This window comes from Manacus candei, unplaced genomic scaffold (genome assembly GCF_025592945.1).
Source record: "Manacus candei isolate 608988 ecotype Guabito, Panama unplaced genomic scaffold, ASM2559294v1 h1tg000011l, whole genome shotgun sequence".
Lineage (NCBI taxonomy): Eukaryota > Metazoa > Chordata > Aves > Passeriformes > Pipridae > Manacus > Manacus candei.
Genome location: NW_026138059.1, coordinates 29,705,901 through 29,831,224, shown reverse-complemented (window position 1 = coordinate 29,831,224; position 125,324 = coordinate 29,705,901). Strand labels below are relative to the sequence as shown.

The window sequence follows — 125,324 nt, the reverse complement described above, 5'->3', positions numbered from 1 at the left end:
TGGAAGGACAGTTCAGGTTGTGTTCCCCAGCATTTTTCTGATGCTGATAATTTTCGAGCCAAGATATCCTCAATAATGTTTTGGATAACAGAATAAAGAATAAACTTACTGAAATTTTAGATAATACCAAGCTGTATGATTTGAAAGCACTTTGGAAGAATCAGAAAGATCAGAACACAAAGGTTCTTTATAAACTGAAAAAATAATTTAAAATCAAGAAGACAAAATTCATTAAACATAAGTGTATAATTCAACATTCAGGAAGGCAAAATCAAAGGTGTAGGTACAAAATGAGTAATAACTGAGTTGTCAGAATACTGCAGTGAAGGCTGTGAGAGTCATAGCAGATCACAAATGAAACATGAATCGCTGCTGAGATGTTATAATGAAAAAAGGTATCTCTCATTCTATAATATATTAGCAAGAATAGTTATAAAGGAACAAATTACTTCCTCTGTTAGGGGTTGGTGAGAAACTGGAACTTGGGCAACACATTTAAAGAAGAATCTATTAAAAATGGAGAAAGATCACTTAAATAAAAGAAAAAGCCTTTGGGAAACAGTTATGTTTATTTAATCTAGAAAACAGAACGGATGGGAAAATGACAGCAGGCTGTGGCTACTAAGATGTTGGTATAAGGATATTCTCCACAGTTATCAGAGGTAAGAGAAAAGTTACCTAGGAGCAAGGAAGATTCAAGGAAAATTCTCAGAGGAAAAACAGTTTTATTCCTCCTTTGGATTATGGGAAGCTCCTTCCTGGTAGTTTCTGGCATTCCATTGGCCAGAGATATTTTAGTTAGAATCAGTTTGCCTCCAGATACCACATTCAGTTCTTAAGTTCTCTCCCTGACAAAAATGCTTTTGATTCTATAACATAATCTCTGAAAACAGTCAGTTTTTAAGAACAATGTGTGTTTTATTCATTTACTGTGAAAGTGTTTAATTGTTTTAAAAGAGATGAATATAAATTGTCCTAACTTGAGAGACAATGCAAGTACAAACAGAAATACATGGAAGCTTATTTATTCCATTCATAATTTACTGTGGAATCTTGCCAAGGTGAATTACTTCCTTCCAAAATATTTAGTTAAAGGATGAAACAGATGGGGAGGGATTTTTTTCTTGCTATGTGTCTATTAAATTATAATTTATGCCCACCAGACTCATGTGCTTTGTCCAACAGGGAACTCATACAAGTGCAGATGCAGTTCTACTAATAGATTATATGCTTAATGAATAAGTAGGTGAGCATGAATTGAAAATCAACACAAAATAGCTTAGAAAACAAAGACTAAAGCCAAAGAATATGCTGACATAATTTTAGAAAAAAAAAATCACTGAAATTAACTTTATATAATTTTGGAAGCAAAACAGATTTTTCTCCAGCAGACTCTTTTTTGAATCTCATGGATCGTGTGCTGTTGCTGAATAATCTAGTGTGTGATAACTGTACACAGTCCTAGCAGCTACTAGTTCCTCAGTAAATAAACCAGGCATTCACCAAAAGAGGCTGCTTGGCCACAATATCTTGATAAAGAATTCTGTTTGTAGATATTACCAGTGGGTTCAGAAGCAAACTCCTCCAGGAAACTGAACTTGGCAAAATACAAGAGAGGGACCAAATAGAGTATTTTCCTGGATGAATTCAATAGAAATTAAAAAGTAAGCAAGGTGAATTATGATAATCAGTCTTGCTTGCAGTTGCATGAGGGTTTAATGCTGTCTGGAGGTATAATCCTGTTGCAGTGAATAAGGTCCATTCAGGAAAAAAGGTAAGTGAACATATCCCTACAGTCAGCATCACCTCAAGTTTTATGACTAGTGTGGGAGTTGAGTGTTGCCACCCCAAGAATGAAATAGAAGGACCTTATCAGCATACTGAGGTTTCTGCCAGAAACAGGAAGAAAGATGGCATCTGAGGCAAAGACAAAAAGTACATTAGATTTCAAAACATATGCCTTTCATTCTCACTAAGCAAGATATCAGATGGTATCACCTTGCTGCTGTGAGGTTGATTCAGAAAAGCTTGGGATACTGGACATAAATTCAGCTCATCATAACCTGATTTTTTTATAAGAGCTGGTGTTCATCTAGCTAGCTCTAATCAAATCTCATATTTATATGGAGCCTGTGTTATTATGAAAATTTCTTTTACTGAGTTTTGACAATGCTTAACCCATTACAACTTTAGAGAAGAATGTTGTGCCAGTCAAGAGTTTTGGGTGGAAAATCTTATTTTTTTGTACTGTAGTGAAAATTAGAACATGAGGAAATAGTAGTGGGGTCATAAATACACTAGCACTGCATTTTCTTGTCTGGTGACTTTTAGATCTACTACGTTTCACATTCCTCACTCAAAACCTCAAAAAAACCCAAACCAAAACAATGTATGGCAAATTATTATAATTCTATTTTTTGATTTTTATCTCAAAGGTATGACATTTTTGAAACATGTTTACTTAGCTAATGAATTAATTTCCTAGCTTCCTTTAAAAAAGTGAAATGCAATATGTGTAAAATAGGTGAATTTGAAAGGACTCTGAACTTCCGTTCAGTTAGGTTTGCATGCAAGCATTCATTTGACTCATTAATGTCCTTTCATGTATGGCCTCTGACCTGTCATGGTGTCTTTCTCACAGAATCACAGAACACGCTTAGCTGGAAGGGACCCACAAGGATCATCGAGTCCAACTCTTAGCCCTGCACGGGACCATCCCCAAGAGTCACACCATTTATCTGAGAGTATCATCCAAAAGCTTCTTGAGCTCTGTCAGGCTTGGTGCTGTGACCACTTCCCTGGGAAGCCCATTCCAGTACCCAACCACCCTCTGGCTGAAGAACCTTTTTCTAATATCTAACCTAGAACTTCTCCTATGTTTCTATAAACATATTCGGTCCTCATTAAATTATTCATTAAAAAATGTGTCCCCAGATTCAACGAATATCAGCAGATGCTTGTCAGAAGAGCACAATTTCTTCTGCTTGCTTTGTTATTTCTCTTGACTACCACCAGTTCTTGTTCTACACAGCTTGCATTTTGAAATATGAACAGAATCTTGCCTTCTATTTCAATTATATGGAAGCTATTCTTTTTGCCTGAATAGATATAATGACTGAACTATTTAATCAAGAACTATCAATTCTACAAATAACTGAAGAAGATTGAGTTCACTCTTACACAGTTGAACTCTGCAGGAGGACTTTCATAGTAATCAATAGAAGGAAGGTCATCAAATAGCACAAAATTTAGACATAAATTAGGTCCACATTTTATGTAATAGCAGCTGTAAAATTTTGTTTTCATTAAGGAGAAATTACCACTAAAAAAGAGGTAAATTCACATTAAATACACGAGGGTGAATTGTCAGAACACTACCAAACTGATCATGCATTGAACTGTAACAGAAAAAGATTTTTCCTAAATGAGTTTATGGGTCTCTCAGCATAACATGATTACTATCCAGAGAGAATATGACAATACCTTTTGCAGGTTATGATGGGATGGGATACTGTTTTAGTTCATGAGAAAGACCTGGTTCAAGAATTTAAATAAGTACATAGTATCAAATGCTTAAATCTGTACTTACCTTTAAATGCATTTTACTGGCGAAATATGTCCATGACCATTCTCTGGGACTAGCCAATGTCCACACTAGTCAAATCTATCCTGCAGAACAGAATAGTCACATATTAAGTGCCTCTCAGCATGAGAGGACTCCTGAAATGGGCTAGGGAGGTACTGGGGCTGCAGCAGCTGGCCTGAAGCATAAGTGGAAGCAGCGTTCACTCTAATAATATAGTTACCTTGATCATACTAACAATGTAATATAGTACATCTGATTAGAAAGCCTGGGACATAATAGAAAAAGTGACTTTGTTTATCTGAGTCTTACTGCCTGAATCCACCTTTGAAGATTTGGCCCATGGTTTCAGCAAAGGTGTATTTAAGAGAGATTTGAGCATTCCTCAGTCACTTTAGGGGTAGGCGAGGAAAGAATGTCTGTGAGGGCAAAAGCTGTGGGAGTCCACAGACCCAAGCAAGGACGAGTCTTCTGACACTTATGAGAAGACTGAGGGGTCTGTATCTTTCACTCATCTGTGGCTCCAAGAGGCTAGTGCTAGCTTTGGAATTAGTTGACAGAAACATATCTATATTTTACAGAGAAATATGGTACCAAAAATGTACTAGGGATTCTACTCACAATGCCATGATGCTGACAGTAGTAGTGAGGTAGCTCTCTCCACACATTGCTGCTTCTAAGGTGGGCAGTTGACTTGCATGTCCCTACAGCGTGTTGTTTAGCACTTCTGTGAGTCAGTGCAGGTATGATCAGGTAGGATTTCAATTAACTCACTCAAGAGACTTTGCCATAAACAATGCCTTTAGACAGTCTGCCACCTGCTGCAATATCTGAGGCTGACTGAAAGAGATGTCACTGGGATTGCCTGAAGAGTGCACAAAGACTGTTGTACGCTGTCTAAGAAAGGGATTTTAGAAGTTGCCTGGTGAATGTGGTCCTGCCATTGGTCTTCAGGAATGAAAATCTCTGGCGCCTGTGGGTCACTTTTGAGATGCTGTTATGGAAAGCTCAACATGGCACTTTTGTCTGAGGACATAAAAAAGATGAAACTGGGTTAAACTAGGAGTCTATTTAGCATTGTGGTCTGTCTACAAGAACTGAGACAAGTAGATGTCTAAACATGCAGTATCGTAGGCTGCTGAAGAATTTTTTTTAATGACTGTTTGGCTGAATGCTTATTTGTGAGCAGCTTCTGTTTGAGTGAACAACTGGGGAATGGTTGTTCTTTAGCAAAAACTCTTAGCCATTATTCTCATGTTTAAAACATTTTATCTGGACATTTGTGGAATACAGGTTTGTAGGTGAGACAAGAAGAGAAATATCGTGTGAGAAGAGTTTCATGCAATTCTTATAAAATCTAGACAATCTGAGGAAGGAGGAAGAGGTTTGAAATTGGGTTAAAAGTGAAGCGGCAGTTGTTTCAGCACAGAGCCTGGCTTTGTCTTTCATATTTTTCCTTGGAAGGTGAAAAGTTGAATTTGTGTTTCTCTAAGTGTGTGCAAGTGGCACATACTGCTGTATGCTGTAAGGAGATATGAATCAGAATTAGATATTTTAGATATTTCCTAAGGATATGAGGCTTAAGTGATTATTTCCTCTCCTTCTCTACTTGTCTCTACCTGAGTTTCCCTTTTTGTGCTCTCTTTCTTGCTTCCTATCTTATCATCATATGAGCTGATTTCACAGTGTTAGTAGCTGCAAAGATAATATGTTCTTATTATGTTCATAAAAATGAGGAACTAGATAGTTCAAGCAGACCTCTGAAGTCCACCTTGTGAAAGAAAATCTGGTTTATGAATACAATCCCCTAGAGACATGAGGGAATCCATAGCAGACAACTATTATGAGTGTCCTAATTGTGAGAAAAGCTTTAATCAGACATCATGCCTAATTACATGCTAGAGAATCCAACTACAAGACCTGAATTCATAAACTAGATTTCATTGCTTCCTTTGCTAGAAGGTCTTAAAAGAAATATATGCTTGTTAAGATCATGGGGCAGTTGATAAATTTTGTTGAAAGACCACTGTGGAGAGGCATTGTTATATTTGGCAAACAGAGTGAGAAAGAGCAACATGTTGGCGAGGTTAAAAAAGTGATGGTGGAGCAGGATGTTTTGAGAAATTTTAAAACCAGAACGTATTGTGAATCAAAACCCACAGAAGTAATTAGCTTCAAAGTAGATAACAAAGCTTATTAAGCATGTGTTCTTCTGTCCAGGGGGTGTATTATCATACAATCAAGATATTACTGCTAGTATTAGAACAATGTAATCAACAATGCCTTGAAATTAATGTTTCTGGACTGCACAAGCAGTTTCAATTATATTATGCTAATATGTTAAATTGGGAAAACAAAAGCTATGTAAGGCTTTTAGATAACATTAGGGTGTTGAGCTGGTAAATGAATGAAGGAAATTCTACTTTAGTGGGAATAGGTGACTGAGAAACTGCTAAAGGAGGGTAACTGGAGAATGCCTTCAAACTAAGCAATCAGCGCTTGGGAGAACAATAAGAAGCCACTATAAGACCAGAGACGTCACCAATAAATGTCTCTTTGGAGTGGAAGACAGAAAAGGTATCAATAATTTTTGAGATTTTGAAACTGATATTACCAAGCTTCTCAAGTACTGTGTAGGTGTCTAGTCACTCAGATTCAGGAAAGACACTTTCTTCTTGACAGATAAGAATACCAGGACATGGCAAATCCATGATGTGAAAAGCAAATGAAATAACAAACGAAAAATTGAGACAAGATGTAACACTGTGGAAGCACATCATGAACATAAACTTCAGGGAGAGAGAAAAGACTATTTTCCCTCTTAAGATGAAGACCTCTCACAAGATAAAATGAACTTTTATGAGAAGGATTGCTTTAACTTAAGAAACACTCAGAGTCCAGAGCAGGAAAACAGCTTCATAAGTAATTTTAAGCTTAAGTATGAATAGAACACTCAGATTTGCTGATAATTGGTAGTTCTGGATGTCCTGACCTACAACATGTCCTTTCCAGTCTAGTCTTAAATCTTCTATATGATGTTGGCAGCAACCGTAGAAAAAAGACACAAGACTACTAGAAAAATAATTGGTGGGTAGAAGACAGCTATCTCTTCAGCAAGGGTTTTCCAAAACCTCTAAATGTTTCACTCAAGAAAAGTTATAGTTGTCTTAAAATGATTGTGCTGAGAGTTTAGGAGAAGAATCTCTGAAACATCTTTATTAATGTTGTGGTTAACTGTGGAAGTATACATTAATATCCACCACAGGGAGCTGCTCCCAGGTAATTTAGTCACACCTTTCATTACGGATTAAGAAATTTAGAAAATGGCCTAAGGCCTATTTTCTGACTAACTTTCGTGGAGGATTCTATAGATTTCCTGAGTGGAAAGGTTTAGCAGATCCCTTGCAGAGCTGCAATGGCTCAAAGTGAGCTTACTCAGCTGCTGGACCAGTGCAGACAGAGGGTTGTATTGTTACAGATCTACTCTGTACAGCAGCTGAGCTAGTTCATTCTGCTCATGACTGTACTGAGCTGGGCAGCCAACCAGCTAGCTAAAGTGTAGTATGTCATTCATCAACTCTGCCTCAGCTCTTTAATGCAAAGATGAAAACATGACACTTGTATTTAGACAATACATTTAATGGAAAAATAAAATATATTTTTTAAATAAAATATTTATGCAAGGCACCAGTTTGTTTGGAAAATAAAGGCTGTAATTCTGTAAACACTTGTGCAGATGCTTTATATAAGTGTGGAAGGAGTCTCAAAACCATTTGAGCCTACAATTTGCAATATCAAGGAAAAACATTTTTATAGATGCTGAAGGGTCAGATCTATTTCACTGACTCTTTGATCTTCTTGCTTGAATGGGACTTGGGGCACTGAGAATTATTATCATTATGGTGCACATTCCTGCATATTTTTGCTTATAAAATAGAGCTCATAAACTATATTTTCATTTACAAATGCATATTTGATCTTTGCAAAAAAAGGTAAAAGAGCTCTGCCTTGCTATACAAGATTTTTATCTGTAAAATGAATTCATCTTGAACACAAACTAAAATGTAATGCATCAGACATGTAAAATCATTACAAAGACTAAAGTTTTGGTTTTGTAATATTTTAAGAGGTTTTGAGTGATCATATTAAGTGCCATTGCTTACAGAGCTTTTCAATATTAAAACAAATAGAAAATAAAAGAATTTTTCAGACATTCAACATGAAAGACTGAAAAATGATGAAAACAAAGAAAGCTGCACTTTTGAACACACTCTGTTGATGACCTGGCTCTCATATGGCTACTGGGTGGCCTGCAGGCTTAATCCAACTCACCGGGCAGTGTTATCCTGCTCTTGGGAACGCTTGGAGGTGTGTCTGCACTTAAGTATTTCTGGGAAGCTTGTCCATTCTAACCAGAAATAGATTTTTTTTAATGTCAAAATGCTGACAAAGAATGTAAACATATAGACACTGTAGAAGGACAGGACATGACATGGCTGAGGAAACCAATAGACATAAGGTGGACACAACGTCAACAAATGCCCAAACCTGTAGTAACAGGACTGAGCAGCATAAAAAGCTCATAACTTGAGGTTGTGTGTCAGAAAGATGGCAATCAGCCATTAAATGATTGCTCCTATTGCAGGAATAACAAGATTGTGGTATGGCAACAAGTCTGTAACTATATGGAAATTATTTTGAAACCTTTTGCAACTCTTCCATTTTGATTAACTATATCCCTCTGAGTATGTGTTCTTCACACATGAGAGAATTCAGATGACAGAAACCAAGAGAAGAATGGAGTTGATGACATTTTCCTCATTCAGGAATCCCGTCATAGAAAAATAGACTCCTTTAGAAAAAAGAAACATTTCAGAAAAAAAAGTTAAAATTAGCATGGAATTTATCAAATTAATATTATATAGCGATTACTAAAATATTAAGTTTTTAAGGCAAAAATTTTGAGTGATTTTGATCTTTCATAAAGAATCAATTAGAACATCACAAACAACTAATTTTGACTGAAAAAATGAAACCTGATATTTTTTCACATTTCAATACAAGCTATTTTTTTTCTTTCAGTGCACCTCTAATACAACTACATGTAGAAACTTGTTCTGAGATATGTAAGGCTACCGCTAGGTCTTTCACCCGAACTCTTGTTATCTTATCTGAAGACTTTATTAGAATTAAAACATATGTTGAGATGACATATTTCTCGAGAGCAGGCTTCTGTTTTAATCAGTGTGAGAATTGACATGGAGTATTTTGTTTTTTTGAGAGGTGCTAACCTACTCTCAGACTCACACCGGCAGCACATTTGGTTCACTGAAGTGTTTTATGCTGAAGGATCAGCCTGTGTAAAGCTTATTTCTTTAAGGGCTTATTGCTTGTTTCACGACATGAGGAAGTTGGGCCAAAAGCAGCCTTATCACCCACAGATGTAGTTTCAGCAACTGTAATAGCACCCTATTGCTGTCAGTGTTAGAAACCTGCACACCTTCTATGCCTGACCCTTTTTTTCTCCAGGTTTCACTTCAGTTCTTGCTCTCAGAAACATACCATTAAGCTGCCTGCTTCTGACATTCAAGGGCAGAGACCTGGCTTTCCAAACACACAAGGCTTTGTGTCCAGTAGGTTGGCATATCCAGGGGAAGTTTGTGAAGAAGAAGAAATGGTTAATTTAAGAAAAAAAGTTCTGTTTGAAAGACAGAAAATTGTATGTTCTGTCCTAGATTAAATTTTTTATGTGGAATTCGAATGTAAGAATGAGAAAAGGAGGGGGGGAGTGTGTGTCAACAAAATGTGGAAGGAACTTCAGCAGCACATACTATGGAAAAACTGGTCTGTCTCTGTAGTTGTTGAAGATGAGTTCAAGGTGATAAGTTTGCTTTGAGTAAATGGCAAAAATTAAATAATGTTTTAAAGAATGTATCCAAATTAGCAGAGGTTTATTAGATCAGGAGGAATGTAAATTTGCCTGCCTGATAGAAAAAAATTTTTTAAGACCCATAGCCTATTTTTCAAGCTGCACAGTAGCCAGACATAATTATCTGTCTTGGATAAACTGCAATTGTTGGGACCAAATGATCTTTTCTACTTGGAATACTGAATTATTTATTACATTTGTTTCCGTTGCAGCTGGAAATTTCAATTTTTTGCATATGTATTTAAAATAAGACTGACACCATTGTGTTAATCATTTGCTATTTTAGATACAGTTAATCTCTGCAAATGTAGATTATTTGTACAGTAGATAAAGCAGTGACATGATCAGATAAATGATCATGTTCAGAAAACTTTTTAAGATAATTTCTTTTTGGTAAAATTACATAAACGTAATACGCCCCCCTTTCCAGGAAATAATATCTTATTAATTCAAAAAGTCAAATGATTGCTCAAGGAGTGCTACATAATTATGTTGCTAAAACCAAGACAAAGTAACATCAATTGTAGGACCATGCTGCTTCAGATGTGCTACCCCCTGTACATAGCAAATTCATACGACAGTCCACATGAATTCTGTCTGACCTGAACACTTAGAGAAATTTCATGTGTAACAGCTTAAAAAGAATAAAAATTCTGTTCATAAGATCTCTGCCAGAAGGCATGGTTATGACTAGCAACAATCTTCAGACGAGACTCTTGATGAGACCTACTGCAAGAATAAAAAGGATGACATCAGACCGATAAAATAATGATCAAAGGCTATAGTACACTTGGAATGTTCTCTTTTTATTTTAAATATACTTATTACAGTAATTTGTTAGGCTTATATAGAGCACTATTATTTACATGATTCAGTGTTTATCCTTTGGGGAGAATTCCAGTGCTCAATAAGTAAGAGTCAATGAGCTGCTTGTTAACCATCTTGGAATCAGTGTTCTGAAATATTAATTTCACATAAATGGTGAAAGTCCTTGAAATAGTTACAGTTACCTGTAGTTCCATTCAGTAGGTATCTTCGAACTGCAGTTAAATTATGTTGAAAACTCTGAATATAGCTATAGATAATCAGAAGAAAGTTCGACAACAACATCAAATTAAAAAAATACCAAAAAACATCAGTGGCTGACATCTACATTTTTCGGATGCATCTCAGGGTGATGGTAGTGTTCAAAGGGAACAAATAACCATTTTTTGGTAGATTGCCTGTTATAAAATGTCTAGATCATGGGCAAAATATACAGTCACTAATAAATAAAAAATACATTTTTTTTCAAGATCTCCTTCTAACATGGCATCTTAAAATGTGCCTACAGTTAAGAATGGTTTTCATTATTTTTATTAAAATTAAATTTTCCATGGTTGCTATTTCTTACACATGAATTTATGCATTATATGTACTATATAAAACATAAAAGATGAAGGTGTCAGTATACGGAATATCATTAGCTGAGAACATGAAGAAAAGGTTCATATCAGATCCCACTGAATGTTATGTAAGTTCAAATGTACAAGAAAGGGACTTTGGTCCTGATCTTGCACTAAGAGAATAATTGTAGTCCCCATGTTTCTATGAACAAAACTTACTATCTCTACTGAGATCATACGAGTCTCACGTTGACAACCATCCCATTTTCATGTGATTCACCACAGAAAGTGAGTTTCAATCAGGACAAGCAGCTTGGTTATTTCTCTTAATTCTCATCAATGTGTTTCAGAAGTCAAATCCATGGCACACTATGTGAGTGGCTGAATATCTGTGATGTTCAGCTATGGCACACAGTTTTGTTTTCCCAACATACACAAAGACAGCAGGGAAATGCAGCTCATAACTACCAGGAATTTATCCTAAGAAATGTAACATTTTCATCATTATCATGGAGTAGAAACTATCGTTATTGACAGTGTGCCTGTTTTTCCACAAAACATCATTGATTTTAGTAGCACTACAGTTTGGCAAAGAATAGTTTCTGAATTATCTGTTACAGTTTTGAATATCTGGCACATTTAAGACACCCACCCACCTATTCAAATAATATTTTAAAGCAAAATCAATGTTTGATATAAAATAACAGTTGTGTTGCAAATGTGGAAAAATAGTCTACAAAAAATAAGTATAAAAGTGATCTCAGATTTATGAATATGCTTCATATAAACAAGTTCAGGTGACTAATCTGTGTAAGAAATGGCCCTTGGTAGGCTGTGTCACAACGGAACATCAAATTTTTCACAGTTTACAATAACACAGTGAGATTCACAATGTGATGACACCTTATATCAGAAAAATAGTATTTTACAAACTATCCATTTGGCATCTATTTTTAGACTTTTTTTTCTGTTTCTTTTTCAGTTTCTTTTTTCTTTTTCCTTTTTTTTCCTTTTCTTACAAAATAGTGCAAAATTACAGTGCGTTAATAGAGATTTTGCAAATCCTAATACAAAGTCAGTATATTTAATTGTTTTTTTCATTCACTGGAAAGAGTTTGGCACATTAGGATTTTGTACAGATTGAAAAGCTTCTTACTTACTTCTCTTCAGTATATCCACTGAATCTTTAAAACATTAAATTGCACCAAGGGAGTTAACTTTCCAAACTTTTTAATCTCAGCTCTTGTAATATGTGCATTACAAAGTGTCAAAGAAAATGTAGATTTTGCAGTTAATTTATTTGTGAAACCACATATATCAGACTGGCTTTTCTTATCATATTATAAAGAGAAGGATTGATGGGAACATTTTTCACCTTGTGACTGCTAAAATGTTTATTTACTGTTTCAAGGTTCTAAAGGAAATTTATCCCAAATTTTTTTATATATATATATATATATATAAGAGTTGGTTTACCATATATCTTTCAAATTTTGCTATCAAGCATGTCTCTGTATCTGGATCCAAACAGACTAAAGAATAATAATAAAGAATAATAATAAAGAATAATAATAATAAAGAATAACAAACAATTGCTTTTGCTACCAATTTGCAATGATTAAATTATTTTCCTACTAATAATTTGCTTAGGATTGTTAATGAAGAGTTCCCTCATGTATCGATACTTCATTTGTACTGACTGGTACACAGAAGGTGTCGGGTGAGTCTCAGGTCAGTTCTTTGCCTCCTTGGCTGAAAGCAGGAATGAAAAACCTGAGACCACTGAATTATCTACTAGAGGTTGCCAAAGAGTGGTTTGTACCATAATTCGGGCTGTTAACCTGAAGGTGAAAGGCTCACGACTGGATGTCTAAACTCCCACATAAGTGAATCTCTGAACTATTCACTGCACAAAGACCATTGGTTTTGGTTAATTGTGTAGAGACTGTGGTGACATAGAAGATTACCAATTAATTAAGTTTGCAATAGAGTAATGAACTGACTTATTCCAGTATGAAAACTGCAGGGTGATGTCTGTAGGCCTAGTTATTTCTCATAACTCTATGGTTTTATCATCTGTATAATTCTGTGGCAATTGTGCCATGAATTAAAATTAATACTGCATGGTTTGTTTAATCAATTTATTGGAATTTCTGTTCCTCTTATGAACATATCTAAGCAGTCTGCATTTTACACCAGTTGTCTGAAGGTAGAATTGGCTAGTTATTCAAATATTAGAAGGGAAATATCCATGAATAAGACAGGTTTTTTTACCCAAGCCCTTCCACCATTGGCTCAGTCCTTCGTTACTAGCACAGGAATCTCCCAAATCATCTGCTAACTCTGGTGGAAGATTTGTCCAAGCAAGGAGTAAAAGATAAAGCTGAAATAACTATAAATCATATTGTATAAATCATATTGATTGATTTCTAACATTTAAAAATCACTTCTGTTAAAAACAAACAAAAAGCAAAAACAGAACTGTCAGCAAAATTAATGAAAAAGTCCACCAGCTGGCAGACATACAACTTCCCCTAGACTCTCTTCTCAACAAAGTACTAATTTTGACCAAGGAATTGGTCAAAATCTGATTAACTTTCAGTTTTCATTAGTTTTAAATAGGTCAAAGGCACCCCTTTTTCCCCCTTTGCACACACAATGATTATTCAGTCTCACCTAGACTGAACCAAATACTTTCCTCCAAAAGGAAAATCAGATATCATTATGACTGATACACTCAGTCCAGATTAAAAGGGTCCACACATGACCAGGTTTTATGCTTTCTTCCTGGGACAGTCCTCAAAATACTATCTCAGCAAGCCTCAGCTACTCTCACCTTATGTCCCATGGAAGTTCAGTCACCTTGCATAGCACGGGCAGGCTGTAGGTCGGAGTGCTGTGCTGAGGGGGTGGCATGAGGCGGTGGTGGCACATATAGTATTGCTGAAGCAGAAGAGTAGGGCCAAGGTTTATTGTATAGACACTAAGCCAGAATCAAGCCAAACAGTATTCAGCGTGGAATAGTCAGTCTACTCACTGGATGGATGCACATGATGCAGAAGAAGTCACACAAATTGCTCTCTGTTGACTATAGATTGCACTCTTTTGAACAATTCCTAAAGGCAATAAAAGCCCCAATGCATTAAAGCATTTAAGATGTTCTTAAAATTTTTAAGTCTCATGGTCATCTGCATGTGCTTAAGGTCTTTCTTGATTAAAGTCCAGAGAGTATTGCTGCATGAGGACTTCAAAATCAAAAAAGGAAAGAAGAATAGAGACTCCTGAATCTAGATAAGAAGTATGATTAATTTACTGACAGACTTCACTCCGCACCCGGAAGTTATTTTCTGTCTAATGAAAAAGATAATCCAAGGGCAACAGGAGTCCCATTCTCCAATAATCAGGAAGAGTCATTGGTTGTTTAACTGAATCTTCCTTGATTAGAGATGGGAGAAAATTAGTGTTTTTTAAAACCTATTTTGAGAAAAAAATACGGGCAGCTAGAAAGAGTAAATAGTTGTTTACTGTGCTCGGTAGTGTCAATTTCCCGCATCTTGCTCAGCCTGTATGAACTCTACATTCCTACTTTCTCAGTCCAGCTTTTACTTCATCTGTTCCTTAAAAGACAAATATGTTGCTGGATGTCTCACACATTCCGTAAGCCTCAGTCATCGCGAGGAAAGCCGTCTCATATGGAAAGAGGCATTCAAAGGAACTGTCAACAGGATTCACTAAGGAATGGGGACCTCATACTGAGCAAGAGCTGCTGTGGTCACTGAGTGTCTGAAATGACATGAAAAGTCTGCTTTAAAAGGATCTGCTGCCAGTTTTGTCTGATATCTATTCACATTTAGTGGGGTAGCAATGCGTCTGCAGTTAGTCTTTAAGTCTTATTTTTCACACTGAGAAAGGCAGTAGTATTGATAGCTCAGTGCACAACAGAGACCCTAAAACCATCCAAAAGAAGCCATTGCAAAAGAAAAATAGTGATTACTTTCTGTCTTCAGTGGCTGCCTAGTTAACTTGAGACAAGTGCATATGCAAGATTATTGTGGGCTGGCAGGTAAAATAAACTGAATGTCTGAAACAAAATTGTTGAGAAAATAGTACTGGTGTGATTTCTTATCTTCTAGTTCTCTTTTCTGGTACAAGTATCTTCTTTTGCCAACAGTATCAAAGTATAATGTCTTGTTCTCTACTATGTGTCTAATTCCATATAATTTAGCCTGCCATAATTAGTTGATTTCACTCATTCTCCTTCCCAGGGATTTGCTATTTGAGTCTATTTATGCTAGCTGTTCCTGTAGAGTAGCTCACTGCAGAATAACAGACCTCACAATGCTGAATGTCATATATGGACTGGAAACAATCTTGAGTGAACTAAGCATGTAGGTCTATGTAGACAGCCTTTATGCATGCATGCACGGAGTACAGATGTTTTACATCCATTGCTTCACATCATTTACCACATGGGCTGGACATGCCTGATAATGTTTTGTCTTCTGTCAGCAAAGCTCTTTATATCCAGAACTGATTAAGGTTTGATACCTGCAGATCACCTTAAAATCTTCATAAAACAGCTGTCTCACTTATGTTTTAGCCCACACTCTTCAAGATGTCAGTGAGGCATTAGGATCATAAATATTTTTTAGAACTTGGTCATGATTCTTCTCCATAATTCTGGATTAGATTTCTCTCCTGTTTCATTAATCCTTGAAACAATTTTAGCAGTGTGTCCTGAATGCAATGTATACAAGCTTTGTGTGGAATTTCTGCGAAGAGAACAACTCTCTTTCCAGTTCCATCAAAAGACTTTCGTACTCCTTGAAATTCAGCCGAAGATTAACCATACTGACTGGATCCTGTGCTTAGAGAGGTAAAGACATTACTTACAGTGTTAAAACTCAGTGTATATTTCAAAACTTTCCTGTGTATACACTAATCCATATTTGTAGCAACGAGTCATGTATCTTATTTTGCTTGCTTGTTATTATTATAAGAACTTATCAGCTGAACTTGCTGCCAAGAAACCAATCTGATTTGACCTAAGGACTTACACAGCATAACTCCCATGATCTGAAATGAAAAATGAAATTAAGGATTGTGCACATTCACCTTCCAGTGAGATCAGTGCAAAGAACTTCCAAATCCCAGCACTGAGGGAATCAGGTTATTGAGCCAAACCAGTGGTATGTTCAGTGACAGAATTTTTCAGTCCTCCCCAAAACAAAATGCTATGATGTCGTCTAGGATAGACTGTGAGCTGTAGCCACTTGCCTTTGAAATGATAAAATATTACTCACATTACATCCATGTCAACACTTCATTTTTAGAAGATTCAGTTTCGTTGTATTGCATTAATTTGCAGTGTAAGCTCATCTTTTTTCATTCTGGAATACTGGTGATTCACATCCTACTGAAAACTAGCTTTTAAAGAAAGCAATAAATAGTGTAAGTAAATATCTGGATTAGAATACAGCTTTTGAAGCCATAGGGAGAGAAGTGATTCTATCACTTTTCCATGGGGTTTTGAGTTTTAGAAATTTAATTACATTACTCTTACAGCCTTCTGTGTTTTTATTCCAGCCTGGAGTGAAAAAATAAATCTGACAAGTCACCTTACCTTTTGCTAAATATTTATAATTTTTTATCCCTTATTTTCTTACTTCAGCAGTGTTGCTGTCTGCAAGTTTAATCTTAGGTATTTGATTAACTACTGTGCTTGATCAGGTTCTTATACATCTCATAAGCTGAAGCTTTTCCAGTTGAACTTTTTTCTTTTTTTCCAGTAGAAGGTGTGATCTGTAGCACTTTGACCTGAAAATCCAAGCTAACTGGCTTTCATTTGATACCAAAACATATCCATACATTTATGTCATTAAACCAACCTTGTACGTATAAATATATATGGCAATCATATATTCATGTCTTAGCTGAAATAAAGAAGGATTAAAATCAAATGACACATTAAAAGCAGACATTTTAAACAATCATGACAATAATCACAATTTCGTATTTGCTATTAGAGCAAATTTAGTACTTAAGAACCTACTCATATTATCAAATATTGATAGCAAACTGCTGCTCTGAATAGTGCATTTTTTCATATAAAATACTCTCAGACCCCAAAATTCATTAGCATAGTAAGCTGAAAGGTTGAATATGTCAGCCTGATAGCTTATTTTCTGAATTTGAACATATTTCTTTCAGAAAATTAACTGTTTAGTCATTTTATCCCCCTTTCACGAGTCATAACATCACATTTTCTGCTACAATTAAAGTTCAACATTTCTTTACAGAATTGGGGAAAAATTCACTATTATTCAAGAAACTATACAAGAGAAATTCCTAAAATTTCTCAGCAAGCTATTTCAAAAATCCATTATTACCAGCTGAATTCAGTTCATGAGGCTGATGTAATCAAATACCTTTATTAAAATCCGTTTACCTCTGTATTGGTGTAACACCACTTAGAGCCCTGGTTCACGTTAATAATACTTGAGACACAATGGAGCTTAAGGGCATGCTGCATTTGAAAACAAAAATTGGATGAATCTGGGCTTTGGTCTCTAAGATTGGTCATTTTCTCTGTGTCTGACTTATTGTTTCTTTAGGGGGTAAGAACAGATATATTCTTCAAGCAACATAATGGGACTATTTGTTAGGAAACATCTTATTTTTAGAAACCAAAACTGTCTACTATTCTAATACCTTTAAAAAACTATAGTTCATTAGCCTTAAAAAGGGGGGCAATTAATGACACTTCAGTAATGCTAGGTATTGTACTTTACTCTGCTCTTAAAATGTAAAATGAACATATGAAACTTTACTGTCTTTTGATATATTACACACATTTTAGACTGGAACAGCAAATTATGTTCCTAAAGTTTTCTCTGGCATTTAAAAATTGTTTCCTCATTTTCCAAATAGTTAAACAACAAATGTAATGTTAAAAATAAAAAACAATTGTTAAAAATTACTACTTGGGGTGTAAGACTGGGACATATTTCACAGAAAATGTGGGAAATTTTGTTTTAAATTCACAATAAACAATCAAATATTCTTCAGTGCACATAATTAGTATGTCTATTATGATTTGAAACTAAGTATTGATGACTACTGTTGCTGATCTTTTAAAATCTCTTACAAAATATAAATAGGATAGCCAAGAGGGAACAGCTGATAAACCATGACAAAATATTCTCTTTTCCTTCCTTTTTTTTCTCTTTTCCTTTCCTCTCCACTTGGACTGAAGTTCCTTCTGGCTTCTTCAAAAAAGTGCACACACACACACACACACACACACACACACACACACACACAAATTAATTCCAAAACCATTTTTCTAAATTTCCAATGGACTTGTACTCCTGGTGTCTTTTCACATGATCACAAGCAAGACATGCATGTGATTCCCAGAACCTAGGAAGATGCACTGAAAAATCCTTCTTCCAGTTGAAATAACTAAGGTACATCTTGTTGTTTTTGTCAAGCATCAAAAGATATTCTGCCAGCTCTCTGGGGGAGAGAAAATCTTCCACGTGTATGAAAGAGTCTGCTGGAATGTAATTCTCATAATTTTCTCTGGAAGGGCCCAGTACAACTGGTACTGATCCAGCCAGAAGAGCATTGTAAAGTTTCTCAGTAATGTAATCTTTGTGGATTGAATTTTCAAAGGAAAGGTAGAATTTGCAAGTGGAGATAGTTGGAATCAAGTTTTTGTCATTGACGTAGTCTCCAAAGGCTTGTCCGTAGGTATGGATTTCAATGTATTTGCTAAGCTCATTATAATACTTGACTCGAGCGTGCTCGGGGTTCCAGTTACTTACAACCCAACAGACCAAGTTTTCCTTACTTGGTACTTCAAATGTGAAGGAACTTGTACCAACCATCATGAAGCCATAAGGCACCTGAATATCTGAATCACGCCGATAAGTCAGGGTCAGGTTAAAGAGGTGTTCAATGCCACTCTTCTGTGGAGTATGAGTTGGAGACTCCAAGTTCATCCAAATCCACTTCTGGAATGGTGGCCTGGCTTGCTGAGGTAAATTAGTCAGATCCCAGCTAATGTCTCTGTGATGAATGAGAACAGCATGGGATCTGTTATATAGCGAGCGGTCAATAGTCAGATGGCACCCAGGGATATTGAACATTGTCTGGCAGGATGTTAAATCGAATGTCTGGCCAAATGGCCAAACCCAGATCAAAACAGTAGTTTCATTAAGATTATCAGTTTTGGAAGAAAAGAAGTTCTTCATTTTCAAAACTGAACTGGCTGATTCTATAGGACCAGAAATCCAGCTATTTGTTGGTTTGATATAAATTAATATAAATGCCATGAAACAACCAAGGACAATGAAGATAATAAAAAATGGCCGGAAAATTCCTTTAGATGTCGATGTCATAATTTGTTCTGAGAAAAAAGAGAGGAAGAGAAAGAGATAAAAAAACATCAGGTCTTAAATTACATATATATATGTCCTGTTAAAGCAATCAGATATCAAAATGAATAGAACTTCTATAGCAATGATCTGTAACCTCAGAAATCTCCTTTGAATGGAGAGGGCATGAGTTCTTTCTTGCCATTCACGACAAAGTGATAATATTTCTCCTCTTCACATTAAAAGTTCATTGACATTAATTGAAACCAGGATTTTAATACATCTCATACTTGATGTGAATCAGTATATATATTGAGAAGTTTTTTTTTGCTCAGAACCTAGGCCAAGCATTTGAGACACACAATACAGACACAATTACCCTTTGATTCTATCTTTGTCTCCATGTAAGGAATAACATGCTGCACATCGGCATTCCATTCATATTTTTGTGTATAGGGAGGATATAGGATTAGAGGACTGAAAACGAAAGGAACTAGAACTTTAATTCTGTAATCAGTAAGCCTGTTATTAGAAAACTAGTTCATGCCTTATGGCTACATAGGCATGAGCATTGATGCCTTCTCCAAAGGACTCCTAAAATAACTAGAGAAGGAAAGCAGCAATAGAGGCTTCCCCTGTGCAGCCTCACATAGTTCCCACATAGAGAACAATAAACAAAAAAGAATAAGAAGATGTCCTTAAATATTTAAGTTTTTATGCCACAGTCCTGTGTTAAAAATTAGGAAATGTAGAGATAGCTGCATCTTTGTGAGGTATTGTTTTTTTCCACAGGGAAAAAGAGATGAGGACTTTATTATATAGCCTCCTTTGTCCTCTCTCTGGTTGTCTCTTCCTGAGAGAAGTGATCAATCTCTTTTCAGAAATTGTCTTCCATATGTTTTTTGTGAAACCTAACAAAGTCAGGGGTTGTTTATTGCTAACCTTTGCTCCTGAATGTAGTCACAGAAAGCAGAAAGTGAATTTCAGGCCTTTTAAACCAGTTTCATAACTCATGTCCTCCTACCTGTGAAATAAGTAGTTAAATTCAGAATGAAGGCATAGTAGAATGTGATTCAGAGATCCATTAATGCCACATAACTGTTCTGCTTTTGTGAGTGTAAAAACCAATACGTGAGTGTAGCACTACAGTTACAAAGGAAATGTTTTCACATTCATTGTTGAGGAAAAGGAAAGAGGAGGGAATGTCATGCTTAGCTTTACTGTACCTTGAGGAAAAGGGATTTTTCCACAATATCTCCCCTTGTTTTGGGAAGGCAGATGGTCTTAATCCTGGTTTTAGTTACTGTGGTGGGTCAACCTTTTCTGGTTGTCAGACAACCATCCAACCATTCTCTCACTCCCTCTCCTCAACAAAATAGTGGAGAAAATAAGATGAAATTCTTATAGGTTGAAGTTAGAATGGGGAGATCACTTACCACTTACTGTGATAGGCTAAACAGAATCATCTTGGGGCAAAATAATGTAATTTATTGCCATTTAAAATAGATCAAAGACAAAAATTAAAATAATATCTGCCCCTCAACTTCACAGGCTCAAATTCCTCCTTCATTCCCATCTCCTCCACTTCCTCCCTGCCCCTGAGCAGGGCACAGGGATGGGGAATAGGAGTTTGTGATCAGTCTCCAATGATTCCTCTCAGCTGTTTCTTCCTCCTCACACATTTCCTCTGTGCCCTTCTTATGGGATGCAGTTCCTTCAGGAAAAAAACCTGGGCTCCCTATGGGATGCTGTTCCTTCACTATACATCCTCCTGCTCTAGCATGGGGTCCTCCCCAGGCCACCATGGGCTCTAGGGGAATCTCTGCTCTAGTGCCTGGAGCACCTCCTCCTATCCCTCTTCTCTGACCTTGGTGCTCACAAGGTTCTTTCTCACATTTTTTCCCCTCATTCCCCACTGGCTGTCCCTTTCTTAAATACACTTTCCCAAAGGTGCAACCACCTTGGCTGCAGGGCATAGCCGTGCCCTGCAGTGGGTGTGTGGGAGCATGCTGGAATTGGCCATGTATGGCACAGGGGCAGCCCTGGTTGCTCTCCACAGAGGTCATCTGGCAGTCCCCACTGTCAGCACCTGGGCACAAACACCTAATACAGGTATATAAAATGTAAGTGGTATGTTGAGTCTGGTGCTTTTGTCTAGGCCCTTTTTCTTAGGACATAGTTTAGCTGGTCCTCTCTACATTCAGCAAAATGATCTTGAGGAGAGTAAAGAAGAGGAACTTTTGTGTCTGTGGCTTTTCCACTTATCATCATCAGTTTAAATCCCTATGAATGAAATATATGGCTTTACGGCAAGATCACATTGGCTTTTTTTGGCCTATGTTGATTGTTGCTGGCAAATATGTCTAGAAGGGAGGTTATAACCTATGAGACCCAAAGACTGCTTCCTTGCTTCCTTGCCTTACTACAGCGAAAGCAAGAATGGGATCTCTGAGGAAGAATGGATTTAGGTTGAACAACTCTAGGAGATAAAACTCAAAGAAAAAACATGAGGTTGAGCTGATATTCATGTAATGCTGTTCTTTGTTTCTGTGTTATTGAAACCAACACACAGAATAGGTACAGCTTTTCACTAAACAGATAGCATGAGCTGAGTTTTGACAATAGATTGGGAGAGGTGTCTATTCACAGGGACTGATCATTTTCTAGGAATTGAAAAGTGTGATGAAAAATCAGAAAAGGACTTTAACATTGTGCCTTGTAACATAGTCGCCCTCCAGTTAAAAGCCTCTTGACTCAAGTCCCTCTGATAGGGATTATTTTACACTAAGCTCCTCTTCTAACCAATAAACCCCCCTGCATCATCACATGGCAGTTCTTGCTACATAGAAATGACCAGACGTTGTGTATACTTTTCTCTGCTCGAAATTCTAGTGTGTCCAGAGTGTTGCATTCGTGTAGGAAGCTTTTGAACTGTAGTGCCAATGTGAAGATAAACGCTTGTTGTTTCTGCTACCCCGAGTGCCAGTATTAACATCTCACAATGTTAAACAGGTGGGTTTACCTATTTTTGTCCCTTATGGATTGATTTCCTCTCATAGCTTTGCTGTTCTTTGAACTCATGTGCCTATGTTTCTTCACAGGGCAGACTAAGGAACTTGTGGAATAGAACAGCAAACTCTGCTTTCATGGCTTTTGGGACTGAGTCCTGTACACAGACAGGAAGCAATTAAGTACAGTGAAGGTATGTGGTAAACACTTATTAAGAAACACTATTTTCACAGCATAAAAAAATAGTTTGGGTTAGAAGGGATTTTCTTGAGAAGCAACTTGTCTGTACTGCTAGGACATATAGGTTATGGTCCACTAAAATCTGTAGAATATTTTTTCATAATATTCTCCAAAATCTGAAGACTTTTCCATATTTCTTTATTTCCTTCTTCTCTTTTTTTGCCCAAGATAATGATCAATCTCCCACTGTAATTCTCACTATAAAGGTGATACTGAGGAGACATTTGTTAAAAGACATCCAGCCAAGTAACCTTAGCTCACCCTTCCTCTTTCATGGCTTTCCTTCTACCACAGAATCACAAATTTCCTTTTTGCAGATCCCCTCCCCCATGCATGCTAGACTCTGAAAAGAAAACCTTGTCAAAGAGACGTGTTTACCGAGACTTTTGCCAGCTGGAAGAATTCTGTGCTTTTGATAGTTTTGTTATAAAGTATGTTTCAGAGTGTTATGGCATAGCAAGTATTTTCTAGGTGCTTTTTCCCAAGTTAAAAGTATAGTATTTCATCAGTACAAGAGTGTTTTTCTCCATACAAAACTTAGCAAGGCTCCTTTTAACTGCAAAACTTGGCATTCCATCAGCAAGCAACTCCATTTAGCAGCAACAAAAAATGGGAGATAGTTATGGGGTACCAGCAATGTTAACACCAAGTATACCAGACAAGTCTTGCAAAAATATGTCTATTTTGTGAATGCATTGTGTTCATTAAGAAACAAAACAGAATTTTATGGAAAGTGTTTTATCATGTCTTCATTGCAACTGAGACTTCTCAGTCATTCCAGATATGGTTTTTTTTCTGGTTATGTAACACTGCAGGCAGGAGAAAATGCAACATTGCTGGTCAATAATATCAACGCCCCTGGTATATTTTTACAGCAAATTTCCCTGGTTTCTCAAGGTTTTGTCAGTAGCCCAAAATACATCATATAACATTCATTACTAGTCTAATACTGAGATTTTCCAAAGGAAAAGGACAGTATTTTAAAAGAAAGCTGAAGCCAAGATTCTTGAAAGCATGGACACTGAATAATGAATAAAAAAATCACTACTTTACTCATCTTAGAATTCTTAAGCATTCAGGGCTAACTTTTGTCTTGATCATTACTTGGTCTCAGGATCACTCAAGTAGAAACACTTAACAACCTCACGATAGTGTCTGAGGATCACTCCCGGGATCAGAGTGGATGTTTCTGTTACGGTGGATTTGACTGAAGAGCAGAAGGACACTGAGGCTAACAGAGGTGTCAGAGGCCCATTTAGAAGCAGACAGCTAGCTAGGTAGATACTCCAGGAGTATAAAAGGACAGTTGAATGCGGAGGGAACTGACAGGAATGACAGGCAAACAATTGTTACTGTTAGAAGAATGCTCATTTGAAACTGTTCTCCCTGTCCTCTGGCATGTTTTACCAGCCTTGGACATAGCATATCTGCATTTATGTGAAGAGCTGTATTTTCTTCGACCACGTTCCCAATCAGCTGGAGCTTTTTCACCTGCATTTTAAAAGGAAATTTGATTATCTCAGGATAGCCATCCTGTGACTTCTTATCTCCAAGTCACTGCTGTATGGACATGCTCCAAACTGCTTTTGCTTTAGGTCTCCAAGACTGAAGAGTGCTTCTCTTTATTGGAATTAACTCTCACTACTCTCAGTTAAGCCTCCTCTGTCACAACCAGAATGGTGGATTTTTTCCTCCCCACTATCCAGACACAGGCTTGCTTCCACACATTTCCATGCCTGTCCATGGATTTCTGAAAACAGCCCAGTATGAAAAGGCTAAACAGAGCTGCATACAGTTAAAAGGCTAAAAGCTGAATGAGCTGCTGATCTCAGACTGCATATTTTTATTCTATTGGTTACAACATTCTTTTTCTTCCCCTTTCCACCTCCTTTGTTTTCGGGTTATTTGTTCAATTCCTCAGATTCCAGTTTTGCACTTTGAGAACAGTTTAGAAGCTTTTTATTCAGCGGTGGTAATTTTTACTTTGAACAGTTTTAGAAAAATAATCTAAGAGCGCTCTGAGGACAGGTAGCCATTAAGATAGATTTCTTAGGGGTGGTGCCAAAGCTGTCACTGGAGACTGGTAAGAATAGGTTAGACAAGCACCACTAAGCAATGAGAGATCAGATTGTGCCTCCAGGTCCTAGGGCTGGACTAGATGACCTCACTCGATTTCTTCCAGCCTTGTGTTCAGTGATAGTATTAATAAAATAAACAGTTTTATAAATAACAATGCAATAACAATATTATTATGAATAAATAATTTATAAATAATAATTATTTAATAAATAATATTAATAAAATCACAGATTTTTATAACATGTACCTAATAAGAATACAACTGGCAGTCTAAAACTGCAAAGAAGCTCTGAATAAATGAGTAAAAATATCCCCTATCTTGAAAGTTGTCTTGCAAATTACAAAATAGCCACACTGTACACAGTGAAAATGTGAAGGAAAGCAAAAAATTGTGTGGACAACAGCAACAACAAAGTCCCTATTTTCAAAGGCTAAGCCTAAAGCTTCCTATCAATTGCTAGGTGGGGTACTGCTGCTTTTTTGTGACTGAGTCTTGACCCCTCAGGCCTTGCTGAAGAAAACCCTATTCTCAGCTTCCTTCTCCAAATTGCTATGCAACACACCATTCTGCAATGGCTCAGCAGCCCCCAGCCTTCCCCCGTGGCTGTCATCTATCTTCTCCTTCTCCCCATGGCAGTCACACACTGTCACTCTCTAGCTGCTTATGCAACAGCTCAGTAGATTCTTTCTGTGACATTAGCCAGAGACTAATGTCTCAGTCTGAGTCTCTCAGAATAGCAGACAGAAATGGCTACAGAACTGTGGTACATACTGGAGTGACCCAATATCCACCCCCACTGCCACATATGGAAAAAAAAAATAAAGTCTTATCAGCAAGAAACTTTTCCAGACAACCTGGTGCTAGTGTCAGGATACTCCATGTGGCAGCTGTGTTGCTTTCTAATTATGAGCTTTTAAGTTTGTCTCAGAGAGTACATAAGCATTCTTCATTCCTTCCCTGGCACAACTGGAAAATAAACGCACGCAAAGCCATCAGAACCTCAGCAGCATTGCCAGCCTTGGTAACATACAGAGACAGAACCTTTTTTACCTTAACTTCCACGTTTGCTTGTCCACATCACAGCTAGTTTATGATCGATGGCAATCTGTGAAAGGGGTGGTGGCCTTCAGTTCTGTGCTAGCTATGAAAATAGAGTTCTTCACCACTGTAGCTTAGTAGCAAACTTTATCTGCCTTGCCAGGAAAGTGCTTTTCATCTTCTTGAATATAAAGCTCATCCTAGTTATGCAGCACAAGCCAGTCCATGCTTTTTTCAAAGCTCTGAAACGGCTCTGCACAAAATCAAGCTGATTGAAGAAAAGCTGCTCCAAAAGCAAGTGGTCTCTTCCTCCCTTCTTTCCATGTGGTTTAGGAACAGCAAACTGCTGTTCTCTCTATTTCTGCCAGAATTGCAGAAAGAGCTCTTCAGTAGCTTTGTGACTGGCTTGCAAAACTGCAGCTAGCCAGCTAAATATGGATAACATACCTGCACACAAGCTATGTATTTGTGATGGCCACCAGACCATCAGAAAGTCCTAATCAACTCACAGTAGCTGTGAAAATAGTGAGAACTAAGCCAAACAAGATGGAGCATGAAGCTGCAGAAGAACCATAGGCATTCCTGTGCACATACGCTAAACTCCCCATCCAAGAATCACAGTTGCTTCTGACTGATTTCCTAATACATAGTTCCCTAGTACAGTGGAAAAACACCTTCTCATGCGAAACAGACAAATCAGAATCGGGAAAGAGCAGAGGATACCTGCTTATAATATTGAACACTTACTGGTGAGTATATTAGTTCTGTGGTAAAGCAAGTCTTTTGGAGTTCTAAGCACCAGCTGTTTGTGCAGATATGATTAGAGGCTATGTGCAGTTACATTGCTGTATCTTGCTGCATAAGCAAGCCCAAAATTTTGATTGGGATTTAATGCTGCCTTTTTTTTTTTTTTTTTTTTTTTTTTTTAGATGCAACTGCATCGATTTGGAGGATTTTGCCAGTGGCAACATAACTCCTGAGATGGCTCTGTAGGTCAGAAAGAAAGCCTGAGAGGCTTCTGTGAAATACCATAAAATCCCCATAATCTGATCTCTATTTAACATTTCACTTCTCTGCCTGCCTAGCATCTTTTCCTTAAGAAACTCATTATACCTCTGGGTTTGGGATCTGTACTGACGTAACTGTTTTTTTAGGATGCTGGTCAATGTTCTTGCTTTAATTTGCAAAGTCTTATGTGCCATGGATACTAGATGCTAGAGGGAGAACTACCCTAGAGAGAAAAGAAAGCAACTGAAGTGCTCAAATTAGTTTCAGTTTGCCCTGTGGCTGAAAGTGAGAATGCCATGTACTAATATAGTCAAAGTGGAGAAGAGAGGTGATGATTTATAGGCCATTTAAAAAATTTATATCCATATTTGCAAATAAGATTTTTTTCTTTTTTTTTTATTTTTAAATTTCCTCACAGGGTGGAAGGATGGGCATTTGCTTTACAAACATAACAAACAGAACTGTGTTTCTTGACTATTCTGAACAAAGAGGTAACTAAGTGTTGATCAACAGGACTCAGGATGGCCAAGAGCCCTTATCCAGGTTCTGCTCACTGTTGTCTAAATGTCTTGAGCAGAGCTCCTCACTTCTGGCTTTCTTGAAAGCCCATCAGTGACTCAAGACTTCATGTTAAAGTCTGTGTATAGAGAATACAAATCCATATAATAAGGTACTGGGTGCCTAAACCAATGGCTGCTTATTTTCCATCTGGGAAAAGTGCAATCTAAGTTAGTGATGCATTGTAAAGCACTTGTGAGTGTAAGGACACCAACACTAAATTAAAACAATGGAAAAACAGCACCAATCATTTTCCCACTGTGTATCAATAGTTAAGATTTCAAACTGACTTGTGTTGGTAGTGCTAAACATTTCAAAGAAATAAGCTGTAGGTGTAAAATAGAAGGTGATTATAAACAAAGACTCTTAAATGAAATGCTGTGTCTTGCTGAAGCAAACAAATTAGTAACTCACCATAAAGATTAGTCAAGTTTGGACACTGAAAACAAGAACTGAAGAGTTTTAAGAATCTGATCTAAGTGCCCACAAAGTAAATTCAGAAACATTCCTAATAAGAATTTTAAAGGTATGCATGCACACAAACAGAAGCAAAAATATAATCTCACCAAACCTAAAACTTGACATAACAAGAATGAAAGCATATTTAAAAATAATACATATTTTAGATAGCATATATTATAAAACCAACAAAAATAATCCCTAAGCCTCTCAAATTGCACACTCTTCTGAGAAAACAAAATTGCAGCTGAGAGAAACCAGTTGTTAATTTCTTGGAGTGTCTCTCTGTGTGCATAACAAAAGGAACGTCAGAGAGGTGGAACTACTAGTATAACAAGCTAAGAAATGTAAAGCTTAAAAAAGTCACTGAAAAGACTTTTTCCATAGAAAAGAAAGAAAAAAAAGAAATCCTTCAGTTGAGAAAGAGGAATGGGTTGAAGGAACAAATATCTGAAAAAATCCTCCAGTAGTTACAACCATGTTCTACGTGTTCTAAGGTGATGTTTTCTTTTTACTACTTCCTATCTGGGTTAACATATACACCGATGTCTCTGAAAGCAACTCTCAAGGTTAAAATATGAGAGTGAAGAATATTCTGCACAGGCTATTGACAATACATTGTACAAAGCAGAACAGCAGTTAGTGCAGAGATTATACTTCATTTGAAAAGACTCAAGCTATTTGCTATTTCTTAGTTTGATGTCTTCCTTTTATGCTTGTTATAAAGTGGAGTTAAATATTTGCAGTGTTAGGTTAAAGCAGTTGATTCTAATGTTCAATTACAAGGTTTTAGTGTCATATATTATTCTACTCTGAAAGGAGAAAAAATCAATAATGAATTAGCAAAATTTTTGCCACTACAGTAACAATTCAATGTAAATTTTTTTACTATATCTTTTGCCAAGCAGTCTTTTTTCCATCTTATGGTTTGCAGCCCATGGTCTTTCTCTGGTACAACTTTACTGTACATATTAAAACTAGGTATTTAAAAACTGGAAAGAAAGTTTTCCTTTTTTCTTAATATATGAGGAAGAATTTATATAGCAATCTTACCCAGAATGTAACTTTCTAAAGAAAGTCTGCAGAGATAGCTAAGAGGAAATAGAGGGAAAAAGCAGGGGAGCAAAGGAAATAAATTGAAAAAGTGTAAAAAAACCAGGTCAGCATTACTTAATTCTGTATTCCTTTAAAGACACCGGTGTAAAGAAAGTTGATGGCAGGCCTTTTCAAATAGCCTGTGACTCCATGCAGTTAACACAGTTTAGCAAATGTGGGTAGGACTAATTTGACTAAAAGAATATGAAGGACCTAAACTCCTGGTTGATTGGGTTATCCTTACTTCTAAGAAGCCCCAAATCAGAAACAGGCACTACTAATAGAGATCAAGGGAAATTCGGGTATCTGGTTCTGAAAATCCAACCCTGAAAACTTCTCTTCTTAGGGCTGGTAATGCTTAAACTCTCTCTGGCCCTCTGCCTTACAGACTCCTGTGCTCTTAGCTGCCTGGTGCCAGCATATCCCCAGAAGGGGCTCATTCTTCACAGGGAAGGGCCATTCAAAATCGATAAACTAGCTATTACCCCAGCTCTCAGGCCTGAGGATATAGATGTGCCTGCAAGAGCAGACTCCATCCTAAATGCAGTGGTAGCAGCTCCTTTTTGTTTGTCTGAATTTAAAAGAAACAGGCATAGGATGAAGTCCTTTTTGCAGCAATTGAAGCTATTACCTATTAGATATGAATCTTTCTTCAGCATGAGTAATTCAGGCTTGATATTTCAATTTCCTTAAGGATTTTCTAGCTCCTAGACAGCAAGGGATGTTGATTTTACAATGTGTATTGAGCTTTAGGGTTAGAGGTGAGGAATCCTTTCCTCCTCATTGGTGGCCTAGTTGCTAATCAAGGCACTACTATTTTCCCTTGACCTCTTTCTGCCTCCTGCCTATTGACTCCCTAATGATTTATGCCCAGGGCACATCTGCAACAGTAGAGCGTAGACTCAGCTTTCTTCCCTATGCCGTTTATAATCCTGTAAAGAGATGGTGGAAGAGGCAGCTTAAATCTCCTTTATTGGAAAGATCACAAAAAACAGTCTGTATTTTGTGAGTGCTTTCCTGATTGTGTTTCAAAAGCTGTTATTCCCCAATTTCTTCATAAAAGGAAGGGACTAGCTCTCTGCTCTAAAGTGAGGATTCCCAGCCATGAATTCCAAGGAGGATTCACTCCTTCAGAGCACTGTATGTGTCTTGCTGAAGGATGGAAGAATACACATCCCAGTCCTGTTCTGGACAGCCTCCCACTGCTTTGTGGCGTGTGCCTCCATTCTTAGGTGCCTATCTGATTTCCTACATTAGATAGGTGGTCTAGTCACCCTAATGAAGCTTTTGGGCTAAGGACTAGACCTGCTAAGGCTCAGCACAAAAACCTAGTTTTTGAGTGCAGCCTTTGGTTTGTGTGATCAGTTGAGGTCAAATGTCACACAAAACAAATGTTAAAGTACCACAAAGACTTACTCTCAGACAAAGTAAAAAGAATTCCTGCTAGAATATATATTTATCATAAATTCTCATAAAGGGAGTTTAGTTGAAAAAAATAATAACAATGTTAGGCATTCTTTATCTTACTGACAAGCACATTGGTCTGCTGAAGGACGGAAGAGTTTTACCAGGGCAATTAGAGCCTTCTGGTACCCTGATGAGTCTCATATATAGGACAGACAACAAAGTGGTAGGAGGACTTCCCAGCTTTTCTATCACTTTAACCTGAGTTTAGTTGAGTGGAATTTAATTTGAGTTAGGCATTAATCACTTTATATTTCATAGATACCTATGGCATGAGAGTAATGAAGTTTCCCATTCTTTAATAAAATACTTTAAAATCTATACCAATTGAAAGAACCATACAAGCAAAACAAAATGCTGCTCTAGTGATAACAATACTTTGACTTTTGAAATGTCTTTTCCTAAAGAATCTTTTGGAGTTTTACAAGCACAATTATTAGTGAAACTGCCTTATGTGGAGTAAAGAAGGGGTGGAAATCAAGTCCTAGAAAGATAAAGTAATTTTTGCAGTATCATGAAAATTTGAACAGGTATTTGACAACTACGACTTAAATTTGCATCAAAACAGTTGAGTTTGTGGGACAGAATATTTTCCTTCAAACAAACTTCACTAGAAAATAGTCATATTACATTTATTTATATCAGATATCTTTGTTATGTATCTTTGTTTCATCATCATCATGGCTGGGCTTCGCAAACGAAGATTTGGGAAGGGCTCTACCCACATTTGTTGCAAGCACGTTGGTGGCTAAAAAGACCAATATGAGATAGGCATGTCCGGTTGCAAAAGGCACAGTTTCAAGTCTCTGAAAACACATCCTAACTTTCTTGATGGGGTAAATTACTATAGGGAAATGGGAGATTTAATCAGATTAAAGTTAATGACCTCTTGATCTTTAAAATAAGAAAAACCACATCTGTTTTGCAGAACTACAGATTGAAATTCTATCAACAAAGCTAGATTTGCTGAAAGATAAGGAGTATCAGAGATGAAATCTTGCTCACAGAAACACTGGAAAAAGTTCTACTAATTTCAGTATGGTTAAGGTTTTGTTCTTTCAGTTGATTGCAGCAACATGGAAGAAGAGAAAAAAAAGGGCTCAAAAGCTATTCCTTTGTGATTAAAGTTAACTTAGAAGTAAAAAACCTAAGGCCACCCAGGAGACAACAAAAGAGATGTAAGTCAGAGCTCAGGGAATCTAAATGCTGGAACAAGGTACAAATAACAAACGCTCTCCCCTATACAGATAAATACACTGGCACACACAGTCTGTAACTTCAGGAAAGATTTAATCACCTGTTAGAAGTGATTTTCAGTTTTCACACCTGAAACATTTTATAAATATTAATACATACTTATATATATATGTATATACATATACACACACATACCCTATTTATGTGGCATTTGTAGCACATAGGTTCCCTGAAATGTGTTTATCAATTATGCTTTATATTTCTTTGTGGGGGCCCCCCTGGTGCTCTAGTGGTTAGGATGCAGCGCTCTCACCGCCATGGCCCGGGTTCGATTCCCAGTCAGGGAACCCCTCCGAGCAGATGGAGCTCGGCAGCCCTGTAAGGCCATCCATCTAAGAGAAGGTCACTCTAAACAAACCTACGTCCTGAGGACCTCGCTGCCACCGTCCAAGCTTCACTTGGCCCCGGCAGTTGAACCTCAGGATTAAAGGGTGGGCTCAGTTCAGCGCACACTGTGTCTCACCTAAAAATCCACTGCGCAGGCTCCAAGGGTAATGACCTTTCCCAAATCTTCGTTCATGAAGACTGACCATACTTATACATACTTATATTTCTTTGTGTCCACGCCCTTAAATACACCTGTGCATATGTGGTATATACACAGGTAGACATATCCTTATGAACGTATCGGGCACCACTGCCCAAGCTGCTGGCTGTGGAGAGAGACAGTGGTCCTAATGAGATGTGTTCCTGTTGTGTTGCCCTGATGAGATGTGCTGCAATGTGACAGCAGCAATATAGTGACTGCTCTGCAGTGTGCAGGGGGCAATGGAGTGACTATTACTGCCATCCTGGCAATTAGAATAGAGGAAAACAGAGCATTGAATTCACTAAGGTACTGAGCTGAGGAGGAGTGGATGGGAAAAGGAGGTAGAAAGTGGAGACAGGGATTATTATATTAGAAATAAGATCTTTTTCTTTCTTATATATCTTGACTCTTATCAGAGAGGGTGAGAAAGAAGGCATTGCTCTCAAATAGTTCTTTTAACAAGAAGCACAGCAGCAAGCCGAACTTGCAATCCTGAAGATTACATCTCATGAGATGCACGAGACCTCTGTATAAATAACTGGAGATGGGAAATCTGCCTTTAGACTTTCAGAAAAACTCTAGCAGGGAAAAGAAGGCAGTCACTCAGACTAGAATGCTGATGAAATATGTCATGGGGGAATGGAGTGGATTTACTACCCATTAAGCAAACAAGCATGTTTATTGACGTAACTTATATGAATAGAAAGTTTTAAAGATATAAGATTATAAAATTCTATTTTAGTTTTCATTCCTATTCCGTCCCTTTTTGCATTTTCAGCATCAGCAATTATCATCAGCTTCTTTTTTATTACCAGTCGGTTTCTTTCAAGTTTTCTTCGCTTTTAGGTTTTGAGTCATGAAGAAGTCAGATGTAATTGTTTTCAACCAACTATTTCTAGTAGATTAATTTTAGCAACCAATAAAAAGGTCTAAGATTTATGAGTGTGTTAAAAAAAATTCTAAGGACATGCTAGAATAAAGTCTTTCAAAGATTTTTTTCTACATATTTTCTGATTATTTTCTGAGTTATTCAGGTTCCTATGTCATGCTTGACACCTTAGCATCTGGTTGTTATTTATTGTTCTGAAATTATGCTTGGCAATGCCAAAAGGGAAGATTAAAGTGTAAGTAGAATATGTGGGAATATGCACTGATAGAGGCAGTTGTTTTGCTCTGTTCTGCATGTGAGAGTGAGGCAAGGACCTGAACACATCCAATTTGCTTCCTTAGCAGCGCTGAGACTGGATGCCTGGCTGAAAAATGTATCTGCAGCAGAACACAGCTTCTGTGTACGATCGCTCTCACTAACCAGATCATGTTGCAGGACCTTCAGCAATAGAGGTGGTTTTTTTTCCAGAGATATATTCATCCTGCAGACTGATTTACCACTAGAGAAAGTTTGGCCAAGACAGAACAAAAAAGGCATTGTACCAATATATATGAAGGTGGGAGGAGATTTTGTAACTTGGTTTGGTGTTCATTTTGGTTTAATCAGCAGATGGCAGCTAACATGTGCTTACATAATAGATATATACACCACGAGTAATATACATATTAAAGGAATGTATTTTGCTTCCTTTAAACATGTAGCACAAAAAAATTCCTTATTTCAAACTGTTAGAAACAAGAAATATTAACTAGAAACTTGAGATTGAAAACCTAGGTGTCATTTCTACCTTATGTCAATCTGTTTGAGCATGTATTTGAAGTGAATTCAAGATTTTATTTCTTGCATGGTGAAGAAATGGCAAACACCCTGAAGATGCAGTTGCTGGTGGCAGTTTGTAGTGAAGAAGAAAACATATATATAGCATGTTATAAAATGGATGGCCTTTATGAAGTATGAGAACCTTTTCAGGCTGCTGTAGGAACTCTGGCTGTTTTAGAAGTTCTGTGGTTGAATGCAGGCAGGGTTCATGCTACAGGACTCCAGAGTGGCCTAGCCCTCTTCTTGGTTTGGAGCTGAATATCCTCATGAACTTTTGCAGAAGTTTTGAAACCATGCCTCTCACTACTTCTTCTTGGAAAGGAAAATAGTTTTTGCACACCTAAATTATGTAAAGAACTGAACCACCAGACCGACAAGGGAAGTAGCCAGGGAGTCTATTTCAGAATTGCAATGATTCCAAAGCAGATCACTAATGCAGACAACAACCATAGCAACAAAGTCACAAGAATAACTAAACATGCCAAGACCTGGTATTTTTGCAAAAGAAACAGAAATAACCTGACAAGACATCTTAGCTGTAAGCCTAATTAGCATAGTCAGTGTGTCTGCAAATTATTTCTGTGCTTGTTTGTAGTTCCTAGTGAGCTCTCAATGACACCTGTTATTAGTAATTGTTACAACAGAGGAGGAGAAAGACTATGTTTGACTATCAGAGGGGTAGTTTTAAATATTGAGTTACTTTGGATGTGTAGAGGTGTAGCTACATGTGTAGAAGATTTACAGATTCCAAATAATTTAATAATAACTGGAAAATATAGTTTTCAGTTAATCATTAAATAGTTAGAAAATTCCTTACATTTTAAAAGCAGTCTTTCTGCTTTAAGCTTTGTTTGTTCGCATGCCAAGCAAGCATTTATTCAATGTTCATGGTATAAGCAGTTAAATAGAAAGTAAAAGATTATTTAACAGAACTTGCATGAGATTGACAGATATTGGAATTTGACTGCACTCTGTGTTACTTAAAATGATAACAAATGAAATGTGTGCATCCAGAAAAGCTGGTTTTGGATGGATGACCTTTACTTGCTGATGAAAGTAAAATGAAATAAATTACATTTCAGCTTCTCTGAAACTGGCATATAATGCCAAACTGAACTGCAAGTATTTCACTAGGAGACTTCTAATAGGTTGTCTAAGATTTTTTTTTTCCTAAGTAGAGAATAAAATACGATAATCTCCCAGGAGACTTCTGGAAAGATACTTTAAATTGTCATTTTGTGCAAGGAAGCAAGACAGAGTTTTGCAGAGCTGATGTGTTGATAATATGATTACTCTAGCTAGATCTATTTTTCCATTGGGATTTTACATCACTGTTTTATTTAGCTGCTATATCTAAGTGAAATTACATGAAAGGGATAGTGTGTAGGCAAATATGGCACAGAATTTAGCTTTGGAATAGCTCGATTTAAAAAATTTAAGAAAAATAAAAACCTTCCCACAGCTATAATTGTTTGAAATGCAGAGCAATTTTTTAAAATTTCTTTTACAAAATCCTGCAGAGTATAACCTGTTTTTCTCTGCTAGCTGAGAACAAACTCAGAAGAAACTGGACAGTAGCTATAAACTTTGGTGGAAATTACTTTCTTGTTTTCATTGGACAAGATAACTCATCTTGTGTCCTTCATTAAGTGTCCTTCATTTTCTCTCTTCATAAACTGGTTCTCAAACAATTTTGCATTCTGATGCATTGTACATAAAACTATATTTTGATCTATGAAAGTTCAAAGAGACTTGATCACAAAATGTTTAATTTTTTTTGTCCGTTATCAGTTTGTCAAACCAAAAATCTACCCCAAGAAATTTGGGTTTGTTAACATTTTCTCAAGGATGTATTTTTGTCAGATTTTAAACAAATTTTCAGGAAAGCCTATAGCTGCTTTAATGTCAGAAGACCTCATTAGGGAGTGAATGGTTTGAAAGACTTCAATTTTGCCCTGAACAGAAAGAGAAAATTTGCAGCATTAAAAATTTTGCAGAGGATAAGAAGTCATTCCAGCTATCAATTTTTGGTTCTTTAAATGGTTGGAAGATTTCAGACTTGGAGGAGAGGTATACATGCCACAAGCTGTCAGGACAGTGGCACCACAACTTTCTCATAAGCTGTACAACTGAACTACCTTCTAAAGGAGAGCAAGGGTGGGAGAAATGCATCTCACCTTGATACAGACATAGCCTGAGTAATTAGTAGTTCTATCAGGAGACAATCCAGCAACTGTTACTCTAGCAGCAAGCACCCAGAGGAGTACCATGCTTCCCAGGTAAGGGTACCTCTAAGGACCTGCCTAATGTGCATGCACATGTACAATGCTTCTGAGTCTCCTCATGGTCACAGCCTCAGGCATCACGGTTCCTACCAACAGCCTTGACCCTCTCTCTTGATTGCCCCTCTCTTCTTTTTTTCCCTTCTACTTCTACTGTTCCTTTTTCTTCATTCTTCTGACCCTGTTTTCATCTTCACTTCTTTTCTTTTTAGGACAATGTTACCCCCTTTCCATTTCTCATAATTAGCAACAACTAGGAAAATCTGTCAGCTCCAGCAACATTCCAACAACTTACTGAACTATCCGAATAACACTATTGATTTTGCTTTTCCTATCCTTTGTCATCATTTAGAGTTTGCTATTTTCTGTGCATTTATCTATTTTAAGGCATATCAACAGAATTTTGAGTGTTCTTGATAGGGCAAAGCACGTTAATCCAGCAACAATTATTACATACATGGAAACTGATGGAATAAGGACCTGGGAGAAGACAGGGAGAAAAGGACTTTGAAGCAGTGCATCTTTTTTCTCCTAGTACTGTTCCTCCGAGAGAGGGAAAAGATTATCAGCAGTCAGATAAGTAATGCTAAATAACTGGAAGCCTTAAGACTTCAAGAGTGTGCAGGAGAGACAGGATCTCCAGACTTGCCCGGAATAAATGTGTCAGAATAGAGGCAGTTTCTTGATAGTTACTTTTCTGTTAAAGACATACTATATAGATATCCTACTGTGCTATTTATTCTGTATTATCAAATCAGAAATGGAGAAGTCATGGCTTTACTATATTTTTTACTATGCAGAATTAATCTCCATGCCTACGAGTGTATTCACTAACGGTGCTAGTTACTTTCATGTAGACATGGTGCAGGATGCATTACATCCCTGCCATTTCCTGTAGACTTCTTCCTTAATCTTACATGCATTTCATACCAGCCTTGCTTTGCTCATTATTCATGATTAGAGTTAGTCCTCGTTCCTTCAGCAGCAGACACTCCAAATTAAAAATGACTGCAGGATCTAGATCACTGACACTTTCAGGTGTAATTGTTATCCAGTTAATGAGCATGAACTAAAATCCCATGAATTTGGTTATAACACTGGTATTTTGCATACACTGTCTGGTCCTATGATTGCAGGCTTTGTGTAGAGTACTGTGCAAATACCTACTTTGAAATAAAAGGCATTATATTCTTCTGACTGTGTCCAACTCTGTCTGCTCCCAACCCCAGTTCCCTCTCTGTCCTGCTTCTTACATCATCTGGAAGACACTGGCAGGTGACAGCAGTGTCACCAAACAATGCTGTTCTGAACCACCAAGCTGCTTTTTTCCATGTTCCTCAGTATGCCTGATCCAGAGCCCTGCTCTGGCCTGACATCTAGCTGGCTCAGGTCCTGTTCTTACATTTAGTGGGGCTCCACACTGGAGTCCACTTTCAGTATGTTCATATTATATATCTATTTAAAATATATATATATATGTTTGTAAACTTTCGATAGGTTTATATAATTGGGAAACACTGTTCTCAAACTTTCCCTAATGGCTGGCCACAGTGTAAATATGACCACTAAGATATCAAGATATCTATACTCCAAACTGGTCAAGCTATGATGCCGTAAAAAGCAGAATAATAAACAAAGCCACAGAATAATATAAAGAATAACTATTATCAAAATGAGTGAAACACTCTAAAGTAATTCCTTCTGTCACTGCCAAGGAGAAAAACCACTTAGATAAATCAAAGCAAGAGAAGGTTAACAAATAAATGATACTGTGAAGGGAATTCTTAGCTCTCTCTCTCTTAACTTTTCCATCAAAATCTCCTGAGCAGAATAATTCCAAAAAGAGGTTTGGGAAAGGGTAACAGAAGGACTTTTTTCTAAGGGTAAAAAGATACGGGTAGAAGTCCACAAATGTGGGCTTTCCTGGGCCCCAGTCATCACAACTTTGCCTTTTGCTTGGCAGCTCTGAAAGTTGTTGTTACTGCCTGAATAATAAGCCCCACTTTCTCTCTTATAACGGTGGCAGATGTTTGCTATCACAAAACATGTCGGAAGGTGTACTGCCATTGTAAATACAGAGTATGAAACCCAGTATTTGAGTGTCATTCCCACAGCTCAACCAACATTCTGCCACTGTTATTTTAGCATCCTAATTACACCAACATTGTCCTTTGTGACTCTCACTGCAGATTTCCAATCAAAACGTCTTTGATGAGGGAAGTAGCATTATTGCAATCAAGAAGCAGAACAACATTTCTAAATAATCCTAGCTTGTTCAACTTCCCAAGCACACTGAAGAACATAGATCTGAATAGCTAAACGTGGCAGGAGAGTACACATAGGCTGTGAACTGCTCTGGCTCAGATAGCTAGTGAGTTAAATAGGGATGAGAATTGCCAGACTTTGGTGCACCTCATCCCTAAAGACCCATAACATTGAAGGATGGTAAAGAAACAGCAAAACAATATAATTTATGTCTGTTAGTATCTTCTCTGTATACTTGCATAGATGCATTTGAATTCAACAAAAAAAGAAAAAGAAATTCCACATCATAAATGTATTAGAAATGTTTTCACCATTGTTTTTAATTAAATTTCATGGTAAGCCTAAATCCAGGAAGCCTGAGGTTCCTGCGTAAATGCGCAAAGCTTCCATTTTACCAAGGAGATACATTTCTAGGAATCACAGTTGCAGTGCAAAGCTTGAAAAACTAATGTGCTGTACCCCAAAAATTAAGATGAAAAAAATAGAGATTACAAGAAATCCTATTATGAGACTGTAGGAAAACAGCTTCCAAGTTTCAATACTTCAGGATACTTCCAATACCGTATAAATAACTCAAGGCTTGTTCTCTCAAAGCAGAGGACTTTTAAAGTGGAAGGTCTAAAGCAGTGTCAAACAAATGCCTTTTTTAAATTTGTTTTTTCCTTTTTATTTTTTTTACGACACATGGATCTGAACCATGACTGTAGACTGGAGTGTCTGGAGGAAAATCGTGTTGGATACACTAGGCTGCAACCCTTCATCAGGAACTGGTTTAGCGACTGAGCAGGCCAAGAGGAGGAAAATGTTTGGGTGATATTCTTTCTGTTTTGGAACTCATCATGTATGTGAAATGGATATGGTCTGAGTAGCTCTAGCTCTATTTACTGTCACAGAATAACTGTTATAATTTAGAGAAATTTGCCATTGATTGAAGGTTCGTGTCCCGTTTTGCTGTGTGTTAGGGCTATGTTAGTTAGTATATGTGGTGAAGTATCTTCTGCACAGTTTTTGGATTTTTTTTCACCTAAAATGATCCGTGAACTTTAGTAGTGGAGAGTTCCATCCCCTGACTTCTCTAGCAGTGAGAACACTGGTAAAAAAAAGACTCCTGCTTAGGCTTGTCTCTTCCTGGGAATGGTGTACACATTGTTGTCTTCACATTTGATAAAAGCAATGACTAGTGCTTGCTAGCAGCTCTAAAACCACTGTCATCACTCCTAAAATGTTAGAAATACAAAGAATGGGTTTATTTTGTGAAACTGCAAAAATACATGGAATACTTCTATTCTGCTGGGGAAAGATATATTGAAACATAAAAAAAAATAAATTTAAAGTGTCTCTTTCTATTCTATTAAAAAAAAATTGGCACACTTACAGAGTTCTCAGATCTAGGATCTGGTTTTGGGCAAAAACCTCATCCTCAGCCATCAGAACTGTCTACGCTGAATAGGACATTGATCTGCAACAAGTCATCCCAAATGCACATGCACTCTACATTCACATTCTAGTCCCTTCCACAGATTTTTCCTCGGACTGCCAATCTTACTACTTAATCAATGTATCAGTTTTTCACATTGCTCCCAAGGGATTGTTGACTGTTACACCATGGGCTTGGGAATGCTGGAATAATCAGACAGAGCTGCTGCCTATAAACAAGCCTTTTTTTTTTTTTTTTTTCAGAAACTATGGAAAGCATAATGACTGAACTGGTGTTAAATTTTACCATTAAGGAAAGATTTATCTTATATAAATAAAAACTCCCTCTATACCAAAAGGGAGAAGTTTATTTCACTGTAAACTCATTTACACTTTCAAAATATTATTTAATTTCTTTACATATGCAACATACTTTAGACCACCATAAAAGAGAAGCTATGATGACACTTTGACAGAGATTAGAAATGGGCAACCTATTAGCAGTTGGAGAGCTCATGACATTGTATATGGTTTGCTTGAATGGTGGGACAGGTGATGGGGACATTGGCAAGTCAGATTTATGCCTGATTTATTTTCCTCAAACATAAAATGAAGCCAAAGAGATTTGCCTTCTTTGTAAAGCCTTCTGAAGGTACATACAGAAATTATCATATAACTGAGGCTGTTTCTCTTGTACTGACTGAATCCTCTGTTAAGTGAGTAATTGGGATCTGTGACAGCTTTGGGCTTGCAAGTCAGTGCAGATGAAATTCAGCAGACTGGAAAACTAAAAATCAAAAAGCTATCTATCAAATTTCTTCCTAATCTCAGTGTCATGTCAAGTGTATAAAGTAGGTTGTACTGATTGCAGAAGAAACTCTGATTTGCATCTCTGGTAGGTCCATATTGCTGGATTATAACCTGAACATGTTTGCCTTCCAAATAAGACCAAAGTACACCAGTTTAGTTCAGTTACCATGTGAGCACAATCTGTAATCTACCTGAGGTAATGCACCCAACCTTTCAGCATGGGAGCGCTGACTGCACTGATGCAGAGCAGAGCTGGCTCACTTCTTGAGCATGGCCAGAGCCATTATACAGCATAGATTTTATACAGCATAGACATTATGACAGTCCTTATGAATCACAGTTCCTTTGCCCTTCTATCACCTCACACAAAATGGCAATGAGGCCATCACTTTGCTCACAGAAGGCACATACAGGTGCATACACACTGCATAGCACTTGTGCACAAAGACTTTGCTCACTTTCTTTTATTGACATCAAGTTTTCTAGATCGGCAAAACACAGTTTCTATTCTAGTATGACTTCAATGCCTGGAAAAAGCAGTTCTTAGTCTCAAGATGATATGAAGATATCAGAGATATGATAAATGGAACTGATTGGTACAGAGGAAAATGCACCCTTGGCTGATATGCAGTACAGGTACTACTTTTACATTTTCTCTCCCTTTGTATATTGTATGTTTAGACACTTGGTGAAAAATCAATCAATATGCTATAAAACAGCAAATGTTAAGCAGAGATATATTCTTCAAAGGAAAATGATCCAATCTTTCATTTCATTATCTGAAATACAGGAGTAGAAAGTATTAGCAGTCTCTGTTCATCTGTTCATTACTTTCAGAGATGTTTCAAATGTTTTTTAGCTGGCATGGATCTAAATCCAAAGAAACCGATAAGACTGCAGCAGCTAATCATAAGGAAAAAAAAAGTGTTTATGGAGATCTGTCCCATGTTAATTTCTTAGTGCATGTTATTGGTGTATTTATGCCATTGTGGCACATTGCTATTGACGTACATTAACAAAGAAATATTTTGAGAAGTTTATTATGAAGTTTTTGGCTGTGATGGACTTCACTGTCCCTAAGACAAAAGTTACCCCAACTTCCTTCTTTAGTTTTCTTCTCTCAGCTACTTCAGATCATGTCCCCAAAACACGATTTCCAATTCAGAGCTATCTTTTTAATGACATAGGAATTACAGCAATGATCACAGATAATTCTTTCTTCTGTATCTTAACTTTGAAGTTGTCCACTGAAAATCTGTAAGAGTATGCTCTTAGTAATGTTGCAATATTGTTTTATAAATTTGGGAATAATGATAATAAGGATAAATGAAGACCCTTATTTCTATTTCCTTTTAGAATTCTTTCTCTGTGGGAGCTAAAAAATAAGAGCTAAGAAAAAAAGAAGTTTTGACAATGAGAAGATTAAATATTAAGGGTCAGCAAGGGTTTCCATTTCTCTCTGCAAAGAATTATACATAAAAGTATGTTTTGAAAGCTTCTTACATAGTATTTGATAACTGTTTTACACGAAGTATAAACAAATCACTTAATTTTAGACTAAAAATTAAACAAATATAATGAATCTTAATGAAACTCCTTTATACAGAAAAAAACTATTAACTCTTACAAATTGAGTCTCATAGTGATGGCCACATTAATTTAATACATTCTAATGGTTTTGAAAACAGGTATAGTTTAGGCTATTGCTATATGTTGCAGAATTCTGCAAGTTAAAACAGTAAGATCAGTGAAATTCATTAGTGTACTATTTGTGGAAGAACTAAAGCACTTTGTAAAAGCACCTGCCATTTGTATGCATTGGAAATCCATCACTATTTTCAAAACTAACCTAGTCATTTTAATTGGGACTTCAATATTCTAAAAGTTAGGTGTCTTTTCTAAGCTGGTTGTGTAATCTACATTCACATTAAAGGAGTGAGACACCTCTCAGTAAGTAATTCATAAAATAACTATTTGGGAGGGAGAGTAGATGCTTATTTCTTATTTTTTGGGGGATGTAGAGTTATTAATTCTCTTTTGGAGTCAAGTGGATGAAGCAAGGTCAATCCTTTTTGGTTTGGCAGGGATGTAAGAAGCAGTTGTCTATAATGCTGTTCTGAAGAATAGGATAATCAAATCCAAATAACATCTGTGTTTGATTTGGTTTCCTGCCTTCTAGGAAAGAAACCTAACAACTAGGCTGTAAGGAGGAATGCAGAAATTAAGGTCTTTGTGCATCACAGGTGAGACTTGAATACTTAACTACTGCGGCAGAAAGTGAACCTCACCTGAACACTGTGGTTGTGGAAAGTCTTCCATCTGTGGTGCATCCTAGAATACAGCAGCTTCATGTGACAGACTGCAGAAGGGTTAAATATATGTTTTAAAACTTGAAACAAAACACATTTTAACCACATCTTGTGACATCATATGTTAACATTTTCAGTTACATGTCAAACAGATATCTTTTCCTCTCTCTCCATGCTGAGTTTAGTGAAGCTCAGCCACATTCCAGAAATGGTGAAGGGGTGTGAGGTAGTACAGGGAGAATACATTTTGATTTGAGAATCCTAGTAGGGTGATAGGATGTCCCTGGACTTTTGAAAGCTCAGTCACAGTAGAAAGGTGTGTGGTTTCATCAGATCTCAGGAGCCAATATGTAGACTTTTATGCTGAAGACTTCGCTAACAGCTTGGGTGCAGGGGTCTCCAGAGATGGGAATGCTGCATAGCAGCTGAGAGGGTATAATGACCCACAGGTTTGAACTTAAGAACATGAAGTAGTTGGCTAAGTCATCCCCAATGAGACTTTGACTCTTTAGGCTCGATATGAAATATTTCCAGAAGTGTCCATAGGTCAAATGTTTTCCTTTTATGCCAGAACCTAAAAATTCAAAAATTATGCCAGGGGTAATTTTCTAAAGTTTCTGGGTATTATATTAAGCAATTACATTCCTACATTCAAACTCTGTCCTCTCCATCCCTTCTACATGCAAATTCTGTCCTCTCCATGCCTTCTACAAGCTTCATATCACATTTGAAAGTGAGATTTTAGAAATTGTTGTATATCATGCTATTAAAAACTACCCTCTCATTTCACTAGAAAAATGTAGAGGTTTTGTTGGTTCAAACAGTGTCTTCATTTTCATCACAAAAGGTTTTTTTAAAATGTCTTGGAAAAAAAAGTAAAAAAGGAGAATGTAAATGCTAGTCTTTTAGGGCTTTGATATGTTTGAAAACAGAATACAATTTAGCCCTTGTATTTGCTAATCTTTGTCTTAATAAGATTGCTGTGGGTGTTATTGTCTGTTTATAGCATGAAAACATGGAGAAGCAGCGTGATTATTGTCAGATTTGTGTTTAGATTTTTTGCCATTATAATCGTATGAGAAAACTGCTCGGATCTATTCAATATAAAATAGCAAATAGTTTTAAAAAGGAGGGAAGGTTATTATCTTGACTTCTTAATGATGCTCCTAATTTAGACTATGCAAGAGATGTATAATGAGTGAGAGAGGTGTTGCCGAAAAAATCTGTTCTTCAGCTAAAGAGCCAAACTGGGAATCAGCAGTTTGATTATATTTGCACATCTTCAGCAGACCTACTCTGTGATATTAACCAAAGTATTTAATTATTCTGCTCTGCAGTTTTTCTATAAAATGGAAATAATGACAGTCATCTTGCTGAGACATTGTGGGCATTAATTTTTTAATATTTATATCTTCTGAAAGAATACAGATAGAATTGCAGAGTATGAGGACCGATTAATATTCTTTTGCTATTACCAAGCTTTGATATTTGACCCTGGGTATTTTATTGTACAAAAATCTTTACTTCTTATAGTCCTGCATCCAAGAACTACCTTGCCTGAAATGTATTGAGCAACAAATGTAAAGTCCTTCTCTTGTCTCTTCAATCTAATTCATTCCCAAATTACTCTCAGAAGCAGTGGAGAACAATATTGTTCAAGTCTACCTTCATTGCTTGTACTTGCCAGTTCCACAGAAGAATGAGTAAAGAGTGTCTTCCAGATATTTACCACAATTTTACAGTATAAAACCGCCCCAAAACAGCACAGAGCACATTGTCTGCAGGCTTAGCATGCAGGTCTTGGAGACTGAAAAAAACCCTACAATTTTATGCTTCTGGTCGAGCTGGTGAATATACTCACGGGCAACAGACAAGATTTGTTTTGAAGGTGATGAGCACAAGTCTGGCCCACACAGCTGCTGAATCTGGCTGCCTCAGATAGGACATTAAGCAAACCTTGCAAGCAGCAGTTAAAAGAAAAAGTCTACATATGTGCTCCAAAGGTGTGCCAAATGCACTATAATTGATGCTGATTAATTGTTCAGACAAATTACAGAATAATATTCGGGATGAACCAGTACTGCCATTTTGAATCAAGAAGTAATTGACAACAAATATCTTTAAAAATTTCCTACGTAGTTCAGTATACAGGGGTGAATGGTGTTTTTAATTCTAATAATTTCCTTACATTATTGGCTATACTTCATGAATTATTACTTTGAATTTAGGTGTGGTGGAAAAGGTCTTCAACTTTAAATATCTAATGCAGCTGAGCAAGCGGAACTTCCCACCTGATTTACTTGTCAACACAGCCTAGAAGAAGGTGCATATATCCTTTCTGGTTATAAAAGGCATGAGGCATTGAGTAGATGATTGCTATCCCTGTGACCATGTCTTATCGGATGAGTCCTTTCTACCAACATCTGCTTCTGATCACAGGCAGGGCACACAGCAAAGCCTGGGTTAGCTCACAGCTCAGCTGTGGTCTCTCCCTACGTATATGCAAGGAAAAGTGATTTTAGCTGTAGACCTGAGGTAAAATTTGGAGAACAAGGAGCTCATGGAACTACTTTGGAGGAAAAAAAAGAGAAAGCAACATTCCGTTACATCCTAGCAAGGCACCCAGCAGATTTAGAACAGAAGAGTGAGAAATACAATGATTTTAGTTATGCTACTCCAGTGTCTGAGGATGATGCTACCAAAAGGGGAGTATACCAACCTCAAAGCTTAATAGCAAATTTTCACAAATGCATTTGATTCATGTCTTCATGAACAAAGATGTCCCCTGTAAAAGGAAGATTAATTAGATGAGCCTTGGGACACACCCACTATGGTGTTTAACACAGGGGTAACAAACAGGAATTAGCCTGTGATTTTGCAATGACACTACAAGCAGATTATGCTATGTGCAAGAAGCTGTCTGGGTTCTTGAAGCTTGAATAAACTGGCTAAATGACCTCTCTTATTTCCTCAGTTTCCCTCTGAACTCTGAGTGTGGCAGTGTAAAAATAGATAGTTTTAAATACCCTAACCTATATAAATGCCATATAGGAAAGATCTTCCACTGGTGGCTTGAATCTCTGGTATTTGTATCACCTTTGGAGTTGGAAACTTTGTTTCTGAGTAACCCTAGATCCCACCCAGTAGTACGCAAGCATCATCACGCCTGGCTGCCTGGGGAAGCTTGTATTTATTTGCCTTGATGAGCAAATAAAATCCTGCTAATTCTATAACATGAAAAAGAGTCAAACAAGGAATAGTTCTGAAGCTACTCCAGTCTTGTGCCTTTCATGTGCCCTTGCAGCCCAGAAAGCCAACTGCATCCTGGGCTGCATCAAAAGGAGCATGGCCAGCAGGTTGAGAGAGGAAGTTCTGTCCCTGTACTCCGCTCTTGTGAGACCCCACCTGGAGTACTGTGTCCAGGTCTGGGGTCCTCAGAACAGGAAGGACATAGTCGGAGTGAGTCCAGAGCAGGACCACGAAGATGATTAGAAGGACAGAGCACCTCTCCTACAAGGAAAGGCTGAGAGCATTTGGATTATTCAGTCTGGAGAAGAGCAGACTTCCAGTGCCTAGGGAGTAGGGGCCTAAAAGAAAGCTGGAGAGACTTTCTACAAGCACATGTAGTGATAGGACAAAGAGTAACGGCTTTAAACTGAGAGTAGGTTTAGATTGGATGTTGGGCAGATATTCTTCGCTATCACAGTGGCAAGACTCTGGAACAAGTTGTCCAGAGAAGCTGTGGATGCCCCATCCCTTCAAGTGTTCAAGGCCAGATTGGATGGGGCTTTGAGCAAAACTATGAATAAGTTTTACTGTGACAAACAGTCTTTTCAGGACAGAATCATAATCTGTCTAGCTCAAAAAGAATAAAATAATTATCAGTGTGACCAGTCTTAAATTCACAGAAAATAATACAAGGAGGAAAAAAGTACAATTTCATATTATTGAATGACAGCTATGGGCATCACAGCCACTGGCCATGACAAGTGAAAATGACAGATCTGAACCATAATAATGTTGAATAATGTGTTGAGCAAAGTAAGAATGCAAAGCAAAAAACCCCCGCTATTTATGACTTACAGGTTAAAAAATTTGGAATGAGCTTATGAGGGCAGGATGCAGAAACTTCAGACCAATATGATTATATTTTTAACACATCAATTACATTTACAGCCCTGGATACGTATTTGCAATCTATCAGATTAATATAACTAAGTAAGTGTCAGATGTGATTTTAAGCAACAGAAGGAAGAAATGCAAATAGAGTACCAAAAAGGCACAACATGTTTAGCGCTTTTTTGCATTCCTTTCTGTCTAACTTTCCCCTGTGTTTGTCACACCTCTCCAGTATGACCTCCAGGAAAAATAACCAAACATGCAAAACTTGAGGTCTCTTGTTTTGTTAACTCATAGCCTTTTTGCCCTTTTCTAGTCATTTTGAACCCATTAAATATTTCAGTTGTAGTGTAGGTATTTTCAGACTTAAATATAAGGGTTTCTTGTGTTTTAAGGATAACAAATGTGCAAAAAATTGATTTTTATCTGGTTCATGCACACTAAAAGATATTCTCTTAGTTCACTATCATTGACTATCTCAGTAAAATGCCTCTTGATTAGCCTCTGATTTTGTCTGGAGTATGCCAGTATGCTTCAAAACTGAGGTCAAAGCCTTTTGAATATTCCCAGCTTGCCAGTGTGTAGGCCAAGGATTTCAACTAAGTATTGTAGCTTGCATGAAAACTGTCTGGTCTGCTAAGGATATATCCAGGCCTGTGCCAAATACACAGCAGGCTTTTGAGTACAACTCCAGAGGATAACAACCGTGCTGCACACCTTTACCTTCAAGCAGCTGAAGAACACTTGGCTTAGAGCATTTATTAGATATGTGCTTATAAGGCCAAAACTGTACTGCAGGAATACATGCTAACTTAAAATGGAATTAGCAGCTACTTGCTGCAATGAGAGACTCTTCTGGATACTCTGAGCATTTTCTTACAGAAAATATTGAAAATGTATAGCAGCACAAACCCTCTTAACTCTCTATACTTACCAACAACTTTTTTTTCCACTCTCTCTCTTCCAAGAGACTTTTCTCTCAGTGTTTACCCCCTCAGGGAAATCAAAAGTGAGTGTGTGTCTTTGTTTTTTTTTGCTCCATCTGATATCCCATTAGCTCTGAGTCACCTGCATTCTCCTGAGCTCTGTCTGATCTTGTCTAGGAGTTGTACTCATTAGCCCAGATGAAACAACAGTTTACAAAGACATCACTAGCATAATGTATGGAGTACAGAGTCAAGGTCAGGTTGCTTAACGTGTGCTTTTTTTCAGGTGTTTCTGAATTTCCTCCTGCAAACGTGAGCTTGGGGACTAATTAGAAAGCTCGATTCTCTTATAGATCATAAATGGAATAATTAAAGGTAAGGTTCTTGTATATGCAAAACTGGGATTTCAGATTCAGCTCTTAAGATGCTTTTCTGCTGTTGTTTTAAAGACTTTTTTTTAAATGTTAGCTAATACATATAGAAAGGCAATGTTAGAGTGCATTACATTATATGACAAATACTTAAATACATGTGAATGGTGGCTGTACTATAGAACACACGTGAAAAATAGTAGGGTTAAGACTGCAAATGGAAGTTGTTATTTCCTGATGGTTCTAATCTAGGCTATATATCACCGGTAAAATTGTCACTTTTGCTCGGATTGGAAATCGGAAACACTTTTTTTTATACAATATATTTACTATTATTTATATTTATTTATTATTCAGTGGAAGTTGCCCTGCACTTTTGTGTTAGGAGTGATGTCTTGCTTATGTAATAGATGATGGACAGAACCTGCTACATAACTGAGTTGATTTGGGTCATCAGGTAGCTCAAGCTTCTTTAATATAATTCAAAACTATATCTCCACAGAACCCACTCCATTATAAAGACATACTTTAACTGGATCATGTACCATTTAGTTATAGTTTCTAAAATATCATAGTAATAACATATCTTTTCTCAAGTTCCTGGAGTACTCCATCAGAACAAAAATTAAATTGTATTTGCATTATGAACATTCCCTTGCAGAAGGAAAATTTGCCACAAGAAGTATTTTTCCTGAGCCAAAATACAATAAATGATGGCAGACAAAATAAGAATGATAAGACAAAAATAACGGAAGTAAGATCATGCATTTAAGTACGCATGTCTCAATTCCTTTAGAAAGCTTAAAATAGATCTGTACTAGCCATCCTATTTGCTGGTGAATTCATATCAGAGTACTCTCTTTTGGTAACTTTCCCTTTTTGGTCTTTTTTAGTTTTCTTTCCTTAGCTGTTATTGGGAAGATTAATTTGAGGAACCTATTGTAGCACAAAGGGTTTACCCAGAGGGAACCTGAAAGGTGTTTGCAACCACAGCAGCTAAGTGAATAAAAACGGACATGTTCCAAGGTGAATGCAATGGCAAAAACATAAAGGCTGGCTCTGATGTACTAGGAAACAGGACAAGAAAATAGAGCTTCAGAGCAAAGGCAAGCCTGTCATAACAACTGACATGGCTATTTTGGCAGCTGTATTTTATATGAGCAGAGGAGTGCAGTGAGAAGCCTGGTTAAAAAGCCAAGAGAGCACATGAGGGCTTTAGCAGCAACAGCAAGAAAACACAATTTAAACTGCTTTGGAGGAACAACATGATCTAACATGGCAACAAGGGCAATGGAAAGGGAGGAACTTAAAATTTTCCCTTGCAAAGCTAAGGGGTCACTGGTTTTCACACTATTTGGATTGCCTGAACAATCTACAAGTACTGCCTCATGGCAATCCAGTCTGATGGTGAAAAGGGATGGATCATCTCGGTAAGAAAAACACAGAGTATTCCTGTGTTCACAGACTAGGTCAATGTTCTTACCGCTGCTCCCCAATTTATTCCCTTTCTTTCCAGTGTACTTTACGATTTTTCTATGGAGCAAATATTTCTCAGCACAGTCTTCAGTCTCCAGACTGATTTCTATTTGCCCTGTGCTTAATGAACACCCTGAACAATCTGAAGTCTTTAAATAAATTGCATTATTTATTATCTTCCTGAGTAGAAAACTAACTTTGCACATAACCTCTGAGGTGTTAGAACTTGAGCAGATACTGTCTGGGCTGCCATGGAGGCCAGCATCATCTTCTCTTTCCCCGTTTGTAGTGTGGCCACCACAATGAAGCTGCTGTCTCCTTGACCCTTGTAATGAAGAGACCTTTTCTACAGGATATATACCCTTAAAGCACAGATGAGGAGGGAGCTTTATAAAATGCATTTATACTCTACAAGTAGAAGCCAACAGGCGCATATAGCCAACTACAGGTTGCTGCTTCTATGAATTATGTCTCAATAATTGCATTGTTCCTGAGTTAAATAATTTCCTTACCGATTTTCCCATCATTTTTCTCCATCAAATCACAAATATATTATCTAAATGCAAAATAGCCCTAATGTCACCCTAGCATACTATAACTCTTACCTAAACTAAAAGTTCCCATCCCAGATTACATTTCACAAATCAGCTTTCCATCCTGCAACTACTCACTTCACTTTTAACATTAATCTCCAAGGTGAAATCATCTTAAACACTTTCTGAAATAAATGCTGCATAGGAGTTAAGAGTAATTTCTTCTGCTCTGAAGTCATGCATTTTTGCAGGCAGCAGAGCGACTGTTTTTTTTCTGGCTTTTCTCTTTCTGTAGAAGGTCAATTATAATCCAACTCTAGTGGCAATTTTTGTACTTTTTTTTTTTTTTCTAATGAAAGGAAACTGGAGAATGACAGAATACAGTGCTCAGTGTCACTTGTCTTAAGAACTAGAAAAGGGTTCAGGCAACTACAGTTTAATGCTGAAATGCCTAAAACTCACACACTTAGAGCCAAGTGTAATGTTTGCAGTGAGGAACGCACTGTGCTACTGCGAAGTGGAGCACCTGGGGTGGGGTTTGCAATATAAAGTCAGGTGTCCCTGTTTCCTTGAATGAATGGGACATCTAGATATGCACAAAATGGATTTGTACCTGTCACCAGGTGAAGCACTTTCATGCTTAAACCAGTCCAGAGGAGGGTGAATCTACAACTCCATTTCTCTTATGATTAGGCATGTTCAGGTGGTGGGTAGTCATGTCTCTGAAACTAGAATAAAGGCCCTGAAGCCCAACTCCTGAACTTGGCTACCAAATAAGGTGTTAACTGACATTTTGTTCCTATAATGCAAAGGCTTCATGACTGTAGAGTACAGCACTCAGTTAGAGTTGTTAAGGTTGGAAAAGACCTTTAAGATCATCACGTTCAAGTAGGAGCAAGTAGTCTCAGTGAAGAGCGACCAAGTCAACAAGCAGTAATTCATTGTGGGAAGACATTGATGAGATAACTTCTATTTTTTTCCCTGTTGCAACTTGTCAGGCAAAAGTATGAAAGACATGGAGGCAGTTTGAAACCAAAGCCCAAAAGGCTCATGTCCTGCATATCTTGGGAGCACAGAGCTTTGTTTTTACAACATTCACCTAAGAAAGAGTGTTCTAGAGGTCTTCAGCCAATATGCTCAGTTGTAGGTACTCAGTAAATATATTGTTTGACCTGAAGATAATTGAAAAGATAAGAAGTAAATTCTCCCTGTGTTGAGGAGGCATAAAGCCAGAGTAGTTATGTTGCCCTAAAACGCTCATCTTCAAAGCAGAAGCAACCTCCTGGGAAGCTTGGATTCTACCTTGAACTTAGACTCAGAAATTATTATATTTTCTATTTGAACCGTCTGAATGTTCTCACTGAAACTAAGCAGAACTACTCATGACCTTAACACTGAGAACAGACAGAGTATTTGGATGGCCATGGACACAAAGTACCACATATGATGCTCAGTAACAGAACTGGGATTTTCAATAGCACTTATCTGGGTTAGTATAGACTTTTCTCCCTTACCTGCTAACTCAAGTATACAACTACCATGGCAACTTTGACTCCAAATGACAAGGCCCCTAGCTGCTTCTGATCTGCTGGGAGAGCCCTCTTTTCTTCAGGAAAGAACTCTGCAAGTCTTGTAAGCCTTTTTAAACTTTCTCCAGTTTCATCCAAGAATGCCAGACTGTAATTGACCTTGACACTATGTAAATCCTCTTGATGGGAATCAGGCTGCGTGATACTCTCTAGAATGGGACTAGTCTCTTGAGACGTGAAAGCCCTCCTACATTAAAGTGCTGGTTGTAATAATTTCTTTCATGGTTCATATATGCACAAAAATACCAATAAGCACCTCTGTAAATTCCAGTAAGCATCTAAATATAATTGAAATACAGGTTAAAATTTACTTGTGCTCTATTAAAAAAAAGGTATAATATACTACATAATTGTCTTTATTAAGAACTAGAATGTTTCACAACTATGTACCATTTTATCTTCTTTTACTGACTATAATTTCAGCTCATATATAAAGTTAAATAATTTAAAAAATTATCAAAGTGAATCTCTAGTCCTTTTATAAAACATATCTGCTGCTTCAACCTCATGTAGTTTCTCTTCCTGCATTGTTAAGCTGATTGACAGTCAATCCACTTTGCCCACTGAAAGAGCTGAGAAAGCCATTTCCACCACGTGTTCTTCTCTGTTACTTTTAAAAGATCAGATAATTTCTTTTATCTTTCTAGATGAAATGGCATTCCCCATATCTATTTTTTTTTGCAGTTGTTATCCATGGGTAATCTTAACTTGACTTTGTATTTTTGTCAGTTTTCTGCCTCTTTTCCGTTGTCCCAATTTATTCTGATCCCAGTGGTGTTGGGTTTTTTTTTCCTAGAAGTGGTCTTTTTGCTATTTCTCTTAACTGATAATACAATTTTTCTTATGCTCTTTCATATGCTTTTATCTAACTAGTTATGATATAAATCTATTCAGCTCACAAAAAAGGCAGTTTATCTATACTTTCTTAATTAAACTACTTAAAGACACAAAATAGATTTTAATATTATTTGCAATATAAGCCAGACACTTGGTATAATTTAATAACTAGAATCACTCTGTGTTTCTCCACAATTCAAAATACTGTAAAGATGTTAGTATTCCTTATTGTACTAACTTTCTAAAGAAACCATAACAATCATTTACATGAATCCATGTTGGTAATTCTACCGTTACTCACGTGTGAAGGTTAAGCACATGAAAAAACATTTCACAGGAGTAATTATAAGTCAATAATCATCTTGGTGTAGTTATTTAGAGAATATTGTTCTGAAACAATTTGGATTCAAGTGCCCCATTTTTGGTTTGCAAAAGGCAAAACCCAGACACATGCACATCATTCTTCACACCTACATATGAGTACTAAAATTTTTAGAGCCTCAATCTAAAACAAAAAAAGTGAACATTAGCTTAGATAGCTGTAATGTAGGACAAGATCATAGTAGCTTGGCTCTATAATATATTAAAAAAATGTGATTTTCTTCTGGAAGTTCTGTTTGATTGAAAAGTTAATGATCAATTCCCAAATCAAGACTTACAAGAATTTTGTCCTCAGCATATATGTCTGTATCCTGTGTCCTTTGAAGACATTGTAGCTACATGTAGGTAAATATGATAGATAACAGAACAGGCTTAATAAAAATCAACAACAAATTTGTTTGGATAAGGATTGCATGATCAAGTTATTTACTAGCAGGATGGCAACTATCCAAGGCTACAGGAGCTCAGAGGGAAAGAATACTCTACACAAACAGTGAAGACAGGCTGAGATTTATGGAAAATATTATTTTAGAATTTGAGAACTGTTGTCTCGGGAATACATAGCAACTTTATATTTCTGCTATATTTCTACAGTGCTACACAGTACAAGCCTGACCTGTGTTGGCCCCAGAATTTTCATCGGTATGTATTAGGGCAAACTATATTCCTCACAGCTATTCCCTGCTCACTCTTTCCAGTTATTATTCCTTAAAACTGACACACATGAGTTGGCAGTATTAGAACTAGCACAAGATAAGTGACTTTTTGCTGCATTTCCCTCTCATCCACCTAAGAAGATTAAGTGATATAGCATAGATTTTATATGCAGAAGACTTCTCTTCTAGAGAATTATAAAATGCTTGAATCCAATTGTATGGAATTTTTCTCTGAAGTGAAATGTTCTTAATGTTGCAAATGGGCAGTTCTTACCAGCTCATGTTTGTTCTTTTGTTAGTGTGTCCTCCACATAGGGGTGATATGAAGGATACAGCTAGTGGAGACTCGAACACTTGTCCAATCAAAATAGCTGCATTGCAAAAATGGTAGTTTTTTTCTGCACCTATGCACAGGAATTAGAATATTCAAACAAAATGTAAACCGAAAATGAATCTGTGCAACTGCCCTACTTGTCACTTTTGTGCTACCAAAGAAGGCATGATTGCCTTTCAAAGGAGTCCAACTACAAATACAGGAATGGAATAGGTAAGGGACATTTTCCATAATTAAAAAAAAAAAAAGCGCTAAAGTGTTCCTTAATGTTTTGGGGAAAGAACTACACTTGTATTTCATTATAATCTGGCAGCAGATGATGAGAAAAGGAGTATTGAGGGAAATAAAATAAATACATAAACCTCTTAACATATAAGTTAAAATAGTGTTTTAGAGATCTTCAATTTTAAAGTTGCAAAATGATGAAGACATGATTTACAAGAACTAACAGTAAAGGTCTCTATGATTCAGGTTTGCAATTTCACTTATAAACAGTGAAAATTTCACTTATAAACAGTGAAAATTTCACTTATAAACTTCTCTATCTCTGTCAACTCTTTCAGAGGTGAAATGCTTAGTTTTAAATAAAAGCATGAAATACATTTTAAAAAAATCCTGCTACTTCATAGGTAATCTCTTCATAGATTTAAACTCACCGGTGTTCATGATACACTGTTAAGCTGCAAATTAATCATCTAAAGTGTTTGGCAGATGCATGAAATTCTGGTTTGGACCTTTTTGTAGTCACACCATTCGAGTCTCATTATCTTCATAAACCAGGATTATCCCTCTACGCTTCGACCAGAAGTTAAGAGGAAGTTAAAAACCAAAACAAAACCCAAAGTTTAATTTCACTAGCACCAGTATGTATTTTCCCAGAGACTTGAGTGAGAAAACCATTTGGCTTGTCTACCAAACCCTTCTTATCTGCTACCTTTAAGCTACCCAGAATTAATCAGATGGAAATAGATAACTACAGAGACTAAGCATGGTCAGAATCAACCCTGTGACAATCGTTGCCTTACTTTCACCAAAGTTCTTTACATTATATAAGGCTCCTTTTCTTGAAAGCAGAGCTGTTAATTTTTTCTTGGTGGTTCAAAGCCCACAGGAGTAAATGGTGTGGTGAGCGATTCTTGTGTGGAAGCATATCATGAAAGGCAATTTTTTCTTAAATACCATATTCCATTTTTTCCTTCACACTTGGCCTTTTTTTTAATCTTTAGCAAACCAAATGAATTGAAAAAAACTTGGAGTTCAGATTAATGTAATTTCCTTTGCTTTCTCTAAAAACTGTTAAACAGTGAGACTCTGGGCTTTCACCAGAACTTTAGATTCTAGGCACATTCAGGCTATAGTACTAGAAAGGTGTATGCACCTACTTGCTCTTTTGCATTGCAAAGAGCCCCATTGATTTTAGGGAGTTAAGCCAAGCCTCTGAGCATGCCTTTGCAGGATCAAAGATTAGCTGCTTCAAACTTCAAACAATAAAAACCTAAGGTGGGTAGGTCAAACTTGTTTTTTGTTTCAACAATCTGTTTCTGTAGTTGTTTTTGTTAAGAACTCTATTTGTCTTACCTTGCATAATTAAAGTTGTAGTTCAAACCCACACTTATTTAGCAATTTATCAAGATAAAACTAAGACCAACTATGCTGCTTTTGACACAAAACCACAGAATAAGTAAAGCAGGTAAAAATTTTTATAGGCAAAATAAAGCCGAATGAACAGGTCAGGTAGTGATACATAAAACTTGAGACTTATTTAAACACATACACATAAAAAATCTTAGAATGAGACTGGAAAGACAGAAATAAAACTGTTTTCTTCCAGATTAAGCACCTATGAATTGCACAAAGCAAAGATTGCCCAGCTATTTTTACTTAGAGCATAACAGTTATTTCTCAAAGTCTGAAATAACTCCATCACTGGACATAAAATAAGTAATGGAGTAACACACAGTGAAAAAGTTTCCATGTTTCCCTTTGATAGACTCTGAAAATGCAGGCAACCCAATGAGATTTGTGTGGTTTATATTTTAAATTACTTGCATGGATCTTACCACATGACTGTCTCACCTCTGAAGATTTTTTCTTCCTTTCATTTAGATCTACTTCATGCATTCATACCATACTGGTTTTCTATGCAGAAAAGTCAGTGCCTTTAAAATTGACTTTCTGATTAGGGAGCTTTGCTTTGTAGACAGCAGGCAAAGTAGTCAGACTTCAGGTCCAGCAATCATGAATCAATTTTACCAAGCCTGTCTAAGGTGGAAGTTAAAACCAGACAGAAGTGAAGTTTATTGGACAATGTAGCATCTACTAGCTTAGAAATGGCCAAGAAATTTCCATTTTATGGAATGACTATAATAATAGAAGGTGGATTAATCTTGTTTGTTTGTTTATTTTTTTAAATTCTGATCAGCAATTTGATTATTTGCCTGGAGAAGATTACGCACAAGAGAGGCAGTCTTTGTGCTCTTTGCCTCCAGTGTCAGAGTGACCTATAGAATCTGAGAGAAAAAACTGTGGGGAAAGTCCTTTTCAGTCTGCACAGGTCTGGTATGTGATATTTATAGTTTAACTCAATTTTTTTTCATAGAAATTGAACATGTGTGAACTGAAACATCTGACACAGAAAAATCCAGTTTAAATGATAAAAAGTGTCAAGGAACTGAAAAATATCTTTTACCTGAATATATCAAGTATTAGCTCTGGCTATCATAAATAACATGGCCTTGTGAGTTTGGAAGATGACTTTTAGGCCACTGTTTCCCTTTGTTTTTTGCATTCAGAACATTGTCAAAAATCCTGGGTAATGAGATGATTGCTTCTGGTTTATCCAACTTCTGAAGTAAGTGAGTAAAGTATTTGAAATTATTCCTCAGGTCTGGCTTCCTGTCTCTTGGTTTTGGTCATCTATAGACTCTTCTAGATGGTGAATAATCTTCATAGGGAAAGACAATAAATCATAATCAGAGAAAAATATTGTGGATAGGGACTGAATGGGAGCAGTGTGGTTTCCTGTCCCTAATAATCTTCCAACTATGCTTCACATACTGAAACTACCTGATCATACACAATATTCTTATCCTACTGTTACTATCTTCTTGGCACTGAAATTAGCAGAACTTTTTTTTGCTCCAGCTGCTCTACTGACTAGCAATTACATACAGCTAAAGGAATAGTCTGAACTAAATTCAACTGTTGCACAGCTTTTCAAAGAGTATGATTTCATTGTGCATCAAGTAGACTAAGCAACTTTTCCTGTTTTGTTCTCAAAATGCATTGACTTGACCTCATCGTATTATTCCACATCCTTTTGTGCCTCTGAGGCACTGTGACTCTGTTCTTCATCATAGCACATAACTGTTTATCTTCATCCCAGGTATGTTTATCTATAGCTGTTTATCTATAGTTTATCTGTATCTTCTGTATGCAGGTTAAAGAAGTGACTTCCTTGAATTTCCAAGTTAGCCTACAGTAGATCAGTATTTGAACCTTGTAGTTTAAAGACAGAGAAATAGTAACTTTGAAGGGATGGTTATATGTTGTTACTCAGCTATGCTAGTTTTTGCAAGAAGAGAGACTGGTGCAATTGTCTGCACTCTGAAGTAAAGAATATCTATCTCTTAAAAGTATCTATGGGATGTAGATCCTAGGAATTACGTAATCTTCCATTTCTTTTTCAGTTCCGCCATTGGATCTACGCCACCTTGAGGGAACTGAGACCTTTTCTAATAAGGAACTCTTGCTTAATTTTCATCACTTACCCCAGCAACTTGATGAATATTAACTCAATATTAGTTCATCAGCAGTGAACAGAATGAATAGGATGGGATATTTTGACTGCTACTATTCTGAGATTACATTTGAGCCTGCAATTGCCTTATTAAAATGAGTTAGGAAAATAAAGGCACACAGGCAATTGCACATATAAACCCAAGTTACAGGGTCATAAAAAGATGACATATTTACCATAATTTTAATACAGTGTGAAACAAGCAGAAGGTATTGGTCTCAGTGAACAAAGCTTCATTCTTCTCTTAGCATCTGGACCTGTGGATTTCTAAAGTAACAATGCCATAATGAAGACAAAGGTGCCTGCCATCTGTTCTGTTTTATGAAGATTATTTGTTGCCTTTTGATTTTGGAAAGTTTCCAGCAAATGTTCCAGCAAATTTGAGCATAGAAATAATCAGGTATGAGGCATATGACCATTATTGTGTCTGATGTGCTATAAAACATGGAGCAACGAGGAAACACAAAGAAGATAAAAATAGAGCACCAACATAATGAAAAAAAGGTTAATAGATAAAAAAAGATATTGGATTTTTTCTTTTTTTTCCCCTGAAAATTAATAATTCTATGCACAGAAAATGTAAAATTAAACCTGTGAATTCAAACACTTAAAAGCTAGTAAATATGCTGTTGATGAACTCCTCATAAACTGCAGAGAGGTCTCTGGTGACTTTGTGAGAAACTGTCCTGCCTGAGAGGACCTTAGATGACTGACTGTGAGTTGTGGAGCTTGCGACAAAGATGAAAAGATACTGAAGACATGAGTAAAATGGATGGCTGCAAATGGCTCTAAAAAAGGAACATAAGGATGACTCTTTAGACTAGGAAGAAATTATTGTAAAATCATTAAGTTTGAAAGAATTGACAACAGGTTAACACATAACATTTCTATCTCATTTCGTGAGTCACTCTATAAAAGTTAGTTTTACTGTGTTAACCTGAGTGCTGCAGGTTGTCCAGTCCTCACTATGAGCTAATGGGATACACTTACTGTCATCTGTTCAAAGATGCAGTAGGAACAATTTCAGACTTTCCAATACAGTGTCTTCTAGAAATAAATAAAAAGTGAACCGGTACAAGCAGAATTTTTCATTTGGGCTTTTTTTTTTTTTTTTTTTTCAGTTTGATTTCATCAAAAAGTTAATTTGGAATCTATGAAACAAGCATAAAAAATATGGAAACCCAAAAAAAGTTTCAAGTTTCTCTTTCAGTTTATTTGTGTTTTGTGAGCTGGCAATAGATGCTTGACTAGGGCGTCTAGAATCTAGTACAGAGTTATTGCAATGTCCAGGTTAGAATGATCATGCAAAATCAACACTGTTATCTCAGTTCTCTATCAGAATAACTTTGCTTAGTCTTGCAATGTTCTCCTCAATTGCTATTAATATGTGTTACCAGCCAAAAAACAAATAAAGTGTTTATTTTGAAAAGAAAAGAACAAGGCTGTGGTTCATGCTGAAGAGCATACAAGCTCCCAGAATCTTCAGGGTTACCAGAGAACTAAGGAAATGTACTCCAGTTCAAGATTTCTTCAGGTGGTGAGTTTTTTTGTTTGTTTGTTTGGGTTTTTTGTTTGTTTGTTTGGGTTTTTTGTTAAAGCCTCTTTTTATATTAAGATTTTAATAAATAAACTAAAATAAAATAACATGGGCTGTTTTTGTAGATGCATCATCAGAAAGAAAAAAAAGACAATGCCCTTCTGAGGGGAGGACGCAGTCCTGAACAGAAAGGTTTCAGAAGATATGGATGAAAAGAGAGTGAGAACATGAAATGGAAGCAAAATGATAGAGTCCTGGAGGCACTGGTTTATGAGAAAGATCAAAAAGGCAAACCAAATCTATTGCTAATCAGTGACTGAGGATGAAACGCAGCAACAGATGTTGGCATGCTTTATAGTCATGCAGGTTCAAAGGTGTCAGAGACTGAAATAGTTGATGATTTATGCATCTTGACACACCTCTGCTGGGCGAGTAGTTACACTGTCCTGAAAACAACAACTGACCTTGAGCTATTGGCACCTCTGCTGGGCGAGTAGTTACACTGTCCTGAAAACAACAACTGACCTTGGGCTATTGACACCTCTGCTGGGCGAGTAGTTACACTGTCCTGAAAACAACAACTGAAAAGACAATGTGCCTCTGGAGGACTAAGCCCAAAAAAGGGAGAAACAACCCCTCATGCCAGGGAGGCGCCAGAGCATATAAACTGGCTAGGTGACTTTGGGAATTTGGGAGTTCTTCTCCCCCACCGCCTGCGAACCAAGACCATCACTCTCAAGCATCGCTGGACCCCGTGGGCGGTGACTATGGACATCTGTCTACTCTCAGCTTTTCTTTCCCTTACTCTCCCTGGCTCTTATCCTGCCTTTCTCTCTCCTATGCATTTTTCTCCTCCCCAGAAAGGTTATGACAGCACCCAAAAGTGTTAGCTTACCTATTGATTATGACAGCACCCAAAAATGTTAACTTACTTGTTGATTCAAGACTGTTAAAATAAATCTTATATATTTTCATACACCGATTATTTAGTGTCGCTTCGCTTTAATCCACCCCAAAGGAATTTTTGATAAAACCTGGGTTACCCCCCCCCCCTCTCTTTTCCTGGGGCGGGTCGTAACAAAAGGTAGCTCTGTAAAATCATTCCAAGATGATCTGGTAGAAGAGCTCAGTAGGCTGACTAACATTAGAAAAAACATGGGAGAAAAATGTAGTGATTGGATAGAGGTGACAGAGAGACCACAACTAGATTTTTAATTTCAAATTCAGTAGCATATTAACGTTAAACTGAAGGTGGGAAAAAAACTTGGTGCTGACTGCTATAGTGACTGTCCTCAGCCTACATCCCTTGCCTCTTTTCCCATGATCATCTCTATCATGCTGGGCAAGGAAAATGTAATGATCATCTATACCTAAGGTGTTAAGTAGTTTGTGAAGTAGCAAATATATAAAATTTTAAGTCAGTCTAAATTCTGTGTGTGGAAAAAATTGAACCTTACTCAGTCTTAGTAGTGTCTGACTCATCTGCCATTGTATGAGGACAGATGAATGACCTCTCCCTCTAGTGACCACAGACATACTGCCATCCACTTGGAAGAAACCTTTGTGTTGACCTAAAATGAAATAATGAAGAATTTTTCTGGTAGGTGAATTGATGGAAAGGTCTTAATATCAGCCTCTGAAAGGACACTCCTGAGTTTATCATATGAATACCAGAATTTGATGGGCATATCTAGAGGGGAAGAGATCCAGGAGGGAGATGTTTACTTTTTTCTCTCTTTGATGAGAAGAAAATACCTATATACTCTAGTGAGTAAAAAAAGCACAGCATGTATATGAATGGACCGGTCTACCAAAGATAATCTTAGCCCCAGGATTTCTGGCACTGAAAAACTAATGAGTGGGATTTAGCATATCAGGAAAGAGATAAAAAAGTATTATCTGAAGACTCAAACAAACTCGATACTGCTTTTAACAAAGGTAGTTTAGATCATTTGTTCTTCTGGAGCCACCCTACTCAGAAGCAAAACTAACCCCAAAGTTGCACTAAATCAGCAGTGAAGGTCACGTGAGGGCACCAAAAATGACCATTTCAATAAATGCTGATGTTAGTGTGGACTAAGAATGGCCTAGCCTTCATGAGCTCTTAGGTTCTCACTGTTAGGTTGACTTGTAAATGGCCTTCTTTCACAGACTTCTGTTGTTAGATGACAAAGATGTTTCTTGGTGATGGGTGATTTTGGTAAGAAGTTTTTCTGCTTTGGGCACCAAGTAAGTAAGGGCTAATGGCCAGGGGTATGATTCAGAGGCACTTAAACAGGCTGGAGGAATGGGCCAGCAGGAAGGTTTTGAAATTCAACAACTAATGTCAAGTCCTGCAGCTGGGAAGAAGACCCCTTGTAATGATGTAGACTGGAGACTGTCTGGTTGGGGAACAGGTCTGCTGAGAAGTAACTGAAGACCTTGGCAGACAGCAAGCTGAAAGTGAACCATCAGTGTGCCCTGGCAGGAAAGGCTAGCAGCATCTGGGGCTGCATGGGAGAACAACCAGCAGATAAAGGGAAATTATTATCCCCCACTATTCAGCACTCGGATGACACCTAGATCCTGTGGCTAGGTTTTGGGTCCCCGAGTACAAGACTGAAAATCTGGAGTCAATTCTGTGAAGGACCTCCAAGATGCTCTGGTGGCTTGCCCCGTGAGGAGAAGCTAAAGTGACTGGTGCTCTTGAGTCTGAAGGAGAGGTGGCTTTGGGGGCACTTATTGGCTCCTCAGTCCTGCAATGTGGTCACTGAGAAAACTAAGCCACAATCCTCTCTCATGGGGAGAGAGCAAGACATGATGGGTGTGAACTTGAGAAAACTGAGAAAATTTTTCATCCTGAAGACAGCCAAACAGTGGCTGCCCAGAGATGTTGTGCAACCTCTGTCCTTGCAGGTTTTCCAGACTCAGCTGGATGCAACCCTGAGCACTTGGCCTGACCTCATATTTGAGGCTGCTTTGAGCAGGACGTTGGACTAGAAATGTTGTAAGGTCCATTCCTACCAGAATCACTCTAGTATTCTTACTCAATGACATTGCCAGTTCAATTGGGTCATCCTGCATGGTCTAGGTGATTGGAATCTACTGAAGGATTCAAATGAGACTGCTACGTTGACCTGAAATCAGAGAGGACTGTACAATTTTACTACAGCACTAGGTTTAATACTGAAATCTATTGAAATGCATCACAAACTTCTCAAACAGCTTCCACTGGACTTCAGTACCAACTTAGCAAAAAAAAACCAAGAAAGACTAAACCAGTTTCTCCTCACAGTTACAGTGGTGACTTAAGGGACTTAAGTTCTTGCTTTTCCACACTTTTTAATATGCTAAGATGAGTACATTCACTGATATCCCCTAACAGTAACAAATAAAACATAATGATTCAGTGTGCAACCACAGGAAAATGAGCTGCACATGGAATTGGTATTGCTCTCTTCTAGTCTATGTGTGTAATTTATAAAATCTCTAAAAAAACCCAAACAAAAAGTCTTAGCAGAAAGGGGGGAAAAAACCCAACAACCTGCAAAAACTTTTTAATGGATTGTACCCCAGAACAAGATTCATCCCATGAATTCAACTTATTATTTAATCAAGGAATACAGAACTCTTGATGTGCTACCACAGTATTTTAAAAAGCAAGTTAAAAATACTCAAGTGACAGATAATACAGCAGCACTTTCCTCAAGTTTCATTTTGAATCCAATTTATTTAATTCAAAAAGCATAGCAATACAGCAAGCAAGGTAGTCTTTTCCAGTTTAAGTAAAGGTGTGAAGGGAAAGAAACTACATACTACAGAAACTATAAAAGTTAACTCTTTTTTTGCTTGATTTGCCATTCAGCAATTTTGTACTGTAATTACTTTTGTCAAGGTTACCAATGTTATACCTAGCCAACAAAAGTTGCTGCATTTTTTCCTGGTTATCCCCTCTGCTGCCAAGTCATTATATTTGAAATGAAAGGCACTTATGATACACCTGGAAAATCTACTTTTAAAATCTGTACACACTATCTATATTGACATACATTATTATTATTATAACAAAGGATATATAACTTTTATGAACTGCATTAATTTGGAGTGGACCCATATTTTCATTTATTTTTGTTGCACTAAGTCAAGAGTCTCCACACCAATAATGTCTTATTTTGTCTATTCACTTTCCTTTGACCTTCTGAATGCTTTCTTTATTATGTTTGCTGTTTCTTTTCTTCCTTCTACTTTCTGGGAGTTCCCCAGGTTATCTCTATTTGAACGGCACATTTCTTCTCCACTTCTTCTCTAACTCCCTCTTTCCTTCCCCTTCCTTGTTACAGATTCTCTCCCTTTTATTCCAATCCACAACTCGATATTTGTTACTTTTAGAAGTGAATGTCACAGAATCTGTAATATCTCATGAGAGAGAATAGCATGGAGCAGCAGAAGCATGCATCCTATTGAAAGAGGAATGGAAAAAATTCAATATGGGAGGGTTGCAGTCCTCACTGTCCCTTAGGTATCAGGAGCCTAAGACCAATAGATGGAAGAGCTGTGTGATGAAACATCAGCAAAGAGCAGTTGTTGTGATGGCCTTGTTCAAGACAAATAATAGGAAGGTAATGTCATATCATATAACAAAAAAGTTACATATATATATATACTTTTTATATGCACTATCATTGCTGTTATATTTCGTTTCTTTTTTTCTGCTTTCAGAGCTAGAAAATCTCTATTATTCCTTTCTGTTTATTTTGATATGAGAATTGATCTCTTTTTAAACACTCTGTCTCAGTTATCAACTGCATACTTTCCCACCAGGCTGCATAATTAAGAAACTATTGTGACTGTCCTAGAATAATGAGTAATGTGCAAATTAAATTGGCTGTGGAAAATGTTAAAAATTTCTAATTATGGAATGCATCCCTTTGGAATATGAAAATATTAAAGTAAACAGTCCAGAGCACTGCTTAACTTTCATTCTAAGAACAAGACTGTAATTCTTTGCAAGTTACACACAAAAACCAGATATCAAGCTATTATAACTATGTTCAGAAGCAATACTAGAACCATGCTTCTGGAATTATATTCCAATACAAGTGTATATAGCTTTTATCAGAAGAGTTTTATATATATATATATATATATATATACACACATATAATATTATTACAGAAGGAGAATAATCTCCTGTACTGTAAAATGACAAAAAGTATCACTTTTCTGAAACTAAAATTAATTTTGTATCACATTAAAGATGGTGACATACATTTTATTTTAAATTTGTGTAGTTTCCAAATTATATATCTTGGGATTTTTAAAATAAATATCCATGAAACAGTTAAAGATAATGTGAATAAATGTCACAAGTAATGAGAATATATTGACTGCAAAATATAAAAATTTACTAAGATTTATTCAGGATAGGAAGAACTGACTTTTTTTCCCAGGGAGTGAAAACAAAAAGATACTGATGAAAATATTGAAATAAATCAAGTTAAAGGAACATAGATTGTATTGGTCTGCATAAGTCATCATGTGTGATTTCTGTCTCAAACTGGTATTTTTAAAAATAGTGATCTGCTGTGATTTTAATACATGAAGTGTCTTCTTCCAAGTTTGATATTAAGGTAAAAAATTTGATTCCTCGCTTTTGCCAGTTTAACAGAATATGTGGTCATACTGTACTGCCATCTCTATGAACACAAATCTCTATGTCTGATGAGTTATAATAGCTAGACTTCCCAGAAGCATTTGGGACCATGCCTCAACAAAAATAATATGAAGTGGCAAGCACGTACCTGAAAGAAAAAAATACTGCCCAATACAGGTACACTGTTTAGGCCACATCATACTGAACTTTCACAACAGGAATTTGGATTTAAAAAAGAACTAAATAAGTGAGTGTGGGATAGTATACCATGAACAGGAAGCTTTTTAAACATAAAATGTTCAATATAATGAGAAAGTTACAGCTCAGAAGGGAGAAACACAATGTAACTCCACAGAGACAATTGTTTGCAAACAACTGTGCCGCACAGAAGACCTTCATCATATATGCTGTTCAGCTCTTGTTTTTAAGATCTCTAACAGTCACCTTTTTCTTTTTTTCATTCATTAATATTCTATGAACATCTTTCTGTAAGAGGAAATAAGGTATCAGTGTGCACTGTCACATATAAATTATCCCAGACTCTCAACGGCTTCCTCACTTTCACTTGTTTGTGCATGGGGTTTTGATATTCTAACAAGGGCTACTGCCTGTATGATGGCCCAAAATATCTCAGTTTCCCTCTGTTTCCATATGTTTCTTCCCTCATAGTCACTAGGGATAACACAGACTTTTGAGAATGCGGAGGAGGAAAGGGCAGGTCCTGACAGTCTGGATAAGAGATTCTGGTAGAGCCATCCCAGTGATAGTCCCTGCTACCAAAAAGCAGCCAAAAAGTAAGAGCAGACGTATTTGTTGTGTGACTCAAAACACACTTTACTTAAACAAATTATCCCTTAAACTTATATTCCTGTCACATTTTGGAGAGTGTGTAGGCACAGACATTTTAATTATGGTTTTGTGATTCCACAAGGGAAAAATCTCCATGAGATGAAGCAGTGCTTCAAAAGCGTTTTTACATTTTGAATCATTTTTTTGGAGTTAGATGCTAACATTCTCACAGTGTTCTCAGAAGTGCCATGATAGGTGTCTTCACTTGTCGGATCACATGCCATTTCCCAGATAAAATACTACTGTATCTCCAGCCCTGCTAGATGATGTTGTAATTATGTCATTTGTTTCTCTTAGTTCCTTTTATTCCTGATTTTAGGCTGGTGTTATCTTTCATTATTCTAAATACATTTTATATTGAACCACAATTTTTTTGTGATTTATATTGATCATGCTTTTATGCTCTCATGCATGTGTTTCAGTGATTGTCACTGTGCACATTTATTACACCATTAGCAGAATATATTTATCTCTAGCAGATAAGTCCCTATATTATTTGTAATCTATTAATATACTGTTTGATAACTCTTTTTTGTATAGTTCAAAGCCTGAATATAATTGGTATTTGTTACTTTGCTGCCTATTCTGTAGACTGAAAATAGCAGATACTATCTCCAAGTACTGAATACATCTTCAAGGTATTATTAAGGTATTTAATGAATGGAAAGTATTTTAAAATATATTCTTAGTATATTTATAATTAGAGGAATACGAATATAGGGAAAGTGTATTTTTGTCTTTGCAGGTTAGCATACGTTTGTGTTCCCAGTTGCAAAACCTCAAATAATATTGTAATTTGATTCTCAGTAGTGATCAAATATTTGTGCTGAACCACAAGGAACCTTACCCAAAGAAAATATCCCAAATTATTCTGCATATAATTTAATGAATATGTGAATAAGGAATGAAGGCAGAAGGACAGAACAGTAAAAGTAGAGGATTTTCTCACAACTTTGCTAATGTTTTAAAATATAGATCCAAGTCAGGATTATTTCTTACACTATCTAGATAAATAGATACAACATATCTAAGCAGATATATGACTGATGAGATTCTTGCAAATTTCACAGAACAGGCTGATTCAAAGGGATTTAAAGGAAGGATAGGAGACCTGTAGCTGTTTTTAGAATGAGGTATAAGTAGATCATAGAGGAAATAAGGGTCATGGGAGAAATGAGAATAAGAACTTGAGGTCGAAGTATCCACCTTGAAACAGTTGAGGTACCTGCAGAGCATGTTAGCAGAATTACCACTACATTCTGCAACTGAAGGATTGGCAAGTAAAATGGACAGAATGTACTCATGTGCATAATCCTAATGGCAGTGAAAAAGAGCACAAACCTTGGGAATGGCAAAGCGGAATTAGTAGTGAAGGAGTAACAATAAATACAGTGACAAACCCTTGTCGATTTTTAATCCATATGACAAAAACAGAAACAGAAATAAATGGTGCAAAGACACAACATGACTTAATTTTCATGTTTTAAGAAGAAAGTTGTGTCAAGGAAAAGAGCTCCTGGAGAAAACACAGTTTATTTCTAAACATATTGCTCACTGTAGTTAAAATTGTTTGTCATACAGACATTATGTTGCAGATCCATGTAGTGACTCGGAGCTGTGCTTTACTTTCAGACTGATTATTGAAGTTTTCCACAGAAATAGTTTACTGGGAATGAAATAAAATGCAGTCCTCCAAGAACATACACAAGTAACTGCTTATAGGATAAAGAGGAAATAGTGCCTGAAATAATGTTTGATTTGAGCAATCTTATTCAAAAGCAAAGCATTACAAGAATACACATATCTTGTAATGCAGTAATTCTGGCATTTATGAGTAGTTGCACCCTATGGAATCTTTACAGATGTAATATTTAATTTCAAATACTTTAGTTTCATTTTCTGTGTTAATTTACAGGACAACCTAAAAAGTAACTTAGAAGAGACTTTCTCTAGGGCTGTGTTATTTCCCTCCCCCCCCCAAAAAAAAGGCTCGCAGTCCTGTGTTCTTTCAAGTCAAAAGCCTGAACCTGTGAACGCAAACAAGCATTTTCATACCCATCTGGTCTCCACAATCATCTTTGCTTTACTGCTAATGAGGATAAAGTTCTTCACCCATTCAATGAATCCCAGGTGCATAGTGAATGCCTGGTTTCTGTCACAGGCCTTCTGTGCACCTGCCTTGAAACTTTGGTTCCAGCAAGTAAGTTCTATTAATTGACATAACATCGTTAAAGAATTTTATTTGCTCCAAAGCCCCAAAATTCTATTTCTTCTTAAACTCCGGTTCTGGACCATAGCATGTCACAGGGATTGAGCAATTTACTGAGCTCTTAATTATTGAGTGCAAATATTCTCAAGTGTCTAGCTAATGAGTTTAGCAAAAACAAGCAAAGTAATAACCAGAAGGAGGTTCAATATAGGCTGAGTTTTATGAATTTAATATCAGTGTCTCAGCCAATTTGCATATGGGTAATTCCTGTCTATATTGCTTTTGTAATTCAGCTGGAAAAGATACTTTTCCTTTTTCACCTCTGAACTTTTCTATTTTGTTGCTCCGTGTCATTGACCTGTTGCTGCAATTTGACTCCAGATTTTTTTTTAATTTTACTTTTTGTGGTTTCAATTAAATCAGTGTTCATTAAATAAGGAGTCAATCCTTCATCTTCAATTAACATCTATAGTTTTTATTTGATTCACATTCTTTACGTATTTGGGATGTCTAGTCATAAGAGTAAATTTGCAAAAATTATCTTTACAACTCTTTCAGAAGCACTTTCAGATGAAGCAGAAATTAATGTTCTATAGCAGATTCCTAGGCACTCTACTGCAGTCTCTTGGCTCTTTTTAACCAGTGCTATAGTGCTTAGAGAAAGATTTCTAGAAACACCCATAGCTGAGTTTTTTTCTATATATATGTGTTTTCCTAAGTTAGTTTTTTTCTCCAAATCTCATAGAGACTTGTTTGAGCTTCAAAACATGAAGCCTCAAGACTTTTCATAATGTTTCTGAATAGTAATGGTAATAATTATGGCGTCTTATTTTTTATTGCCTTTTTATTGGATGACACAAGATATAATGCAGCCTGGTAATCTTAAGATTGTTCTCACTGTATTACATCTAATGAACCACTCACAAATCTGCTAAGATGGTGTAAAAACATCAGAACCGTGCTGAAATTACTTTGCACTGGCAAACACATGTGCTAACAAAGTTGACGGGACAGGGTGTGTGTGTGTGTGTGAGAGAGAGAGAGAGGGAGAAGACAGAAAATTAGACCTCCCTTTCAGATAGAGTTTAATTTTGGATGATAATCAAATTTCTTTAATTTAACTGCCTAACATCGACAAAGCTGCATGCCTACTAAATTCTGTTTCTTAGATAAAATTTCAGAAACTAATTCCATTTTGCTTAGAATACAAAATATTTGGTTTTAACTTGATAGAAATAAGACTCCTGTATAATGTGGATTATTGGGAATTATTTTAGACTTGTTGTCAAATAGGCTCACTTAACTATTCAAAAAGCCTTACAGTTTTCATTCTGCATCAGGAGAGAAAGCTTGAACAGTGAAAGGGGCAGGCAAAGGGGGAAGTGCATTAGTTGAACATGCCGAAGGGTAACCAACAGAGAGAGAAACCACTCATCCTTTAAAATTAAATCTCACTCTGTGTGTGTTGTGTATTCTATATCCAGTGCTGTTCTTTTTACTGTTCTTAAGGTTCTCTTCCAGTTCAGAGTCAACAGCTACTAGTGTAACAGATCTGGATTAATTTACACCTTATTTCATAACATTTATTTTGACAAATAAGGTTTTTATTCAAGTGATTCATACCAACATGTAATTATCAATGACAACTTTCTCCCGCAATATTACCATTAAATTTCAAATAAACTGGCTGCCTGAGAAATACACAAAATTTAAGCTATAACTAAGTTTAACATAAGCTCTATTCTGTAAAACTTTGAGATCAATACTTCTGAGACTGCTGTAGTTATATGAATATGATGTGAATGAAGTTACTGCCTTAACTGATGTGCTAAAACACATTATTTATTATTTCATCTCAGTCTCATTGAAATCTTTGACTTGTTCTGATGTGTAACTTGAATTCTCATTTTCTCTCAATTACTAACTGAAACAGCCTACAGAATTACTCTCAGGAGCAATTCTGTAAGTAAGGGAAAACTTCATCTGTCTCAGTAGTGCACAAATATTAAATTAGCTTAAGAACCGATCTCCTTTATGCTTGTGATATACCCTCTGCAAATGTGTGTACTGTAAAAGACATGAATATGAAAACAAGGTATGTGTACTGGTAAGTACCATTTGAATATAAAGATGGGATTGGAATTTAAATATGAGATACTAGGATGTGTCCATAGTTCTCTATTTCTGGGTATTTTCTAAAGCCTTGAGCCCTTTATGAATATAAATTCCATGATATTTTTACTGGGAAGTATCAGAGCTCATGAGGATATAAAAGTTCATAAGGTTCTGTCATAGCTATGCTATGCTATGCTACTTGTGTCAAACTGCATCTATGTACCAAGACTTCTAAAGACACTACTTTTATCTGTAAAGACACTTCAAAGGGACAAGATTTCAGTTTGAACAGAAGGAGGCAGACACCAGAGGCTGAAGGAAAAATTACTCCAAAGTGGTAGTAGCATTTACTTGATGATGATCCATTGAGAAAAAAAATGTGCAAGTCGAACGAACCACAAGTTTTTCTTTTAAGTTTCATGGAAATTTTGGGAAGGAATGAATATAATCTCCTGAAGTGGAGGAGGAAACGTGTTCCTTAAGAATCAGCATTATGATCAGTGTTGACTGGCAACCCAGGAATTCTGAGGCATCTTGACTGGAACTAGATCTAGATCGGAGATCTTGTAGATCCACTGCAGATCTGTTCTAGATTTAGATCTAAACTGTAAAGTGACTTTATTATGAAGGGTAAAACTTGATTTAGAAACAACCTAGTGAATTTTTTGTGATGTCCAAACTATTTTTAACAAGATTTGCCATGAGTACAGTCTAGTAAGTCTAGTAAAGCAAGAGGAAAGAAGTAGTAGAAAAAAAGTAAGGAAACGTAGGAATGAGAACTGCTGGAGGAGAAATGAAATACTGGGTCACGTGAACAAAAGAGACATCAGAGAGACTGAATATATTACTCTGTTTTAGATGCTGTCTATTGCTATTACTGAGAGATAAATATGTTGTCCTTAGACACTAACTCAACACTAGGGATGTGTAGAGGAATGAGCCCTAACTTTAGTATAGGAGACTAATAAAAGCAGTTGATGGATTGGACTAGTATTTCTTACATTAGAATAATATTTGGCAGTGCACAGGTAAGCATACATCTATGGCTTCACCAAACCTGGCCTTAAATTAAGATGTGGTAGCATTCCAACAATTTTGAAAACCAGCTTCTGACTGTTGGATATGTACGAATGTTAAATCATAAAATAATATTATTTTTTTACACATTTTGTCTCATTTTTCAAAATTATGAGCTGTTACTGATCAATAATACTTAAAAATAATTTTGTAATGCATGAGTCAAAAATAGAAACGGTGTAAAATAAATTTTTACTTCCTGTTCACAATAAAACTGGAGTAAATATTTACAGAGAGAAGGAAAAAACTATAATTTAAATATAAATAATATTTTGCTCTTGAAACAAAACAGGTAGCTCTTTGGAGCATATTTTTATTCAATATTTTTCTATAAGAAAATAATGAGTTCTCAGAAGCAAAACTGGTGAAACAACAAATTCAATAAGTTGTTTTTTCCAGAAGTGCTCTGAAAGTTTTAATGAAATGTCTGGTCAAACACATGAGTATGACCAGATTCCTCCTCTCTAAATGATCTTTAGCCAAGCACAGCAGAGTTAAGGTCAGATATCGAAGATCTAGTTCAAGTATTTGATTCAAGAAAGATGGCTAATGGCAATGAATTTAAGGTCACTCATATAAACCAAAACCCAAGCCAGAGCCTGAGGATAGCTTACGCCCACATGGCTATGCACAAACCTATTTCTCCTGAAGTGGGACAAAATTATCAATACAGCCAGATGAATTAACTCTGTTTTGTGAGACTGCAAACCATGTTTCAGCATTTCTTAGCACCAGAGAAAAACAAGCCAGGGAACACGCTAAAAACTAACTCATGTAAGGTGATGATTATAACTTGCTTTTTTTACTGGCGCTGATGTAGCTTTAATGTCCTGCATTCCAGTCTTCCCTTCATTTTTATGGTTATTATTTTCAGAATTTCAGCAGAATGTAAATATTTCCCCTCAATAGAAAAGGACATTAGAAGATCAGCATAGCACTTCTACACCATCACTCTGAATCCCTGAGTAAAAAGGCACTGGCACCGAAGCATATGAAGCAGGAGAGAAGAATGGTGATGTTCATTTTGACCAAAGTAAGGTCAGTACTGAGAAAGGCCTTAGCTTAGTCTTCAGTAGTTGCTATAGAGATATCTATGGCAAGTCATCAAACACCCATGTGACTCACCTCTCTCCTTTATTTAGTGATCTTACTATGATGCTTTAAATAGCAGAGAACACACCAAGGTGTTTTCACTTTTCTGATTTGCAATGATAGCTACTCAGACACTTGGCCAAAATCAATTCTGCCTCTCTTATGTTTCCCATTCTGGAGCTTGTTTTTGGAGCAGGGAGTCTCTACATGACGCATCAGTGAGCTGCAGACATACTCTTCCTGGTGTTGGTTGAAATAACATTGCAACACAGATGGCTACCCTACAGCACTAGGGTGCATATGCTGTTTTCTTCTTTGAGTACCAGTGTCTTTGTAACCAAACACTCAGGACTGAAAGTAGTATGAAGCTCATAAGGTTTTAAAGGTTTAAGCTGATTTTTAAATTATAAGGTTAACTTGATGCTTAAATTATTTAAGCTTTTATATGTAGTTATAAAAATTATATAATAATTACTATATTATATTAATCATGCATATAAAATAAACTTTTTGGATATAATGAGTTATAAGGTTTAAACTGGTGCTACTGCTGATGGTATTGCTTGTGCTTATAGTGAGACAATGTTTTCTAATTAGTCCTTTAGGTACTACTTCTAGGGATATATCCACACGTGAAGCTACTTTTTAAAAATGTGTATTTTGGTTGCACAGCTTTTTAAATATTTCCTTACTACTAAGTATTCTTATCTGTGACAATGTTTTCTTAGGTATTTTTCAGCAAGTTGCACGAGGTTTAGGTTTTAAATTTCTCTTGGTACCCTTGATAGCAAGAGCTCTGAAGATACCTTTTGGATTCTATTTTTCTTCCCAAATCATTATTACAGATGCTAAGTAACATTATAATTCCCAACAAAACTTAAAGGAAATATGGCATGATCCATCAGATAATGCACTCAAGCTTATTATTTTAATTTAGTCCTTCAGAATTTGAAGTATACGGGTTTATAATCTACCAGAACAAAGACAACAGTTTATGTAGCTGTTTCATTCCCCTTTCCCCTTCCCCCCCCCCAGTTCATATTGTGGAAAGAACAAAGCTTTAAGGTTAAATGAAGGCAAAATGATTCTGCTGAAATTTTCATGGAGTTTTATGAATTCTTTTGGTGTAAAATCAGGCAGATAAGCTACATCTTACTTTGGCAGTTTAAAGGTATATCATGGAGTCATACAATTCTTCATAATTCTTATAAGAAGACCTGTCACCTTGTACTATAGCAAAGCATATTATTAAGAATCATTTAATCTACACATCACTGATGTGTAAGATTGTAGCATTTTACGCACACTTCTATAAATCATGGCTGAATTGTCAGTTCTTTTAAGATGGATAGGATTTTGGTGGGATTGTTATAACTGTTCATCATAATAAGAATTTAATCCTTATAATGTAGTTCCCATGTATGTACAAGATCCTTTTATACAGCTGCTTGTGAATTTTTTTTATGAATTACAAACCATGAAAAGGCATCAAGTCAGAGAGGTAGCCCATGCTTCCAATTTTTGAAATAGAATTTTTGAATGAGATTGGGACAGGAAGAGTATTCCCCACCCAGCAATATGTCACAGACTGCTATGAAATATTCCTTCTGTCTCACTGTCCTCTTTTCCCACAGGATCCTGGAACTATTTATATATCCATATCTATATATCTATATCTATCTATAAATAATCCATCTTCCACTAGCATCTTGTGACAGTACCCTGCCCTCAATAGGAGAAATTGATTTTCATAATGAAAACAAAATAGGGGTTCCTTATAAGTAGCATGCAAAATTTATTCATATTTCTCAAATATGCACTTTCCTTAAATTCCATGTCCTACATAGTTATGACAAGAAAAATAGTTTTGTAATAAATGCCTCAATGGAAGTTCAGTCACTTCTTACCACACAGCCTCTTGTACACAGAACATCTAAAGAAGACAAGAGAATTCATTAGTATTCTAGTGACCTTTTAGAAAGACTGCACAGGATTTCTGAAGGCTAATTTACAGCTAAATTAATTAAGATAGCACATTATTAATAGCACAAAAGAATTAAGACAGCACATTTTCAGTGCTGCCCAGTGGCAGGACAAGGGAAAATGGGCATGAATTGAAATAGAGGAAGTTCCATCTGAATACGATAAAAAACTTCTTTACCTTGAGGCTCACAGAGCACTGGAACAGGCTGCCCAAAGAAATTGTAGGGTCTCCTTCTCTGGAGATATTCAAAACCTGTCTGGACACGATCCTATATAACCTATTTTAGCAGGGGGTTTGGACTAGATGATCTCCAGAAGTCCGTTCCAGCCCTAATCACTCTGCAATTCTGTGACTCTGTGATAATATACAAGGTCAGATTGTGGTCTTTCCAGAGTTTTTCTGTCTGAACAAGATACTAATTCTTAATTTTGTTCTTTTTTTTAAAAAGTACTTCTCTGTGTCACAATATGTGCAAAAGATTTAGGAAAGCAACGAATAATGAATTTCAAACGTACTTTTATTGCTGCTGAGTTATGTCATTCAATCATCAATTTTTTTTTCTATTTTTTCAGTCATCTTTTTCTTAAATCATAAATAAATACAAAGGTGTAAATTATGTGTTAGTCCAAGGTTGGGGCAGGGGGAGCAGGGAGGAAAAATGAGAAATGGTATTTAGATGGAAACAGGCAGGTCAGAAAACTGGTAAAATAGAGCAGTGATCACAAATTACAGGAAGGAAGGGGATCCATTGTTTTTGTATATTAGAATGCCAGTCTCATTTGAACACTTGTGTCTTTCTATGAAATGAAATGACATCTTACCTGAACGTATTACATTCTATGCAGGAGAGTGAAAATGCTAAAATACTGAATTTTAATCTAAAAGCAGAAAGTACAGGGTGGATAGATATAGTCACATTTTGCCTTATGAACACTGGGAGTCTCCATAGGCTGGTATTGACTGACTAGGCCTATTTGGTCACATGGTGTCTTCTTTTCCTTTCGACCATGAGTAATAATTGCTTTTTTTCCATGGCTGTGGTCCTGTGACAGCCATTGATCACTTCATAGATTTTAAGACCAGAAGAGAACACTACATTCATTTAGTCTGACCTGTGATGTGACATAGGCGGAAAGACCTCACCCATTAACATCTACATGAAGACCAATAATTTATGGTTTAATACAGTACATGTTTAGAAAGAAACGCATATTGATTTTAAAATGTTTTATGATGGACAGAAAATCTACTACTTTCCTTCATAAAGTGACCCAGTGGTTAGTTTCTCTAACTGAGAGAAACGTGTCTCATACTTACGCTTTGAATGTGCCTATCTGTAAACTGTCATTTGTAGCTATAAATAACGTGGCACCCATTAGCCCTCTCCTATTGCATACTCCTAACTTGTAATTATGTTATAGGTCAGTCCCTTTACCTTCTCTCTGATGAATAGATTGCTTCCTCTAATATTTCTTTCTGAGGGAGGCTTTGAGACCCATGATTCATTCTGTAAACCTTATGTTTTTAATGTATACAGACAATAAAAGTTTTTGAGTCTTATTTACTACCTAGATGCATATGTACAAATGATGTAAACCAATATCTGTTCTTACAATCTTATGAAGATGATTGTGGATCTTGCAAATATATATCTTAATAGGGAAACGGCACCTGCAGACTGGCCAATGGGATAACACTTACAGATGGCTAAGTATGAAGAATTTAAGCTATATTCAAGTTATATAGTCTGAAGGGGTTTCCTTACCAGTCTGAACTATCCAACAGGCTGTGGAACCAGAGACTTCCAAAACAAAAGAGGTAAGTGAGTGTCAAAATATGTAATTTTTTCTTCACCGTAATTGTTTGGTTTTTAGGGGGTTGTTTGTTCGGGTTTATTGTATTATTAAGTGCTATGAATTAAGTGTAAGTTTGAAAAGTTCTTAAGAATTCCTCAAATCAATGCACTGGCTAATTTTCTGTCCTTATATGATCCTCAAATGTATTGTAGAGGTCCTATGTCACAAGGGCCAATGAATTATTCTAGATTTTGAAACTAGTTTCTAGATGTTGAACATTCTTTTTCTAAGCAAAGTTTTCTCTCTCCTTCCAGAACTACCCAATTTCCAGTATAAGCCTCCAATGTCCAGCATCTCAAAACCAAATGAGACATGCTGAATTTTGTTCTCATAGCATAACCTAGTTTCCACAAAAGGCAATGGAAGATTTATCAATTATTCTCATCATCATGGCTAGGCTTCGCGAACGAGGATTTGGGAAGGCTCTATCCACATTTGTTACAGGCACGTTGGTGACTTATGAGGCCAATACGAGACAGTATCAATTATTCTAATGGAAGATAAAATGGCAAACTTGAAAAAAAAATCTAACTATCATTAATGGACTTTTGTGTCTATGCTAGCTCTGCCAAATTGAATTGTATTGAGGAACCAACCTAAAATGACAGGATACCTGATACTGCAACTACCATCCAGTTTATCAGAAGCTCTTCTTTTTTTACAGCAATGCTACGCTTTTATCACTTGAAACTTTTTCTTTAATTTCCTGTGAGAGATGATAGACAGTGTTTGAACACTTGGTGAAGAAAACAGTTCTCTGTTTACAAAGGACAGTGTGAATAAAAATTCATAGAACTATAAAAGACCAGTCTGAGGAATTGTTTAATCTTATTTTAGCAGTATAAAAGCATCTAATCTGGGCAGCAATGCATGTAAACTTGTAGTCCCTGGAGGCAGGTGGTAAATCACGCGTGACTGACCTTATTGCCTTCTATAGTAACGTAAATGGATCTGTGGACAATGACAGAGCAGTGGATGTCATTAGCATGATTTTTAGCAAGGCTTTTGAATGCCTCTAACAGTGTTATTGCATGTAAGTAAGGACATTATGACTGTTTGAGTTGAAAATTGTAAGGATAGACAGATGGCTGGAGTGTTAGAGGCTGGCATTAAATAGGTCATAGTCTATATGAAGGCTAGTAACAAGTGATCATCACAGAGGTCTAAATGGGGACCTCTCCTCCTTAACATCTTTATCTGCAACCCAGAGGAGGCAATGGGGTGCACTCTCACTGAGTTTGCAGATGGCACCAAACTCAGTTCACTTGAAAGCAGGGCTTCCATTGAGAAGGAGGGAGGAACAGAGGGTGGAGGAACAGACCAGCAGCAACCTTTGAAATTTAATGAAAATGTTAAGTTTGTACCTGGAAAGGAAGAATCCCTATGATGATGATATAGGCTGGAGATTGACTGGGGAGTAGCTCGCTGAAAAAAGACCTGGTGCTCTGGGAAGATAGCAAGCTGATCGTGAGACAGCAGCATGTCCTGCCAGCCAAGGCCAACAGCATTGGAGGTTACAATAACAGGAGCTCATACAGAAGATCAAGGGAAGCAATTACCCTCCTTTACTCAATATTTAATAGACAGATCTAGATACAGTGTCCATTTCTGAGGCTCTTACTTTTCCTCTCCTCATCTCTCAACTCCCCTATTCCAGGAAAGGAACCAATAACCTGGACAGAGCCCAGCAGAGGCCACCAAGATGCTTAGTGAGCTGAAGCACTTGTCCTCTGAGGAAAGGTTGAGGGAGATAGCTGGAGAAGAGGCAGCTTTGGGAAATTTGAACAGCAGCCCACTAGAAGCTACAGGAGGCCATTGAGAAGGTGGGGCTGTTCACACTGGTGATCAGTGGAAGGACAAGAGACAATGGACATATATTGAAACAAGAGAGACTCAGACTAGATATATGGAGAGATTTTTTGCTGTGCACAGCAAAAAGGTGTAATAGGTTGTGTGGAGAGGTTGTGCCGCCTTCTTCCTTGGAGGTTTTCAAGGCCCAGCTGGGTAAAGCCCTGGGAAACAGTAAGTTCGACTGGAAATGTTCTGAAGAGTCCTTAATCCTGAATTATCCTACAGAAGAAATAATCAAAGACCATGGTGCTCCTGGTCACACTTTATTCAAACAGTGACTATTTCTCCCATATCTGTAATGCTCACTTCCAAAGTAGTACTTGGCTTCAGGTCCAATGCTCTAAAAGATACCTCTGACTAGCATTTGGCTTTTAGCCCCTTATGACTATGAGCTATTAATTAATTAAGAGAAGAGTAGTTAAATTACAAATGCAATGTCCTTTGGTGTCTCGAAAGACAAGTGCCTTAAGCAACAGCAAAGTCAAGAGTAGTTTTAAGGAATATAAAGTTATAGTCTGGAGTACAGATGTAAGATGATGAGACGAACACAAGGGGAACTGATAGTCTGACAGGGAAACTTGGTAGACAAGGATAAATTAGGCATGCTTAATTTTTAGATGACTATTTTCCTATCTCATTAAAATGTAAGCTAAAGGGACATAAAATGGAAACAGCCTTGAAGAGGCTAGAAAGAGCTTGCAGCAGCAGACATGCAACCTGACTGATCTTTACACTCTGAAATGATTAGGGAGAGCCTGGAGAGCTGGAGATGTCTATGACCAGTATAAAAAACTTTAAAGAAATGATATGGACCTCTTAATCATAGGAATATAAAAAAAATTATGTGCGTCTTAAACCTCTTATCTCCATTCAATTTTTCCACAATTATAAAATTAGTAAATTTAATTTGTAAATAATAAGGGAACCTTTCATTTACAGGATTCTAGTATGCATACATTTAAAAAGTTACACAGCTTAGAAGAACTCTGTCTTTTCTTGTTTTTAACCTCCTAGTCATGCCATCTGGTTCTGTGTAATAGCTGTTTAAAATGTTCATTTCCTTTTTAAGGTGACCTTGGGTTGATTTCACATTTCACATAACTGATTAAATTTAGTGGCAATTATTTTCAGATATTCTAACATACTCTCAGTCCTTTCTCATGTACTTGCCAGAAATCTGATTTTAAAATAAATTTGCTCATGTAACATTTTTGCTATTTGCTTTATGAGTATAGTTATACTGATATCACTGTGAAGACACATTCAGTATGTCCAAAATGGGTGTAAAGACCTGCCAGTAAATGCATTCAGGATGGCAATTTGGGCATCATCTTTCACATATACAGGTAACGATAAAACAAGTGCAAATGCACATTCTTTAAAATTAGGCCTGTAGTAATACATATGTTCCAAAAGACTATTGTCTCAAGTACTGTAATGTGTAAAATGCCATCTCAGTCATTTATTCTATGTTGGAAATTTCTTGAATCTTTGCCATGTGGTGAAGCAATCCCAATTCAATAGGCTTGTCGAATTACAGAATAAAATTCTAATGTCATGTGGGTATTTTGTCTCAATAATTTGGTTTTATATTGTCATTTATACTCAGAAGTTATTATAAATTAATTAAAAGACTATCTGAAACCCCTCAGGTAATTTTCAAACACAAAGAGAACCTCCCTTGTACTGATGCTGCTGTCCCTGTCAGTCTGTGCAGATATTTTAATCAGATGCATTAATTTTACTCCACTAAAATAAAAGGGGGAAATATATGATTATGGACTTTGCCTACTCTCATTAATGCATAAATCTACTGGCATGAGTAGGATGCATAGGGTGCAAGTCAATGGCATAGACCCAGTATATTATTTCACTTGAAGTATAGCAGGCTATAACAAAGCAAAAACACATTCTGTGTAGGCTGTCATGTGTAAGAAAGCCAAGATGCAGAATGATTTATATAACACCTTTGGCAATTAATACATATATGTGTTATGATAGTTCATGGAAGCAGTTGGCAACAGTCCCCTCTAAAATAACAGTTCAGCTGAGATATTCAAGGATTTCAGGAAGCCCACTGGTGACAAAATATCTGTCTGAAAGCTCCTTCTTTCTCCACATCTCTCTATCAGTCTTACTACTTGAGGTTCTCCACATGTAACACAGTTCATGAGCTGTCGTACTGCTGGATGGACTGGAAGATAATTCTTTTCCCTCTCAAGTTCTCTCTTTTTTGGTTTCATGCAAGTGAGACACACATAGCTTCTTCTCCCAGTAATTTTGGTCCTAGATGCCCAATATCTTCGGCTTAATGAAAACATCATTCATGGGTAGGGTCTTTTACTGCTTTGCTGCTCATGCGGACTTCTTTGTATTAATAATTAACAATTGCAACAGATACTTGAGCCTTATTTTCATTTAATTTCATCATTATATCAGTCCGGAGTCAAGGTTCTAACTGGTCAACAGTGGCTCTTTAAGATGTTACTGTCTTCCTATAAGTATTGACCTACTGGTAGCTGTTTCTGATAACAAAAGTGAAAGTGCGTTGTCCTCTAAGTTGCCACAGTTCACAATATATGACACTAACACAAAAGCTACTCAGTTTAGAATGATATGCTGAGCCACAGGGTGTCACAACCAAGAAGATAATATACTTTCTCTTCTACTACCTAGGCAGAAAAATTCTGGAGCAAGTAAAAAAAGGATGGACATTTCTTAAAATATGTCGCCAGGAACCAGGAGACCTCATTAATCACAGACATCTGAATTTTTCCTTCTGAAACTAATCAATTGTCCATAGGGTTGGCCAGAACTTTTTTTTTTAGGATGGATTGTTCCAGAATGGAGAATGGCAAGGAATCTCCAGCAGATTGCAAGCTAATCTGGAAGGAAGTAAGATATATTTTCATTAGAGCTGGTCTGTAGTTTGGTGGAAGCTCTTCATATCTTTGCAGGAAGTCACGTTTCTTTAGATATTCCCAATAAATTACAATTCTTATTGTTGAATCCTGAATTCCTGCCATGGGTGTTGGAATCTATAATCTTAGTAAGTGAGATAAAAGTAAAGGAAAAAATGACAAAAAATCTCAGTTTGCTTATATTTGCAGTTTTGTATCCTTATCATCAAAATACTTTTTTTTTTTTTTAGGGCAAAAATCCCAATGTTTTCTGTTACCCACATTAAACTGAAAATGGCAGTAAATATTAGTGGACTGCTCTATAGAAAAGTCAGTAATATGTGGACTTTTTTTACCATTTATTTCCCCCCCCCCCCTTACTGTACTGTGCAGAAGCAGACAATAGAGGAGCGCAAAAGGGAAGTGGACTCACCTTTTGAAAGGTGATCAAACCAAATAACTAAAACAGTTTAGTGCTTGAAGGAACAATGTCTTTCAGGCATGGATGCAATGATTGCAATTCTGATATCATCTCTAAGATAGGCTTAGATATTTTAAGGTCAAAGTGTGGCAGATAGCAAGATACTTAAGGGTTGTTCCTGAGGCTGAATTCCATGCTCATTCAAAACTGAAAATACTATATTGTATACTGAACACGCAAAGTCACAACATTTTTGCTGTAATTATCCTTTAACCACTGGCTTTTAAAATTAAGAATGTCATTATCCAACACTAATCTTGTAATCCAAGTGCTTAAAATTCATCTTGAGAGGAGTGTTTAAAAGAGTCATAAATAAAGCAAAATAAAGAAAAATCCCATATCTAGATATGTACAAATTAAAGCATCAACTAATATATTGTTTTGAATTTTTTCTGATTTAATTTTAAAAAACACGCTTCTTAAAATTCTGCATAATATATCTTGGTTTAGTGCCTGTCTCAACATTCACTAGAAATCTTCTCAGATGAGTCCTATAGCCAGATCTGAGACCAGGGTTTTTTTGTCCAGTCAAACCAAGTTCTAACCTGTGGAATATACAAGTTTTTTATCCTTTACTAAAGATAAGGGAAGGCCCTGCAACTTGACAGCAATCCACCATAAATGGGAGACCATCTGGAAATAAATATCTGTTAACTACATCACACTCAAGTGTGCTTTAAATTTGGGTCTGGACTGTAAGAATCCCAAGTTTCTATTTAATTCTCATTTTGTTTTCCTCAAATAAACAGGAGATTAAAAACAAGAGCTAGAACTACCAGAACAAAGTATGACCACTTCTGTGATCATGCACAAGAACATTTTCACATATCTCTGTCAAGTTGACAGCAAAAGTAGCTGAGTTAGTCTGAATTATACTGCTAATAAATTTTCCCACTAGATACCTTGGAGAGAGACATAAAAAGTAGCAAAGGAAAGAGAAAACAACATATGGAGAGAAAGGCAAAAAAGAGGACACATAAGAGCACAAAGCAAGGTGTAGATTTAAAGAGGGACAGAGAAAGGAGGGAGATGGAGGGATAACGAATACATGTTAGAAACAGGGATGCATATGAAAGCACTATACTATTAGCTCATATTTGTTTTTTCCTTTTGCTCATAAGACATTTAAAAGTATGACCTATGAAATTGCAGATGAAAATACAGAGAATTATGCAGCAGAGTATATTTAAGCCTGCAGTGAAGTGACTTTTCTTTCACTGAAAACATTCATATGAGCCTATCATTTACCAGTGCAAAGTCATACAGTTCCAGATAAATGTCCATGGGTGACATGGAAACTCTATGTAATAATGCACAGTACTGCTTTAGATGCATTCTAGTTGCTTTGGAAGCTGTATCAAAGTAAGCATCATTGTAGGGCTCACAAGCAATTTAGAGGGATACCAAACTATAAACAGTGAAAGTGAAGAAAGGAAAGTGATCAGACTAGGAATTCAGATAATTATATCTTGAAGAAGTCAAACAGATGAGGACACTTTTATTTTTAAAAGCTCAAATAGTTTTTTCACTGAAAAAAAGGCAATACTTCCACGCTTAGTCAATTCAAGTTTATTCTTTCGGAGACCAGTAATGCTCCCCTTATAAGCAAGAAAAAAATAATTTTTAAGAGGTAGCTTCACAATCTCAATTACTCAGGGGAACTGACAGTATAATAAGATGCTGGTAGAACATAATTCTTGGAAAGGAAAAGTTACTTTTAAAGGTTAATGACATATAATTTACAATAAATTTCTTTTCTTGACTGTACCTGAAACTCAAAATGTGCTGAACTCTCCCAATGCTCAGACTAAAAAACGTAGTGACTGACATTTTTTTCCTAGGTCTTGAAATTTCTTCATAACTTTACTCTCCTGGAACTTATGGTCTAATGTGACATGCTGGGAAAGTTACACTAGTGAATCATAATAGCTATAGCAGTACTTAAAATACAGTCTCAGATTGTAATCTTAAATAGGCAAGTACTGGGTCATTTTAAAAATACATTCTGTTGCTCTGCTACTTTTAGAATGAGATATTAAAAAAAATCTCAACAAAGTATTTTCATTCTTAAAATGTACTTTCCGGTAGGGAAAGAAAAAGACTTTATTTTAATCTTTGGACCAGTTTAAGTGTCTGCACTTCAATCGCTCCAATTGGATCTCAATTACATACACTTCAGTTCTTGCATTTAGATCATTGTTCTCCTTAACAAATCAATAAATAATTTAGCTCCCGAGGGAATACACTATTAAAGCAAAATCCAGTGGACTTAAAGAGACAGACGTTTGAATTTCCTAAATAATATTAAAAGTCTTTAAGAAGTTATTATGCAAAGCTTTACAATATCATGCTGCTAATGAGATCACTTTGCAGTTACATGGACATCACCTATTTTGCCAGTACAAGACATTCTCTTATAATTCACGTTTTCTCAACTGCTTATTTTCATTAACAAAAATGAAACGGTATTGCTCAATTTTCCTCAGCTTGAGTGAATGTTCTTTTACTTTGCAGAAGCCAATTATAATTTTTTTATTCATAACACATCCTAAAGTGGTGTGGGTGCCAAAGAGAGACCTCCTCAGGACTGTGAGAGCATTGTGGACCTGACTATCCCCTCCTCGCTGCCCCCAATCTACCCACAACCCAGCATCCAGCTTTAGCACCCTCCAGAGATGCTGTGGGGTCTTCAGCCCTGTTCCCAAGCAATTATTTGGATATCCTGGCTTGTCCTTGACCTTCTATTGTTACCCAGTTTTTGGCTGGTGTTCATCGATCTGTCATCAGGACCTGCTGCCATCACTGCTTGTCTTAACTGCCTTGGATGCTGTGGGGCAGGACCCATTAGTGTGGGCACTGACTCCCTGCAGGATGGCTGCCCTTGACCCCCAACACCTTGGCTCTGAGGATGCTGCACTACACCCTGCCCTTCTTGAGCCCTGAGCTGGGCACCAAGAAGACTGGAGGTTCCACAGCCCCTGTTGTCCCCCAGATTTCAGCTCTGCACTCAAAGCTTCCCTTGACTCACACCACCCCCAACCCTTCCATGCTGACTAAGTAAGGGTACAAGAGTTTTTCTGTCAGATATGGTTAATATTCCCTGCCTTTACCCAGGGGACAACAAGTATCAGCCTGCTGCAGCAGCATTTCCTTCTGGTTCTCAGGAAAGCCCCTAAATTGGATCACCCCTATGTGGAGCCAATGGCTGTCTGTGACCAAGTCACAAACCTTTACAATGGAAGAAGGCTCAGAAGAGATGGTTATGGAGGATGTACTTGCTATGCTCAGAGTGTAGAAAGTGACCACAGCTATGGTAAAGGAAGGTGAAGTTGAGCAGGGGAATTGGACTAGGTGTTCTCAAGAGGTCCTTTCCCGTCTAAAGGATTCAGTGATTCTGGATAAGAGGCAGTTTAAAGGTGTGCTGCAAAGCCAAAGAGAAGAATAAAAACAAAACTGTTCAAGGAGCAAGAGAGAACTCCAAGGTTCTTTACCTTGGCCTTCAGTTTTGTACAAAACCTCACTCTCAACATTTTCACCTTTAATATAAATAATGTATATAGATAAATAGTGATTTAACACTAATGGAAAGATAAACCTAAGCCTAGAATTTGTGCCTCAATTAATGCATTACCAGTGAGAGGTTTAACGTTTTACCTACTCAAAGCTTGAATTGCTGCTTTTCAAAGAGAAACATTAATTTTGTGGTGCTTCAGATGATTTGATTAAATCCTGGAACCACTGAAGTCTGTCTAAGGTTTGGCACTGTCTGTCACAGTTTTGCATAATTTAGTCTCTGTAAGATAGTAAATAACTTACTCTGTAAGAGTCATTTCACATATCTGTTGAAATTCCTGTAGTGCATCTGCAAAAATGTTTTAATGGATTGATTCTTCCCATTCCCCTCCATTTTTAAATTCTCTTATTAGTGTGTACATCTTCCCTGGTGGAGAGTACACTTGCTGATCTACTCTTTTTTTTCCATAGCCTCAGGAAGTTCTGGCCTAGTCTGTACAAACTCCTGTGTCACCACTATAGCACCATTAGCACCACAATACTGAGTAATATACTGAACGCACAGCCTATAGAAATCAGAACTGATATGAAGCACTACTGCTGCATGATATATCCAGATTGTTCCTTATCAATGATACCACTGCCAAGCCTCCTCAGCCACTCAATAAAGTCAAATGAGCAGAATCTAAATGGACATTGGAGATCTCACATAAAATTCCGCAATTCTGATCTATGAAACACAGGTGGGCCCCTAAACTATGCAGTCAGAAGACTAGGTCTCTGTCCCAAGCATGCTGCAGACTGTGCAGAAATGCTCGGAGAATTGTGACGGGCTGCATGCTTCAGACCTGTCCGCACAAAACTGCTGTCCAGTTCTGGCCACAGCTCATGATCTCAGTCTTCCCTACACATTATGATAATAAGATACTAAACAACTTCCAGTGACTGCAGCAGAACCCACATCAGAAGTTAAATTTTATTCAAGATGATGACATATGAGCAAGTGTCAGGAAAAGCAGAAAAGTGTGACAGATTGATTCACTCTTGGCAAGATGTGATATGCTTCACCTTTCACCACTGACTGGTCTAAAGAAGGAATTTTGACAGAGCTGACTGCCACCTAATGCAGTTTGAAAATCCCATGCCAGGGGGTAAGACATGATGAGAAATAGAGAAATATTCCATATAAGCAAAATAAAAAAGCAAACAAACTAAGAATCCCCCCCCAAACAAAAACATTTAGAAAAACTGTCTCTATTTATAACCCAGTTACTGCAAACCTGCTGTTTTGAGCACAAACCAGCTTTACCATCAAGTCAGAATATTGAATTCTAACAGCACAGTTGTATACCACAGTGTGTATCTGTAACTGCTGAAGAATTTTCAATATGCTCATCTTGACCATACCTGAGACCATCAATTTGCCTTGGTGTGACAAAGGGACTTGGGATAGTGTGCGGTTTTTTTACTATTTCCAGTTCATATGCCTGAAGAACTAATCTGTGCTTCCAAATGAAATATCTATTCTATTCTAAAAAAGTAGTGCTTAGAAACTACAGACTGCAAGTGACTCACTGTATGTATGAACTTTCAGCCATGGAAGATTCATCTGTGTATAGAGTCATAGAATCATAGAATATCCAAAGTTGGAAGGGACCCTCAGGTATTTCCAAGAACTTTCTGCTGAGCAGGGAGGTAATTTCTGATTTCCTCCTGTTCAGCTTCCACTGGCTGCTGTCAGTTCCTAGACAGATTGTATCTCTGTGCTGTAGTTGTTAACTCCTCCTGTCTCAATCCCTATGGAAATGGAAATGTAACTGAAATGATTCTGAAAGGCTGCTAGGAAATAGCCACACGATGATGATGAAGAGGACAGTATCCTGGTTTCTCTTATTCAGAATATTTCTCCACAGTTTGTCAACCAAGATTGTCTTTGACAATTTACGAATTACAGGTGTTGCTAAAAAATTACATTTTTAAAAGATGAGAAATGCTTTTCATATCTGCATGTAGTAAGACAAATGCAAAATTACCTTTTTAACAAGATTTTGCTGCTTTTCTCAACTGTATATGAAACCACTCAAAACGTATTCTCACTTGGGCTGATTCCGAGTGCAGTAGATTATCTGACAAGTTATATAGCACACTTATAGTACACTTCATACATGTCTTTATAGCATATTCACAACGAATACTTGAGTGTCTTTCAGTAGTGCATTAAGCAATGTGACTAATGCTTGTTACATGTTTATTCTTTCATTTCTCTCCCCAGGGGAAGATGTGTCTACTGTGCAGTGTTTTGTTTTACAACATATATTGCTTGTCTGACTGTTTGTCTAAATGTTTATGTTGCAGAAGGAAAGGTTAAGAAAATCCAATTTGCACTTGGAAAGGAAGGTCGCACTCAAAATTGTGCCAGTCCTTGCCTCCTGGAGGAGTCGATTTCTCAGTTTCAGACTGGCCCCAGCAAAAGCAATGTTTTCTATTTAATAAGATTTACTGTCCTTGGAAAGGTTTCCCTTTGCCAGTAGAACAAAATCGTCAATCACTGTTTTCATTCTGGGTCTTCAGTTTAGATACCCTGGGTCCTGGCCACTGAAAACCCAGTGCAACTTTGAATCCAATTCAGTAGCTGGTGAGTCTGGAAATAACACTCTATAAACTACAGTAGTTTCTTGTCAGCTGGAAGAGTTTGAAATTCCCCTCAGTTCACCTGTCTACTACCACAAAGACTTTCTCTTGCCACACAGTGTTGCTGTGACCTGCAAAGGCAACCAGGATTGACTTTTGTCAAAAGTGTGTTTCTGATGGCATATGTTTTGGGAGTAATGCTTATTTGTGCAGGAAGCTTTTGAATATGAAAAATATAAGAATTGGAAGCATCTAGACCCCAACAGAAAAATCCAATTGCTGGAGAAAATAATAGTTGGGAAGGAAAACAAAGGATTTGTTGTCTCGTTTGTTTTGATATATTGCAGAGAACTATTGAAAGACATACCTTCCCTAAATTTTCAATATAATGTAGAGTTTCAATATAATGGAGATTTTTTTAATAGTTAATTAATGCCATGAATCACGAGTCAATATATTCTGATTTTAAACCTTTGCTCTGCTAAGTCTGCAGTGAGATGCAAGCAATTTTGTAAAAGGAAAGTATAAAAGATATATTGATTTCAGTTTTATCTTTATCTTACATGTATCCTATAAATAGTAGAATTTCATCATAAAATTCTTACTTCATGCTTTATGGTATTTTTATACTTTATTTGTATTACTGTCATTACTGCATATTTTATATTTCAGAGAATATAATGTTTCTCAGAGCAATAACAAGTTCTTTCCTGGTAATAGGCAGTATCATAAAGACTCCTGAGGGTGTGACATAACTTCTGGAGATGAGCTTTACAGAAATCAGGACCATGGGCCCAGCCTAGAACATCTGGAATGGCCATGAGGCTCAAGATTTGCATATTAGTGAAACTGAAAACAAAGAGTTTCAGCAGATGTTAGAAAATTCAGCAAAAAACTGCCTACATGCTGCAATGATTGGATTAGTGTTTGTTAATACATATCAGTCTTATTTGCCTTCATTTTCAGATGGCAAACAGACTCTTATATTTTATTTTTTTTTCTTTACAACTAGCTTTATTATCTTTAAAACACAAAAGAGAGTAATGGATCAATTAGATTTTTACAGGTATTTTCCAGGAAAAATTTATATCTCTTCTGAGAGATTAATATTTTTTTCTTCTCTGTTCTCCTTTTATATTTTAATAGATATTAATTATAGCTTCTCAGAACTGTATCTGAAATATCTGCTTTTATGAAAGAATATAAAAATAAACCTTTGTCTGTTACACTATAATACAGAAAAAAAATATGTTCTCTTTGTGTCCTATATTTAAAAAAATAGCATCAATGGGATACATGAAGGCAAATCACGACTCCTTTGCACATCTTCTTATACTGTGAAATATAATTTTAAGTAGGAAAATGTTTTTCTCTAAAACCATCTCACCAGCTAGTTACAAGTAAATCAAATGGTGACAGTGAATGACCTATCATTTACCACAGTATAGCGGATGGGTCCCATGGTTTAATTAAATAATGTTGCTGTGGGCCATAGGATTGAACAGAGGTGTTGTAAAGAGTTTATTGCAACTTCAGTGCTATAGAATTTGCTGCCAAAAAGCAAATGGCAAAAATGGTTACTTAGGAAAAAATGTAAGAGGAAAAGTGAAAATTACTTTGCACTCCACCTTCAAAAAAAAAGTCTACAGGAAATCTGGAAATCCACTGCTGTTCTTCTCCTTACTTGACTATCCTCTTCTCTGGTATTCCTTTATACTTAACTGCATTCTCAGTTGAATGAATGTAAATAAGTTTTTTTCAATTTTCTCATATTTCTTATCTGATTTTTACCAGTTGTAGCAACATGAGTCTCAGAGGGCTAATCCCAGAAAAATCTATCTGTACTGAGGCATATTTTATAACGTGCACCTTCAAAATCGTTTTGTAATAGCATCTATTGTAATGTCTGCATAACATCTGACACCATCTAGACCTCACAAGTTTATTTGTTCATCATCTTCAGGTTTGATTCTTTCATCAGAAAATTTGTCATCATATTTGTCCCAGTTCGGAAAACAATTAATGATTTTTTTTTCCTTATTTATATCATGAACTGTTTCTGTCTCAGGAAATAAAACTCTCCTGGGTAAAATTTCATACACACATTTTGAAATCTGGTAGAAAGTTTTATTCCTCCCATTTAGGTAAAATTTATTCGGTCTGAAAAAGCATGTGAAAAACCCCACTACGATGATCTGAAGCAAGTTGTTTGTTCTTTAGGAAAAGTTAAGTGGCTTAATAAAGATGAGAGTGAGAGGGCTTGTAGTGACATTTGATTAAATATATAATAGTAAAAATGGGAGATAAATAAATACTTAAACTGAAGGATGATAGACACATTGATAATTTAGTAAATGAACTCCTCTAGGAACCTATCATATCCTTAATTGAGGTAGAAAAACCTTGCTGTTGATTGAGATTCCAGGTTTCTTCTCTGTGCAGCTGAGAACTGGGCTGTAACTTCGGACCTGAGTCATGACCTCTTGCCATAAAATAAGCCCCTGCATGAACTCAGTCAAATATTCTTAATGATAACATATTTTGTGTTTTGTTATTAAGTTTATGAATAAAGAGTTCTACTACCAGTCCTGTATATGTCTTGCTCCTTTCTCCCACACACTTTTCAACATCCTTCTGAAAGATGTTACAGACACATATATTATTCATTCAGAAAATTCAAATGTATGCTACAATCAAGTACTATGGAGATATTTTTTAAATCAAGTGGTAAAGCCACACTATGCTATAAACAACAAACTCCTGTGAATCCTTACAGAGTTCAAACTCCTAGAATGACAATAGCTGTGAAGAGTAGTAAAATAAAACAACAGACATTCTGTTATTTTTCTAAGATATCCAGTTTTCACACAAATTAATTGCAATGCAACTATTTGTGCACACGATTATATTCATGATTGCATGGGGAGACAACTCATTTAGTTGAGATATTAGTGGGACATTTATTCATCAACCAATAATGTCTCAATTTAAGACCTGCACACAAACTAAATGAGACAATTACAGTCAAAAGTTATAAATATGGGGACTAAATATGTAACTACTTCTACCTGTAGAAAAAATAGTAATAAAAGTGGTCATTAGCACTGTTACCTTACGTGTTGACTGCATCCTAATTTAGTAATGGTTCTGCAAATCTCCTACAGTATATCTGGTGTTCAGTTTCAGTAAGAAAAGGTGTGAACACAATTTTAGATTGTTGGCTAACAGCAGGCTATCTCTTTTTTGGGTTCAGTTTCAACAAAATATTGCTTTTCCTTGCATGTGCTTCAAAATGTTACAGAAAGTGCTTTAACTGTGCAGCCCAGAAATGGAGCCAGACCTGCAGTCACTGCCTCAGAAATCACGTTACCATTGCGAGGGTGTTACTAGTTATTAGCAGACTAGGATTGACTATAATTTCTGGTTTGAGACTTAACAGAATTCAATGACCTGGATAAAGTGGAAATAGTACTGAGAGATGTAGGCAGTCATTATGATGACAATCTGAGGAATTAGAAGAAATACAAGAGAGCATGGAAGCAGAAGAACTGACAGATAAGAAGGACAGAGAATAATTAATTAATTATTTAAATGGAAGGATAGAATGGAAGGACATAGGATTCCAGAAAGTTTGAACTAAGTAAAGTTACCATCAGAATATAAATGAGCTATTGTTGGAAAAAGTTGATGAGTTCAGTGGACTAATGAAGCATATTTAACTGATGAAAATAGAATCCTGAAAAAACTTGAAATCTGAGAATACAAACCACTTAAGCTTACTTTGTGTTAAGGGTGAAGGAAAATTATGGGAATAAGTAACCTTGAACTTGAATTTTGAAGAAGAAGAAGGTTTTGTTCCATATAAGTGGTCAAGTCTATCCTCAAAACCATTTCATGCAGAAGAAGGCTCAGAAAAATTTGATCTGTTGAGCGCGTGTCTAATTTTGAAACAACACAAGAGAAAACAGTGTGAATTATCTGCAAAGTGTTGTTCCATACATACATATTGTTCCTACTTTTTAATTATCATTATTTGTGGGGAAAGGCAGATGGATAAAATAATTCTTAGCATTTATAAGAATACGTTTTGGGTGTAGGGTCTTGTAAAAGCTATGTGAAGTCAAATGCATTGAACAATCACTGCTTAGGGCCTGGAAAGTTGGGAAGCAGAACAAGTATCAAGCTTCTAAATATTACCATTAAGCAGGAAATACATATGCAACTAGATAATCTAAATTTATGAACCAATTACAAGCAGCGTTTGCATGTTTAGCTGGCTTTCCTCAAAGGCTTACCCACCTCTTTTTATGCTTCCAATTACACAGAAAATTGCTATTATTAGGCAAGCAGTGCAGATGTATCTGTCAGAAAATTTATCTTGCAAAAGGAAGGAGAAAAGAGATTGTTAGGAAGTGTTAGATTTTTTCATGCTGTCTCAGACAGTAGGCTCTGCAGGTTTTGAAGAGTACACATCCTCTCCTATATTACATATCTGAAATGGAATTCAGGTACTTCTAAAACTGAAATCATACTCCATTGAAATCCATGGGAGGTACACCACTTGCTCCCTGTCCTTCCAGTATCAAAACAGATCCTTTGGCAACATTCTGCTGGAGAAGACGCTGAAAACTGAGTAATAAAGATGCCATATTTTTGTGTTAACTTTTGTTGATCTTTAGGCTATAAGAAAACGGGACTATATAAGCCTAAAAAAAATGTGCTAATCACCAAAAGTTTGGCAATGTAGTACAGAGATATTTATGAATGGGAATATATCTTATAACATTCTGTCTAAGATATGATTGCTTCTTTTTCCAGTGACTTGGGGATGACTTCTATGGAGTATGGAAAAGGAAAATTTCAGGGCATTTTGAAGAGGATAGTTGCTTGTTAAACAGTTTTTCTGGTCTTTTTAAATTTTTTAGATTAACTATGCAATGTCATTGGTTTGTTTGAAGAGCTTCTCTTCACAAAAAGATAATCTTCTGTGCCATCATGGGGCATGTGGAGGACAACCAGAGGATCAGGTCCAACCAGCATGCGTTTATGAAAGGCAGGTCCTGCTTGACCAGCTTGATCCACTTAGTGGATGAGAGAAAAATCTCATGATCTGAGATGATCTGGATGTGGTTTATCTAGACTTTAGTAAAAACTATAACACACTTTTCCACAACATTCTCCAGGAGAAACCGGCTCTCATGGCTAGGACACGTGCTTTGTTCGCTCGGTAAAAAACTGTCTGGATGGCCGGGCCCAGAGAGTGGTGGTGAATGGAGTTAAATCCAGCTGGTGGTCAGTCCAGGACTTAGTGTCGAGTCAGTCTTGTTTCACATCTTTATTGACTATCTGGATGAGGTGATGGAATGTACTCTAAGCAAGTCTGTTGATCACACCAAGTTGGGTGGAAGTGTTGATTGCTGGAGGATAGGAACCCTCTGCAGGGGGATCTGGACAGGCTGGATTGATAAGCAAAGGCCATTGGTATGGCGTTCAACAAGACAAGGTACCAGGTCCTGCACCTGGGTCACAACAATCCCATGCAGTACTACAGATTGGGGTAAGAGTGGTTGGAAAGCTGCCTGGTTGAAAACGACCTGTGGGTGTTGGTTTACAGCTGGCTGAACACGAGCTAGCCATGTGCCCTGGTGACCAAGAAGGCCAATGGCATCGTGACCTGCATCAGAAATAGTGTCACCAGCAGGATGAAGGCAGTGACTGTCCCCTGTACTTGGCCCTGATGAGGTCTCCTTTCCCAAGTAATAAGAAATAGGAGAAGAGGAAATGGTCTCAAGTTGTGCCAGGAGAAGTTTAGATTTGAAATCATGAAAAATCTGTCCGTGGAAAGGGTTGTTAAGCATTGGAACAGGCTTCCCAGGGAAGTGGTGGAATCGATCCTGGGATGTATTTAAAAGACAAGTATATGTGGCACTTAGGGACATGGTTTAGTGGTGGACTTGGCAGGGCTAGATTAATGGTTGGCCTTAATGATCTTGGAGGTCCTTTCCAACCTAAATGATTCTACAACATCCATCAGTGTTTCGATTTGCTCAGAGAATCAGTGGAATTGTAATTTGGGTCAAAGATGATGTATTCATCTCATATAGTACTTGGTAACAAAAGGAGTGTGCTGCCATACTACTACAACAGACTAAAGCAAAAAGTCACTATGTGCTAACTTGAAAACAAATATAACATATTACGAGCACCTGCAAAGCAATAATAAAAGTTACAAAGTGGAAATCATTTGTGGTATTTTCATACTTCATTCTTTAGAAAAGAGCAACCAAATCCTTCTCTGAGGGATTGTGTTGGTTTCTTGGCCATTTCCAATCAAAACAAGATATTTATTCAGTAGCAGTAGATAAGACAGATATCAGCTGTTTGGATAGTTTTCCCTGCTTATTCTCTTCCCTGTGCTAGTTTGACTTGTTCCCTTCTTCATTGCCAACAGCTCTTCAATCATTTTTCATGTCATATATCCTTCTGTGTTTTGTATTGTGAAGTTTGCAGTGAACATATGTTATAATACAAGAGAAGGAGAAAGCAGTCAAAGGAAGTAGCCAAGGCAATAACACAAAAACTTAAGATAAAGCCAGTTGGTTTTGTTTGACTTCTTCATGTAGAAAGTCATGGAGGAAGAAGTGAAAAGGCTTAATTGGGAACAATGAGTTTGGCATTGTTGGTATATGTGCCTTTCTATTACATCTCAAATCCTTCCCGTTATCATTCCTTGTTAAGTACCTCTTCAATACCCCAGTCTTATTCTTGCTGTAAAAAGCCCTAATGACCAGCAGAGATATCTCTGCCTCCCTGTTGATATAGACCCAAATTCCCATTTTGGTGCTGGCCACCCTTTGAAATGTGATTTGATGTTGTTGCTCTCAAGTCTGGGCATCACACAGGCTTTCAATATTTGGGAGCACACAGCTATGCCAGACCTGCTTATGAAAAATGTCTTAGAACAAGATAAATATTGCCAGTTACTTGATACTTCTACCTATTGTCACTACAAACCCCAATTCCCAGGAGACATGCCTTACATTGATCATCCTACGTTATGCAGCCATCGTATATAAAGATTATGAAAGTTGTGCCCTTTGCAAGGTTGTTATTGACAAGTTTCACTATGCCTCCATGATGAATAGCTCTTATTTTTTTTTGCTTCCCACAAATGGTTTTAGGCATACAAAACAATAATTAGCTTTTGAGGTATGTCATACATTCAGCTGTGATCCTCTGTTAATTAGACACCATTAGAGTTTAGTATTTATCAGAATGCCCCTTTTTATTGGGTTTGAATATGCTTCAGCATGCTTTACGCAGCAATTACTGGTGTTCTCTTCAAAGCATCTATAATTCAATTTTTTCCTTTCTGTGCTTACATAAAGTACGATAAGCATCTTCTTCAGGTAAAGAGAAAAATGTGTAAAATGTATCAATAGTGGGATATAAAAAAAAAGGAAATGTTCCTGTAGAGCAACAAGTTTTGATTATTCCTGGTTTTCTTCCACATTTTTCAATCTATTTTCAGCTCTTTTCTCATAGGCACATGGGATTTTTCACTGTAATAGCTGCTTCCCCATCCTCAAAGGAAATAAAACTGATAACAGACTTTTCTATTAAGCAAGCAGTGAAGTCAGCATGCTGACAAGAAGTTAATTTTTTTTAAGTTTTCTCATTTATTTTTTCTAATGCTACTTTGCTGAAGATAATTGGCCTTGTGTGTGTGATTGTAGTTCTAAACTCAGATGGCAATTTTGTTGTAATTCGTTTTCCCAGTTTAAAATATTTGTAAATTCATCCATTAATACTTCAAACATTAATTTATCTATTTTTTACATCATTATTATACATATAGTTTTTATTCATTTAAAAAGGTTATGCTATGTTACTTCTTCAAAGTAATGCCAAATCACTCAACTATGTCCTTAAATGTATTTTTTTCTCATTTTAGAAGAAAGCCAGTTTCCCACCCTTTGCTGTCTCCCTCACTGTCCCTGTCCTCCGATTTCAATGGTCAGGAAAAGAGATTTTCTTTCATGACTGCTTCAACATTGAGTGCTCCTCTCTTGCTAAAAAAGTCAAGCATTTCCTACTAAAACTTAAACTGACATTTTTATTATACTGCTGATTCTGCTGAATGAGAAGACCTCAGACAAAGGGTACTTGTATAAGGGAACTATTCACAGGAGGCACTTTGTTTCTTAGGAATAGGAGACGCTTTACCTAGTGACAACTAAGGGCAGCAAAACAGAATAAAACTGAATGCAGTAATAGCACCTCAGATTTCCCAAGCTGAAAGTGTGTAGGATCAGTTACAGGCTCCAGCACTGACCCTTTAAAGGCAGGAGATAATGAAGCTGAATACTGATCTGTAAAAAAAGACAGGTCCAGATAGATGATGTGATATTTCCTCTTAGTTTTAATGTTATAATAATTTTTTTAAAAGTACGGAAAAAGAAAGACTGAAAATGTCATAACTGCAGAAGAGACATTAAACAGATGGTTCCCTCCTAGTAAAAACATCAGCAAGACTCAAATGAGGATTAAAAAATGTATGTGTCTTTGCTAATAATTCAAGACATAGAAATTACTATTGTTCCTAATTTGGTATCCAAATACAGCCTCCACCTTGAGCTAATTTGGCTCCTCATTTAGGATTAAAAAGAAACAATTCTCCACCTGTAATATTTGGCTGTAAATATAACTAGTGGAACTTGTTTTTATTTTTCATTAATTTTGGACAGCTTTAGTCATATAAAGTTAAATGCTGTTGCAAGGAGTTCAAGGATAAAATTTCACAGGGTCAAACATGATCCCTTATTTGAAGATTTTTCTCTCGTTCTGCTTTCTTCAGCCACTCTAACATTGTCCTTGTGCTTATGACCAAGACACAAGAATTACAACTCTCAGTATACCCGCTGCCTGACAATGATGATCCCTTAACCAAAGCAGAAACAGATTTCAACAGATTCCATAGATTCTCTAGAGAAAAGACAGTCTTATTTAACTTTATGTGAGTGATTTAAGTTCCACCCAATGTTAATATCATCAAAATGATAGAAACAAAAACCATTGTTTTTATGTGATATGATACTTTAGCAGCACTTCGGCATAGAATCTGAAAATTTGGTTAATCCCCTTAATCAAGTGATATCTTTGACTACTTTCAGAAGTTTACTAAAATAATTTTGGATTTAATATGTATGATTTCTTTAAATATATTTGAATATACAAGATTTATTAGATTGTCTAGAACAAAGAAATATGTTGAGTCCTGTGACGGGATTTCTGAATTTGGAAGGTCTTTTTCATTCCATAACTGGATTCCATACACTGCAGGTCCTCACAGAAGTTCAATGTGGAATTTTTAGCTCATCAAACTCTGTGCATGCCTACAGAACAGCCTTCATTTTAAGCTGGCATTAGTCCATATCTATAGACATGAAAGATGGATATCTAACTGGAAATTATATGTAGTCCTGTCCCTTGACAGTGCCCACTTTCATGTTTACTTAAAGAAGAACAACCTACTTTTAGCATAAAACAGATTTAACTTTTCCCCTTGAAAAAGAGAAATGAGGAACACATATAAAGCAAGGTAGCTAGCATCCAGTTATTCTTTAATATTTGAAATGTGTCATCTTATGCATATCTTAGGGGAAAAAATGCAGGTTATGATCCCATTCTCAGAAGTGGGAAGGACAAGTGGAAAGTAAATTTCCTCCATAGAAGGACGCAGCCAGGGTGAATCTGCCATAAATGACATTGATATGGACATGACCACTTTTGCTGCCAGTCGCACTGGTTTTCTTTTTTTTTCTTTTTTTCCAAAGTCCAGATCAGTCTTTTCAAGTACATAGTACGTGACTATGCTCAGAAGGAGATTTTGGATGAAATTTGGGGGAAATTTGCACTTGTATAATTAAGAAATCAGGCTGCATAAAACAGATATTTTACACCTATCTCTTTGTAAATCATTAGTTCCTTAGAATTTACATTAAAATACTGAATTTTTATAGATCTGCTTTCCTTTCTTGCTAATTTTAAAGGTAATTTCTCTTTCTCTAACTGGAAACACATTGATAAATTATTTTTGTAATTCAGTCATTGAGTTTTCAATTTATCTGCAAGGGCTGTTGCAGTCTTCAATATTTCTTTCCTAAGTATAAAACTGTTTTGTTTAAGTTTTTCTGTCTTTAATTGTTTTCCTTAAGACCCTTCTCCAAATGAACACTTTTGCTTTGTTACATACTACCATTATTTTCAGGCGATAGAAAAACCTTTTAGACCCTACATCTTAGCAAAACATGGAAAGATCATTAGTTACTCGCTCTGAATTATAGGTTCACTCTACTTTCTTTCTGATAAAAATCTTTAATCATAAAGAGACAAATCTTCTTGGACATAAAGCTATCATTTATTAACCAAGTTTCTCTTAATTTTCTTAAAAAGCAGACAAACCAACCCAAACCTGCATAAGGCTGGGTTCACAGGGAAATGTTCCCTTCTTGGGGAAATGGCAGTGCAGGCATGTTCACAATCCTTTAACTACGGTAAAATTTTAGGAGTCCAGGTTAAACTACAGATATCTGAGGTCACATCATAAACTTGTCTTTATTCATTATAAGTTCTATTCCTTGGAAAAAAAGCCCAGGCTAACACATACCCACTCCCCCTAGTCTCTCAGGGACAGATAAAGAGTAAGAAAACTTCCAGTCTTTTAAACACCAAAATTCCATCTATTTTTTTTCTGTAAGTGAGTTTAAATGCCTTGGAAAACAGCCTGTGTCAACAGCAGAATAAGCTTTCTCCATTCAAAAGGAAGTCGTTAAGAAACTGGGTTTTTATCTTTTTTTTTTATTTTTTAATGATGCTATTTGTATAAATAATCAACTTCTAAAGTTAGTCAAAAAATGGACTCCTAATCATTAGTGCAATAATTTCACCCAGAAAACAGATGCTTCACATTTAGTATCACAGCAAGAGCTTTTTATACTATCTCCAAAAATATATGCTGAACTGAGTTTAATTACTTTCTTAAAAAATAAAAATGACTGTTGCTGTAAAGACATAGTAAGAATCAAAAGCAGAATAAATATGAAGTGTTGATTAAAAAAATAGATTATGCTGACCATACCCAAGCAATTTATTAAAATTAGCATTAGAGACCTAATGATATGCAGTTACATATTATTTAAAATAAATATATGTATAATCAGTTTTCATTTACCATCACTATGAAACTATATGAAAAAAGTCCACTTTTTAAATCCAATTTATGCATCTGGACACAGTCATAAAAATAATCTTCATTTACAAGGACTGAAATTTATTCATTTTACCAAGAATTAGCAAGTTCTAGAGAATGGACAGATAACTATATTATGACTGTAATACACACAAATCAAATTACATTGAATGCAACAGTTAAGCCTCTTTAAACATCTTTTTAAAAAATTATGACAAATGCCAAATGTGTAATATTTTGGGGATGGGGTTTCTTTTGTTTTGGGGAAAAAATACATTTCCTTAATTAGAAAGCAGTTTAGAAAACAATTTTATTCAGCAGATGTGAACAGCATATGATCAGGATTTCTTGGAGGTCGGATGTTACAGGAGTCTTTTCACTCCATTTGGAAACAGGTGTATATACTAGGGTTTGTTCTGTAGTTCCTGTGAAGAAGATCTGTTATTCCAGATCTTCCAAGACTATTCTGGGAGCCTGCCATGATGTTAGTAAAGGATTGTGAGGTTAAGACTTTATCTATGTGGTAAGTTCCCCATGACAGTTCCGCAGCTGATGTGTGCTTGCAGAGAAGCCTGGAGGGTACCTGGGGAGCTGTGCTGGCTGCTGTTGGCTGCTCTGACACAGCATTACCAGCTTCATGGCAGCAGGGAGTAGCAAATCCTCAGATCACCATGGATTGTTTCTTTCTCTGGATGCTCCAACACATCTGTGATGCTCTGACCTTCCACAAGGCAACTGGATCATACAGAACAGTGGTAATGATGCTGTGAGGGTGTTTCTAGAGGCCTGGTACTCATTCTACGTGTTTGTGAGGCTCCCTGAATGGAAGAATACTAAACTGAAATAACAGGAAAAGTACAAAGCAAAATACATTTCCTTCAATACTATTTGCCAATGTCCAGAGCAAAACTATGTTAACTGCAGACCGCAGCTAGCAATCAAGAAGATAAAGCCTTCCAAAATATGTATCCAAACCAAACATTGTCTCAGTTACTCTGAAGTCTGGCCTCCTGTATTACTCTTCTGAATCTCATCCAGGGGCAAAAGAACTGGCTCTTAAGGGTGGTAACTCAATGCTCAAAATTCTTCAAGGACTTAGTCTCGTACCAGAAGTAAAAGGTTGAAATTTTTCTAAACCCCTATATTTATCTGCATAGTGATCCTGAGTCTTGTAAAGGATATACCATTGGGCTGCAAAGTAGTTAGATATCACTTTAAATGAATTGAGGGTTTCCATTTTCAAACTCCATTTGTCAAAAGGAAAAAAGAGTCTGTGAACTAGACCATATTTTAATGAGACTGCAACAAAAAACCCCAAACAAAAATCAAAAACAGTAGGATCTAAAATTCAATAATCTTAATCAAATACATCAAACCAAAAGTTTTCCTAAAAATACAGTATTTCATATGGCCATAAATACCATGGTCTAGAATATAGTATGGGAATAAAATTCAAAATGAAAATTATTATTACTTCTGGGTATTATCAGGAAAAATATGAAAATGCATTAATTTCTAAAAATATTAAGTAGATAATATATTTAATCTATTACAGCACAGTGTGGATAATACCGGAAGAAAATCCAGTTCTTATGGAGTTACCAGTTCCTAAAACTAGTAAAAATACATAAAGCTAAAACTCAGATAAAATCCTTTATGATTAATGATAAAAGAAATTACTTAGTAAACATGAAGTGTAAGTGATAGAACTATTACTACGTTTTGATTTTGGAAAACTCAAACAAGAACCTCTTCAGATACAGAAGATATTAAACAATAAGATATTAAATCTGTCCCTATGGAGGGCTCAGAATGAATGCTGGCAGTACACAACCAAGGACCTGAATATTTTCCAAGGGAAAGTGATAGTCAGAGGAATAAGTGGCATGTGGTTATGAGCAGACCTTTAGCTCTTTTTAATGCTGATTTAGCTCTCAAAACTGCAGTAAAAAAAGTGTACACCCCTAGTATTCTGCCCCTCCCCCCATTTTTTATGCTTTAGCACCCAATGATTCAGACACCTTTCTCCCATTAATTTCTTGAGTTATAATTTAAAGCTGCATTCACTCATGCTTACCAAAACTTTCAGCAGCTTCTGTTAGAGAAGAATAGAAAACACAGATGAAAATGCTTGACCATCTTGGAACATACAGTAGAATAAAGTATGATGAATGAAGCAGTAACATACAAAGAGTAAGACCTAATGAGCAAGTAAAATATGCAGAAAATCAAAGGCCTAGTGTAGAGTATTATGTTTATCAGAAAAAGCAGCTGTTCTGGGAAACCTGCAGCTCATGGCATCAATCATAATGAGTCAGCATCATCAATTCCCCACACCCTATTCCATAACAGAAAAACACGCAGCCTAACCAAACATTCGAGCATTCAATTATGAAGCAAGACGGACAGTCAAGGGAACTACTACTTTGTGAAAGATTATAATTATCAGACATTTCCATGGTGATTACTCACCCTGATTTATAGTCCTAATGGTAAGTGGGCACACTGATGTCAGTAGTACTGCCTGCCTAAGTATATGATTATCAAAGTATGGGAGGTAAATTGGGACTAAGATTCACCAAGGTTAAGATAGTTCAAACTATACATCAAAAAGATAATTTTTTAATTGTTCCCCCATGAAAACTATTCTATGTAGAAGTGGAGTGGTTTTATTCCTACTGGCCTTGTTTTTTTTTATCACAAGAAGTAAAATTTCTATAAGCCAAAAATTTGTCTTTATTTTTGCACAACTTCATAGTTCTCAAAAGAGGTGAGAAAAAAATTTACCTAAAGATTTGTCAAATTATAAAAAGAGTATGTGTAAAGTAGAAAAGTCTCATCTCATTTTTGAAGCACAGTTTTATCCAACTTCAGTGGATTTAATCAAACTCATTGCCACTCTCTGGGCTCCATCTGAACTGTCACAATGGTACAGGTTTTTTTGTAGAACTGACAAAAGAGCTCAAAAATCATAAGTCAAACCTATGAGACTATGAGGAGTGCTCAAAAATTATGTGATTCAAAAAGAAGGACATGTGAATGCTTGTAAAACACACCTTACTTTTTTGTTTTGGGTTGATTTCTTTGTTTTGTTTTCCTATGGGATGCATTTTGAAGATATCATCTACACTCATGATACCTAGAAAACAAGGATTTGTAATCACATCATTCTTCATCTTCCTCTGGTTACAGATATGATTAACTTGATTACCTTGTAGCTATCCTCATTGTCCCATCAGCTGAAAGTTATAATTTCTGTGATCCAGAAGTTCAATTGCTCACATTAATATATGCTCATATAACTTGCTCATGATTTGTTTCAGGCTAAAACATCTAGTCTAACCTAAATACTTTAAATAGTATCTGAGAAGGGAATAATATGCTTAGAAGCTGGAAAGGACTTTGCATAAAAAGTGTACTGTTACTGTGTATATTTTTTTTCTGTCTAATGGCATTTGAGATTTTCATGCAATGCTTTTATTTTCTAAGTTGGAACATTAGGAGAAAAAATATCATAGCACATAACACAAAATAAGATTAGGTATCACCAGCCTTTTTTGTGCCCATAGATGGTAGGGAAACTAAGCAGTGAATTTGTAAGAGTAAAGCAAATGTAAGGATACTGGTGCTATAAAACCAGTTTTAGTTCCCTTATTTTGTGTGCCTTGTTACTTTTAACTCAAAAGTCCAGTAAGATACCAGTATATATGTGAAAGAATTGAAGTCAACTTTCCGCTCCAAGAAGACAGAGCTGGATCTCAAACCTGCTGTCTCCATGCTTTTCTCCTGGAGAAAAGGCAACTTAGTGAAGTATAAAAAGTTCAAATGCTCATGCTGTCCTGACAGTTCTCAGGAAAGGGCACTAACAACTCCCTCTCAGCAGATCAGCTCCCAACTCATCTCTGCTGAGAATGACAGTCATAAAATTAGTTGAGTCCTACATTTATTGGTTTAGGATTTTCTTACGGTCATTTCTCAATCTTGAAGTACTTTTAGGTGAAACAACACAGAGTAATACTGGTGAAAAAGAGTAGTAAAACAAAATGGAAAGCAGTTTCCATCCCTATGTAAAGACATTTTTCTCGGCAAATGCAAATTTGAATTTTGCCAGTCAAAATACTTTTCCTTACAAAATCCTACGTAGCACTAATATTACAGGGTCTAACTTAAATGACATCTATTAAGCTGGCAAAATGATAATAACCATACAGAAAGTCAGATTTGCTTTTCAGGTTTTCAACAAAGATTGCAATTTTATCCTCCATATCTTGCAGTTCTAAAAGAAGTATTGTTATGTCATTAACAGCTTCAGAAAATTTTATTTGGAATAATGCTGTAAGCATTTATTGCAAAATTTAGATTATGTATCCTTTTGTTTTAGGAGTAATTAATGACATACATTTCTCTATTAGCATTCAGCTTGCATTCATTCAGAAAAATTAATGAAAGGACTTTTCTGTAATTAAATTAAGTTGCATTACTCCTCCAGAACTGAGCATCATGATATTCTCACTCTTTTTCCTTAACATGTTCCTTAATATAGATGTGCACATATAGAAATTGGAGAGCAAAGGAACGATTGCATTGTTTCTCAAGGGAACGTATACTCTGTAACAGCAAATAGCTTGTATGAGATGTCTCTAAGCTTGCTGAATGTTTGTGATGGTCTGTTCAAAACCAAATAGGAAACTGAAAGAATGTGGTAATCTGGAAGAAACCTGCTAAATATATAGACGTTTCTACTAGTCTCTTTGCTATAAACAATAAATTTATGTATTCTGTCAAAGAATTAAGCTGGCTTCAGCAGTGTTTCTTAACTCAGTGTGCAGTGCTGCATGAAAACAGCTGTGCTACTCCACAATGGCTTCTGTGCTGCCAGCTCAGATATCCTCTACCATACTCCTCCATTTTCCCAAATGCAGGGGTAACACAGCTTGCTCATCTGGCTTCTTTCCTGATGTCTATGCATAACCCAAGTCAACCACAAATGATGACACTGGAAAATTGAAACTCTTATAGAAATATCATTTATAGTCTTAAATAATGCCATCAGATTTTAAAGTATGAATGCCTAGTTCAACTTGAATAAATCATATTTTTAAGGACTTCAGCAAATCAGTTTTAGTGCTGCAGAAACCTATATAAAATAAAATGTTAAAGCTAGATTAGATTAAATTGATCTATTGTGTTTGTACACAGCTGTTTTCAAGGACACAGGAGTCATGAAGACTTAAAAACCTTAAATAGGAAGAGCAACAAAGGACTGGTAAAGATCTTTTTGAGTAAATAGTCTGTCAAAAATGAGTATCTATGGGAAGTGATATTTACTTTTGTCTGAAGTCTGATTCCCTGAATTAAAACATTTTTCTACTCCTTTGGATATTAAGTGATGAAGCAATGTTGGAAAGCTATATTATCACTCATTATACTATATCTCTTACATGAAAGGAGAGAGCTTTAGCTCCACAAACTGGATACTAAGCACTAGCTTTAAAATGTTACATTTACCGAATGTTTCCATTATTAGTATGTTTCTGTATTTCTGAAGGTTCCTAAGTGTTGCTTTTTAATGCCCTAAAATGGAGTACAAAGTCTATCAAGGGATTTAGTTGCCACTTTGGACAATACTGAGTCAAGCAAATCAGACACCACTAACACTTTCCAGCCTTCGCACAGTTGCAGCACAGTATGTTCAAGCTCATGGTGCTCATTCACCAGGTCCCTCAAGCCCTGACCCTGCCAATGTTCTTGGACCCTGAACTTGCTTGCAAGAGGCAGCAGTCTCACCCCAGAGAGAACCAATATGTTTTCTGAGAACATGTTTGGCAGAGCAGATGTCACATGCATGGGGCAAAAAATATAGAAAGGCAGGAAGCAAGACTTTCTGAAACCACAGAAAATTAAATTCTCTCTTGGGAAACAGACAACCACACTTCATCTGATCTATAGAGAGTATTAGACTTAAGACTATCTGCCTCCCAGGAGGTTCCCATTAACCAGAAAGTCTTTGTTGTTTGACAAGACAACTTCTTAATTTTCCCCTCTTGGAACTGTTCAGTTTGCTTTTAAATATTTATTCAGCCAAATAGCAAGCTATTGACTCCATAGACCAATGCTAGTCTGCTTTTCTGTGAAGAAAGGGGGTCAGATTTAAGTTCCTGCTCCATTAGCTATTTAATCAATTATCCAAATTGGCAAGGTTTCAAGGGAAGAAAGTCACTAACTTCATCCCAAAATAACCACTCAGTCAGTAGTTAGGGCACATTTCTGACTTGAAAGTTCCTGTGAGTGAAATTTTTTATCAGCTCAGGAGTGTGGGTATGTTTTTAAAAGGTCATCCACCTCAATGGTAAGTGCTCTAATTACGGGATATTTGGGCATCAATTAGAAGCATGTTCTAATAATTTTGCAGAAAAGGTAGATTTAGCTTTTATATTTATTTTCAGGGGAGAGTGAAGACCTCCCCAGTGCCAAAAGCAAAAACCTTTGTGGGTTGTACATGTATTACTGTCCCACCATATTTCCTAGAAGCTATCCTTCCTTCTCCTTGTTGGTTTCTCTGGTTACCCCTCTTACCCATCTATCTCCTATGCTTTGCACAGGAAGCCTAACTCAGGGTAGAGACAGTCTTTATAAACAAAGTACCTGTCAGTTAGACATTACAATGTTTGATGGTTGCATCCAAAAAGACATTTGGGTGCTAAAAGTCAGAGCTATTCACTACATCACTTTTGGTGTCTTGTCCCCATGTTAGATGAAGCATCCATATTTAAGGGTTTATGAGCTGGAAGGACGTTCTCCAGGAAGTTAAGTGGTACAGACTGGGTAGTGGGAAACCCAGAGAACTATGTAATGTCATGACACTGAAAAGGCAGTTTGATAGCGAGGGAAATATTAATCACAGAGTCTGTTTTAAATTTTACTTGGACAGAAGTTAAACACCATGTGTAATATTAGAAGGATGTGCATCTATCTGTTCAGGCTTCAGATTTTGTTAGCAAAGTAGACTTTTATTTTTAGAAACTGAAAGGAAAACAAAAAGAAATGGAATAAAGCTTTCTTTTAAAATGAAAAGATAAGAGATATGCTGATGCTCTCCTAAAAACACTGTAATTAGATTTGCTACCTGAAGTGTAGGCAGTCGGGGTTCAATTCTGCTGATTCCCTGCTCTAGCTACAGCACTGCAATCTACTCCCAGAAACTGTTCTGAGATGAAACACTGGTCACACCTGTAGGAACCATGTCACTACATGGTCCGAATGGGGAAAATAAGTATTTATTTGCCTGCACAGAGGTGGTGAATGACGCTTTAGCCTAGCACCTGACACAGCTGCTCAAGGAATGGGTACCTGATTGCAGTTCTTAGTCCATGAGCCAGAACAGTGAAACATTTACACAGTCCTTGAACTTGTTCAGTCTTCAGAAGGCAAGGTTCTTCTGGGGACATAGGCAAATAAAAATTTGAAGACTAAAAACTGGAATGTGAAATTTCAGGGCAAGGTGGTGAAATTTGTTGTTGAGGACCTAGGAGACTGCCATTGGACTGGGAGAAATAGTGTGGGTTTGCAGTGAATCCCAACTACCATACATTGGTATGTACAACTACCATATAAAGCAGCCTTGGTGTGCATGGATTAGATTTCTATCGAAGTAAAGTAAATCGGAAGCTCTGCTTACAGTCTGTACCAAATGTACTATAACCTGCAGTGGAGACAAAAGTATCTGAACTAACTGGTCCTTTGAATAGCCTCAAACTCCATTCAGGGTAATAACATTTGGTCTGAGACAACAAACTGGATCTATAATGTGGTAAAACATATTGATCACACACTTAAATATAAGGACCTCCACACCAGATGCTTTGATGTACTGCTCTGCTCCTATTGTGCTGAATTGGTTGCTAATACAGACAAGAACATCCAAGTCATATTTCTGCTGCCTAAAACCCTTAACAGAGCTATAAGTCTCTGTGTGGATTTTGCCCTAATTCACCACAGATAATTGTTAGTGAAAACTTCAAATTTCCACTTTTTTTTTTTTCCCCATGGGCAAATAAAATAACATTTCAATAATTAAGAAATGATAACTGGGGAAATGATACAAAGGACAAGATAGAAATTCAGAACTGAAATAAAACAAATACAAGGAATAAAATGCAGGAAGAAAGTTTCACAAGAATTAAAGAAAGATCAGTAATGACTAAGAGGGAACAAACTAGAAAGGAAAACAGGTGGCAATGGAGCGGGAGGAAAATACTATTTTGAAGCAATACTTGTAGAAAGCTTTAAAAAATATACATACCAGTACATAGTATAGTTGCTATCTAGACTGATCAGTGACTATCTCCTCAAGTCTATACCAGGCTTTTCTCATTGCTGCTGAAATAGTCAGTGATTGTCACAAATTACCTTCTCTTCATGGCATCAAAATTGTTGCCCATATTTCGGGGAAAGTATGTGCTAAACCAGTTTTGTACTATATGAGGAAGCACGGCTGGGGACCAGAAACATAGTGCATTGGTTTCCATTTGTAGCTGTGCATTTCTGACCTTCAGGGAGGGATAATTCTGGAGTAATTTTTTCCTACTTACTGAAAACTATAGATTATCCATAATCATTAGACAGCATTAAGCACTTACAAAAATGGGGCACAAACATCAAAATTATTTATTCTATAACAACTGAGTTAAAGCAACAAATATCTCCATAATAATGTGAGAAAAATAATTAAAAATTAGGCCAATCCAACAAAGTTCAAGAAAAAAGATCAATTCATAAATCCACCACAGGAAATTGCTCTACTGAGGGAAAAAAACCTGACAGCTGAGTTTCAGGGTGGAGGATTTTAACCACGTAGGATGCCTGAGGAGCTCAGCTGCTATGGTGGACTGGGAGGACCCGAAGTACATATGTGTATGTACGTATATATATGCATATTTACTATATAAGTATATATATATATATATACATATGCACTAAAAGTACTATATGGTTAAGACACAGGGTTTCTGATTAGCAGATTAGACTGTTGCCTTCATATACCTTAATGCAGAAAGCTGCAGGTTTTCCCAGTAACATGGGGAATATCAAATTCTTCTTGTAAATCTAGATCTGTGTGAAAATTTTTTTCAGGGGAGAGAGAAAGAGAATTTGATATTTTTACACCAAAACAACTCTTGGGATTGGTCAAATTTAAAGAAAAATTGTTTTGGAAAAAGTATATTTTTCAAATTTCTACTCTGAAATAACTTTCCACTGCAGTGTCTTTTTCATCATAAAACATAACAAATTTTATCAGTCTTTTAAATTTATCTACAACCCGATTGACTGAAAGCAGAATCACTGAATTAAAAAAAACCCACTTCTTAATCTGTAGAAACATACAATTGATGTTTTTGTTCTTTTAGAAAACTGGTGAAACTGCAAAATTTCCATAAACAAAACCATATTTTCATATTGCTGAGTGCTTCATTGATAACTATGCAACAGACATTTTACTGAATGGAGTTGATTCTTTCATACTGTAGTTTACACGTACACACACGTAGCAGTGATCTTCCTATTTATTCCACTGATTTCATGAAATTAAATTATTCTCAAGCTCATGCTGAATACTATGAACTGTATCAAAATTCTCAGCCTTGAGTTTCATAGCAGTGCTGCTGTATTTCACTCCAGTGTGCAAGCAATTTGGAATTCCTTCCCATCGAATATTGGTACCACTTGCAATGCAAGTCTTAAACTTCTGTGGTCCGGAAAGATCTAAAACACAGATGTAATTATTGCTGTTAATACTTTTTTTTTTATGATTGCTTAAAAAATACAGATGCTGTCATCCGCTTGCACTTGCTTTCCCTGGGATGCCCGTGGAAAGAAGACTTTTCATCTCAATGGGGCCTTGAGGAAGCACACTTTATCTGGCTATGTGGATTTTAACTGTCAAAATACTTTAAATATTATTCTGAAATCTTCTCATTACTTTCTTCTTAAATATTCTTTAGTTTGAATTTCAAATACTGTCAGCTTGCTGCAGGTGGGCATGCGGGCCAGTGCTAGAGGCCCAGCAGGTCAGGAGGCTATGTCCAGGGCACTGAGGCTCAGCAAGGTCAAACAATTGGGAATTTTGGCTGGGTCCTCCAGGAAACTCTGCTGGGAGGGCAGATGGTCATTCCTTTGCTCCCCAGGCATGCTGCTGTGCAGAAAGGCTGGCTGATAAGGATCTGTAGGGGAGGCGTGGAGACCATCCAAGAAGGGAAGTTCAATCCCTTCCCTGAGCTCCTATCTTGCAACAATAATATTAGTCCTAATACTTACTGTAAGACATCAGCTGTCTCTTAATGTAGCTGTTTGAGGTGAATGCTGTTTGTGGCAGACATTTGCACTTGAAACTCTCCTAATTACTGCAAGTTCTAGACTTAGCAAACTTTTTATGCTCCCAAATGGCATTTGCTGGATACTATTGCATTTTCTTTCTCCATTCATCTAAACGAGGTTGCTTAAAAATTATTTTTGTCTGGTAGTTACAAGAAACTAATTAGCGTTTGTGTCAGAGCAATCTTACTTCATTATTCTTAAACATTGGCCTTTAATCTATGGGTATTTAGAACTGCTGAATAACAGTCTTAAGCAGCTAGTTTGTGCAAATCTTCTATTGTCAGCTTAAATAAAATAAAATAAAACTTGTATAGCCTAGGTGGATAGCCTTGGGTGATAAATTTTATTCCAAGCATAACATACAGCCAATAACTTGATTGCTTTCTAATGTAGTTGGATGTCCTCTCATTCCATTTAAATACAATACTCAGTAGTAGTAACCGTAAAACATTTTCCATTTCAAATTCTTAATTTTGAAATTTTATGTTTTTTCTGTTTTTCAAATTAAATTAGGGATTTTCTATTATTGACCAATACTAATGTCAATTCTAATTTCAAAGTGTTAATTATATCTATTGAAAAATAACCTTGGTGGAGAATTCCAAACCAATTTCTACCATCAGTTCTACCCACTCCCTCTAAGCCAAGACTTTCACTGGACTTAGCAAGGACTTAATTCTGATAAAGTCACAGTACTTGTCACATGAGTAAGCTGATGTACACAATCAGCAAATATACTGGAATACACACACTCCTCAAGCTCTGCATCTACACAATTTCAGGACCGATGCCCTCATTCAGCACCTTCATTTTAAGAAATGTGTTTTTTCTGTAGGTAAAGCCACTGCAGAAACTTTGCTGAAATCCCATTCAGTCAGAATGTGTAGTTCCACTAAAATCACTATGTTTCTCAAAATTGAAATAATTTTGCTGAAATTTAGTTTGAAAGAAAAACCTCCAAAAAAGAGATACTTAAGTTGTTTCTGATATGTTGGTATGTGTATCGAAGTGTTTTACATTTCGGTCTATCCAAAACAATTTATGGAAGAAACTTTTTTTTGAGGACTTCTAAATTTATGTCTTTCAATTCGAAAGGAGATATTTGAAATTTCAAAAACCTTTGAAATGTCACCCTGATAAACAGAGAAGACTGTTTTTGTTGCTTTATGAGCCTGCTTCACCCCATGGTGTCTGGCATGGTCTGCTTGCCACCTGCATCCATCTGTCCTTGGTTAGTAATCTGCTCTGGGTACTGCTGTCGGTACCTGACTTCATAAGACGTGGTGACTCATTTGAAGAAAGTCTTTGAATATATCTAGGCAGTTAATGCAGCTTAGTTATTTGAGATACTTTAAAATATTTTGAACTCCTACCTTGCATTGTCATCTGGGGTGAAAAAGTGGGTAAAGAAAAGCTGCAGGAGGAACTGTGGGCAAATGCAAAAGACAAAAATGTAAACAAGATCCTCAGTCATTACCTTATCACAACTATGGGTAGATTTCATTCTAAGTAGCTCAGATCTTCAACTTGATTGCAATTCAAATCCGTAAGAATGACATCAAGTATTAAATGATTCTATTTAATCTTGGACTAGATTTATGCTTTTTAGTTATTTCCTTAAAGAATATTAAAACACCACTCACTCTAGAGCATTAAAGCAAACTAATCAACAGCCAAATATAAGTTATGCAAAAGTGAATAGCATTTTTTGCTAATCACAAAGAAGTCTACGTCCATCTTTGTTCAGATTTTTAATTTGCACATTTTAATAGGACAAATTATGATTAATCTTGTAATGTTAGCTAATGTTGTGATGGAAGGTGATATAGAAAGTGCAGAAAATATTTTCTAGGATTGTTATATTAGTTAAACAAAACAAAAATAAAGGCTCTATCCAAACACAAATTAAAACTCCCTAACATTCCACATTTAAAAAAGCCCGCAGTCACTGCCTCAATGAGTGAAATAATTTTGAAGGAAGCATATGTTTTATGTCATAATGACCTTCAAAGTTTAGACCTTATAGAGCTCTACCTCTCGCCTCCTCTCACCTAACACTGGGATGGGAAAACAGGCTTTCCTGTGGTTTCAGCTCTAACACACTTTCTCAGCCTAAAATTGCTGTAGTTGCTGTCCTGGACAAACAAAAAGGAAGAAAACATCTGGATTATCAATTAAGTATTCATTTTCAGTGTTGGTGGCTTTGCTTAGTTCAGTAGACTTACTCACATAGTAGATTTAGACTGTAGTATAAAACAACTACAGTAGTTGTAAGTTGATTTGTTTTTCCAAAAGAGTAGTAGGCTTAAATTAGACAAAATAAGCCATTTTACATAAAAATAAATCATAAATAACAGCAGTTTATTTCATTTATATTTATTTTTACATTTATGTTTTTATTTCATCTGTTAGTGGCAGATACTGGGGGGGGGCGAAACAACACTGCAAACATCACTATTAGAATTTCAGTTCAGCCAGGTATGGGAGTGCATGGTTAAATCGTTGTGTACTGTTGGATCAAAAATTCAGAATTGTATGTTAAAGAAATACCAACAATCTATGAGGCTGTTTGCTCATCGATTAGATACGTATACCGGAACCAAATATCTGGCAACGTGAAATTAACAGTGTGTCTACAAAATAAAAAAAAAAAGTGTAAAAACATTTTTTAGGAAAGAATAATATTTGTGTGTGTTATTAATTAAATAATCTCTGCTCCAGTTTCTGAAATACAAATAAGTGTTTCCAGTAAGATATCCTTGAAGAACTAAATGTCTCAGGGGACTGGTAATAACATTTTTGGAGCTTTTCACCTCTAGTTCAATGATTCAAATACAGCCAACATGCAGTAGTGATGGAAAATCATTGAGATTTGAAAGGTGGTTTGTGGCCTGTGTGTAATGAACTGGTATTTCACTCCATTTCTTAGAAGATCTTGAAAAGGCACTTGGCACTTCTGAAAGCACTGATGCTGAGCTCCTCATAGGAACCAGTCAGGTCCCCATAGAGTCACAACCAGGGCTGGTTTCCTTGAGGATGACAGAGGCTGAGGCAATCAACTAAAATCCCATTCCAGAAAAATTTCCTCAGTTCGTTGACCACCTGGAGCAAATTGGTCCTTAGCCACCTGGAAGATCTCAGTGGGCAAATATTTTCTCCATGTCAAGTACCCAGCCAAGCTGGGCTGAAATGGCAGCTCATTCTGGAATCACCATACTGCACTATTGCTTCTTGTGCTCCACAAAGGATGGGTGAAAACAGTTTTATTTTTCATTTCTGCCAATCTGGTACTTTTCATTAGCATTAAATATGCTTAATTTAGGAGGAAGAACAGCAGAAAGATGTCACAGAAATTAGTATATATTTTGAGGGTAAGAGTGGCTTAGTCTCTTTCTTTAGACAGAGGTACATACTAGTTAGGAACAGTTAATAAAATGTCCTTTGTCAAGATCTTACTTGAACTTACCATGTTTTAGAAAATCTGTCTGACAATAATTTTTCTTATCAGTTACAAATTATCTCAGTTCTATGTTTCCCAGTGAGGGCTTTAAATTATCTCCTTAATGATCTCACCTCTTTTACATTAGGGACTTATTTTCACAAAACTCATATATTTTTATGAAAATATACTTTTTTCTTCTGAACATTTAATGTGTTGTGTTAGGAGTTTCCTCAGAGTAAAGAAAGAAGTCTATCTTCATTAACCACTAAATATAACGTGCAGAAATTAAAGCATTCATATGTCATGTCAGCTATATAGATTGTCTTCTATGATGTCACATTTGATTTTCTATTTTTATGACTCTGACAGGATCATATTAAAAAGTTGATTGCACAATGACAGTTCAGGCTTTGAATTATTCAGCTTTTGAGTGTACTCTTGCAGAAAGACTGTTTTGTATTTCTTGCCACTTCTGAAAAACTGACATTTAAAAAAATGTAAAAAGAAAGGGAAAATGCTTACTAATAACTAATTAATAACTCAAGTTTGGCAAAGGTAACCTCTTTTAATAGAATATCAGACAAATTAAAACCAGATTAAATATAACATGCAGCGTATTTCAAAAGTCACTTGAAACATTATTCTCAGGATGACATTTTAGCCTCAGAGAAATAGATTCCAATTCATTTTCAGTGAAGCCAGGACTTCCTTCTAACTGGAGAAAACCCATACATTTCTAATCTGGTTTTAGTAACTATCACTGTAAATTCTTGTGGTACTTAGTTGAATTACTCATCCCTTCTCTTAGAATATGCTCAAGCTATTAATGCTTAGTGAAGCCAATGGAGCTTTTTCCATTTGCCCCCTCAGAGGGAGTCTAACCCTTAAAGCTGGAGTCTCTTGGGTAATTTTTGCAACAGTCTTTCAGGCTTTATACTGTATTTTTTCCTATGATGACAGGTTTCTGCCAGCTTTCTTTTTTGTTCCATTTTACCTTGGTCTAGTGTTAAATAAGTGCAATCTGTTGGTTCATTTGTACCAAATAACTCCAATTGTAACCCTCTTCAGTGTCCAAATTTGTCTTTTCTTCATTACAACTTAAGGTTATTTTTAAATCACTAAGGATATTTTTAAATCACTAAAGATGGAAACATCTACTTTCCCACTTGATTAAATTTATCTAGTCCTTTCATATCAGAACTTTAAAACAAATAATGTCATTTTAAGGAACATGCTGTTCCCAACCCCTAATATGAAATATTAATGGTATCAGATATGAAAATATCATTCAAAGTCAAAACTTTTTTCCAGTAAATTATGACTGCTATTTGGTCACAATGAAACTGTCCCTAGCAATATATATATTATTCTTTGTCAAAAGAATCATCTCAGCTGAGCTGTCTGGGCAGGTAGGAACCACAGGCCTGAGTACTGCTTGGAAGGGTAAGGTGTGGAATGTTCCATACGAGACACAAAATAAATCCTTCCAGCTCTGGCAATGGGGAAAAATACAAATGATCTTTTCATGTCCTGGTTCCTCAAAAATGGTTAGCAGAGACATCTTTGATTCTGCTCACAGAAGTGCCTTGGGAGAATCTCATACTGCTTTTGCTGAGATCAGAATCATGACCCCAGTTATACTAAGAAATGCGCTTGCATTTCCTCGAAATTATCTGATGCTTATTCAAGACTTTAGTACATCATTAAATATATACATTTTGCTGGTCCTCACCTCTCTTCCAGCATCTCTACATTCTAACTCGAAGATAACAAGAGTGCCCGTTTTCATTATAAGCAATGAAAATTAGTTACAGATCACTTACACCACATTATTTTAGTTCACCTATTTAACCTGAACCTATCTTGTTTCAATACATGATTCACCCTGGGACAGCAATTTTTCATTCTTAAATGAACAGTTACACATTCATGTTGCTTTCCTAATGATAAGCCAAACTTATTTCAAATGTACGAGTGAAAACAAGATACCTCAATTCAATGACGTTTCATTCTGCAATATCAATATCAGTCTGCACATATTCTGATAGAAATAAAAATGCAGGAACTACCAGGACAGGATCTTGTGTCCTTATCATTTACTCAATCTCTACACAAGCAAACTCTGTCGAAGACAGCAAATGGTACCTATCCAAGCGCAGAGTAAAAACTGCAAAGTAATATAGCCCTCTACCAATTTCATGTGTTTTTAACATCCATCCTCCTCAAAGGTTTCAGGGTTTAAACTTTTCAAAAAACTGACTAAACTGAAATCAAAATCAGTGTGTTTCCCTTACAACTATAGGTGTTTTGACTGAGAAGAGGCTGACCATTAAAGGTGACAGAGAAACTTACTTCCTCAATAACCTTTAAATCTTATTGTTTCAGACTGCCACCAGCTGTGGCAGGTAAGATATGCTGAAACCATTCTGATGAGTCTCATACAGATTCCTCTCTGTATCACAGGAAGGAAACTCATCATCCTGTGCAGAAAATCAGATCTACAGAATTACTAGGTTTCCCTTTTTGCAAATGATGTGTATTCCTTGTATGTGACATACCTTGAATCCCTTTACCCAGTGTAGTGCAGGATTAAGGAATTCTCTGTAAGTCAGAAAAAAATACTATGAAAAGGTAGAGATGAAACACATGAACTAACACGAGGTAAAACTGAGGAAAAATTCCAACAAAATTTAACAAAAAGCAGGAATTGTGGGGGAAAAAAAAAAAGACATTTTCCAGTCATAAGTGTTATCACAGCACCAGCTTCTGGAGAAGAGAGTGAAGATTTAGTGTGAATCTTATGATCATACTTGTTGGTTATTTGCCTTTTTTTTTTTAATTAAGACAGTTTCCAGGTCTTTAACATTACTGTGTGCTAGAGATATAGAATAAAAGAAGCGGGGAGCGCTGCTGCCATAACAACGCTTCGACGGGGAACTATTGGGATACAGATAGTTACTATACTAGCTACCATCAGCAGTCTGTATCATGACACATAAAAACCAGAAAACCCTTTTCAGCCACAGCATCCCGTCATTTGCACTCTGGGCAGCGCAAGCAGAACAAGCACAGACTTCTAGTCCCCTACCGCCACTTTATTTATTTAATTATTTACGGGGGGGAGCGTTACAAAAGTCCATTTGAGCGCTGAGTCTTGCCCGAAGCCGCCCCCGTTTCCCTCGGGAAGGGCCGCGCTCCACCGCACCCGGCAGCCCCGGGAGGGAGACCGGGACTATCCGCCACCTCCCTCCGGGGCGACTCAGGGGAAGCCGCCAGTTCTGCTGAGCTGGGTCCTCCCTCCCCACCTTCCAACAGTCCCTTGCACAAGTTAAGGTGCTGCCCCCGCCCCGAGCCGCCCCTGGCGCCGGGGGGTATGGGCGATGCGGTTCAGGGGTCTCCTGGCTCCGACCGGGGAGCGCGGCTGTCGGAGTGTCTATGTTATGCTTCTATGCGCGTCCGAGATCCCCCGAGGGAATGGGCAGCAGCTCCCAGGAGGGGCGGCAGCGCGGGAGCTCCTTTCCCCGCATCCCGGCGGATCCGCCAGAACACCCCAGCCACCCCCCACCCGCGGAGAGGGCGCGATCGCAGGTCGGGACCCTCTGTTCCCGGGCGGGGGGGGGCGGCCGCGGTGCCTCCCTCCGCGACCCCCCCGCGACTCCTCCGCTCCCCCAGCGCTCATCCCCGAGGCCGCTCCGGGACGGGGGGCGCGGAGGCAGGAAGCGGGGGGATGCACGGCAGGTGCTTTTCGGGGTGGGGGTGCAGGGCCCGGTGACTCACCCGTCCGAGGCGGGGGCTGCGGGCGGCGCGGCGGCAGCGCTGCCCCTGGAGTGCGGGGGGCGGCGGGGCAGGAGCAGCAGCGGGCGCGGGAGCAGGGGGGAGCGGCGGGGCCCGGGCTGCTCCTGGGCGCGCTCTCGCTGCCCATCCCCGGCGCTGCCGCCGTCGCCGCCGCCGGAGGAGGATGCGAGGGAGAGTCAGCCCCGGGCGCGGGCACGCGCAGCGGCGGAGCGGGGAGGGGGGGACCAGGAGCGGCGCGGGGGCGCGCGGCAGAGGGGGAGAGCTGGGAAGCGCGTCGCTGGCTTCTGCAGTCCTCCGTCCTTCGGCTCCTCCATCCCTTCGTCCCTCAGCTCTCATTTTCTCATTCTTCTACCCCTTCTCTCTCCATCCCTCGTCCCTGCATCCCACATCCTCCCATCCGTCCCTCCTTCAACCTCCATCTTTCCATCCGTCCATCCCTCACCCCTCCATTCCTCTATCTGTTCTCCTTCATCCCTCATCCATCCGTCCCGCCATTCCTCAGCTCCTCTGCTCCCCCGGTCGCTCCCCGCCGTCCCTCCGCGGTACCCTCCCCGCGCCTTCCGCTGCAGGGTGTCCCTGGAGCGCCCGGGGGCCGCGGCAGGCGTGATGCTGCCCTCACGGCGAGTCAACAAGACCCCCCTCCCCCTGGGAAGGGCGACTTGCTCCTTTGAAGGGCAGAAGGTCCCCAGCCCCGCTTCCTACTTCCTCCCCCAATCTCTAAAGAAAAAGCGCTGCTAGAGCTTTCCTATCCTGCTCTTCGTTTTCTTTTTTTTTCTTCCTTTTTTTTCTTTTTTTTTCTTTCTTTTTTTTTTTTTTTTTTTTTTCCCCACGCGGCAGAAGGAAACAAAACGGTGCTGTGGTAGGGAAAAAAAAGGCGGTAAACAAGAGGAAAGCGTATAGAGTACAATAATCATTGTCTATATGAAAAACAAACCATACACTGGATTAGTTCTTAAAAGCAATCTTTCAAGCCTGCTCCTGAAACCTAAAGGACTTCTTGGATGTTTATTTATGATCAAGGCTAAGTATCTGAACGTTAAAAATAAAAGAAAAAAAACAGCTTAGAGTGAGTGCATTGTGTAAAGAGTAGACCTGTAAATCAAGTGAGTCAAATAAACAAGAGCACCAAAAGCTGGCTATCAACTCCTTATCCTTTCTCTGAACTCTCCCTGCATTATATAATTTTGATAAACTGCTGCGAGTACATTTGGGGAAAAGATATAGAAATGACGAGAATGTAGCGCTTTTTATTAGAGCACATTAGTAGCCTTACCTTACAAGTAGTTGCTTCCGAGGTTCATCTGTGCATTTCTTACCAGCCCTCCAAGTAAACAAATTACCAAATGTTCAATGCAGACATATGATTCCCTGGTGTCAGTGTCTCTGTCCTAGACGTTTCTGAATGGCTTGCGGATTAACTTACTATGCTCTTCTGCTCTGCCTTGTACCAAGAGCCGTGCAGGTATCAACAGCTCCCACTTGTGAAGACAGGGAAGAGAGAGATTGGGTAGATTTCCACACAGCTCCACATTTCAAACTGCTGATTTGCTGTAAGTGCTGTAGTCACTGTAGGTCTGGTCTTCTAACAGGTTTACTCAGTAGGAGAGGCCTGACCCAAAGTTCACTGAAGACAATATGAATATTTCTGTAACCATGATGGGAATTGGTTCAAAACACTGTTCACTCGCTGTTGGCATGAAGGTATTTCTGAGTGCCACTATTCTAGTAAAAGCTAGTAGGAGCTAGTAAGAACTCCCCGGAAACAAGAAAAATTACTCCCTAGGAACAAGAAAAATTACTACAATGTGCATCTTTTTCACAAAATTATTGAGAAAAGGTCAGGGACCTGTCTCCATTTCCCTGCAACTATTGGCAAAAATATTTACCGCAATGCAGGTTACAGCCCCTGGCTAGAGAATGTCCTGTGGTCTCTGTAACCACAACCAAGCTACCAAATACAGTAGGAAAGGGAAGGGATATTACAGGTCCATTTTTGGACATCTGTAAAGCCAGTGGGAGAACTCAGTGTTTCATTTTGAGCCATTACTGCTTGCAAGGAAAATCAACAAATTAATTTTTCAGTGTTTTTCCCTTCTCTGATCACAGTCCTTGAATTAGATCTGAGCACCCATTTGAGATGGAAGTAGTCAGGGAACGGAAGGGAAATTGGGCAGTGGGAAAGGTTTGGGCTCTGTATAGGTAATGACATCAACCTGTCTAGTGTGAGTGGCAAAGAAATTGGCTTCTATTTTTTTTAACATAGTTAATACAGGGATTTAGTACATTTAATGTAGTTTTTAACATAGTTAATTTTTTTTGTTGTTCCTCTCTTGCACTGTAGTTGGTAGTACCTGGCTCCATCAGGAGCAACTGAGCTCAATCTAATAGTATCCTGGTAGTTAGAATGAGAAATGAGAGACTGAGTGTAAACACTTTTTCTCTGAGATTCAGAATAGGAAATGAACCATTGAGGTCCTGTCTTTTCTCAGATGAATGACTTTAGCTTTCCTAGTTTTGACTACAAATTTAGTCTGCATCAAAGCAAGCTCATATATGCCCACAGAACTGGTTTTTTACCAAAATTATTTTGTTGGAAATTGGTCAGTTCTTCAGAAAATTTCAGGGCTTGCTTCAGATTCTTGCATGCTCTTCATATATATATGTACAAGTATTTATGTTTATATACAAGGATTTATCTGCTTCTAAATCATAGCAGCATTTTCCTTATGAAGAATACGAATATTAACCCTTAAATTTTGAAGTCATTGTTCTGAACTGGTTTATTCTTAGATATGAGGTTTCATCTCATCTATAAAACCTTTGTAATTTCAGTAAACATTTTTTTTCTCATTGAAGAGAAAATGTAAACTTTTTGTGATTATACCATTCCTATGTAAACTGCTTTTGCAAAAGTTGGTTGCTGAGCTTGCCACCTTAGATTGGAAATATGCTTATGTTTTCTGAAGGTTCCAAAATATTTTCTGAGAGCACAGTAACAGGTTTTAGTCACATAATGGAAAACATGTGGCTATTAGTAGATATTTTAAAAGTAAAAAGCATGATACTATAAACATAAAAAGAAACAGAACAAAATTACAAAAAATAAACCAAAAGAAACAATCTTCTGCCCAAACAGTTCCCCATCTCCAAAAGTATATATTTATCAAAATCATGTAAAAAAAGACAAATATTTTTTACCTAACATGATCTGAATATTTATGCGAGACTTTTTAAAAGTAACATTTAAGCACTTACTAAAAACTTACATGCAGTACTGAAATGCATGCCCTTCCACTGATGTTGTTTCCATAAAGTTAGTCCCACCAGTGTTTGCAGGGGCAGGACTTCTCTTTTCATCTGCATTCATTTTGGAGGACTCAGAATCTGTGCATTTCACTATTTGTAGTTGATTGTTGGCTTGGGGGTTAAGTGCATCATTTAAAAATCTATCATCCTTTGACTTACTGTTCTTGACATTCATTAGTTATGGCTTGCCTTAAACTTGGCACTATTTCTGCAGCTGGATTGCCTAATGCCAGTACCTGGAGCTGTGCATTCAGCCTTAATGACCTTGATGAGAGCAGTGGCTTGATTAAGTTTGCAAAGTTCTGGGACAAGGAGTGGTTGATGGGAACTGTGTTGTAAAATGAGAACTGAACCCTGGCTAAGGCCTTCGGTATGATTAAGTTTAAAAAGAACACAAAATGTTAATAGTATTTGAATTTGAGATAGAACTGTATGCTTTCAGTTTTTACTTTGCAACAGACTGAACATGTTTAAGTCTGATACCTGAGTGATTTAAGTCTCTATTCTAAGGCACATTTATACTATCTGCTAATGTGTTTATTTTAGACAAAATAAAATAAAGAGCTTAATAAAATATTTTCTATAGAAGATTTTGCTTGGTCTATATGTTTTATCAAGGATATATAAAGATTAAGTGAGAATAAGTAATATACGGTGAACTAGGGTGATTTGGGGTTTGATTTTGTTTTTTGTTTGGTGTTTTTTGTGTATGTGTACAGTAGCATTTTTATTAAGACTTTTTGCTAAACAGCAAAACAGGATAATCAGATTTAAAATTTAGAATTAAATGCCTTTTCACTATGACTCATAGGACTGCTCCTGAAAACGTGTTTTGCTCCAGCAGGCCAAAATAAAGTAAGGACTTCATTCTTGAATCCAGACCCATCTGGGGTACCACTGTCTTTAAAGGGACACGGTTTGCTCCATCCAAGCCTCGAGCCCCAATGAGCCCAAAGGATGACTGTGAAAAGTACAACTTGTCTTGCTAAGATTTCCTGTCATGAATTTCTTAACAAATTTGATCATCTTCTCTTACCAAATGCAAGGAACTTTGCAGGCAAGCTTATATCAGCAGGTGAAAAAGGAAAGTGTGAGAGAAGAAATGAAATACAGTTATCCCTTTTCCATTACAGGAACAACTCAGGAGAGGGAAGATATCATCAGAAACCAAACATATAGAGACTGGTATAACTTTCTTCCCATTTTAATCAAATGTAAAAGGGACAAATAATTGAACAAGGGAACTTCAATATACTTACAGATTCTCATAATATGCAGTAAATCTTTACAGTTCTACTCTCCAAGGAGATTCTTGAGTAAATAATAATGACTTTGGCCTCTTGGATAAATGAAGATGGATGTACTGAGGAAAATCTAATTATAGATTTCTCCTGCCTTTTTCCTGCCTTGACTCTTATTTTGTGCACCAGTACTATATTGTTGATATATGTAGGTATATATATGTTTCGGTTAACACAGGGAAAAAAAAGAGCACAAAACCATCAAGAGATTTGTTTCTTTATTAATTCAGTATTAAATCTGGTGGGTTTGGAACAAAGAATCTACGAATTTCTTCAAGCATTACCTACCAAGTCAATACAGCTACATTGCAAACTAACTCTAGTCTGTTCTGTGTGTCATCAACAGAATTCTTCACTAAGGGCCATGTCTTCACTAGGTATGATCTAAAGTTATTCCTGCAGTAGGGTACCATAGCAGTAACCCTTTCCAAATAAGGATGCAGCTTATCTTGTGAAAGCTATATATTGCATATTTATTTGACTACCTCTGAATTAAACAAGTTGAACAAATTTAACAGATAAAAGCTCTGGGTTGTTGTTGTGGGTGGTTTTGTATAGCTTTTCTTTTTTAAATGTTGTTCAGTGCATTACTGGAAGAAATTATTACAGCTCCCAGCCGTTCTGGCCATTTTTACTGCTAATATCGAGGGGAATATAAATACACCTTTTTCATGTTAGAGCCCAGTCTGGTAGAGTCTGTAGGCTCTGCAGAGCCTACAGTTAGAAAAATGAACATGTTTTCTATTTGAAACATAGCATCAATTATGGAATGGTTTGGGATGGAAGGGGCCTTAAAGATCATCTAATTGCAGCCCTCCCTGTCCTGGGCAGGGACATTTTCCACTAGACCAGGCTGATCTGTCTATGTGTGATCAAACTAATGGAGAGAAGTAAAAGCACTAAACTCCACAGTGACTCATTTTACCTTGTCCTTGCAGGGACGTATTAAGCTTTAAAAGTCTTTTCATCCATGTGAATGTTAATCCTCTGTTCTCTCAACGTGTTTTTCATCAGTATTTGTTACAACTGTTAATGATTAATCATAGATCTAACCTTTCTTTGACATTCTTCTCCAAGATTCCTGGCTTCAGGCATTTGTCTGAAAGGACCATAACATGTTTGAAGTCACAAACCATCTTTTTGTTCTCACACTTTGGAGTATATAGGACAACAGAGTCATGGTCCACCAGTATGGTTCCAAATAGTAGCCAGTAATAATGGTAATGCATGAGCTCTAAATCCTGTAATCACATAGGCTAGACAGCTGGGAGATGTGGAAAGCCTCAAATTCATTTGATGTTAGGAAAATATGCAATGGAGTGGGAAGCAGCCGTGAAAAGTTTGTGTATGCAGACGAGTCAGAGTTAGTAGCCCACAGAGGGATTTGAGAAGCTGTCTGTGTTGACTGCAGGAGATGTGGTGAAAAAGAACGCTTAGTGCTTTGGAAACTTCCACTTCAAGTATGCATACTGTCAAAGGTTTTCATGACAGTTAATGGTAGGTTAATGTTTAAATATTGTTTGCAAGTTTGCAGAGCAAGTAGGAGAGTATTTTGAATTGTTTATGCTGGTTAAATACATAAAATCACTCACATACTTTATGGATCATTAGAGAAACAGTAGTGACAAAATCCACTTGCCTATAACAAATTGAAACTTCTAAGAAAATATATTGGGAAAAGTTTCAACTTTTCTTGAGTGCATATGATTGAAGAACAAGTTAGGCGATTATTAAAATTTTTGCCACAAAGACCCATTCCAGTAAAATCCATATAATAATTAATATATTTTGAATACTGACAAACTCCATTGGTGCATTACACGATCAGTCACACTGGATGTCAATATTCCAGTTTAATTCACTCTTTGGAGGAAACACTTTCCAAAAACCTAGAAGCTACTGCTAAACCCCAAACTGGAAGAGGAACCAGAATCTTAAAATAAAGAGGTACTAATTTACATAATTACTGTTGTGGCTGTGATAATCTAGGGACATAAGAGAGGCAAGGTCTGTGGAGAGAGAAAATCTCTCTTGCAAAACTAACTGATGGATTTGGAAAAGAAGCAGTACTCCCCTGCCACCTCCAATTTATTTCCTCCCCTTTATTTGAATAATATCGAGAATATAAATATTGAGTCTGATGAATCTGAGTCCTGTGAATGCAACAGGACTATTTGCAGCACAAATAACAAGTAGTAAGATTAGGTCCTGTCATGTTCTCTCTAAACACCTAACTGAATAATGTGTTACCAATCAGAGTCTAGATGCCACTGACTGAATTTATATGAACTCTAAATTCCCCTCTGGAATTTTATTCAGGGGAAAACCAATGGATATGTGAATTTTTGAAACACCAGATATTCAAAGTAGTTTGCACAAGAAATTTCTCTTCCCCTTTTTTTGTTGCTACCATTTCAATTATGACCACTCTTAATTGACTATAATGTCCCAGAGGGAATGTCCAATATAAAGTGGTTTGTTTTCTGTCAGGGTTTCTGAACCATCTTTTAAGCTGCATTGAATTGTAGAAATATACAAATTCATATGTAAAGTTATGGTTGCTACAAAAGGATTCAATCCCTTCAAAATGAATGACACAGAATTATTTGTTTATATATATGTGTATATATTTATGTTTAATTATGGGAAAAAAAGTCTGTTACAAAATCTACTCTTATTATCTATATTACCCTTGATGAGGAATATAGTCTCTGGAACATCGAAAACCTTCATACATCATGAAATAATGACATTGAAAGTAAATGCAAGCAAAAGACAACGGAAGGAAAAAACAGAAAAACTTGAATGTAAACAATTTTCACACTATAATGTAGTTTTCCTTCTTCTTTGATCTGTTTATTATTTATTTTATGATAGAACAGAAGTTTAGGGCAATGTTTTAATTTATACTTATTAAGGAGCAGTGCAGATATATGATGTTAAAAAAAAAGATACATAGTAATTACCTGTAATTAATTGTCCTGAAAAAAAGCCCAACGCACGACATGGCACAAAGATAGGTGCTGCATGTTAGGTTCAGTGACTGCATGCTGTACATCTTGTGGTATGTGCCCATCTCTGGTTCATCATGAAAGACAACCAAGTATAGGTACATTCATTTTAAGCCCTGGGATGACAAGGACTTAGTCTAGATGCCTGTTCTGTATCACAGAACAATGTTCCTCGGCAGGTAGGAATTTTATTTCCTTTTTGCTATCTGGCACTAAGATTTATTGTTTGCATCCCATCCTTTGAAAAGTCATTCAATCTTGAATTAAAGAATTAGTTATGAGAAATTCAGCACTTACCTTGGTAGGCTGCAACAATGATTATTTACCGTCCTTCCTAAAATCTGTCTTTTTCCTAAGTTTTACTTTTCTGCTTCCAACTTATCCAGAAACTGAATCTTTTTATTCTGTTGTCTCTCCGATTAAAGTGTTCCAAATATCCAAAGTCTTTTCCTCTGGGTTTTTATGAATTGTGATCAAGTTGCCTTTTAAACTTCAGTTTGATACACCTAAGTAGGTTGCGAATCAGGATAGCAAACCTGACAATTAGTCTCTCAAGGTGCTGAGGCCACCCTGGCTCAGATAATCGTGACATTTGGAAGAATTTCTTAAGGGTATCAGTACTTTTTTCCCCCCCATAATTTGTTTTAATTGTACTCAGACATTCTTAAAAAAATAAAAGAAAAATAAAAACACAGATCTCATTCCTCAAAATCCTCTTCACAAGCTTGATTTTCCTGACTACCTATAGTTTGAGCTATGTTTTGTCTGTATTATGCAAACACTGTACTGTGGGATAAACCTGCCCATGACCAGATGCTAAGATGTTTCAATAGTTTTCTCACTATTGTTTCTGAATGCTTCAAAGCCTTTAGTTCAATTTTTCTTCCTGAAAACCCTGTGACACAAGATAGTATTATTATCCTTTTTAAAGAGAGACGCAGATTGATTGACTTAGGCAAACCCTGTCAAATATATAAATACTTTTAAGTTGCCAACTTTCACATACTTGGAGACAGATTTTTTAGAAATCTTAAAGTTGCAAGTAGGCAATTTAGTTGGAGGAGATCATTAGCTTAAGGAGATGCTTACTCCTCTTCATGGGTGTTAAGCATCCAACTTCTCAGGTCCACTTGAAGGTTCCCAAATATACTTTAAAAGATGGCCCTTGGCAGGCTTATTTTCAGAATACTTAGTGCTATAACACTTTGTATAGCCAGAACATAGCTCAAGTACAGTTTACTTAAAAATGTGAGCACTCAGTACTTTCATAAATCAGTCTCCATATGTCTTG

At 36.9% G+C, this 125,324-nt stretch overlaps 1 protein-coding gene across 4 annotated transcripts; it reads right to left on the bottom strand.

Moving 5' to 3' along the window:
- Window positions 1–10,297: 10,297 nt before the first annotated feature.
- Window positions 10,298–117,876, bottom strand: FUT9 (fucosyltransferase 9). 4 transcript variants are annotated; one of them, XM_051778208.1, is made up of 3 exons: window positions 99,388–99,427; window positions 42,785–42,855; window positions 10,298–19,310 (listed from the first exon to the last, which is right to left on the bottom strand). In XM_051778208.1, exons 2-3 carry the CDS (start codon window positions 42,813–42,815, stop codon window positions 18,223–18,225), a joined length of 1,119 nt encoding a protein of 372 aa, XP_051634168.1. In that variant the 5' UTR covers window positions 42,816–42,855; window positions 99,388–99,427; the 3' UTR covers window positions 10,298–18,222. The 4 variants fall into 4 exon arrangements, with proteins under 4 accessions (XP_051634168.1, XP_051634169.1, XP_051634167.1 ...); XM_051778209.1 differs by lacking the exons at window positions 42,785–42,855; window positions 99,388–99,427 and adding an exon at window positions 117,689–117,876; XM_051778207.1 differs by lacking the exons at window positions 42,785–42,855; window positions 99,388–99,427 and adding an exon at window positions 116,858–117,049.
- Between the last annotated feature and the right edge of the window lie 7,448 nt (window positions 117,877–125,324).

What these genes read in the sequence shown, in the direction of transcription:
- FUT9 (XM_051778207.1), bottom strand. Translation starts at nt 116,894, where the DNA reads ATGAGGGATGAAGGAGAACAGATAGAGGAATGGAGGG. An exon ending in ACAGATAGAGGAATGGAGGG is followed by an intron (nt 19,311 to 116,857) that starts GTGAGGGATGGA and finishes CTTTTTTCTCAG; the next exon opens with AACAAATTATGACATCGACA.